This window comes from Musca domestica, unplaced genomic scaffold (assembly GCF_030504385.1).
Source record: "Musca domestica strain aabys unplaced genomic scaffold, Musca_domestica.polishedcontigs.V.1.1 47, whole genome shotgun sequence".
Classification (NCBI taxonomy): Eukaryota; Metazoa; Arthropoda; class Insecta; order Diptera; family Muscidae; genus Musca; species Musca domestica.
In genome coordinates, this window is record NW_026712338.1 from 3,306,967 (window position 1) to 3,451,145 (window position 144,179).

Consider the following 144,179-nt stretch of genomic DNA (forward strand, 5'->3'; position numbering starts at 1 on the left):
ATGTGCTTTTTAGATCTATTCAGAAGCAAAGTAGTTATACGGTATTGAAAGAGCCTTCAAATAGTTCTAAAACGATTTTCATATTTGTGTATGCGATTGTTTACGGCTGCATACGTAAGCCGAATGCTATTGCACTTAGTGGTGTATAGCACCAAGAACCATTTAAGTGAATTTACCAAAAATAGTAAACAATTTTCGGAAAATTATCAGCAATCTGTGTCAACAAAACATGAACACACACACACTCTCATCCAAGTGATCGACCCTGTTACAAATACAACCGTTTTAGCTCAGTGAGTCATAACTTCAATTCACTGGCGCACTCTGGCAATGAGCAGTTTCTTTGCTTCGAGCTGTGTCTGTCGTCTTTTTTGTATTCGCAAAAGATGTTTAACATTACTTACATGTCGTCGTATTCAACAATTTCGATGATTTAAACCATATATGGTGAAAACAATATGAGCAATAACGTTCGAAACCTGGGATATATAATATGTAATTGAATATCCAAAGACATGCCGGGGGTATATACAAATGGCCAATAAAACATAAATCAATTTTTCTTCTGAAAATCGCATTTCATAAGAACTCCTTTGTTCCAGATTAACACTATTCTGTTGTTGAAATGAATCATTTTCAATTAATTAAATAAGCAGCAACCCTTCTTTATTTATGTTTTTTGTTTTCTCTACACATCACCAGTAAAACTTTAATACTTGAAGGCACAAAGAACGCTTTTATTGCAATTTATATTATTTCCTAAATTGTATTTTACTTACTTGCTATTTGTAATAAATTTGTAAGAGAATCGAAAAACAAAATTAAATATCAACTATTAATTATTAACTATTTAATTAATTGTGGGTGAAGATTTGTTGGACTTGTTTGTCCGATTGGTACTAAATAATATTCGAATAGGGCACTGGGAGTGGAGCAGATAATGAAGCCGAACGATTCCTCGACGACGGCGGTGTCCCATAAAATGTATGGCTATCGGCGATGGACAGCTGCGATTTCGACTTGTTGGCGGTTGAAGTTTAATGCAGCAGAAATTAGTAACAATAAAGCTGGAAATCAGATTTTTTAAAATATCGAGGAATATTGAAAAATGTTAATTATGGGCGCATTTTTTCACAGTGACTACCAGTATGGAAGACAAAATTCACGGAGGAGTCTGAAAATATGTGTGGCGGCTTGACGCCGACACTTACTCTATTCTGTACTAATCCATTAGAGAAATAATCGATTTTTGTTATCGACTTTTTGGTGCACATTTGTATTAGGTCTCTAGTTACTTTCTCTTCTAGACTTGCCCAGCAGCCTATTTTTTCCAACAAAAATTTCAAGTTCATACATGCTCTGCCGCAAGACCTGCTAGAACATGGTTGAACTAAGAAGGTTAAGTCATGCTATATTATGTTTACAATTTTTTCAAAATATTACCCTTGACAACATCTCATTGTCAAAATAGGAACCTTTTTCTATTCAATGAAATTTGACAAGGTAAATTACAGAAAATGCAGAGATGGAAAGTCTTATTTGACATACACATACAAACTGTGTATATTTTTTGACAGAATAGGGGTACAAAGGGAGAAAATAGTATTTAGGGGTAGCTTCGTTCTACCTCTTGTATTTGTACCATGATAGTTACCCATGGCTCAATAAGAAAGGTTTCTCAACTTTAAAGAAACTAGATAACAGCAACTCTGTGATGCAACCGAGTTTGAAATAATTTTAAATTATTGTATTTTTTATTCAACACAATGCACAAACATACACAACAAGGGTATATGTTTTGACAGAATAAGGGCACAAAAAGAAAAAAAGATGTATTTAGGGGGTAGCTTTGTTCTACCTTCTGTAATTATGCTTTATGTTCTAATTATAAGTCTTGTATCTTCAAATTAAGTAATAACAAATGCAGCAAGTTGTTTGTTAATCTGACACTTTTATGACAATATTTTAATTCGAGAGAAAATCGCGAAAAACCAATGGAACGCCGCGAGCTTCACTATATCGAGTTCCTAATACACCTCCTTTTATCCCAAGCGCAAACTTTTTTCTGCCCAAAAGCTATATACATTACATGGTAGTAAAATACAGGTAACAGCAAGTTGTTGTACAACAATCGTAACAACAACCACATACAAATTTGTTTTTGTACGTAAAATAAGTGTCAGAGTTATGTGTCCAAAAATGTAAACAAAATAATTAATTTTCAATAAATTATTTTAATTTTAAAAATATACGTTATTGGTATTTGGATTATTAAATTGAAATGCAGAAGAATAGTTATTAACCTATTTAATTTTAATGCTTTCACATCATTCCCCTGAATGTATAGTTGTTAGCTGTTGGCCCTAGTCTCTCAACACTTCAAGCAATCGCTAGAAAATCGTGAAAAAGGCAACATCCCTCTCAAGTTGAAACCAAACAGCATACATACATAAAGTATTCTACATTTTGCAATTTTAGGAAACATCATGGCACAATTACAGAGGGTAGAACAAAGCTACCCCCCAAATATTTTTTTTTATTTTTGTGCTCTTATTCTGTCGAAACATATACACATTTTGTGTATGTGTGTGTATTGTTTTGAATAAAAAATACAATAATTTGAAATTATTTCAAATTTGGTTGCTAAATAAATGCAAATTTTCGACCTGAATGGATAACAAATTGTACAATTTTGCGATATCACTGTATTGTCCTACTATTTTAGATTCCATCTTGTGGGATAACCTCGAAATTACATTCTTGTTTCGCGGTTTTTCCCCAATATAAGAATTTTGTTAAAAAAAAAAATAAACAAAGCCTACTGTTGCATATTTTAAAGTCTATTTGAGACTATAAGACTCCAGCACAGATTTGCATTTTTCTAGTTTCTTTGAAGTTGAGCAACCTTTCTTATTGAGCCATGGGAAACATTAAATATACGAATACATTATATAACGTGGAACAGCAACCTTAAACGCAAACAAAGTTTCCGAACCATCGCCTTTGTAGTTTTGTTAAATACACCGGGATTTTTTCTATTATTAGCAAAAAAAATATGTTCACATTGCCCTGCAGTGAAATTTTATATCAAAAAAGGGTATACCTATTGTATATCAAAAACGTCATTGTAAACAAAAACGTCATATCGACTTTTACACCAGTATTACTATAGAGTCAAATCAGCTGGGACTTGCTTTTGCCTGTAATAATTATACCATGTATGCATTAAAAATTATTGTATTTATTGAGAAAATGCATACATATATAGAAACTGTATATGTGTTTTGCAATAAACAATTGAATTCGGGTGATTACTATGCTCTAGTCATGTGTGGTGGAAGAATACTGGTAGCAGCATCAACACATATGGTCGTACCATAAACTGTCAAAGCTTTTATGAAAGGATAAATGTTGAATGAAAAATTACTCAAATTAGTTAAAATTGTTGAAAACCCCACATCATAACAACTCCATTACAATTATGGGGATTATAACCCATTTTTTCCTTCATAATCCTCATAATTGTAATGGAAATGGGGATTATGTTCAAAGAAAAAAACTCCATGGTAGAATTAAGGTTTTTTTTCAAAATTTTCCATTTGACAAAATCTCATTGTCAAAAAAAAATTATTTTGACAAAGATAAATTCAAATTCAAAATAAAAACGTAAATTTTGAATTTGAAAATATGAGAACAATTTTTCTTTGCAAAAAAAAAAAAACAAATTTTGGCCGGAATGGAAAATTTTTTATTGTTCCCAAGCATGTGACTCATATACAATTTTTGGGACAGCATTCCGTTTTTCATATCCAGCGGGTCGACATTGTCCCTTTTCACATCTGATCGAGATCTGGTGAAAATACCTACGTGAAACCCCCAAGTTTTTCTTATTGTAATAATTGTTTAGGTTGCTGCCCTTCTGTCCATGAGATTTCATCCGCTGCGGTATGTCCAAAACAGGGTTCTCGAATTAAGGTTTAGGAACTATGAAGAAAAAAGGGGCAATTTGGAGTATTCGGGATCCCATGTCAAAGGAAGTACTGGTTTATCCCTGAAAAAATGTATGTTGTTTTAGTCAGGATAAAAAAAGCAGTCCTTCGGTGAAAATTTCCAATTTATGGGACAACTTTTTGGCGAATCATGGATAGAGCCAATTACGTAATACCTTTAACCATTCTGAATATTTATTACAAACAATTAATTTCACAGAATTCATTGAAAATTTGAATGGTTTACAAATGTACATAAACAAATCTTGTTTTTGTTGTGACAGTTCATATGAACGATTGTATTTGACAAGCTCAGTTACAGAAAATGCAAAGATGGGAATGCTTATTTGAAATGACTTCACCTTCTTGATTTTACCATGAAAAACTCGGACATAATCCCCATATAATCCCCGATTTTTTCTTTCATAACCCCCATATTGGAATTGTGTCCAAGAAAAAATCGATCATAATCCCTATAATTGTAATGGGAAAGGGGATTGTGTCCAAGACAAAATCGGTCATAATCGCCACAATTGTAATGGGATTGCTATGTTGTGTGCTTTTCACCAATTTTAATCAATTTGAGTGATTTTTCTCTTTAAAAAAAGGGGCGAACGGGGCTTGAAACTTTCTCCTGTGGGTATGTCCTGTACCGGCTAACGCGAACCTAAGTTTTCTAAACTTTAAACTTTTTGCAAGTAGCCGGCCTTTTGCTGTGGTTAGAGGTTGGCGTCATGTTACGTATAACAGCGAATTTTTCTATTATTATGCAAAAAAAATATGTTCACTTTGCCCTGCAGTGAAATTTTATATCAAAATAGTGTATACTGGATATGCATTTTTGAGGACGGTATGATAACATTTACATATATCTAAAAAAACTTGATGTTTTATTCCTTTTTCGAAATTTTCTCTTAAATTAAATAATGATTGAAAAAGTGTAAATTATTTTGTTGTATTTGCTCTTGTTGTTTTCAAGTAGAAATAAATATATACTTTTTGTTACCGGATAATAGATGTTGCCGATAATCAATTAAAAATGTAAACAAATTGAACGATAAATTTTTAAATGTGAACACATCTTCTATTTTTACTAGCGACATCTATTGGTTTGCAGAGTAAACGCCTCAATTGTCAGTACTACATGGAAATGGAACAGCACTACACGTCAATTTATTAAAGTTGACAACACCGCTTTCCAATTAGAATTGAGACGATTTTTGTTGTTGTTTGTGGGTCGAGGAGACAATTTACAACAATACTGTCGTGAGCGCCACCACCACAACAAACAAATTCTAATTGACAAGTTTTTAAATTTGCATGTTTTTTGTGATATTCAGTTCTGTGGTACAAACTTTTAAATTCTATATAATCTCCCCTATTGAAGACTCATATTGAAATTACGCGACGAAAATCTCGGGAAAATTCATTGCGCCGAACAGAAAAGTTTTCTTTTTTTTTATTATACACAACAAACAAACGCAAGACGCAAAGAAACGCAAGACGGTGGTAACTTGGCTAAAAAGAAAGATAGAAGAGTGGCAGTGGTGAAGTGGAGGAATGTGAATGCAACAAAAGGAAAGGCAAAAATAAATAATAAGTCAAAATTTGAAGGTGCGCATTTCTTTGACAGTGAACAGAAGAATTTGCGAGGAATCCGAAGAAGGGCGGACGTAAGAAACGTAAATAAAAGACTGAGATCTGCATGGATTTAATTGTGCTTGACTGAGTTTTTGAAGAATATAATCCGAATTTCGAATTTTAGTGAAAAAAGTATAGTTTTGATAAAACAATCGACAATCCGGAAGCGAGTTACCATTGTCTGCCTGTCTTCCGGTCGGTGACATCGAAAAAATAAAAACATATGAAATCAACATAGACTGCATTGTATACGCATTCATTTTGAATTCGGAGAGAAATACCAAACAAAAGGACTGAACGGATCAGAAAACTCATCCAATTATCGTGAAATTCATAAAATTTAATTCGAACAGTGAAAAGCATCTTTAATGCTCTCATACGTCATACCTGCTCCCCAGGAAACATCGGCTGCGAATGGCCGTTCGTCGAACCGAACTGAAGGCGATGCAGAGAATGGTGGTGGTAGTATAACCAACAGGGAACCAGTGCCTTCTCCACCTCGTTCTAGCCTAAGTCTCAGACTCAACTCCCAATACATGGCCGGAACAGAGTCCCACACAACAGAGGTGGATGCCCTGCTGGCGAATGTGAATGTGGCATCTGGCCATGAGTTCTGTGACGACGAGCGCACCCATTTACTGAACGACACAAACCACACATCATCTCCGGTACGGGTGAAGCGTCAGAACAGTAATGGCAGCAACAACAATAACTCTTTTAGTTTGAACAACAATGCCAATAACACCAGCAGCAATACCGACGTCACCACTAACAATAGAAGATGTAGTGGCGATGGTGGAGGAGGTGGCGGTGGCGGTGGAGTAAATGTGGCGGGCAACAATTGTGGCGACGATGTTGTCAATGTTAATGTTCGCAGCTCCGTAGAGGGAACATCTTCGGATGATGGTCCAGATTCCCACCACACCACTGTTACCCATACTACTGAAAAGCCACCTGCACAGCAAGATGAATCCCAGAATCCCCGCCAGCAATCGATGACAACTAAGAAGCCCAAACTAAGCAAATTGGGTTCGAACAAAACAGTCGGACTAAAAAGGTAAATACCTACAAACAAGCACAAATAATTCTATTTTCTATCCATTTATTGCGACGTCGACATCTTGTCATTGGAATGACGAACGTTTGACGGATGATGGGATGGGTGATATGGATGCAATCGCCCGACCAACCGACTAAACAACCAACGATTGTCATATTACAATGTATGGCACGAAATGTGTACCGTGTGTGTAGGCAAGAGAATAGTTGTACAATTTTGACCTACTTAGAATTATACAATGACGACAAATGACAACAACAATAACACCAACCACACATCATACCCACTGACATGTAATGCATTTACGTCGCCCATTTGGGTGTACATTTCTTTTTGGAATTCATTATGTGCGATGGGTGTGTGCGTGTGTACGACTAGTACGACTTTCTTGACCTTGTCGTCGAGTTTTCAATGGCTATAAATATAGGAAGTTGTCTTCTCCTTATTGCCGAACGATCTTTAATCCTTTTTGTGGCATTCTCCACAAATAGGGACTTTTAATTGAATTGAACTCTGTGACGAGATCCATCTGTTCGAATAATTTCATTGCATCCGCTTCAATGGTTGATTGGAAAGATTCATGGTTGGTAACAAAATCTGTTCGTTCCACTCCATATAAAATGAATATGAATATTATTCACTGTTTTCTCTTCCATTGTACTTTCTCTTTGCCGATTGCTTTCCCTCCTCCGAAGCCCAAAATGTGCTTGATTTGAAAGTGCAAAGGGACTCCGTTCATCGTCTTCTTCGGCGCATTAAATGTCACAGTCATGGAAGTGCAGTGAATCGAATCGTGTCTCCAATATATTCCCATGAAGACAGCAGCGCAGAGCAAATTATTTGGTCGACTTTTTTGTACTTCTTTGTCTTTTGTCCCACAGCGGTAATGGATTCGCGTTTTGCTGGCAATGGACTGGCTGACGACTGATGATTTGCAAATCATCCCATTTCACCTGATATCCACTACTCAGTTAATGTAGTTTTATTATGTTATTGAAAGGGAAATCGAAGAGCCGTCGTATTAACTGCAGGGTCGGTGGTTCCGTTGTGACTCCCTCTAAATGTCAATATGTCTGGAATGTGCTGCAGTGATTGATGGATGATTTCTTGTTTTAAATTAATCTGTCGGCATTAAAATATTCTATATGCTTAATAATATATACTGCCAATTTATTATATTAATATACATGTCCAAATGTCCAAAGGGTCGATAACACAACCTTGTTAAGTGATGGCAATAGAACATTGAAGATTTAGGTAAAAGTAAATTCAATGCAAACATGTAATATGATAAGTCCCCTTGAAATTTGCCACCCCCCAACCCTGACACTGTACCTTAGTGAGCCATAAATTTCTTTGAATATTCATTTGCTTGTTGGATCTTTCATATCTTCAAAGTTATGGTGATGCTTATAGCGCACGCAAGTAGAAAACCTTCCAAAAATAATAAGAATAGGTCACCGTTTCGGTAAAACCCTCATATGAAGGTATCCCCTGGTTTCGGCTATTTCGGGGAGTATTTGCCATCTTGGATTATTAGGGGATAGAAAAGCTATTCGCAGAAGATGTTTAATTTAGGACAATGTTTTGGAGTAGCGCCCATATAAATGCACCTTTTGATTCAAGTATATTTGATAGTTTTAATTATATTAATTACATTTATTAAGACAATTGTTTAGAATTCGATGTTCATACTTCATAATGGATTCTACCTTCGGTGATAAAGCATTGTCGCAATATTCGGTATTTTGATGATGGTTTGAAATATAAATAACGCACGATTCTTATAAACATATATTTACATGTAAGTCTTTCTTTCTATAAAGTTCCTACCGAGAAAAGTTAGACAGTGACAAAGTAAGTGCTCTACCGGTTCAGTTTCCTCCTCAACTAGACAGAGCCTGCAGTAATCGGTAATCATTTCCCTTATGTTATAGTGACCTGTGATAATTTCGCCATGGATAAGAGCGACTTAGATCTCCTCTCAGAGAGCACCGGCAAAATTTTTTCAGAGACAATACATTTTGCCATTTGTGATGAAATTCAAGGTCTTGTCAATTCATCTATTGATTCATTGCTAGAGTTGTTGCAATGGCCTGAAAACCAACAATGCTTAATGGCTCAACGGCTTAGTTTTTTCAGTGCATTTCTACACTTCAAAACTGTCATTTATTTAATGGTACATGAATTTTGTGCCTTCAGAGAGGCTTAAAAATTAACATATATAGTTCAATTCAATGTTTCTGTTTCCGTTGAAAGGTGTGTTGTTTCCAATCCAGATGTCCCTGTCAGGTACATGGATGACTAGTAATTCCAAGTTTAGCTGAGGTGATATGTAGTCACTGGCCTTGACCCCGCCTCCAAGTTCTCCACATGCTAAAAAATAGCAGAATATCCAAGTTCTCTGAGTCTAGGGGTAATTTAGAATTAGTTGTAGAAAACTTGCAATTAATTTTTGGAAACACTTCTAGTAGAGACCTAAGGGCCGAACTTTTAATATCCTCCACCACTTGGAAAAAACTTGAAAATTTTGAAAAAAAAAAAAAAACCGAAAACTACCACTTAATTGAAAACCGTTATATGGGACCATGCGAAGACGTGGACCTGCTTGGGTGAATTTACGAGTTGTATATCCGGCAACGTTATCATAATTGGATAATGGTCTAGTTGAACGAGGTGACTACGAAAATTTGTATGTTTATATTATTTATATATTAATGTTGTGACCAGTTCAATTAAGTGAGGGTATTTTTGTAGGTGGCCAGAAAGTAAGCTGACCGGTAAATATGACATGTAGCCTAGGTGACGATATGGAATTAAAAAATCCTTTCTCTATTCTATGTGCTAATCAATGTTCTACAACAGGGAAATGGTTCTAACATTCATTTCTCTGCCTCTGTATAAAGGTGATATTCAACATACACCTAAAATTCTAACAACGAACTGTGAAACATGATCACAATGCTGAAATCCATAAGATAAAAATAATATGCATAACATAAAACAATAAAATATGATTCTAACACACTTTCTTCTCGATTTGATGGCTTCGGATTAATGTAAAGTTGCTTCTAAACAAAATATAAAACAAATATTAAGAACGCGACGATATTCTCAAGATTTAGAAACCGAAATGATTCTAAATAGGGTAAGTTCTCCTAAGGTCAGCGTATCCCAGTTGTGTTCTGCATTTATATCAAGCAAATAAGAATTATTATAACTAATTATGAAAACAGTTTTATATTAGTTTAGAAGATGCTGTCTGTCTGATGTTGAAAAATTAATTCATTCAGTTGATTTTTGTTAGCGAGAGTCTTTCAGCACGAGCGAGATAATGCATGCTCTTATGTTTTTTACCTAATGTCCGACATGCCGTACAAAAATACTCACCTATTCCACTATAGTAACATGTTTTGTACGGTCGAATTACCAAAATCTCATGCCAACTAAATAAAAACAATGATATATTCTAAAAATTGTTCAAACCGTTGCCCATGTCATTTATAAACACTTATATATTTATTGCTATTTTTTTCATTTCCAGAATGTGTTTTTTTTATCTTCTACAACTCCCATACTATATTTTGTATACACCTAAGTCTGTTTTTACACGGTAGATTGGTTCCAGAAGAAGCCGTGTAAAAAAAAAACGTGTAAAAAAGATATTGATTTTATGGGTGATTTGTTCCTAATGGGTGATTTGTTCCTAATTTCTAAAACCTATTAAAATTAGTGAAAAACAAGAATTTTTAAGAACAAGAATTCATGTCTATTTTATTAAATCAAATATATAATGCTTGTGCTATTCACATTTGCTTTGACCAGTAAAAAATGTTTGTACGCGCTAAAGGGGAATTCACTTAAATCTTTAAGCTAGTGTTCGCAAACTATTGATACTATCGATGGTTTCAGACTTTTTTCTTTCATAAATACTTTTTTGTAATATGAACATACTTCGTAAAAATTAAATTTGACAAAAAAAATTTAAGTACATAAAATTTCAAATAATGCTAAATGGAATAAAATCGTGTAAAAAAATTAAAAATATTCAATTTTCAAACCGTGTTATATCAAAACCGTGTACAAAAAGACCGTGTAAAAACAGACTTAGGTGTATATACAAGGTATCAAAATAAAACGGATTGAGCTAAAAACTGCTTTACTGAGCATTTGCTAGACGATATAAGGTTTCTAGCAAAGTACTAAAGATCCTGGGATAGAGAATTTAAGTATTCAAGCAAGGTTCGATAGCTCGCAATGAGAAATGGTTCCAAATGTGAATTCTTTGGCCAACAGCCAAATTTGTTTAATTAATAAAAGAAGCCCTACTAAATATGCAAAGTGGTCATAAAATATTTAATTACTTTCAATTCACAAAAAAAAAAAAAAAAAAAAAAAAAAAAAAAACATAAAAAATAAAGTCATCAATACATTTTTAAAAACGTTATCAAAAGTGTAATATTCCTAATTTTTCATTTGCTCTGAATCAAAATAGTTTTGATCGTCAAAATCGAAATTACATCGAAGTATGTATCTTTTTATAAAAATTATTTCAAGTTGGTATTTTTTGTGCTATTTTTAAGAAATAATAATGTTATATGGCAGTAAAAATAAAGTGCATCGACTCTTCTTTTTAACTAAAGATAAAGAACATAGATCTCTTTGTGAAAATAAACTGACAAAGCATTTAGCTTTAATTTTAGTTGTAGACTTGTGTCATGTTATGCTCGACTTGAAGCATTCATTTGACATTAAAAATTCTTTGTAGATAGTAAATCTTCATACAATATTCTGGTGAAACCTCCATGTAAATAGACAACCCCGCGATATTTATTTTAAGGGGTTTTTGTTAAATGTGGACACAAATAATGAGCTACTGACAATATATAAATTGATCGCAAAAAGGTTTTGTTCGGAAATTTTGAATTTGGGATCATAGTACAATGATACAAACTCTATTGATTCAAAAAGTCAAGAAATCTAAACAAAGAATTCTGGGACGAGAAAAGTTGTAAATTACTTGTAAACATACTGGTGTCTCATGTAGATTTTTTCAAGTAAAATCGAACATAATCCATGGTTTGATTATTTAGAAAATCTCCTGTGCATTGCCGTGAACCGGACATGTCGTACCTAGAAAATCAGAGTTTCAAGCGCTTGGTGAGGTATGATATTTTTAAAGAAGAAACAATTCGCAATGCGTTCTGTTTAAAAGCCCTGTCTAATCTTTTTAACAACCAATGTTTTCACAGTGGTAAAAATGACAGCGAACAATGTTGACAAATTGACCCAAACATTTTGTATTCCAAAAGCAGACATTGTTAATTTGCCAATTGTTGAGATTCAGTCGTGATGGGTTTGTTTTGGTCATTTATGAAATTATATTGAAAATACGTCCTATTCACTCCATAAAAATTGATCGCTGCGTCAGTGATTAGATTTTTCCATTCTAAAATTACTGCGTTCATAAAAAATTACGAAATTAATTTCCCATATAGCCTTTTCGTACTGTACTACACCTATGTTTACTTTATATTTCATTTATTTTTGGTTTACTTGGCGGACGGTGCTCGTTGAACATTTATCAAGGCACAGTTTTATGTATAGGTAGATGGTCAGATGCCGTTTGGATACACATTTGACAAAGTGTCTAAACAAAATGTTTGCAATGTAAAAACGGGCAGAGATGAAGTGTGCGTTTGTGCATTTCAATTTCGGTGCTCCGTTAAACTCTTTGGCATTTGTCCAGAATTTTACTGTGTTTAAACATGTGCCTGAATGTGAATGTATGTATGTATATATACCTTCATTGGGTTCGCACATTTGGTTTCGCCACGATTTTCTTCATCTTACTTCATTCTTAAGTTATTATTGTCACAGCTATCGTTTCTCTTTGTCGTTTTTTGTCGCTATTCGCGTGTTTGTGTTTGTGTGCAGCATGCAGCTTTTAATGTAATTACATTGGATACATATTTTCCAACGTTCTGCTACGTTACGGCTAAACTTTTGCTTACTGTCACACAAGACAATAAATTAAAATGGTTTCATTGATTTTGTCTGAGCCGTCCAGTTCATGCGAGTACGTCTATTTGTCAGTTACACACCTTGCAAAAGTCAATCAAATTCTCAACTGGCTCGAAGTTATTCTTATTAACAATTCTAAAGTTTGTTTGAATAAGATGATAATCGACAATAGTTTTTTTTTTTCTCGTAATTGCTCTGGACAGTAAATTTATTGGCAAAACTTTTGCGAATCTGGAAAAGTGCTTTAACGATTTTACGATACACATTTGGGGCTAATGTAGGAATCTTAAATTAAATCATTCTTTGAAGCATTAAGTCGAGACAAATTTGGAATACAGGTGCTCAATGGCATATGGATAGTGTAATTTAAGGATGGAATATCTTCATGCATAAAAAATGCAGCAGGGTCACAGTTGTTTAGATAGTTTATTCGGTTATTTAGGGTTCTGATTGATGAGAATGGGTATTTTGACCGTAGGATTTGAAAGGTGTTGATCATATGGATGAGCTTATCACAGATGGCCAAGCTGTTGGTCTCGTATTCTAATTGTTGTTTTAGACAGTTGAAAATTGTAGTTTGGAATTTCCTTCTCAAGTATAAATCGTTTTGGCTGATCTACGAATTTCTGTACTGTTTTAACAACAGGGGATGGGTTTACTAGGTAATGTCAAAATGTTAGTGGGTGAGAGAGTGACGTGCTTTAGATTCTTATAAGTTTCTGAACTTTTTTTTAAAATATTTATTTACAAAATGGAGTGCACTTCTGTGAACATCAAAAATGTTTAATGCCAAGAAAGTAGTTCAATCATTACTCTCTACCAGGACCTGCAAGAATTCCAAAAAATCCAAATCTAGTAGATTGTTGCACAAGGATATATCTTTTTAAAATTAATGTTACAGAAAAGGGATTCCAGGACTTGATTTTTTGACAAAAAAAAAGTAACAAAAATATTTTCGCGGTAAAGTTCTACGTTTTAAAATTATATGTGTAAAGAAAATGTATAAATGCTACCCATAAAGAAATCAAAGACTTGAATGGAAATCGGAAGTTGTTGTAATATGGAGATCTGAATCTGTTCTCAAATTTAAAATATATATACCTGTTTTGAAAAAACTGGCATGCACGGCCCAGTCATCCATAGGATCCCCGAAGTTCTTCTTCGTCAGTCATTCCATAAGGTATGGTAACTTTGTCTCATGACTTTTCTCAAAATATCTTATTACAAAATTATTACGTACATTGTAGCACCAGTAACTACTTACAGCACCCTGCCTTCATAGGAAGTAAGTAATGGAAATCAAGAGCGAAAAAATAAGTTAAAACGGCCCTCGTTGAAACTCTTGAGTTGAATTTGCGATCTTCCACCACTGTGCAGTTTTTTTTTTTGATTTACTTTGTCTTTCGATGGAGGCATGGTACTTGCAATCCTCTGATTGGTATTTGGACACCTCATGTATTCAGCAAGGACATGTAGTTGTTGTTGTATCAGCTTCTACTGATGTGTTACTTCTGATTCTTCTCAACCTGGGTCCGCTTTTAACTCCAAATTCAAGAAGGAAGTAACCAGTATATGTTGGATCCATAACGACAGAGGTGTTAGATGAGTAGGTTTGGCTGGGCAGTGAAACAGGTTCAACGTGTGAGCCTGCGCCACATGCTGTCAATGCGGGTCTAATACGAATTGAGGTGGCCAAACTACTACTCGGGTTTGTAAGGGCAGATCTCAATCTTCAGCTCTGTTGGGACCGCGTCAGTTTGAATAGAATTCAGTCCACCTTGACAGACTTGTTGGAGGCTCCTTTTTATTCCTCAGTACCTCTCCCTGTCTAGATCATGAAGTTTTCCCTTACGTGCCTGGGCGGAGGTTGTCCAGCCACTAGATGGTTATTGGAATGACTCTTCATTTTTTCATATCCCTCCGCCATAATATGAATGTTATATTACATTTGTCCTGTTATCATTATTACACATTCCTGTGTGTTTGGTATTGAAAATTATATAACTGTACCGACAGATTTTAAGATTTTGTTTGTTCCTTACATTTTTGAATGGTATAAGAATATTTTGAGTTAAAAGTAAAAGTAAAGTAAATTTTTTTTAAAGAAATCAGCGAACGTTTCTGCCATTTCAACAGAGGTAGAGACCTCCTTATTACCAAACTCATACTACCATGAAATTGTCGGACTCTTCTTTTTGAATTAAAAAATTTCTAAAAAATTTTGGGATTTGACTTAAAGTCTCTTCTCATTTTCAATAAATAGTTAAAGTAACACCTTGAACTTTCAGTGACCTTTTCTCACTACTAGTATTTAAAAAAAATGTGGAATAATTTAACGAAGATTTGCATTTTTCAACTTTTTAAATAATTTACTTTTAATATTTCGTAACTTTCTAAGATAAGGAGTAGACCAAGCAGGTCCTTTCTCAGGACTAACTTTAAAGACTGGGACTGACGTTGAGAATGCAGTATTTAAAGTATTATAAAAGTATGACACACGTGCATCTAAATTTTCTCCTTGATCCCAATTTGTGTTGGACAATGCAAGCTGCGGTGTTCAAAATCAGCTTTGGCTGATTGAAGACTGATGGTGAAGATCTACACAGAGAAACGTTAACAAATGATGAAACGACTAGATCAATAATTCTATTTTTAATGTTTCGTACACAATTTATTTGAAGTAAATAAATAATAAATAGTGACCCAGAAATATCCATACCGGATACGTAGCATTGGGCGAAACTGGTACATAATCAACTTTGTTTTCACCTGAAACCCAAAACAATTCAAATTTTGAAGTTTGTGACTTTGAGACTTGTTTTATGAACTCTGCATGTCCAAGGTAGATGTTGACATGTAAATAGTATAATAAGGTATTATTTTGTAACTTACTAGTAATACAGAGGGCATGTAGTTGTTGTTGTAGCAACCCCTACTGACGTGGTACTTCTGATTCTTCTCAACCTGATTTTGCTCCTAACTCCAAATTCAAGAAGGCATATTTTGGGTCCATAATGATACCGGTTTGATGAGTAGGTTTGGTTGGCCAGTGATCAGGTGCAGCGTGTCATGTGGGCCTGTGCCACATGCTAGGCAAGTATTCTGCACACTGCTGTCAATCCGGGTTTAATACAAATTGAGGCGGCTACACTGTCCGGATCTTAATTGTGCAAAACTACTCGCGTTTGTAGGGACTGCTCTCGCTCTTCTGTGAACGTGACAGAGTGAATACCATTCAGCCTAGCTTGTAGTTACAGATTTAAGGGTTTTGGTTGTTTTAGTAACAATTTTAATTCAAATTTTCTCTAAACTTACGGTATGTGTTCCCATTATGTAAAAAAAAGATCCTTGCATAGAACTGTCAATGTAGGTCTAAGTTTGTGTCAATGTAGGTACAGTCTGTGACAGAAAACTTGTCTGCACAAGTTCACATCTTTGTATAGCCTCCACATAACGGTTACTTGCTACATTCGGAATTTTTCAACGTTTTTTTGACCATTTGCAAATTTCTGTCAAATGGCGAAGGGTATTCAAAGTTCACGAACTTACTGTTCTTTTGCGTGTTATGCCGTTGCACAGGTAAGACTTATGTAGATGGTGAGCAGGTGCCGTGGGGAGGCACTTTGTTTCGATTCTAAGGGAGGGGTTCTAGCAGGACTGAATATTTTCCCACTGCGTAACATTGACAGTCTACATATCTATATATGTAGTTGTCATTATATTTGGTCCTCTTGTAATGCATATGTTGTCATTATTACTAGTACTAAAAGTAATACATGTGCTTACCACAATTTGGGTACAATTGTTGGTCCATCCTACTCGAAGGGCCTTGCGGCCCGTGATTGGCTGTCACATATTTTTCCTGTCAAAACTTGTCTAGCGGGTAGGGTATTACAAATTTTATTAAATGTACAAATCCAACAAAACTCTGATTACAAATCGGACTGTTTACCAGTTTTTTAAACAGGGCCATGCCACTCGAAATAAGTAGTTATTCTTAGTTCAAAATAATTTGACAAATTTTATCTATTTATTATTATTTGGCTACTACAAATGGATACGTATGGCTCTGGTTGCGCTGCCGAGTGAATTGAATTTCGGTAGAGTTGGTGAATACCGCATGTATGTCTGTATACCGTTCAGACCTCGAGGTTTTAATCGTTGCCATGTGCCACTCACACCTTCTAAACCAAGAACGTTTTGCAAAAGTCCACAGTATTGAATATTCGCCTTGGAATAAGTATTCACCCGTCGTCCATGTTTTCACTTTAGTTTCTGTCGAGAAGTTGTAATCGTTGTTAATTTAGAACCCGACATATTGTGTTATTGGTTCTTACTTCTATAATTTAATGTGCCGATACTGTATATCATGCTCATGAATTCTGCCACAACAAACTGAAGTGTATTTCTTTCAGCTTGTTTTCAATTTCATTTGCATTTGAAAATGAATGTGAATGCCTGTGGCGGCTTGTCGTTATTTCGTGCGTCGCCTTTTTGACTCAATTTTTATTTTTACCTATTTACACAATAACATATTATTTGGGATGAAGATGATGGTGATGATGATGATGATTGGACCGTCTGTTGGTTTGTCGGTTGATTGGTCTATCGGTCGGGCGGTCGGTCGTACAAACATTTCTCTAAAGTTCAAATTATTTTCTGCATGACCAAACTAAAAATGCATGCCAAAAATACACTTCTTTGCCGTGTTTGTTGTTTTGCTTTCATTTATAGATGCTTTATTCGGCATCAATCTTCTGTTGATATATTTGGTCCCAGCTTTTTCACAATGGGATGATTTTAAACAGATGCTAATTTGACGCTGTACTAAACGAATATTAAAGGAACTTTCAGGAAATAAAGTACGCAAATAATAATTGTGTTAGGAGCAAAGAGAACAATTTCATTTTGAACTCCTTTAAATAAATAAACGATTGTTTATGCAACATTTATTATTATTAACACTGAAAATACCCCAAAAAAATTAAATAAGATAAAAAAACAAATAAAAAGCAGTATGTTCGGACGGGCCGAACTTTGAATACCCTCCACCATTTGGAACGAATTTGGAAATTTTCAAAAAAAAACACTATCTTGAACCTTTATAGATATTTCACTTCCAGAGAGTAAAGTGCTTGGAAATAACTTCTAGACAATTCCATTGAAAAATGTTGCTAAAATCATTAATATACCGAATTTAGGGAGGCAACGGTACCTCTATATACGATATCGTTCGGGCTATACGATATGTGGGTGTGTTTTCAGACAGTTCCATTGGAAAATGTGGCTAAAATCATTAAAATACCGAATATCGGGGGTACCGTTGTATGGGGGCTATACGATATCGTGGACCTATATAAACAATTCTCTTCCAGAGGATAAAGTGCTCAGAAAGAACTATTTGTGTGGATTTTCAAACAATTCCATTGGAAAATGTGGCTAAAATCATCAAAATGCCGAATATCGGGGGTACCGTTGTATGGGGGCTATACGATATCGTGGACCGATATAGCCAATCCTCGAACTTGACCTGTCTGCCGACAAAATACTGATCTGTGCAAAATTTTAGCTTTCTATCTTTATTCGTTTTGACTCCAGCGTGATTACAACAGACGGGCAGACGGACAGGGCTAAATCGTCTTAGAATTTTACGCTGATCAAGAATATTCATAATTGGTTATGTCTAAAATAATTATTTCGATGAGTTACAAACGAAATGACGAACTTAATATACCCTTCATACTGTGTATGGTGGAGGGTATAAAAAAGAGTTACATTATGGGGGCTAATCCTAAACGCGGACCTCTACCGAAATTTTCGTTTAGATATGAAGGGAAAGTAGTTTTAACAGCTCTTTTCATATGAGTGCGACTGTTGCGCGTATCCCAATCGAGCGTATTTGTTGTGGTCTGTACTTTTGAGGCAACGCGGATCGACGGCCATTGTCGAAGGACAGTAGTCAGGCAGTAGTCTTGGAAGATTTCAAACACGTAGCCAGAGGGAATGGCCCGTACGAAATGGTTAGCTAGAAGACAATATATAAACATTGTGCTTGATAAGGAATTTCTCTCCATATCGGGGTCTCTCTTTATAAATTTTGGAAGAGGTCGCATTTGCTTTAATGCCTATTAGCAAAATATGATAAAAAAAATTATCCCTTCGGAAAATACCTTTCCGTACTGAAAATGACACCCTATATTCAGTTGAAATTCTCATGGACGTGTTGGACGTAGGGAAACTTTTCGCCGGAGAATGCCATGGAATGGGTAAATTACATTATGTAATATCTCATGTGTTAAGTAGCTTTGATATATCCTATATATCCTCATTTTGATATTCATAGACACATATATAAAAACTATGATGTAAGTTAAACCTAAACAATAAAAATATTATAAAACAAATAAAAGATATTCGATTTGTCTTTGACCAAAAACATTTTTACATTTTTATTTTCAGAGTGTCGTTTGGTTCCTCCAAAGGCTCCATGGTTGAGACATTGGTGTTTGAGACACCAACGCCATTGTCTGAACATGTGGAGCCAAGCTTTGGATTTGGATCAGAAGGAGACTATAAAGCAAACATGGATGACAGTGGCATAGAGGTTCAAGAAGAGTAAGTACAAGTTTTGATTTTGGGTGTTTCTGTTCCAGATTTTAACACAAAGACATCGTCCGCCTGAATTTTACATGTTTTCAAAATAGGCTAAAAAAGAGAAAATCAAAATTGGTTAATTTTTCATGGAGTGCCCGATATTGTCCATTTTCGCACCTGACCTAGCACTGATGCTTATATTAGGATTCGCAAAGTTGGAGCAAAATCGGATTATCTTTTCACTTTCTGTGCAGTAAATTATTTTCTTTGAAAATGTTGGCATTTTGTGGGGGAGGTACCAGAAGAAGTGAACCGATATTGCCCATCTCCGAACTCGTTCTAAGTTTAACAATAATATTACGATGTACCAAGTTTGGATCAAATCGGATACTCCATTCGAGAGTTATCGTGCGCTCCAGTCAGACGAAAGTACGGACATCGCTAGATGGTCCATTTGGATTCGGTCCAAAGAGACCTAGGGTCTAAAACCGTTATTCCGATGAGGCACGTTGTATCAAATGATGTATACTCTCTCTAGCCATGTGGCTTAGGGTATAAAAATGGGTTAAGTTTTGCTGGGCCAGCATGGGTTTTCATTACATGACCCCAAGTAAAACTGAACACTATTTCTTTACACTAAATGACATTTTATGGATAATTTCTTTAATTTTCCTCTCCAGATGAAGAACTCTAAGAAAGCAATATATGCTCCAGCATACGATAGTCGAAAAGCTTTACTATTGATCTAAATGACATTTCAATGCTTATGCTGTAGAACGAGCTTCCATAGCCAGGGCTCTATAAACACACATTACTCAATTAGTATTTCCCGAAATCTGCAAGGTCCGGTCATAAGGTCCTTAGCCCACATAAATCCAATTCCAATGGATAATCTACAGATTCCGTCGTTCGAACGTTCTGGGGAAGGTTTCGGTTTAGGTAGATAACAACCAGCCTTTGAAGCCGCTTATGATCTATACATGGTGTTCAATAGGGTCAGCCATTCAATTCTGTATTCTGAGTTGAAAATTTTCATCCTCCTGCCTTTATGGTAGACAAATATTCCCCAGATCCACAAGATCAAAATGAGAGTATCTCAAGGCGTCCGGTTTAGCCTTTATCTTTCGAAACATTCTATTCGAACCGCATATTTCTCGGATGTTAATACCCTCAGGCCATAATCTGTAGTCTTCGACAATTTTCAGGGTTGTCAACCAGATAATGCAAGCTATGAATAGAAGCCTCCAGCCAGTAGCTGGCACAACATTGACAGCGACGACGCATAAGGTCGTTCCGTCCCTAACTATTCTGACCATCTAATCTAAAATCCTATAGATATATGTTTGAAACCAATTGAAACAATTTATCCAATTCGTTGTTTCCTTTTTTATTTAGAACTATGGATTTCAAAAAGCAATAGGAATATATTAAAAACCTTAAAATATCTGAAATAAGTAACAGCAGTTGCAAATGTTTTAAACATGACTGCAATTTCTGAGTATTTGAGATGCCTCCCACACAACAAATTCAATTTATGAAAATTACTTATCTACGATATTTTAGAGGATACCTTAACGAAATGTAACCCTTGATATATCCTCAATTCCACGGTGGAGTGGTCTCAAAACAACAAACAGTAATTACCAAAAACTGCGACGCAATATTGTCTACATGTTTATAAGCCATGTTCAAATCTCGCTTGGCAAGGTTGAAAACAACAACAACAAACTATTGGCATATGAAATGAAAATTATTAATCCAACCTTTTTTGGTAATGAAATCTGTTGTTGTTATTCGCTCTGAGCCAAAAATTTAAATGATTTTACGAATTCTATGTAGAAACAAAAGACAATGTGTATTTGCCTGTTTTTGTTTTGTTTTTGTACACTTCTCTACAAACTGCTTACCTCATTCGAATGGAGAGATTAAGAAATAAACAATAGCTGGAATTCAGATTTGCTTTTTCTGGTGCGAATTGTAAATCGCTAACTACATCATTTTGTTTTTGGTCGCCTCCCATGAATAGCTTATTCGGAGCGTTGTGGTGTACAAAAAGTAGTCACCTAAATCTGTAATCGTTGGTTGGTTGGTTGGCTGGCTGGTTGATTATTTCCGTCTTTTTATTTTTTTTTGTGGTGGCATTTTCATTCAACAATTTAAATGTTTTTTTTTGTTTATGAATCAGCCCAGATTAGATATGTTGTATAGGCTTAGCTTTTGTTGAAATCGTTAATTTTAATCACGTTCCTTACCCAGATACTACGATACCTCCGCCATACACTGTAATAGAAGGTAGTCGTTAGTTTGGGGCTATCAACCAACCCGCTATTATCAAGTCTAATAAAGAATTTGTTGTTTTTACATCAAAAGTAATTATATGAGTTAATTGTACATGTGCTTTGCTTTTTTGTGCGGAGTACCAAACTGAAATTATCCAGTTTCGCATTATTTATTTTATTTTTTGGCCAGTAATTTTTTTGATGAATTTTATTTTTTGTTTTTTTACATAATTTATTTTTGTGGTCTTGTTCTATTTCGGCTTGGCAGTCTGTCTGTTCATTACATTTCCCGGTCATTGTATTTTGTGTTGTGTATTTTTGTCTTTCTTCATTCTCGCTTTTGTTATTGTGAAAAGTCGCCAAAAAAGAATAACGAATTTTTTTACTTTGTAGTACATACATATTTACAGACAGACAACAACAGCCAACTCATCTGTATTTATTATGTACAGTAGTATATGATGTAAACTAGCGTGTCATTTATATATGTATGCGTTTGCTTAAAACAAACATAAAATAATTATTAGAATAGACATACAAATATATGCGACATTCCACATAAATTGAGCATGGTAGCATTTGTATTGAAAAGTCGAAATGAAATCTATACTCAACTCAAAATCGATTATGAAACGTCCACCACTGCCAAAGTCGACTTTCGATTTTTATACTTTTCAATACTAAGTCAACTTTCGTATACCACACAGCACAACCGTTTTTGACCCTGAAGCTTATAACACCTCGAAATGTTTGTCCAATGCCCTTGTCTTTCATGATACCTTGTAGTCACTCTAAGAAATTTATCATTAGGTCAGAGTCAGGATCCAAATAGAAGTCTATAATTTTTGGAGCAGATCGCGAAGTATTTAAATAATGAAATGTATAGAAAAAATATATATTATTCTTCATGTTCCTTTCGCTTCTGAGTTTACAATTATAACCGCAATATGTTAAGGTTTAGTCCAGACAAGCAGCGCTTAATTTTGGGCGATAAAAGGATAATATTTAAGGCATGAAATGCCATAAAATTCATCTAATACTGAAAGTCAGTTCCCCTCTAAATGCAATATACAAGATAAAATGTACTCTTGGTCGTTGGATTGATGCCAATTTAGTTAATGTAATCAGTCAGATATCCGAAATAAAAGCTAAATATACATTTTTCAATATTGTTGGGAATTTTAATATCATAAAATTGTCAGGAAAGTCGTCATCTTCTCATGGCTCCTGAAAAGAACCAAGTGGACCAAAAACTTACACATGAATGAAACAAGTAAAAATAACGTTCCGATCGTCTGGGGCGAATTCTAATATTACCATCCAGCATATGCAAACTTTAATTATGGCCAAATCGCTTTTATGGCTCAAAATCTCTAAAATTTTGTAAATTTTGTTAGATGTGGGAACAAGTAACATTCACTGGGAGCTAAATCAGGAGAATAGGGTGGGTGGTCAAGCAACTCGTACTTTAATTCGTGGATTTTAGCCACTGTAAAAACACTCTTGTGCGCTGGTGCGTTGTCTTGATGAAAAAAGATTTTTTTTGTGTTGTAAGCCAGGATGTTTTTCTCGCATTTGTACATTTAATTGATCCAAAAGGTTGCAATAGTTATCTGAATTTATTGTTTCACCCTTTTGCAGATAGCCAATCAATAAAATACCTTTGAAGTCCAAAAAAACCTTTGTCATAACCTTACCAGCCGATTGAATTGGTTTTGCCTTCTTTGGGGGCATTTCCTCCAGCTTTAGTCCATTGTTTGGATTATTCTTTTATCTCTGGAGTATAGTGGTGGATCCACGTCTCATCAACATTTATAAAACGACGCTTAAATTCCATTTTATTTCGCTTACAACGATCCAAAAAAGCTTGAGAAATGTTCATTCTTATGCGTTTTTGATCGACTGTCAACAACTGCGGCACACATCTTGCGGAATGCTTTTTCATCTGTAGTTCTTTATGGAAAATTAAAGGAACTCGATCATTTGAGATGCCCATGATATTAGCAATTTCACGCACTTTTATTCGTCGATAATTTAATACCATGTCAAGCACTTTGACTGCAATTTCTGTTGTTGTTGCTGTTTTTGGTCATTCACTACGTGGTTCATCTCCAATGATTATACGACCACGTTTAAATTCAGCAACCCAATTTTTTTACTTCTGCATATGAAGGAGCACTTTTACCTAACACATTTACCATATCATTATAAATTTCTTGTCCCGATAAACCTTTTTTATGTAAATATTTAATGACAGCATGTATTTCTAATTTTTTCATTGTGGATGCGTCCTTTTTGAACACTTGTTTCTGTATGAAAAAGTTGCCGGATCGAAACAAAATTTAACGTGAGTTCATAACAGAGATGGAACTTTCCAAAACACATAACTTTTTTTTTTCAGTTTATACCGCGCTTTTTGTGCTAGGCAAAGAAGTTTCCGAACTGCCCTCGTAGTTGGAATTTTGCACTACAATTAACTACTCAATTCACACACAGTTTCTGGTTTGTTCACAGAACAACAAAGATCCCTATAAGGAAAATCAAACATATCTAACGGCATAAAGAAAACTTCAATTGTATTCTATAAAATGGAACCACTCTAAGCGTTGGTCACTTTTTTTTTCTCCCATACAAATGGCCCATACCTTTGGCTTATTCGCACCCTGCTGGCCTGGCCTATTCCCCCTCCTAACATTGATCAAAAACCAAGCGTTTCTTGGGAGTCTCAAACGAAAATTGTTGTAATAAATGACGAGAATCTTCAAATGTTTATGGCTAGGTATTTATATTTAAAAACCATATTCTCTAAGTGTACATCGACAGAGACTAACCGACAAGCGGCGGACAGACACTCAAACACATTCATGTCAAGTAGAATTTCATAAAAACCGTCTGTGTCAGTCATTGAACCTGGGAGGTTTCTGTTTCTCTTTGGCATTTGTCTGTTTTTGTTTTGTCGTTTGCTCCTCTCTGTTGCCGCCGCTGCTGCTGCCGCTATGTGTATTTAGTGTTCACTTTGTAAACAGGTTCAATACTTTCAACGTCGAAATGTAACGTCGTTTGTTTGGTTGGTCTCTTCCACCATAAATGACGAACGGATGCTGACATCACATCTCATGTCCCATGTAATCGACCGATATTATCCAACGACTTATGACTTGTTTACGTTTGTCTTTATGTCTGCAGTCGTTGCTGATGTCGTTTTGCTCTTTGCTCGTTGTAGCTATAGTTGCTGACTATGTGACAGCAAGAAGTCAGTCGGTGATGGCGGCATTATAGCCATCGCTAGTCACTTCCAACAAATCTTTTGCCACACTTTTATCATAGGCTTGTTTCTACAATATTGAGCGGAAATTTAGCAATTTTCTTGGAAATGACAATAAGTTTGTGTTTCCTAACTTGTTTATAATCTCTTTATTTATATATATGTACATTTTTATACCCTCCACCTTGGAGGGAGGGTATATTAACTTTGTCATTCCGTTTGTAACATTCCTAAATATTCGTCGTAGACCCCATAATGTATACATATTCCTAATCAGCATAAAATTCTGAGACCATTTAACGATGTCCGCCTGTCTGTCCGTCCGTCTGTCTGTTGAAATCACGATACAGCCCACATTATTTGACGTAGAGCGTCAAAATTTAGTAGAATAATTTGTATTGTGTCTAGGATAGTTGGTATTGAAAATGACATATATCGGTCAACGTTATGGTATAGTCCCCATATAACGGTACCTCCCGATATTCGGTATTTTGATGATTATTGCCACATTTTTTCATGGATTTGTCTAAAAATTGGTATTTGTAGGTCATAATGGGTCCTAGTTCGTACGCCGAAACATTGCATGTATAGGTCCACGCTTTGGTATAGCCCCCATTATAACGGTACCTCCCGATATTCGGTATTTTGATGATTTTTGCCACATTTTTTCATGGATTTGTCTAAAAATTGGTATTTGTTGGTCATAATGGGTTTTAGCTTCGGTGGCGAAACATTGTATGTATAGGTCCACACTTTGGTATAGCCTCCATATAACGGTATCTTCCGACATTCGGTATTTTGATGGTTTTTGTCACATTTTATCACGGATTTGTCTAAAAATTGGAATTTGTTGGTCATAATGAGTTCTAGCTCCGTTGGCGAAATATTGTATGTATAGGTCCACGCTTTTGTATAGCCCTATATAGTGGTACCTCCCGATGTTAGGTATTTTGATGATTTTTGCCAAATTTTCCCACGAATATGTCTAAAAATTGGTATTTGTGGGTCATAATTGGTTCTAGTGTTTCCATTACCCTAAGATGGAGGGTATTAAAAGTTCGGCCCGGCCGAACCTAATGTTTTTTACAAAATGTGTTGTTCGTTGCAAAACCTTGCGTGTGTTTTCTTTTTTTTTTTTTTTTTTTGAGAAAAATTATTAACGGAATTCTAGGAATTCGTTTATTTATATGTGAATAAATGAAATCGTTAAAATAAAAAATGCACTTTATGACTGTTAATCTCTGGGTGGTAGGAAATCCACTTTGAAAATGAGACCAATGAGACCTCGGTACGAATATTAATAAACTTACTTACTTACATTTATCATACCAAGTAATGAGTATCGGCGGCTCAGGACGAGCAACTATAGTGTTCTAAAAGTGTTTTGTGAAAATTGAAATATATTGGTAAGATTCGATTGATATAATTCGCCTGCGCTTCTACGTATATACATTTATTTCAACATTTTTGTAGAAATATGTAAATAACAGCTGTTTATGGTTACGTCACCGCTAATCAAAGATATTGAATGCGTGTACGGTTATAGTTAGAGATATGCCTAGTGCGATGTTGTATGTAACGTCAAATTGAGCCTTAAATGGGAGCTATAAACTTTATTCTAGTCGGAAAATGGACAAGCGCAATATGTTTGATGCATACATCAAACATCATATTAGAAGGAAATACATATCTAACTCTAAATCAATTTCTAGGCTGTATTTCATATCTTGTACCGAATATCATTGTAAAATAGGACACATTGCGGAATTGAGAGGCTTATGTTATAATGAGTTGTTTCGCAAGGTTTGTGTGTTTGTTTTGGCTTTGTGGCAATCACATGCAGGAAATAGTCGGCTCGTTGATATCGAATTGATATATTCAACTCGATGTATCGGGCTTATGAAGAAGGCTTGATGGTTGACGGCTTGATGATAGATGACTTGGTAATAATTGGTTCAATCTTTTTTGTATTGATCGACGAATCGCAGATCAAGAGTCTCGATTGTCTTCGGCACAAGGTAGTACGATTGAGACTGCTATCACGAAGCGACTACTCTCCACTTGACGGGCATTGATAATAGTGACTGGACAAACAGAGTGATTGAAAGTTATTTCTTTATGCCGTAAACTAACACCACAAATTTTCTACGAACCTTATTTTGAAAATGAGCTGAAGAAGATACACATATTAAGGTGGTTCATCATATTTTGATATTAGAGAGGTTTATTATTTGAATAAAGAAAAATGTAAAAAATTGTTAATAAAATATTGTCATTGGAGATTTTTTTTTATTGAAAAATGGAGATTTTTTTATTGAAAAGGAAAAATGTAGTGGCTACGTTACAAGTTACCTAAATCTGAACAGATTTTAACAAGATTTCATTAATTTCTATGCTTAATTCGGTAGTATGTGCCAATATCGATTATATCAGATATTAACAATTTGGTGTACATTAAAAGTGGAATCGGGCGAAATTATATGTATGGGAGCTATATCCAAATCTGAAGCGATCACGGCGACAATTTCAATGAGGGTCTATAATCGGACAATACAAAGGGAGATCGATCAAGCCGTAAGAATCCAATTTAGAATATCTTCAAATTCAGAATATCAGAAGGTTCCTTGATATGAGGCCTGTATAAATTGGTAAAGTACTCATTAAGGACTTAAAATACCAAAAAATGCGGAGAAAACCACCAAAATACTGAATATTGGAAGGTATTTAAAATAATTATGGGAAATATATTCAAAATACTCAGCGGTACTGATATGTGTGGACATTTGCGTAAATGACGACTTGCGTGGCCGATTTACGAACTTGACCACCCTAATGAAATAATACACATTTGTGTATCACTTGGCATGATTGCCACAAGCAGACGGATAGATAGATAGACAAACTTAAAATTGTACGCTGATCAGAAATATATATACTCTTGATGGGGATGAGGAGAAGGTTTCGAGAATAGAAATACAACGCTAATTAACTATCCATACATTCACATAAAGAGATTACCATTTTTCTATACCCTCCACCATAGTATTCCGTCTGTGGAAATCACTCTAGAATCCGAACGAAATAAAGGGGGTTGATAAAATTTTACTCAAATGTCTGCAGGACTCTTGGTATTGAAAATGGACCATGTAGGTCCATGTTTTGGTATAGCCCCCATATAATGGTACCTCCCTATATTCGGTATTTTTGGTGATTAAAGCGACATTATTCACCGGAAGTTTCAAATTTGGTATTTGAAGTTCGTAATGACAGAAAATTGTCTGTGCAGGTCCACGTTTTCGTATAGCCCCCATATAACTGCACGTCCAGTAATTGGGTATTTTGATGATTTTAGCGACATTATATTGTTTCAAATTTGGCATTTGAACTTCCTAATGGATACTACAGCCTAAGACAGTAAATTGTCTGTGCCGATCCACGTCTTCGTATAGCCCCTATATAACGATACCTCCCGATATTTGGTATTTTTATGATTTTAGCGACATTATTCACTGGAATTGTTTCAAATTTGGTATTTGAAGTTCGTAATGGATACTACAGCTTATGACAGGAAATTGTTAGTGCAGGTCCCCGTTTTGGTATAGCCTCCATATAATAGTACCTCCCTACATTATTAACCGAATTTTAAGTTTCGCATCTGAATAATGTAATGTCTTATAACAAAAGTTGCCTATGCACGTCCACGTCGTCGTGTAGACCCTAATATAATGGCTACATTCGGTATTTATAAGATTTTAACAGAATTTTTAACGGATTTTATTTTTTGAAAATTGCCAAATTTGTTCCAAATGGCGGAGGGTATTAAAAGTTCGACCCGGCCAAACATACAATTTTTTTTAACTACACAAGTATATTTCCAATAGCTGTGCTATATTTTTGCTCATTTTTATTTATGATTTGACAAATGATTAAGGCTACAAATCATTTCTCTCCATACACGAGACCTATGTATGTGCGTATGTTAACGTATAGACATATGTATATGTTGTGCTCTTTCGTTGTAACGTTTTGTTCATGTTTAGCACACATTTACTTAGATTACAAACTATCTTTCTATCTGGGTAAAAACCAAAGCGAATAGATATTTATGACGGCAGCTATGCTTGTATGTGTGCATGTTGGTCGTCGAAGTTCGGTCGGAAGGCGCGGAAATATGTATTACATATTTTTGTAAAATCGTTTATTTCTTTTTATGTACACATTTTTTGAAACACGCTGACTTTATCTGTCTATCTATCAGCGTAGAAATACGAAATGTGCGAACGTTCACTCCTAAGTCAATTCAAGCCAAATTGAGTTAAGTTCAGTGCTGTTGAGCTACGACGACGTGTTTGTTTGTCGCTAGTGATGTCATCGCAGGCAGTTGCTGTCATGCTTTCAGTTTTCCATTTTGCCTGACCGCGCACCGTCTGTATGTCAGCTGATAGCCCTGTTTACGCTCGCATACAACTTGGAGTTGGTTAATACTTTTGCCATTTATTTGCCACCAGCAGAATACTATGTGGCGCGGCAGTGCCTCTCTCGACCCTGCCCTACCGCATAGGCAAATTATGAAAATAGTGGAGTAATGGTGTCGCCTGGCTCGCTCGCTGGTCGTCGCCTACATTCGCTGGCCACTGGAGTTGGATGGCGAGGTTCACGCATATGCACAAATGACAAATGAATTTATGGTATTGTTTTGTTCTTCTGATCCACCCCTCCCCCTCCATTGAGTTCTGTCGTTGTGCCTGTCTATTTGGCAAAATTGGTTTCTTTTTTCAGTTACTCCCCACATTCCCTGTCGGGCAAGTCATAGCAAAAAAAGAAAACGCTTTGTGGAATCACTTTATACTCAATACCACCTACAACCTAACTTGTCTGACTGCTTAAGTATGTCGTCGTTTTTTCCATTTCTGTCTAATTAACTGATTAGAAATTCATTCTAACGAAAAGCGAAACAATCCATAGAAGTTCAATAAAACTGAATTGCGGTTCGGCAGCAATATTTTCAAGCGAATAAAAAAGAAAAAAAAAACAGCAACAATCAAGTAAGATGAAACAGTTTTGTTTTGAACAAATATTGAATGGCATACAAAAAGCAATTAGTGAATTAAAATGCAGTATTTCATAACACTTATTATTGTTAGTTAAATTTTCGTGATAAAACCGATATTCTCGTGACCGAATTTTTTAGTTAGCTACTGCAAGTGCATTCATTCAAAACAAGTAGCCGCAGCAACCTCACATTGTGGTACAACAGTGTCTGTGTATTTTTTGTAACATTCTGAAGAACCTAGATAGACACACATCATTTTCTAAAGTGATTAATGCATGTCCTACCGTTCGTCTATCAATATTTATTTCCGCATTTACAGCCCGACCAAGATCAGATTTTTCACAGTTCATTTGTTTATTTAAAGGGTTTATTATGCACCGAATGCGTAGAATATTTCGCTCTAAAATTGTTAGACGATACGAAAGTGAATGCGAAAGCAAACCATTATTATAAAAGGGTTGTTCATATCTTGAGTTAAGCTTAAAAAAAATAAAATAAATAATACTAGTAGTTAGTCTGTTCAATTTGTTTTGAATCGGTTCAGATATAACTACAATATCTTCTGTATATAGGTAACACCTCTGAGAGAATTTTCTCTCTCGTATACGAATATTGCAAAAAGTTATCGAACGACATTCATAAAAATCCAGCAAAAAATAGCTGTTCTCCAAAAATGTATTCGCCATGTTTTGAAAATTTCAATGAAGGCGAAACCAAGCAGCGAGTTGAAAACTAAATTTGGTTGAGAACATTTTGCCCAGTAAGAGTCTGCAAAATTGCTCTCCCCAATTAAAAAAATATTGGTTGGATATTGTACTCATATAACGTTTCATCTGATTTTAAGCATAAATCCCCCAATGCCGTAATAGTGCTCCGTAACAATGATATTTGGTACAAGATATCACATACAGACTAAAAATATATCATCCACATTTTGTTGAATGTCTCTCTCTCTCTCTCAGTTTGGATTTAGATATACAGGGTGAGATGAAAAAACTGCAACCAATTTCAGGCTGCTGTCATTTCCAAGCCACTCGTCGGACCACTCCTAAAATTATTCCAGTGACAGTTCATTATATTATTTACAAGCGTACAAAAGTATTTTGGTGAGAATTTTCCACAAAAAGTTATCCGTGATGGAATTCAAGCGTGATAGTGTGATTTCTTTATATATTTAACTGGAAAACCACAAGTGGCTATCGTTAGAGTACTCCAGCATTTAAATTTGAATAAATCTTATGTGTCTCGTGGCCGAAAAATGGCTCGTGAGCTGAACATATCGCAATGTTCCATTCGGCAAATATTGAAAAATGAGCTCGGGGTAAAGTCATTGAAATTCCAAAAAGTGCAAGAACTTACATCGAAACAGAAAGAAAATAGACTCAAAAGCGGTAAAGAGTTTCTTCGCTTGGCCGAAAGTGGTGAACTGCCGAATTTGTTTTTCTCCGATGAGAAAACATTCGTTGTCCAGCAGTTTTTAAACAAACAAAATGATTAGGTTGCTTACCAAAGAGGTCAGCTGAAAATATGCACCTTCGGTGATGGTGTGGGCCGCCATAACAGTCGATGGTCGCTCTCAGCTCGTATTAATCGACCTTGGCATCAGAACAAATGCCGAATATTATCGCGAATAATTCTGGAGGGTGTATTAAAGCCTTGGGCACGCAAAAATTTTGGCCGTAGACCTTGGACATTCCAACAGGACTCAGCACCATCGCACTCAGCACGCGCCAACCAAGAATGGTTGCAAAATTATGTTCCTGGCTTCATTTGCAGCCCACAGTATTTTGGAAAGCAAGATTGGCATTAAAAAATACCAAAGTATCGATCACCGCAGAGCAACATTTCATTTTCCATTTGAAGGCCATAATTCGTGACCAATTCGAACAAATCTAAAATTTGATGCTATTTCCGACATTTTTTGCTTTCATTCAATAAAATGTAAAAAATATTGCGTTTGACTTGTTGCAGTTCTTAATCTCACCACATTTAATGATCATGCGATCAAGTTAAGTCTGGAAAAACGTCTGCAATTTAGATGTAGCTATAGCAAGTTGATTAAAATTCCCTTCATAATGGTGAGCACCTTGCAGTTACAATTCGGGCAGCCAAAGCAGCTTCTGAAGATGACATTTGTTTACCATTGTGGCAAGATATATTAATATGGATATAGTATGTGTATCAGAGGGCTGCAATGAGTATGATCGAGTAGGCTTGATCACACACACTGGAAATACAATCAAACTCAATCAGTCGGTCAAAAGTAACATGTTCATTCGAGTAGCTCAAGCCAAATGAAAAAGTGGTGATCGAACATGTATTGATCGAAGTTTTGTGTTCGCAATCAAACAGCTCACATGAATGTTTTGTTTACGAACTAATGTTGAACAATACATACCGAAACGATCATCTCGGATGAATATGATCGGTTTGATTTTTTTTTGAAGGGTGAGTGATTTGATTCGATTAAATACGAAAGATCGAATCTGAGCGTAATCATGTATTGTAGTTTTGGTATGGTTATCAATACTAGAAGCAGTAGTACCCATTGAAGAAATCGAAACAAATGGTATTTATTAAATAACGATTTTTTATTTCATTTGGGCTTATAGTATACCAGACTTCAGTGGCTTATTTCTAAAAAAGAACACATTATTTCTAAAAAAAATAACAAAAAATCCGACTTCAGTCACTTATTTGTAAAAAAGGAACACATTTTTCAAAAAAGAAAAAATAATAATAATAACAAAAAATATATTTCATTTGCTTATTTCTACAAAAGGAACATATATCAGTCTTTAGTATTTAGTTGCAATTTTTGTTAAAAGAGTTTAAAAACATTAAACTGTCAACAGCTCTCAGCCCGATACTGTTCCTTTTCTCTGTAATATAGTTCGTCAAAATTACCTGCGCAGGCTTATTTGGATGAATAAACAATGAGCTGAGCGAACTCGATTCAAAGAAAACAATCACGGTTGTGATTGCTCATTTACATTCATGTGTTCGATCAACTCATGTTGCTGAACACATCAAACCGTCTCGAACGCTCATGTTTGATTGGAAGTGATGTGATTCAAACTGAGCGTTCGATTCGATCCGATCCGATCCGAAAACGGTCAATTCATTCAGATCAAACAAAACGACTGCATCAACAAAAATCATGTAAGAAACCGAGTGTGGTTGAATTTATGCATACTCGTTGCAGCCCTCTGATGTGTATCTCAGAAGCTTTACATTCCCAACTGTTTAGCCGAACCGATTGTAATTGGATATAAACATGTTTTGCGTTTAGCCTACAAATCTTCCAAAATTGTTTCTGTAATTTTATATCACTTATATCATGGTTCTGCATTTACCCTTTTCCCTTATAAAGTTCCTTCGTGGTATGCAAGCTACTTAGAACATTCATCACCTATTGCTGAGAGATTTTCTCATCAAAATGCCAAAAAGATTCTGACAGTATTTCCTTCCGCATAAGTATTTCAATTCATGTGGATTTCTAAAGCACTGCCTAAGGGTGCTTTCATGCTTGTCGCTCGCATTCACTAAATGTTGGCATACCAGCCCATTGAAGCTTTCTTTACACACGCACATACATACGAACATATGTAAACAAGTGCATAGACCAGAATGCGTGGCGATAGTGAGATATCCGATATTGTGTCATAGTCATCATCATCGTCGTCATAGCTGGCGTTATCTCCGTTTGTGCTACACTACCAGCCCCTGGCAACGAAATGCACTAAGCGAAATGCCTTTGGCTGTGGTCAGTGTGTGTTCGTTTGGTGGCCTACTCCCGTTTTCTGTTGTCATTATTCAATTGCGCGTTTCTAGTTCTATAGGTTGGTCTGTCATTCAGTCAATTGGTTCATTCAGCAGTTAGTCTGCTCTATTACAATGGAAATAAAGACAACAACAACAACAACAACAATATAAATAATAATTAATATGTGTATTAATAAATTACAATGCACCGCAATTCAATTGACCAGCTAAGAATGGATGAAATACAGAAGCCGGACGGACAACTGTAAATGAAGGACTCAATGAATATAAATATAACAATTAATAAAAAGAAATGCATCGGATGAATGAACTGGTGTACGACTTCATAAACAAATTGCCACTCTGCTGGGGTGGAAATCAATCATGCTTGCTTGGAAAGCAGATGCAATAACAAGAACAAAACTTCATACCTATGTGTGTGTGTGTTCATTAATGAATTATCCAATCGTAAACATACCGAGGCACACGCAACCAGCCATCCATCCATCCCACCCCCATATCATTAACCAATTATTCATAAATAATTAATTGGGCTCATTAGTATTATTATTTAGCGCCAGCACCAATAGCAACACTACCCGTCGAGAATGGTGTCAACATTCGGTGTATTGTAGGTTTACTGATGAATTTTAGGAAATTTGAAAATGGTTTTCACTTTCACTCCTTCTTCTTATTCCGTACGCCCTGTGAATTTTAATAAGGCTTCATTCGTTTCGATTGTGCTTGGCTCTAACTGATTTGATTAGTATTCTTGGATTCTTGAGCTAGATCGATGATATTGTGGACTTGTGGTTAAAGTTGAGGTTTAAGGATAATTTCGAATCTTATTGGTCAGCACTCAGTTTTTTACCATTTGGATTCAAATACTCCACATCATAGATGTGTTGCATCTCTCTCTTTGACTTAGTTGTCATTCCGTCTTGAACTCCTCGAAATAAGCATTTTACCGCACAATGTCGATACGACCATACCAATGTAGCCTTTCCGTCCCTCCACCTGTCTGTCGGCTGTGGAACGAAACGAAGTATGATGATAATGGATTTTAGGTCTATAGAGCTTTTGAAAATGGGTCATACAGGATGAGATAAAAAAACTGCAACAAAGTCAAACGCCATAATTCTTACATTTTTCTTAAATTTTAATGAATGAAGGCAAAAGATGTCGGAAATAGCATCAAATTTTAGAACAACGCTACCCGAATTTTGCTCTGCGGTATTTTTGACCAGGATTTTGACCACAGGATCATTTTGATTGTTTACAAACTGCTGGACAACGAATGTTTTATCATCGGAGAAAACCAAATTCGGCAGTTCACCACTTTCGGCCAAGCGAAGCAACTCTTTAGCTCTTTTGAGTCTATTTTCATTCTGTTGCTGTATAAGTTCTTGCACTTTTTGGTATTTCAATGGCTTTACCCCGAGCTCATTTTTCAATATTTGCCGAATGGAATATTGCGATATGTTCAGCTCACGAGCCATTTTTCAGCCACTGCGACGCTGGCTAAAGAAATCACACTATCTCGCTTGAATTGCATCACAAATTCACATCAAAATGCTTCTGTACGCTTGTAAACAATATAATGAACTGTCACGGGTTTAAACGGGTTTAACAGCATTTTTTTTTACCAAAGTTGCTGTCAACTCGGCAGTTTGTGTTCTTAGTGGGCAAAAAACTCCTCACTCCAAAGAATTTTCGCTATTTTGATTGTTTGTTGTTTTTGCCTCAGGATTCTAGCACATCAACTACTATCTAGACATTAGTTCTGATATGCCATTCCGATTTACCTGTGAATCCATTGCGGATTTTGCCAACATATTTGAAAACTATTTTTCAATCTGATTACAAATTACTTATTTTTTTAACTGACTGACTGCATTTGTGTCGTACAAATGCTCAAATTCCATTGCTATCATGACATATTTCTTCCATTCTAGTAAATTGCCCAATTCATTTCATTGAAACAAATGAAAGCGAAACGTGACGTATTTGCTTTATAAATGATGTCTAATGTTAATCGAAATCGTTATCACATTGAAATCATTTGGATTCGTTAATTGCATTAATTGGTTGTTGTTGTTATTGTAGTTTTATCGACCTACGCGAGCCAAATTCATTCTAAAGTCTTGCTTTTTGTTCATCATCAACTGGTGCGTTTTTTTTTTATTTGTCGATGATGAAATAATTTTCGTCGATATTAGCTTGGAATGATAAACGAACTTATCGTAGCAATAACGATAACCAATTCAATAGCATTTGGCTTTGCGGAGACTGTGACGTATGAGCAATGAAGAAAAAAGTATTCCATCAATCATACCTTCCCTATACAAATATCCATCAATAAGTGCACAGCAAATTACAGTACATACCTACTAAAAGGCTGCAAATGTGACAATTTTCTCTATTTATGCCATGGAGAGAAAACGCTCGTCATGTTGTGCCCTGTTTGATCAAACGCATAACAGTACGTGACATCCAACCAAATGCTCGATGTCTCGTCATGTCGGTCACACTCAAACCGATCGTCATAACATGTAATGACCAATAAACGGGAATGTTGAATAGTGTGTCATACAAAAATGTTCTATCAAAAAAACAACAACAATAATGAAGCAATTGCCAACGAAAAGACACACACGTGATGAAGGCACAGCGCAATCGCTACCTGCTTTTCCGATATGTGAAAAAATAATTTTTTTGTAATAAAGAATTTCATGGCGAATACTAAAATATTAAAGGTACTTCTAATTGGTCCACACGAAACATTCACATTTCGTGGTTATTTTTAATCCTTATTAAAAAACAATAATCCCCTGAATTTTTGATTATAATTTCATAAATGTTTGCCTCCGGTAGTGAGGTGTAAATGAGAATGAGTGCTACTTTAATTCATGTAACAACACTATATACTTCCATTGTTCAATTCTGTGCATATTCTGTTATTATATGAGAATTAAATCTCTGCCCACAAACATTAATTTTAAAAGAACACTTTATGTAGGTAGAAAATAGGCAAACAATATTTACTTTTTTTTATGACCAAAATTTTATGATAATCATCAATAAATTGGGATTGTTCAGTATATATTTCATTTTTCTATTCTTTTGTTGATGTCAATGCACATTTTGTTATTGAACTCAATTTTATATTTACGCGGTGTTTGTTACTTCAAAATTACAGCACACACAAAAACACATGCTCACCGTCGAAAGTAACACACACTCTCTCAATTTAAGCACACGTACACAAATGACACACAATTTGACGATGACACGGTTCGATGTGATCGTTGACACCCTGCATTTTTCGAGAACACCATGCAAATATTCGAGTCAGCCATGCCACGATCGAACCTTAGACAATGGCACACATGAATCAAAATGGGGGATGTTGTTGGTTGTCATTGCTTTTCAAATACATAGCGCATGATTGAGTAGACAAAGTCAGTGTGTCGAAAAAAGCATAATTCATATAATTCGTCTTGTGCAGGCCTTTAATACCTACATATGTGTTCATCCACATGTATGTGCTTGCAGAACTGCACAACCGATTTCAAAAGAAAATTTTCACAAAAAAAAAAAAAAAAAAAAAAAAATCACTGGATCCAGTTTCATTAGCCAAACAAATGTTTGTTTATCTTGATTAGCTTCGCCGAATGTTGAACATTTAAAACGTTGGAATATTTTCAATATGAAATCATAAACATAATATTAGGATATGACAAAATTGCGTTCTTTTTTAAATTAAATAATTTTTTGTTTTTAATTTATTAAGCTGTGATGTCAGCTAATGCGCCTAAAACATGCCCCTACGTAACCCTACGTTTCAAAGCATAATTTCACAAAAATATTTTGGAATACGAGAGATGGTAGCTATGGACAAAAAAATAGGGTCGATGGAATTTTTTGTACAACACATTCCATAACTGTCTTCCCATTCTTGTGTGGCGCATGCTGAGTCCTGTTGGAATGTCCAATGTCTGCGGCCAAAATCTTTGCGTGCCTAAGGCTCTAATACACCCTCCAGAATATTTTCGCGATAATATTCGGCATTTATTCTGATGACACTGTCGATTAAAGCGACCATCGACTGTTGTGGCGGCCCACACCATCACCATGACTGGCGGTTGAGTTCTGGTGGCCAACCGAAGGTGCACATTTTCAGCTGACCTCTTTGGCATGTAAACACGATCATTTTGTTTGTTTACAAACTGCTGGACAACGAATTTTTTTTCATCGGAGAAAACCAAATTCGGCAGTTCACCACTATTGACCAAGCGAAGCAACTCTTTAGATCTTTTGAGTATATTTTCTTTCTGTTGCGGTGTAAGTCCTTGCACTTTTTTGAATGTCAATGGCTTTAACCCGAGCTCATTTTTCAATATTTGCCGAATGGAATATTGCGATATGTTCAGCTCACGAGTCATTTTTCGGCCACGAGACACATAAGATTTATTCACATTTAAATGCTGGAGTACTCTAACGATAGCCACTTGTGGTTTTCCAGTTAAATATATAAAGAAAACACACAATTAAGCTTGAATTCCATCACTAATAACTTTTTTCTGGTAAATTCTCACCAAAATACTTTTGTACGCTTGTAAACAATGTAATGAGCTGTCACTGGAATAATTTTAACAGCTGTCGATTGAGTGGCTTATAAATGACAGCAGTCTGAAGTTGGTTGCAGTTTTTTCATCACACCCTGTGTATTGATATTTTTATAAATAGGGTTTCTAAATAATGAGAAGTCAAAATTACAAAATTTGGCGAAATCTGGAAATGGAAAACATGACCAAAACTTATATGGGGCTACTCAAAAGGTTGGAGCGCTATGACCAGTTTTCTGTACCAATGAGTCTGGATGTAATCCAGCTCTATCCTAAATGTTGCGAAATATGCCTCAAACTATGGGAATCCCTTTGTATATAGTCAAAACTATGTGAAGACTTTAACGACGTTTGTCCCCAAAGTCTTTTGTCCAGCAAATTGAAAAAATTATATTTTTTTTCAGAAATAAAGAATGTTTTGATCTTCGTCTAGCCACTAAAATAGCACCTAATATGTCTGATGAGCCTCTTAACCAATGGTGAAACGCGTCACATGCTGGTCGATGCGTGTATCAAGTATCCACCAACAAATGACCTTCTCAACAAAAATTTATGACCCTTTTTATACAAATGTCCGTTGTCTAGAGTCTCACAATTAAATGTAGATGTGGTATAATTCTTCCTTTGAAGTATAAAGGAAGATTTTAACTTGAATTGGAAACGGGTCCGAATAACAGTAAAAAGACCAATGCAACATTTTCAATTGTCTTCAATCTTCTTCTTCTATGTCTAATATACCTGCCCTCTATAGCCATAGTTTTTTTTTACCTCAAGTCGAGAATATGAAGTCATGTAAATGGCCGCTTTGGCCAAAACTTAAGGCGATAGGTCTCACATTCTTGACGGATATTGTCTTTAAGATCTGAAAGACGAGATAACCCCGTTCAAATCAGACGATCTTGCTGGCCAGTGCAAATTTTCTAAACGGGATACTAGGTTCCCGGAAAATGCATCCTTCCAGTCTTTGCCGTTGCATCATCATGTTGGAACCACATGTTTTCCAATCCCAGCTCATCAAGTTGTGAAGAACTTGTTGATTGTTGCTTTTTAGCGCTCACCATTCACAGCAACCGCGACGTCGTCGAAGAAACAAAGGTCGGATGACTCCTCCAGCGAAAATATGCAGTGACTTTGAGCAGGTGTAATGGATCTTCGTGTCTTACACGCGGATGTTCAGTGCGCTAAGAGCGTAAATATTGCTTATTTACGTACCACCAAGATGGAAATGGGCCTCATCGTTCATGGTTATTTTTGATGAAAAATAATCTTCTTCTTGGTGGGCTTAAGGATAGCTTGAGCTTATTTTAGACGAGATTGATGGTCAACAGCTAACAGCTAATGCACCATCTGGACTTGGCACGAAAACATCTTCAAATCTTATACTGACCGAAACCGTAACGTAACATTGTTTAAAAAATTGTTTATCAAAACAGAAACTGACATCTGTCAAAACAGAACTGACATTAGAGGCCAATCGTAAAATTGATAGCATTTTCTGATAGGAGGATTACTTTTGCGCCACCTCGTACTTCAAACAACAAGTCTTATTTTTTTTAAGAGCGATTTTTATCCAATTTATTGGCTTTCGGTGGTAGTCTTACTTATTGTGACGACTCCATTGTAAAACACTCCCTGTTTTATAGCATGCTTTTTTGTATAATTAAAATGTACCTAATAGACTCATTCTTTGGTTGGAATACAATAATGAGGAGATATCTGCTCCGACGTTCTCCGATTTTGCGAAATAGTATATAATTTTTGTAAGAACAAAAAATCGGTAAAGGGGAGCACGATATATTCGTATGTATTTTATACATTGCGATCAAGCAACTTATAAATAGGCGCTTCAGACTTATGGTAAGATAAAAAATAACCCTGAAATGCACTTTAATACAACGGTCTGAATCCCATCTTGGACTAATAATGGATTTCCTATGCGGACAACTACCTCAAACTTTGTTAACCAGAATTGCTGAGACAGAGTCAGGAAAACTCTCCACGCCGACTTGGGATATACTTTTTTGTTTAATATTTTAATTAGCAAAAATTCGTAGATGTTGAACTATGGGTTTCATAATCAATTCGGAGACGATTATGGAGTCATAGTCGTGAAAAAAATGGTATGCTGTCGCAGTTGAGTCAAAAACCGCTTGACTCTTACTACTGTCCTGCGTATAACCTAAACAGTTATTGTTTTTGTATTTTAAACTCATAAAACTTTTAACAGGCCGTGTAGTTTTGGCAAATGTTGTATTGGTTTATGCTTTCGTCGACAGGACTTTGCCATATTGTCAAAAGTCAAGGTTTTGATCTGGTCCCTTGCAAAAAGCCGTGAATTCCATAAGGATGTACAAATCGACTTCTTACAAAAGTGATTAGTTAATAAAAACATTGATATCTATTTTTTATTTTCAAAATACATAGGCCGTCAGATAAAAACGCCTGGAACGTGTTTTGATGTGTTGATGCCCAGTCAATATTATTTTTATTTTCGATCGCCTTAGTCATTGTCCAGTCCTGATGTTTATTAAACCAAATCACGAATCAATAAATTTATTATCATCTTTGTGTTTTTTTTTTTTTTGCAAATTGTACTTGTTTGCGTAATAATGATGCTCTTCCCACGCCACAAATCTTTTGTACATAATTATAATATTCAATTAGCGGCAAAATTCGCAGCTGTATTTGTACAGTAGGTTGTACTGCCACAACAGCATTTACATACATATGTTCATACAGAGTTTGTTTTTTTTTTGTTTTGTTTTTTTTTTTATTTTTGCGCCTTGTTTGTCTTATTTCTTCAGTTGAGATAATTAGGAATTTTTGTGTATTTACGCTAACAAGAGCCGGTTTCCTTCCAGATCACCTTGAGCCATTGATTAGTAATTTTCGGTATACTTGACATTGATGTAAATTCAAGTTTGTTCGAACATGCTAATTTCATTATTATTTCGCATTGTGGTCTATTAATTGAGGAAATGTTTATTTTCAATTTTTTGTTAGCAGGCATTAACAATTTTAAAAAATTTCTGTGTAGGACCAGTTAATGTCATCCGAATAAATTTCTGAGACTTACTTCGTGATCTATGGAAATGCGAAATGAAAATTTTTAGAGAAGAAAGAAATTTCAAAAGAAAAATATTCTTAGATTTTAAAATATGTATATCCCATTATCTTGTGCGATAATCTTATGTTGGCACAAACATTAATATGAAATTTGAAGGAAATCGATCACTAAATTCATATTTTAGGAGTTCCCCGCCAACCCGCCATCAATTGCCAGATGTAGAAGTTGAACTAGGGATCTCCTTATGAGAAGTCAGACACACCATCCAGCAAAAAAAAAAAATATTATCAAATTAAGCATTTCGACAATAGTAATTACTTATAAATAGCGTTATATTAAAGATGAACGGGTTCACTCTGTGCGGCCATTACTTGGTACGCTAAAATTGAGTTATTTTTTTATTTCTCTTTCGAGATGAGCTTAGTGATCTGAAGTTTGCAGTGAAAAGAAGTATCGGAGAGAAATTACCACACACTCACCAATTGCGATTATGCATATGCGAATTAAACACCAGAAACAATCCAAGTTGGACTCAAGTTGTACGAGCAAATGTTTTTCACAGCAAAGCATATTTTAGTGGCGATGATTTAATATATATAACATCTGTTATAGTGCTGCTGTAGGATGGCCGGTTAATGGTTCGGAACGTTGAGATGTCAACTTTTAGTTGGCTGCACTCCGGGGTCCGCGGTTTAAATCCCATCTAAGCTCAGCTAAATTTATATTTTTTGAGTTTTACTTGTGAATTTTTGTAGAAATAATTCATTACTTTTCGACTTACTGGTAATGTTATTGTCATTTTTTTGTGATACTGGTATTGCAGGAAATATGTCGGTGTCATTACCAGTAATGCTAAATGTGGCACATACCACTGAGGTGACAAGGCGGCCAGGCAAAAATATTGATCTTTTGTGGGAGAGGCACCAGAAAAAGTGGATAAGATCGAAGTTTGTAGGGCGGCGAGAGCTCCTATATATGATTTATCCGATTTCACATGTAGACCTCTCAAAACAATGATATTCGCATTTTCTGCAATTGCAACTTGCAACTCTAAAATGGAAACAATTAAATAGATATAGAAAATTGGGTGGCACTCTTATATAGCAACTCTTGTATGCCCATCTATGTTTTTTTGGTTTTACAATGAGTACAGTTAAATTTTGAAAATGCACCAATCGGTCCACTCCTTCTCGAACCCCCACTCTTAAGGTCTCGCGATAAAATTAAATGCACATAGCTACACTCTCTTTAACAACTGGTCCACAATTTTTTCGAAGTGATTTATATAAATACCGTATATGATGTAAAGCGAGTATTTGACGTAGTCCAAACTTCGCATCACGCTTAAATTGGGAGCAAACATTCAGTCCTTCTCATATAATGTGAAGATAGTTTCGGTTGTTTCAAAAGTATCGCATAAGGTGCAAAAAGGGACAATTTCGGGACACTCCTTCTCGTACATTCCACTCAAAATATGACAATCTTCGATAGTATGTTTCTTTCAATAATAACTCTAATAAAATGTCAAACTTGGGCACGATATTATATCTGTTGTGTTCCCGTACTTGTTATCGGTAAAATTAGTAAAGAGGGAATTGTTGTATTCGTTCCGAGAGAACGAAAAAATTGCATAAATGTCTGAACTTCCAAATCAACATATCTTTTACACTGCCAAATGTACCTAGTGGAAGTAGTGTGTGTATGTTTTTTTTGGTATGCGGGAACAGTGTTCAAGATAAAGACTTTCAAATTAGCACTAGATAGCAGGTTCTGGAACACAACCTCAGTGTGATGATTAGATTTGAAAAATCAATAATTACATCATATAAGCTGAGCGGAGTCACGACTTTGTATAGCTCTGTATATCCCAATATAAGGTGTACTTAACTTTCTAACTTGTTCTTTCGAGAGAAGAAATTGTAAGGCTATTTATTTTTTCAGATACTGAAACTGTGCACTCGTATGATGTGCTACATAAACAGTCGCAGCTGTAACTGTGCTAGATAGAGAGTGCACATGAAGTAAACAACTTCAGGCCATTATCTTTATTTAGATAATAGATGTATCTCAATCTCAAGAAGGTTATAACAGTTTTCTCACAGACATTCACAGCGATTCTTATTAGATAGTTGGACAGGCGTTCTTTCTCTCTTCATGCTCTCGGAGGCAACACTTCTTATCTCAGTGGCAATGAATTGTTTACGTTTTCTCTCCATCTCTCTCTCTCTCTCTTTATTTACATTTTTCGAGATACTTTCAATTTAGCAGAGTATGAATGCGAGTGTACAATCAGTAAGCAAGTGTGTGTGCCCAAAGGTTTTGTGTATTGTGGCAAAAAAGTGATGTCATGCCTTATGTTGCCACCCTGTTGCATTTTACAAAAACAAAATGTAAAAGTGGTACGTTGGTTCAAACATGGGTGGACGGACAAGTCGCACAGCCAGTAATAGATGCCACAACATAGTTTTATTATTTTCTGCTAGCTGGCCAATGTTTTGTGTGTACGTCGCGCGCATTACGAGGGAGCCCTAAGCAACCCTCTTTTCTCGGTCGAGTACTTGTTTTTAACTTATTTATTGTGTTCCCTCTCTTCGTTCAACGGATCGAAATGTTTGCACGGTGGTGGCGCTACGTAGACAGTCTGGCAACATTGAGTTACTTGTTTTTTGAGTAGAGCGGAGAGTGGCTGTGCCGTAGTCATGTCGGCCGTTTATACGCGTGTGTATGAATGTCTGCGGCCGTTTTGTTATTTGGGAGAACGAAACATCACGACGAATGAACGACACAGGCATGCCAGCATACAGTTTTGTATTTTTCACAATAGATGAACACACGTATTTTACGCGAACGGGTCACAAACATCACAAATTGTCCAATTAAGGCGAAGTTCAAATAAAATTCAATAAAAGTTAATTAAAATTGACATCCACATCTCTGCATCTTTTTCCAATTGTGTCGTTTGTTTGTCGTCGTTCGTAATCAATTTATTGGTGGAAACACGGATACTTTTTATTTCGACTTGCAGGAGAAGAGGAATACCTACCCCACACACAAACGAAAAAGAAAACAAACGTCACTCACTGTGTACAGAAAAGCCCAAAAAATATTTTCCAAATTGTGGAAAATTGAAATAAAATTTCGCGAAACAAGAAATTTGGTGTGTTTCAAAAACAAAAAAGAAAAGCGATTGAAAACAAAAAAAAAAACTAATTTGAGTGTGTTGTGAGCGAGAGAGTACCTCTAACCGTTATTTCAATATTTCGAGGAAACGGAAAGAACACCTACAACAAATCCAGTGTAAGTGTTGGAGAATGGAGTTTATTTTTTTTGTTGAGGTTGTTGGTGGTGGAATTGGAACTACAATCTTTGTTTATGGGTATTTTGCAAAAGGCGCAATTTCTCTAGATGCATTTTTTAGAATCTTCCTATATATACATAATACATACAGGAAAGTGTATTATATAGATACATATAATGTGTGCCATATCCAAGAGTGTTTCCAAGTGAAAGAAGAATATTTTCTTTCCCTACTTGCCAAACACACTTGGTGTATACCTACCCATCCATATAAGAGCGTAAAAAGGTAAATATTTGTGTACATATAGCCAAATAGGAAAGTACCTACTGACACTTGTATGTAGGTACATAGGTATTTTGTACATATATGTACCAATATCTAGTTGTGTTTACTTTAATGTTTAAATATTGATTTTTGGGCGTTCTATTAACTCAACAAATCAAACCAAATAACCAACTGAAGAAGAACACAGAATGAGGAAGAAATTGAAATCAATTTTGTGTTGGAACGAATTAACCACCACCACCACCGCTAGCCCGTGGTAAGCAAAGTGATGAGGCAATTGTGTGTGAGCGTTAAGTGCCGTGCTGCTGAGTTCATCGCAAAAAATATAATCAAAACGCTCCGTCTCACAATCTATACTATAGCGACTCGAGCGCCTGACCGACCGTTCGTTCATCCGCCTGAGCCCCTCCCCGCCACCCCTTGGGTGGTAGTCGACTGGTTAACGGGTGGCGGTGCTGTTCTACAAATGCCCCCTTTCTGTTATTTTGTTGTGGTATCGTGACGTTTGTCTCTCCGAGTATCCAGAGTGTGTGTATGTGTGTGTGTGTGTGCGTGATTGCGCTCCCCGTTTATTCGCTCATCCCAACAAAAGCCAAAAGCAGCAGAAGTAACAATATTAGACACTCTAATGCCGACAGTGTGGAGTATTTAAATAAATCCACCTGAATGGATAACAATTAACACGTTACAGTGAAAAGTAAAAACAAAAACAAACACATCACCTGTCCCAGAGTCTTTCGTTGCGGCTCATCATACCTCACTAAAGAAAAGCGAAAGTGGGATTTACAGCAATTAAAACGCGATTCGTTTGACCGTCTGTGTGCATGCGTTGTTGTTGTGTTGTAGTTGTGACACCAGAACACGGAACATACAACTTATCTGTTGTCCTTGTCCGCATTATTGTGCTATGTGTGTGCATTGCTTTCTTTCTCCATTTGCACCCTCTCGCATTCTTGTTGCTTTGCTCGTGACTAGTTTCAAGGTCAGCACTTGCACATTCCACACCATGGATGGAGGAATATTCAAGCAAAAAGGAAAATAAATTCTTCCAATCCACCCTCCCACCACATCCCTCTTCTGGGCACAATGATGAATCACACACACAGAATGTCCTTCCATCGGCCTTCATTAAGGCTTTTATTAAATATAATTTGTCTTTTTCTGATAAAACACAAACAAATAACGCAATCATTCGAAGCATTACCGAAAATGGCATTCCAGCTGGCGACCGACCTCAATTGTCTTAATTTAATTATTTCATTAAAGCCTATAATTACTTAATTAAAACCCCATTTGGATTTCGTTGTTTTTGCAACTACAACGTGCGCCTCAACGGTAGATGAATAAACCACTTGTGTTGCTGGTGGAATTTGAAATGTTTTGAAAATTTTGAATTAAAGTAATTTTTGTCATTTACACAAAATTTAAAAAAGTAGGCGTTACTTAGTTAAATTCCCCGCCAGGAAAGAGGACATTTATTTTGTTTCTTCGAGTTATAACCCATAGTTCAAGTCGACATATTTAAAAAAGACACACTCGGTTTTTGGGGAGCACAACAACATATATTTGCCATGGTTTTATTCAAGTTAAGTGGCAATAAAAATGTCTGATTAAACACGTAAACACAAATTTGACTTCAATTGGCGTATTGACTTTAATAGGTAGAAGAGGTAATATACAACACTTATCAAAACGGAACGAACCAGTGTTCAGGATTTGTTTAGTTTTATTAATTGCATTGCCAGCTCTGAATTAATCCCAAATTCAATTCAGATGAAACTTCACAAATGAAGCAATCACATTTGATTTAAATAAGCTCGTGAAAATTTTTACTATAATTTCTCTTTTATCATAAATTATAAAAGGTACCTCCCTTTATTCGGTATTTTAATGTTATAAACTACATAATTCACCGAAATTGGTTTACATTTCGTATTTGAAGTTCGGAATCGGTACTACAGCCTATGACAGAAAATTACTAATGATAATAATGAGATAGAAAAAAAACTGCAACAAAGTCAAAGGCCATAATTTTTACAATTTTTTTAAATTTTATTGAATCTTAACATATAATGTCGGAAATAGCATCAAATTTTAGAAAAAGTCTAGATTTGTTCGAATTGGTCACCTATGGCACGAATTATGGCCTTCAAACGGCGAATGAAAGCGTCACATGCTGCCCGAACGTTGCCGTGCGGACTCCAGACACATTAGTCCACCGAGGAACCTCATTTTGTAACCATTCTTGGTTCGTGCGTGCTTAGTGCGATGATGCTGAGTCCTGTTGGAATGTCCAAGGTCTGCGGCTAAAATGTTTGCGTGCCCAAGGCATAAATACACCCTCCATTTTGTTTGTTTACAAACTGCTGGACAACGATTTTTTTTTTCATCGGAGAAAACCAAATTCGTCAGTTCACCACTTTTGGCGAAGCGTATCAACTCTTTGGCATTTATTTCATGATGAGGGATATACAAATCTATCGAATTCGATTAGTTTTCGAACAGTACATCTAGGGTTTCGTAATCAGATATGTACACATAATAAATTGCTTTGAGAGTGCCACCATTGAAAAAGTCGATACGTTTTAATGTTTTAATGGACTAATGACGTCTCACACTTAAAAGTTGATAAGTCGGAAAATATTTTTTCGTTGCACATCTTGCATAGAGATTGAGTGACATCCATGCCAATTATCGGTGCAAGACCAACTTTATTTGGCGTGTAATATTATCCCAATCGTTCTTTAAATATTTTAATGGAGTCAAGAAAATTATCGCCCAAACAAAGAGTTTTCAAGATAACAACATGAAATATTGACACATTTGTAGGGTTCCTGTACCTTTTCAATAGCTAAATTGGTAAAAGAGAGGAGAACCCAAATTATTTGTTGTACCGGAACGGTGTCCATATAAGAACTTGTAAAAATAGCACTGCAAATGCCAAATAACTGAAAAAATATGTTTTCTTGAAGGCGTTTTTTTCGTATCACTTTTATGGAATATATCGGATGTGTGGAATACTCTAAAATTTAGTTTTACAGTAGTAATCAAAAATATTCGAAGTTAAGATTTGGTAGTCTCATGAGTCACTTTTAGCACTACTACACCTTATTTGAATGTAATTCGAAACATTTTACCTGTAATACGTAACATTTCATTTGTAATTCGAGAATTACATTTGTAATTCGAAACATTTCAATTTTAATTCCATTTAAAATTTGAAAATGCCAATATGAAGCCAATGCAAGAAAATGTTTCGAATGAATTAATTCGAATTCTAAATTAAATAATTCAAAACGAAAATGGAATGTTATAATGAATAAACAACCGGAATTCTCAAATTACAATTGACCTCTCATGAATTATAAATGAAATTTCGAACTACAATTGAAATACTACAAATTACAAACGGTCTTTTTGAGTTTCAAAAATATTTGAATTACATTTGAAAAAGGTGTAGTAATGACAATTGCATACCCTCTGCGCATTACCAGTACCAGCCATAAATACTGACAACTAAACTGAAAAACAATGAGATATTCCTATAAATACACCAGCCAATAGGACTAAATGTTATGTTACCTAGTATTGAATAACGGCAGAATATGCAGTTGGTGCCTAAATGTACATAACAAACCCATTATTTGGTAATAATATTTTCACTGGAATGTTGGGAAATAAAGTGAATCTGTTTGAATGTCATTCAGGGTAAAATCCAATATTGCATTTTCTTAAGCAGGGCGTGTTTTCATTCAAACATATTTTCCATTGCCAAACGAAATTAAAAACAGAAATGAAATCAAACTACTTGCCCATAAAGAAATAATAATTGAAAAAAAAAAAAAAAAAAAAAAAACATTTTTTACAATCCCATTTTAGAGGTCAATCCCATTATTCCACATGCTGGTCGTGACCATGAGCAGCTAGATGGCCTACAGAGTGATGATATATATATGCAGCCAATTAATTTTATTTGCGATGCTGTTGAGTAAAGCCTAGCAAATTTTATTTGAAATTTTCTGTTGTTGTCGGTCTGTGATTTGTGGCGTTGGGGGATGCGAAAATATTTGGATTGGGGTCGCTGGAAAAGTCAGTCGTTCCATAACATTGACAACAATGATCTTAAACATTTTTGTTGTTAACCCCACGATTTAACTTCCGCAAAAATGTCGGTACTTTTTTTTATTGTTTTTTTTTTTGTTTTATGTGCGATTATGTCAATTTCCCACACTGTTGTTTGCTGGCTTAATGTTGTCATCGCTTTTCTTCCTCATTGTTGGGTTGGTGGTGGCGTTGTTGCCACCGCCTTATTTCTTTTATTCCATTGAGAGCACGCGAGCACGTTCTGCTCCACTCCGTAAATCTCCTTTTTTTGTTCGTTTCATAATGGCATGCCATGCAACAATCGTTTCGTTGGGGGTTTACTTCGGTTCAGTTGGATGAAAGACGGATGGTATCTTTCCTGGTGTATAACAATTTTGGCCCAGTTGGTTTACTTTTACTTTGTTGGCTGTTGGGTGGCAAGTTGCTGCTGTAATTGTTGTTGTTGTTGGCGGTGGTGGTGGTGAGTGGTGTCAGTGAGAGAGGTCATTTCACAATGAGGAATAACGTAACACCGACTCTTGAAGTACGAAATACAAGCTTAAATGAGAGAGTATGCGCGCGTATGTTTGATGGTGGTTTGCTATGAACAGCTAAAGGGAAAATGTGCCATTCCAAAATTTGAAATTTGAACGGAAAATTGTACTGGGCTGTGGGGGCTTTTGTGTGCGGAAAACGTCTGATGCGGAGGCTACGAAAGAGGAAAACATCATTTTTCGCATCATTTTCATTTGTGAGATGTGTGTTTGTTGTTCTTCCCTCTCGTTGATATTTTCATACCTATATTTTGTTGACTTTTTGTTGCTGCAGGCAATGCCTTATATATTCCATTTGTTTGTTGTTTGGTTACACTTCCCTACATTTCATTCTGTGTGTGTGTGTGTGTTTTTTTTTTTTTGTTTGACTGTTGTTCGTGCCAATTCGGATATTCGTGTTGGCATTTTCACTTGTCATTTTACGGCGGTCGGTGGAGGATGCCGCTGTTGCTCATCTGAAACAAAAAAAAACTAGTTCATTGTATGAATTGAAAATAGCGCTTTCAATTTCTTTCTCCAAGACACAGACCTGCATACTGTTTGCAACTAATAAACTGTGGATCGAAACAAACCCAATCCAATTCGAGCCATCTTAAGTGAGGCGTGATAATAATAAACCTTTTTTCACAGCCGTCTCCACCCCGCAATAGTACCACCATCAACCGGGCCACACTTGTTCGTTCAGTGTGCATGTTCAAGTGTCTGTTTTTTGGCGTATCAATGAATGATGACCCACAGGCCAGGCTAGAAGTGTGACATTTCGAATTGTTCGGTATTTACATGCCTTTTATTTTTTTATCTAAATCCACTTGCTTCACTTATTCCACCCGGTTTGCCTTAGGTTTCACTGACACTGACGAAACAATCAACCTACACCAATATATCGAGTAATGCCGGTGCGCTATCACTTCTGTGTGTGTGTGTGTGTGCGTGTATGAGTTTCGGAGGGCGGACGGCACAAGAAATTGTTTAAGAAAAATCTTGAGAATTTTCACAACACTTTTGTTATTGTTGTTGTTGTGAAAATGTGACACATCGAAAAAGTATATCATGGCCTGCCATTAACTTAACACACATTTGGCCATTTCAGATGCACATATGGCCGCATAAATGGTTTTTGGCTGATTTAAGACTAGAATTTAAAATCAAGAAAAATTAATAGAAATATATTGGTAACAAGTTGTAAGTTCGGCTTTTTAGAGAATTTATATTTTTCTGATAAAGATTTGTTTGTATTTGTTGTTCAGGTTTTCAGACGTTAATAACTTGTGTAAAAAAAAAACTTAATTTTCTTATGTTCAACAGTTTTTTTCGGAAAAGTTTAAATCGCTCCTTTTAATTGAATAATTAGATACATTTTCAAAATTGCTAATGGATAAATGGGAAGTTAACGAAACTATGGTCGTTCTTGTTCTAAGTTTGACATTAATATTATCACGGGCTAAGTTTGGCCTATATCGGGCAAACGATTCGTTTTACATGAGATATATCTAAGATACCGAAGAATATTCCATTTTCACTCTAACTGCAATATAGACAAAATATTGAGATGGAGTTATGGAAAATCGGAAATTACTTTGCCACATTAAAGGAGGTATTATCATTCAAAATCTTGTCATTTTGTAGGTGATGACGGGAATAGGTGGTATCCGGCTCTATTTAATCTCCAGTAATTGAAATTAATAACTATTAAAACATGACATGTTTTTTTACTATAACATGTTTGTTATGCTAATATTATTTTCACCACACCGTTTGATACATCCGCACATCAAATACAAACTAAATCCAGATTTTCTTCAAATAACGCCAATCAGAATTAAATAATATGTGAAAGATGTTATATTTTGGTTCTCTCATGTGCAAAATATAGAATAATATCCCTCTGATCCTTCTGGTTCCTGTCCGACAAAAGGTTCGAAGTCAAGTGGATGCGATAATATTACTCAGCGGTGAGGTCACCGGTGTTTACCACCTCAAAATCATAAACATTTTAATACATCACAAATCTTACAAAATGAATTAGGTGTAGGGAATGTATCGGTCAAAGTTGTAGAATGCGGTAAATCTAATGAGAAGTTCATAGCAATGTCGAAAATCGTGATTATGAGAAATAATGTCGGTTTGTAGTGAATTGGCCTCATTTTCCTTGTTCTTCTTCAATATATACCCGAATTAATCATTATTGTTAGAAAAGTATTTAAAAACTCAACTGTACCTCTGCATAGTGACATACAATAGGAAAATTCTGGATGCCTCTGCATTGAATTACTATTTAATTGAAATTTGTTCATTAGAACAATGCAATTTCTCCTCCGACACCCCAAGCACTATTCCCACTCATTAGCGTACCCTCTTTTGCAGTTTCGATCCATTTGATGACCGACCACTCGGTTTTATTCGTGGTTGTGCAACAAACTGGGGATTTTTTGTTTAGCATTCAACTCAGAAGCCAATGACGACGACGGCGACGATGGACGATCGTGATTTCTGCTGTTGTACGCTCCGGTGCCCACAAACAATTGTCTAAAACTATTTGCGATATTTCAAAGTGTTGAACATGTGAATTTATGACTATTTTGCATTCCGATTAGATTAAAATACGTGTTTGAGGGTTGTACAATAAACAACTTGGTTTGTTTAATTTTTTTTTTGGTTTTTTTGTTTTGTTATGCTTTCATAATATTATTTAGGCACTGACAGCAGGGGGGCAAATAAATTTTATTAAATTATTTGTTAGGTGTAGAAGCTTTGTGTAATAGAAAAATAATAATGTTTATTCTACTTTGGTCGTTTTTTGAGGCGGGGGCTACCTCGCCCCCCATATGGCAATCTCCAATATTTGGCATCAGTATGACTAAACGAAAAATGGTAATATCATGCATATAGCAAGATGGGATGAATAAATGTTATGTTCACTCAATATACAGAGTGGCCCAAAATGTTCCATGGGGTTTTAAAATAAACTGAAAAATTAGACGTTGTCGATGATCTGCAGGTTTAAAAATATCCACCCTTTGTGCATATAACTGTAAATCGTTTTTAAATGCACCATGTAGACGTACGGGACATTAGAAGCTTAGCAAAAAGTTTTCTGACAGCAAATGTTCCTGGAGGTAACTGCAACCGTTCAATATTTTCCCCAGCGCATCTTAAATATGGTCATCCCATTTCAGGCAAATCAGTTACATGCCTTAAATAATAAATCTCTAAATAAAAATATATACACTATTCTGGTTCATTTTTAAGTTGTATATTTCTAAATTATTTATTCTCCCACGGAAAAGATATTTTTGAATAATATATTTTGAATAATATATTCTAGGCTCGGTAGTAGTTTTTTAATGGTAAATGTGAAATATATAAAAAATGGAAAAAAGTAGACATTTCGGAAAGGCTCGGGAAAGTTGCATTATGTAAACAAACCCTTTACTTTTTTAAATACAGGGTGAGATGAAACAAGTTAAAAAGCAGTAAGTTCGGCCGGCCCAACCTTGGATACTCTCCACCATTTGGAACGAATTTGGAAATTTTCAAAAAATAAAACCTTTAAAAAAATTTTGTTTAAATATTAAAAATACCGAATATAGCCATTATATTGGGGTCTATACGACGTGGACCTACATAGGCATTGTTTGTCGTAAACCATTACCATATTCAAATTCGAAACTTGAAATAAACGGTGAATAATGTAGCTAAAATCATCAAAATATTGTATATGGAGGTACCTTTAAATCGGAGCTGTCGAAGACCTGGACCAGCATAGACAATTTTCTGTCACAGGCTATAGCATCCATTACGAACGTCAAATACGACATCTCAAACAATTTCGGTGGGTATTGTACCTAAACTCGTCAAAATACCGAATTTAGGAAGGTACTGATATATGGGGCCTACACGAGGACCTGAACCAGTATAGACAATTTTCTGTCAAAGACTGTAGTTCCCATTACGAACTCTAAATACCTAACTTGAAACAATTCCGGTGAATAATGTCGCAAAAATCATCAAAATACCTAGTATCGGGAAGTACCCTTATATGGGGGCTATACGAAGACGTGGACCTGCACAGACAATTTTCTGTCTTAGGCTGTAGTATCCATTACGAACTTCAAATACTAAGTTTGAAACAATTCCGGAAAACAATGTTGCTAAAATCATCAATATACCGAATATAGGGAGGTACCGTTATATGGGGGCCGTATGAGAACGTGGACCTACATGGCCCATTTACGAACTTAACCTGCCTACTGGCAAAATTAACATGTGTGCAAAATTTTAGCGTCCTATCTCAATTTGTTCGTGATTACAACAGACAGACGGACAGACAGACAGACATGGCTAATCGTCTTAGAATTTTACGCTGATCAAGAATATATATACTTTGTTGGGTCTAAGATCATTATTTCGATGAGTTACAAACGGAATGACAAAATGAATATACCCCCCATAGTGTGGTGGAGGGTATGAAAACTGCAACCAACTTCAGACTGCTGTCATTTTTAAGCTACTCGTCCGATAGCTGTTTAAATTGTTCCAGTGACAGCTCATTATATTGTTTACGAGCGTACAAAAGCATTTTGGTGAGAATTTTCCGTGGTACTGGTAGCGTAGCCCGACGTGAAGGAAGTGGACGGAAGAAAACAGCAACATCAGCAGAAATGGTTCGAAAAATAAAGAAGCGACTTGATCGAAATCTGCGAAATGCAGATCCACGTCTTTGTATATTCCCCATATAACGGTTTTCATTTAAGTGGTAGTTTTCGGATTTTTTTTTTTTTGACATTTTTCAAGTTCCTTTCAAATGATAGAGGGTATTAAAGCTGCTTTTTTACATGTTTATTTCTTTATTTATCATTTTGAAAATAAAATCCTTATGAAAACTCAAATGAAAATTTTTATGACAATGTTTTTTTCTTCTTTGATATCCAAAATCGCATTCATAAATTGTCATTATGTCTGCCCACGTTCACATCGGCTTGGATACAATTATTTTCACTTTCGTTTATTTTTTTTCAACCAAACAAAAAGAAAAAGTGTCGTCTCGTTGCTTTATTTATGTTTATCGACAGACAGAAGAGTACATTTTGTTTGTTTTGTTACTTTTTTCTCAAAATTCGTTCAACTTGACCCACTTTTGCTTTTGCCAAATCAGGTACTTTCAAGGTTGCTCGGGCATCTCATGATGCGAAGCAGAGAACAGGTCAAACTATACTCAAACTAGGTGGCTGGAGTGGATTGAATTGAATGCAATTGCTGGTTATGTGGTCCAATATCATTTTGGACATATCAGTGGCCAAAAGATAGGCGTATGAACATGGATGCAGATAAAACAACATTTATGTTTGCCTGCTGCCGACACACATACATAGGTACTTGGCGAAACTACATTATGGGTAGGGATCTTAGCGGCAAAAAAATATATATCAAAATAAAAAAATCAAATCAATTAATATATCATATCACCTCTTAATATGCAGCGTTCAATAAAAGTTCACCTATATTGACTTCAAGAATGCTACCTCCACTGAAAAGAAAATGTCCCATGTTGAACCTTGTGTACATGAGCAGATTGTGAATGTTATAAATGATAAAGCTGACTAAATTCTTTGGCTTGGAAACTTTGCCTTACAAAAAAATAAAGAACAAAAACGAACTTTACAGTCGGTCTTGAAGACAAATGTTTAATCTCAACCAAATACAAACTAAGAAATTTCTCCTCAGAAAATATTACCCTACAATGGACATAATATTAAAAAATTTGTTCATTTGTGTTAGAAGTACGGGAAATAGTGTAGAATAATTTCTAAATCGACATGAGTCCTTCCAAAATCTACCTCTAAGTGAAAAATTTGCACACATTATTTCTTATATTTCTTTTCCGAATCTGTGGTTGATTTGTTTATTAGCTGGAATTAGTTGATATCCTTAAATGACCAAAGCAAGTGCAAACATTTTATATTTCTATGCTGTAAAATTTTACCACCAACTTTTTTTTGCTAATTTGTCCAGTAAAATTGTTAAATACGTCATTTGAACGGTTGCCATTCCCACTGGTAAGAAAATGTATAATTCAGGTCTTCATATAACCCAAATATAATACCTCACGATATTATACAGGGTGAGATGAAAAAAACTGCAACCAACTTTAGACTGCTGCCAATTCTAAGCCACTCGTCCGACAGCTGTTTAAATTATCCCAGTGGCAGCTCATTATATCGTTTACAAGCGTACAAAAGCATTTTGGTGTGGATTTTTCAGAAAAAAAGTTATTCGTGATGGAATTCAAGCGTGATAGTGTGATTTCTTTATATTTGGCTGAAAAACCACAAGTGGGTATCGTCAGAGCACTCCAGCATTTACATGTGAATAAATCTTTTGTGTCACGCACCATGCTAGTTACTGGTACCGTCGCCCAACGTCAAGGAAGTGGACGGAAGAAAACAGCAACATCAGCAGAAATGGTTCGAAAAGTAAAGAAGCGATTTGATCGAAATCCGCTTCGCAGTGGCTTGTGAGCTGAACATATCGCAATATTCCGTTCGGCAAATATTGAAAAATGAGCTCGGGGTAAAGCCATTGAAATTCCAAAAAGTGCAAGAACTTACACCGCAACAGAAAGAAAATAGACTCAAAAGAGTCAAACAGTTGCTTCGCTTGGCCGAAAGTGGTGAACCGCCGAATTTGGGTTTCTCCGATGAGAAAACATTCGTTGTCCACCGACCGTGGCATCAGAATAAATGCCGAATATTATCGCGAAAATATTCTGGAGGGAGTATAAAGCTTTGGGCACGCAAACATTGTGGCCACAGACCTTGGACATTCCAACAGGACGCCCAAGAATGGTTACAGAATGAGGTTCCTCGCTTTATTTACAGCGCACAATGGCCACCAAAATCTCTGGATACCAACCCGTTGAACTATTGTGTCTGAAGTATTTTGAAAAGCAAGGTTGACACTAAAAAATACCAAAGTTTCGATCACCTCAAGCAAGCGCTTCGCCGGGATTGGGCCAAAATACCGCAGTGCAATTATGGCCGTTTGAAGGCCATAATTCGTGCCAAAGATGACCAATTTCGAACAAATCTAAGCTTATTCTAAAATTTGATGCTATTTCCGAGTTTTTTGCTTTTATTCAATAACATTTAAAACATGTAAAAATTATGGCGTTTGGCTTTTTTTATATCACCCTGTATATTTTGTTGATTTTAGCCATTTTAAAGACTTCAGCGTCTATAGACACGTTTTTAGTAGCGTTAATTGTCAACTGGTATATGTTATCTACATTTCCGCCTGGCGAAACATTGTTTTTTTATTTGTTAAGAGTGCCCATTCTCGCGCCCTATCTAGCTTTATTTAAACCAGCACCAGGAAGTAAGTTTAAACCAGCACCAGACCCACAGGATTAGATAGACTCGAAAGTCCCGAAAAGGATTTCTTCCAAAGAGACGCGATCTTATCAAATTGTATAATACACCCTGTAGTCGTAAGGCTAAGTGGATGGGAGTATTTTGTTTACAATTGTTTAGTTGTGAACATATTAGACACTTTGGTAGTGGTTGTGACAATATCAACTATTAAAACTATTTTTTACAGACTACCGCTAATACGTTTTTATTCTATTTTAAACCTTTGAACACACATTAATAGTTTTAAAAATATAAAGTTGACACACGTCGCGTATGTATGCATACGGTGCATGTTAGTTAATGTCGTCCTGTTGATACAAGTCCTGAATAAAAGCTCGTGCTATTTTTAGAAAACCTTCCATGTAATGTTTTCGTGTATACATACAAAATAAAAAAAATGTTCTAGGTATTCTGTTTTTTTGTTCTCACTATTGTGCCACCACTAATTAATAACTTGTTTCACTTGTTCTCATTCCAGGTCGGAACGTTCTATCGTGCGAGTGTCAATTTATCAAAGTAGTAAACCACAACAAATTTGCCCTCCCGATTATTTTTCGAAATTCGAAGATAATTTAGATAATTCTTTAAGTAACTATAATTGTAATTTAGACGACATAATGACGACAGCATCGCCAATTCCCGGTTATGACAGACAGCAGAGGTATGTTTCACAGTTTTGTTTGCCTTTAGAAATTGTGAATTTAATGAGTATTCTTGTATATTTTGTTCACAGTACTGATTCTGGCTGGGATAATCCATTTCGCCCTGGTGGCGATTTATCCAGAGAGGCTGATGAAATTGTTAAAATGATTAGTGGTAAGTATAAATTTAAATTTTTGGTCGCACAGAAAATTTGTTGGTGCTTTCCTAGTTGTTTTTTTTTTTCATTTCGTTTGGTTAACATTGCTTAAATCTTAATACACAAAACTATGAAGATCAAGACCATAGATGGACGTCGGCGAGTCCAATTTAATTCTCGGCAATTCAAGTTGGTTTCGCAGTGTCAATGTAGTATTTTTTTGAACAAATAATTTACTCAATATCTGGTAACAATTAATATCAATGGAATGCAATTTTTGATTCATATTTAACCCAAAAACCCAAAAATGCGTTATTTTTTAAACATCCACTTAAGATCACTAGATTTCTTTTTATTATCTTTGAGACAGGTCTAGGCAATATGTTTCTTTACCAATTGCCAGTATTGTTTTGCAAATTAATATCCGAGCCTTTTCAATCCTTAGTCGTCTCGACCGCACCTTTTTTACATTATGTAATTTACCATTCCCCAAAGATAATTCTATAATTTGATGCCTGCGGAATAAAATACAAACATTTATTAGTTGACACAATACACGACACATCTTTCTATTTTAATATAGACGTCCATGTTACAAACATTTAAGCAAATTTCTTTAAGTTTTCTTAAAGCTTGTTGGCTGATGTCACTATGCGTTGCCTTTACAAGACATGACATTGATTTACAATAGGTTCAAAATACACGTAGAACTGATTAATATAGTTTATGCAGTATCACAGTGGGTCACCTTTACAATAAAAAAGCCTTTGATTTGCTTAATATTTTGCAAAGGTTTAGGGTTTGGTTAGATGACAGAAATAATACGAAAAACAAAACAGCCCTCACAAACACATATGCGTTTATGTATATTGTATCTGTGGTGTCAATTAATAAAAAGAATGTAGACTGGAGTGCCCATTGTTGAAGAGAACTTATTACCTTATACACATTTCTTGATTGGAATTTAATGGGTTTCTACTCATCTTATCCATTAAAAGACAAGCCCATAGTTTTAGCTATTCATTTTACATTGATTAGGAGCCGAACATACAAAAATCATTTGAGAATATTATTGTTATTAGCCTAAAAGCACAATTCTTAGGTTTAAGCTTGTTAAACATATAGAAATAATTGAAACTGAACCCTTATTATTAAGATTATTCTTGCTTTTTTGTAGGATAATCTTAAGAAAATATCTTTATTTTAATTTTAATTAATTAATTGTATTTCTTTGGTCATTTCCATTGTCTTCCCTGATGCAACTCCTTGTGTTACCGTGCCCTTTTTTATTCTTAAATATGTCACTTTATTCGTAAGCTCAATATCAATATCAAATAAATTCTGCATTTTGTTTATGCGTTCAGTCTGAAATTAAATTGAAGTCATACACATCACAAACTGCCCTAATAAATAATTCTTACCAGAAGAATTATATTGGAAATATGTCCTAATTCGCCTCACATTGGCTTTGGAGTGGAATATTTATCCTCCGTCCAACATTATGGTATATGATTTGTATGTAACAATCGGAAGAAACCACTCGAAACTCATGGCGATTTTTAATTACTCAAGTCCGCTTTCTGAATCCTTGCATCGTCGCCAATGGAAATTGGCATATTAGATTTTCCATAGACTAAATTTGTCTACAAATAAACAAATAGTAATCTTAATTATTAATGCACAGTGTGCAACATAAATTGTACAAATTAAAAGCTATAGTGTTCATAATCCTTCCGCGGGCCCAACATTATCCAAATCTTGCACCAATACAACAAAATGTACCTAAGTAGTTAGTATTTTGGACATAAATCGTTAAATTGCTGTGATTTAAAGAACTAAAAAATAGGAGTATTCGATTAGTCAAAGACAGATTTTTATGCCCTTCGCCATAATATGGAGGGTATATTGACTTTGTAATTCCGTTTTTAACTCCTCGAAATAGTCATCATTGACCTTAAAAAGTTTATATACAGTGGTGGCCATGAGGTTAGCACACTAGATACTTGCTATTTTTAAACGCAAATATTTGTATATATCTTAAATTTTTTATGATATATTTTATATGTGTGTTACTTGTCCTTCTAAGATCACGTCCCATCATGTCCAGCATTATCCCTTTATATATATTTTGCGTTTTTCTATCCAGAATAGCATAACCTCAAAAAAACACTGGACATTATTTTAGCACAAAACAAAAAAGTTTATTCATATTAAAAATGTATCAAAACAAAAACACTTATTTTACTAAAAACTTAGTACTTAGTTGAATATCCTTTATTTTTGATCACAGCTGCTAGTCTCCTTGACATACTCTCTACAAGGGCCATACAGCGATCCACTGAAATACCATTCCAAGCCTTTTCTACTTCCTTCCATAAATCGGCCAAATTTTTAGGTTTTTCCCTCACTACATGCTGCTCCACATCATTCCAAAGGTTCTCAATAGGATTGAGATCCGGAGATTGTGCTGGCCATTTTAACACGTCGATATTGTTCGATTCCAAGCAACACCTCACTAAGCGTGAGGTGTGTTTTGGATCATTATCTTGCATAAATCGCCACCTAAGTGGCATGTTGTCATTGTAGTTAGAAGTAAATTCTGGTATACATACTGGTCCATACGAGTATCAATTTTTTTTATAGGACCAACACCATACCCAGAAAATGCTGCCCACACCATCACATTACCCCCACCGTGTTTTATTGTTTTACTTGTGTACTTTGGATTATGTTGCATATTCGGAGGACGCCATACATACCTTTTACCATCCGATCCGAATTTACAAAATTTAGATTCATCACTCCAAAGTACATTTTTCCAAAAAATTAACGGTTTTTTCAAATGCTCACGAGCAAAGGACAACCGAGCTTGTATGTTCTTCTTTGAAACATGTGGCTTATGCTGAGATATGCATCCACGTAAATTTTTTTCATTAAGTCTTCGTCTTATCGTTCTGCTGGACACGTTGATACCATATTTTCCTGAAATTTCTCTCTGGATTACGGTGGAACTCTTAAAAGGATCTTCGACAGACGCTCTGTATATTATAGAGTCCTCTTTACGTGAAGTTTTTCTGGGCCGAGGAGCCTGTCTAACATTTTGAGATGTTTTATACTTCTGAATATGTCTTAGTGCATTATAAACCGTCTTTCTGGAACACTCCAAAGTATTAGCAATCTCACTTATACTTGTTCCTCTCGAGTTCATTTGTTGAATTATCTTTCGTTGTTCCTCTGTACACCACTTTTTTTTAGCCATATCTAAATAATGTTCATTAAGTCAGTTTGTCTTCCTCATTGATTAAATATTACCTAAACTAACCAATTAATATTTATACCTTCAAAAAAATGTAATTATACTTATATGTGCTAAAATTGTGTCCAGCTTAATTTACACATTACTGCAATAAATTGTAAATTTGAAAGAGAATAGCGATAGAATGCAAAAAAAAGTAACGGGACTTACTGATCACACCATAAACAACACTAATTACCAAAAACTTTAGTTTATAATAGCAATGAAGTGATATAATTTGCTTTAGAAAACAGAAAGTATGAAGTGTGCTAACCTCATGGCCACCACTGTATATCAGCATCAGTCTGTCTGCTGTAATCAAGATACCTTTTTAACCGATTTTAGATAGGAGGTTAAAATCAATTCTGTCAGTAAAGGGAACATATCGGTCCATGTTTTCGTATAACTTTCAACGTAACGGTGTCTCCTGATATTACACCTTCGAAAGGATTCGTTTCAAATTCGGCATTTATAGTTCGTAATGGGTCCTATCTCCGCCTGCTTAAACATTGTGTACATATGACCACTTTTTCCTGCAGTTCCAGGTTTTTTTTTTAATTTGGTATCTGAAACAATATATAGAAAGACGAGCAGAAAATTGACTGTGGATTCTCTATACACAAAAATAGGCTTCATATTAACGTTCTGTTCAGTGGATCGGGTCCGAATATTTCGAATATACCTCTTTACCTCTTGTTGAAGCGACCGACTAAACGTAACGTTTTCTTACTTCTTACTTGTACATTCGTCTTTAATTCGTGAACATATTTCTTTGTATTATAAGATGCATTGATACAGATTAAAGAACGAAACTAATCTGTAAAATTTTACAATAATCCGGGATTTATAGTTTTCGAATACACGACAATAAAAATAGAAGTCCACAATTCAGAAGTAAAATATTTCTCTAAAATCCAACATTAAACGTACACATAATTCAAGCGTTAAAGCTTGGCTGGTTAAGAGTTTAAACCGATTAAAAAAAAAAACAAACAGTTTAGCCGATCTAAGACCTCTCATTAATATGACATTCGTAATTTTATCAGTATTAGATATAATTGTCAATTATTTTTTGAGACATGTACATTTTAGATTAGATAATGAGCTTTTTTACTTAGAAGAATATATAGAACGAGTAATGAAATTTAAGTGGGTTTTGTCGTAAAATTTGCATTTCCAACTATTTTATATTTTTGTACAAAATTGGTCAAAAAACGTGTGCACCCTTTGTCTTACTTACAACACATACATTGTTTATTTGCAGGAGGTAAACCTATAACACCCACAGAAGATCATGCGATAGGTAATGGCAAGTCACAGAGTAATGGTACTAGCAATGGAACAGTAGTTACCGAAGATATAACAAAATCCAATGTAAGTATCAGTGGTCAATATCATTTTGTAAATAGAAAAACCAAATAACTAATGTTTACACTATCCATTCTCGATTATAGGTATCGCAAAATCAGTCCGCACAAAATGGTACAAATGGTTCTCATAGGGTGCAGCCAGCTGCAACAACAGCAACTGGAGGGGGAGCAGCAAAGCCATCGGAAAATAATGGCGTTACATCTCTAGCTCAAGTCTCAAAGCAAGTGGTACCTGGACCTACGTCGGCTAGTCATGTTGTCATAGATGAAAAGAAAAACAAGAAAAAGGGCTGTTGTATTATCCAATGAACCAATGCAACACTTCGCAGACAAAACTTTACAATGCTGTTGATAGTGATGGGGATGAAAAAGCGACCGGATGATATGCATGAGTTTGACATCGTTGAAGTCGACAAAGATGCATCTCTTAGCATGCCTATTTGTTTATGTATAGAAAACAAAACTTTATTATATTATATTCCTAATATATTTTTTACTAAGCATATTTATTATTTATATATTATATATACTATATTTTGCGAGAACGTCAACGGCGATAGCCAATTCAATGAGAATGACAACAATGTGTAACCGATGTAGTAGTGTAAAGAAACAAAACAGCCAATCAATCAGTAACATCAGCAAACTAGTACGGAGTCATGCTGAAACCCAAGTCGATTTGAACCGATGCTGAATTATATACACATAAGCTAATGATGACAGACCGACAGACGGACAGACAGATACGTACGTTCCAGACATGCATCAATGTGCGTATTAACGAGCAAGTGCTTTGTACGAATCGATTAAAATGAATGTTTTCAATGATATTTTTTGTTAGCCACCCCCTTTGCAAATTTCCAAAACAATGACTTTATCACTCCTGTTGTGTAATTTTTTTATATATAGACAACTTAAAATAGGAATGGATCGGTCTCTATGTACACACATACGAAATAACACTGTGTTAGTAGTTTTTTTTTCTATTGTTTTATAAATATATACTCGTATTTATATTAAAATATTTTTAAAGAATACTTTCCTTTATTTCACGTCTCGTCTTTCAACTGTTTGTTCGTTCATTCCTCTGGACGTCCATAAAAAACAGCAGTAGCAAAATATTCAAGAAAAATCGCATTTAAAAGCCAACAGTAACAGACAGTAACAAAGGCCTGCACTCAAAATACGTATGAGTATATGTGCTTCTAACACTTATAAGCAACCCGAAATCGGATATATCCGCCAACACAACATGATTGCATGTACTTGACTAAGCGCATAGAGGCAAGCAGGATATTAACTCCTTGAGTCAGTGATCATTTCCACACCCAAAACAAGCCACCAACAATCAAAATATCGACAGCAAACATACAAAAAATCGGCTGTATATGAATATAAGTATGTATGCAAAAAGAACATACATGTTAGTAGAAACATAATGTATTGCGTAGAAGCAATACATCGAGTGCGTATATTCATATTCGAAATATTGCATATTAAACAACAAAACATATAGTACATTTATATAACCACCATTACCACAGCCACCATCACCACTATCACCATCACCATCTGCCCAGCATGTGGCACAGGCCCACATGACACGCTGCATTTATTTCGCTGCCCAGCCAAGCCTACTCACCTAACTCCAGTCTCGTTATGGACTCAACCCATACAGGTTGCATCCTTTTTGAGACTGGACTTAGAGGCAGAACCGGATTGAATTGAGTTAGAAAATGGAAACCAAACGAACACATATGTATGAGCTGCTACAACAACAACAACAACTATCACCACCCAACCATACATATTTATACACAAACTGTATGTATGTTTATGACGAGCACAAGCAGACAAGCCAGCAAAAAAGCTACAGCATATTATAAACCAAGAGAAATGTAACAAAACAAAAAATCCAATATTTAATATTGTAAATTTCAAAATTTATGTTAAGTTATGTATGAAAAATCTTGAATAATAAAAAGAAAACAGAACTCATAAAACTACTAGATAAAACACAAATCACATTACACATGTTTAGTTATTCTATGCGACGCGATGTTCAGGGTTTACAATTTTTAAAGTTTCCGCATCGTTGGAAAGGAAGATGAATCGCTGTAAATTGGATTTTCAACTCCGCAATATCATAATCATGGTACAATGAAGAGAAGGTAGGCCAACTTTGAAAAAATTGCAAGTATAGAGGTCTACCTGTTTGGCTTGTACTGTCAGAATCAGTATCAAAACAATAAAAAATCAAACAACTTGTAGCATTTATTTTGAATAAATAATTGGAAAACGCGACAACTGAATGAAAGGTCGACACTTCTTTTCAAAATCATGTACTATATATCTCTAAAGGATTATTTCGCTAAAAAAAACTCTAGATTTTGTCGATGCATACGTTGAAATAAACATTTTGAAAACACCCGAATTTGAATATTTTCTGAACAATTTTTTTGTTATTGAAAAGAAAACACATACATAAACAAATAAAGATGACAGATGGATGGATATGGTATCATAGCCCTACCTTGATATCATTGTACCATGAGCATAATGGTGATTTAGGAAGTCCGGGGCCCTTACGAAATCCCTTAACTTATGCATATCATATCAATATGATTACGAGTACTGGAATCATGTTTTCGTATTACAATACGAAAATGAATGCGAATGAAAAACGCAATTTCAAATGAGTTTTTATATTTTTGGTGTTGTTTAAATTACGTGAAAAAATTGAAAAATTCGAATGATGATTTTCTTTTACTTTAGGCATTCAAAAATAGTTCCTGAATATTCCAAGCAAAGGATAAAAAATATTTCAAACCAGTTCGCAAATATTTGCACACAATTTACCTACATGAGTATGTATCTTTTTCCATAGAAAAAATGAACATGGTGAAAAAATCTATCTATAATGACGACCATGTAACGGCGATAAAAATATCGGGTGTTTTCAAATTATTCATTTCAAACCAGATCACTTCCAAATAATCTATTGAGTTTGAGGCAGCATTAAACAATTACAATTTATCTTTAATTGGTCGGTTCTTTGCCTGATTTTGATTTTCGATAAAAAGGTTCGTGTAGCAACCGTTTCCAGAATTCACTTCTGTGGAGTTCCATCAATCTACGAGTGAGCCTCTGCCTGTCATTGTTTTTTACATCTATGACGCGTTGCTAAATTTATTTTATTTTATTTGTGTATTTTTCTAATACACATTGAAAGAGAGGATCAAATATTGAAGTAGTAGCATCTGTACTAATAGTTATTAAGAGCTTTGGGATTGTTAGGGCAAATAAGTATGGGCAAGGGGCTCATGAGGTACAAATCAGAATTTGTTCACAAGACAATGTAAATAACACAATATTACTGTGTACAATAACTCAATAATTGTTTATAGTTTGAACAAATTATTACAAAACGTTTCTCGATACCAAAGTGAGAGTGAATTGGCAATGCAATTTACATTACTAAGTTAAACGAAGTTCAAAAATCCTTTTTCGCTCTCAACATTGTGTGTGGAGAATCAAGTGATTCGTTCATAGTTAAGTGTCGAACGAGGAATAGAGAACGAATCATGTACCATGTGAACTTCATATTACTGAGAGTTTAAAAATTCTTACTGAGAAAATTGACTCAGTAAAAAATTATAGAGTTGTTAAACAGACTTATTATGTTACGCGGTTTCTGAAAGAAAAATGCAGTAAAAATATTTAAAATGCGTATTAAATATTTTAATTTTGCTATCATATTATGATTTTATTAATTACCAGGGGACAAATTATCGCATTCGATATTGAAAACACTTCGGTCGAAATGTAATTGAATATGTACAAATTAACTCGATTTAATTAAAAAATTCGCCAGAAAGGAAATGTGAAATTGGACCTGGGCTTTTTGTGATTACAAATAAAATTCAAGTCTGAGCCATATTTGGCGTATACGATAGTCCATAATTTGTACAAGATTTTGTTTGTAAACCGCGCTATTGCTCTGAGTTTTTAAATTCTTATTGGGAATTGTTTTCAGTAAAAGCTTGACACGTTGGTCAGCTGTTTTAAAACGAAGTGAACAATTTTAAACGTACAAATATCCTTCTCCATTATACTTTACCAATAAACATGTTTAACAAGTCACTGGGTAGTTTTTACTTGGAAAGTTATCGTAATATGTTGGTTGTTTAATGACGTTTACAATATTTTATGACATTTAAAATAGTTAACTAAAAGTTTTTTTTTTTTTTTGCATGGACGCTAAACATACACATTATCCTTTTGTTAAAATTCTTGAATGGAATTTTGCACATACAACCAAATTAGGCCTGAAAATAAGTATGCCAAATTTGATTGAAATCGGTTCAGATATAGCTATAGCTCCCATATATATTGTTCATCCGATTTCAACTAATCGATCTGATGAGTTCATAATGAGTAAAAAATAATGTAATCATAAAATTGCGAAGATTTGTCTACGTTCAGGCATATTCTCCATGTTACGGTGACCTCCGATTTAAAGAAATTTTAAGATTTTAGGTACATTTTTAATTGAAATGCACTGAAATTTGACATCTGGTGTTCTTAATGGATACCTGATGTCTATACAAAATAATGTTAATATGGGTCCACAGCTCCCGTTTAATATAGCCCCCGTAGAACCCTGCCCTCGATTTTTCTTCTTTGAAGGGGTTTGTTTTCAATCCATTTTGCTGAAATTTAACATTCTTGTTTGGGATAGGGTAACAACTTAATGTGCCAAAAATATAATATTGTCAACATTGAATGTGTTTTTGGTATAACCCCCATACTCCCGATTTAACGGATTTTTAAGATTCTGGCAAATATTTTCAACAGATTTTGATGTAATTTTACCTTTTGGATTCTGAATACATTATATACCTCCCATCATAAAAATTGTCAGAAATTGTCTTTGGTATACCTCCCATATAAAGGTGAAATTTTGAAACACTAGTAGGATCAACAGACGCCGATATATCCAGCTGAAACCTTTTTTCGTAATCTAAACACTTTTTAGTATTATTTAAAAACGTTTCAGAGTACCTAGGAATATCCTGGGTAATATAACTTAACGTCTTTTAACAGTATACTGCGAAAACGGGGGAACTCTAAGAGATTATTTCTACTGCAGTCAGAAGTGAAAAAAGGAATATGTGTTTAAGTATAAAATATCGATAGAACTATTAACCATAACATTTAAACTATTAATGGTAGACAAAACTCTAAAATTTAGTGTAATTTAAAACAATTCAACATTCTCTGCGTGGGTTGCCAAATGCGTTTAAATGCTGGTACGCACGATAACTCTCGAAGGAAGTATCCGATTTGATCCAAACTTGGTACATCGTAATATTATTTTCAAATTTAGATCGGGTTCGGAGATGGGATAAAGATAATCCGTTTTCGCTCCAACTTTGCGAATCCTAATATCAGTGCTGAGTCATTGGCGAAAATGGACAATATCGGTCCACGCCATCAAATACCTCCCACAAAGCGTCAAAATTTTGGATAATTATAACTCTTATAAAATGTGATGTAAGTGTCCGATTGTCTACAAATTATGCACATCACAATATTTTTATTAACCCAAGTCTGGTGTGAAGATGAAAGTCGGTAATTCTATACAACTTGCTATTTCTAAATATTTCTCTTAACCAGAAATCTGATATGAATATGTAATTTATGATTTTGCATAAAATTGGATATAAATGCTCTTCCTTCAAATATTGCACATAATAATATTTTCATCTGTATTAGAAAAAGTATGAATATGGATGACTCAGGACCGGAGTCATCAACTTGCTATTTCTAAATATTTCTCTTAACCAGAAATCTGATATGAATATGTAATTTATGATTTTGCATAAAATTGGATATAAATCTGTATTAGAAAAAGTATGAATATGGATGACTCCGGTCCTGTATATTTGTTACCTCACGCATATTTCCACATTTTCCAAAAATTTGCACATATCTTATGTAAAGTATAGGAAGTAGTCGATATAGTCCAAATCTGGCACGTTGTAATATTTTTATCAGTCTTAGGTCAGATACGAATTGGTCAATATTGGCCAACTGCTTCATAACCTCCTCCATAAAGCGTGAAAAGTTAGAATAATCATAACTCAAGGCTGGGGTATAAATCTGTCGGCAAAACCGACTGATACTATTTTACTTATTACTTTTTTCAGATAAATTGTTAGAGGTACTACGACAAATTGCAGATCTATGGATGGTCATTGCTACTAAAATCAGACACAAGGAGATGAGGAAGTGAAGAAATGCTTTCCACGGATGTCTTTCGTTTCTAACATTCATATGCTGGCGTACACAACAACAAATAATTAAAATATAATTAAATATATAATTTTTTTAAAAATCAAGTAAGCATAACAAAACTTATTAAACGGGATTAAAGCAAGCAATGCATTTTGCTGTCATTTTTACCCAAAACTCCTCTTTAACAAACCCTTGTAAAATTTACTTTTAAAGAATTAAATGAAAAGCAATAAAATTGGAAATAAGAAATATGAGTAAAATGTGTATTTTTTGTGTGCTAATCAAGAAAAAATATCGGTTTTCCGAACAACGAGGAAGAAAAGGTTGTGTGGTGCAAAATTTTAAATATTGATGTTAAATCGATTCGGTTCGACTCCCGTCTATGTCAAAGACATTTCGACGAGTTATGCATTGGTCCAAAAAAAAAATAACCAAATATGCAAGACCTAGTAAGCAAGGTACAATGATATCAAGGTAGGGCTATGATACCATATGATTTTAATTTTTTTATTTTCTTGGCTTAATATGTCAACTTTTTTTTTGTTTATGTATGTGTTTTCTTTTCAATAACAAAAAGTTTGTTCAGAAAATATTCAAATTCGTGTGTTTTCAAAATGTTTATTTCAACGTATGCATCGACAAAATCTAGAGTTTTTGTAGCGAAATATCCGTTTAGAGATATATAGTACATGATTTTGAAAAGAAGTGTTGACTTTCCATTCAGTTATCGCGTTTTTCAATTATTTACTCAAAATAAATGCAACAAGTTGTTTGATTTTTTATTGTTTTGATACTAATTCTGACATTACAAGCCAAACAGGTAGACCTCTATACTTGCAATTTTTTCAAAGTTGACCTACCTTCTCTTCATTGTACCATGCTAGTAAGTAAATCTTTCTATTTATTCACATCAAAATAAAAAATATTTATTAGTTTGTTTATTTGTGCCTCAACACTGAATCCATTTCTCCAGAAACGGCAGTTACCGAGGCTGAACGTATATTTCGGATTAAAGCAATGCAATTGATTTTGATGCAGAAATACAGACCCATTTTTAGAATAAAAAAATTTAACTAGTGAGGTGACATTTTTTATGACGTGGTGGTAAATTTTACGCCTCTTAATTTTACAAATTTTTTTTGTTTTACTAGCAAGTGCCCACTACTTCGTCAGCAAAAATTCCACTTGAAGGTTTAAGATTCATTTCATGGCAGAAGAATACAGGTAAATGCATCAACGCTCGGGAGCATTGATAAGTAGATTTTTATATGTCATTCGGAGGCTATTATAATTCGCATTTTCAACAATTTTTACAAATTTAAATAATTTTTCATTCAACATTTTCAATTCCAAAATTGGTTTGTCAGTTCATTGTCCCAGCAGATGTGTCGACGCGTCTACCTATATTCTTCTACCATAATTCATTCCCTAAGTTAGTGTACTAAAATGTCCTAATAGTACGCTAAATACACAATTTGTTCTGTTTAACAGAAATGAAAAATGGGAACAAAATATTTACCTTTCACACAAAAAAAATTTTCACAAGCTGTAATTTAAAATTTTATAGAGGAGGATGGACCCACTTCCAAATTTTCTGTCCAAAACAATTTCAACGTCTCTATATGTAAACCCTAGAAACCAACAGTGGTGACCTCAATATCAAATTTCAAAATTTCATCTCTATCCATAATGTCAATACCAAAATTTATCGTAATATAAAATTACACGGTCTCAGCAGTGACCCTTCACTCAATACCAAATTGAATTCAATTATGTACTTTTCGAACAACTAACAACAGTTTTATAAATATCACATTTAACAATTTAATCACTATCCCATCAACTAATACCAAAATTTGTACTACTTAGAATGGCTCAATAAGAAAGGTTGCTTATCTTCGAGGAAACAAGGAAAATGCAACTCTGTACTGGAGTCTTATAGTCTTAAAAATATTTTTAAATATTGGATTTGTTATACTATATTGGGGAAATCCACAAAATATGAATGAAATATTGGGTTTTCTCCACAAAATTGAATCCAAGATGGAGGGACAATATTGTTTCATTCCAAAATAATACATATAATAATAAAGTGGAAAATATGCATTAATTTCAAAACTATAAATACACATATACAAACTGTGTGTCAGAATATGGGCACCAAAATAAAAAAATTGTATTTAGGGGGTAGCATGGTACAATAAGGCGGTAGCTCATTTTTATAATCAGTTAAACAGCGTGACAAAATGAATGGTACTCCTAGATCTTCTTTCAAAAATATGATCTAAACAGTTCTATCTTTCAATACCATGCCAATACTGGTGAATTGCTTTAAATAAATACATACACAAAATTGGCAGAAGACAGGCACACTTAGAAAAAACTGTAATCAGCTGGTAGCTCTACCTTACCTTTTTATTGTACCATGGGGGGAAGCTTTGTTCTATCTTCAGTAATTGTGCCATGCTACTTAGTATTTTTCGTATATTCGTGTGGTATACACATTTCCAATATCAAATTTAAGCATTCCGGTCCAATTCCTTTACCCAATACCAAATTTAGTACCATTTAGTATTTTTCGTAAGAGTAAAGTACGGATTTCCAAACCACCGCCGAATCTCAAGCAAAGATAATATCAGTAATCTAAATGTCAAATTTGAGAATTTTATCTCTATCTCTTTTCGTACAATTATAGATACATTTCCTGATATTGGTCATTTGGTGCACAATTAACCCGAAATCGCTTGGATATATATATGGGAGCTATATCTAAATTTTACCCGATTCTTACAAATATTGTTTGGAAATTTTCATCTCAAGTGGAAATGCCCAAAGACACCACTATCAGAGACTGGACAAAATGCATTTTGAGCAAATGGTTTGTGTTTACAATACATAGATAAACAGCTCATGACAGAATGACAGAGGCATGCTAATATAAAAATCACAATTACAAAAACAAATGAGAAATAAAAGTTTGAAAAATCCAAAAATGTGGTTTCAAAATTCTATTGTATGACGTCATAACAACAGAGGTATTTTCACAGGGTTGCCATATTTTGACTCCGTCTTGGCCTGTAGGGTATAATGATACAGATTTTCTTCAAACTTGGTACTTTTTAACATTTCTTCCAACCAGAAATGTAGTGTGAATACATCTGTCCACTATTTCCGGTATCTTTCGCACAAACGATTAACATTTTTAATACTAATGACTTTTATAGTGTAGAATAAATATATATTTATTTTATGGCCACAAAGAAAAATACATAAATATATGGTCAAATGCTAAGGGTATATAACAGTCGGAATACCGACTGAAAAAATTAATTTCACTCAAGAAATAACATTTCACGATATTGTGACGATACCGCCATCTATTGACAAATTGTTACAATTTAATATCACATCTTATTACATTGGGCATGTTTGACTGTTGTATGCCACCGCCATCTATTGACAAATTGTTACAATTCACCGTCCCATCTTATTATATTATATGTTTTTGGTTGAAGATATGATGGTGCCATCTATTGACATTAATAAAATTCAAAATCGTGTTAATAAATACAAAATTATACTATCGATATTTGTTCACTATCCGAAGCATACTATTCGGCGCATATATTAATTCGACCAGCGACAATTATCGAAATTCTTTGCAATTTTGTGAATAACAAAACTGGTGGATACAGTTGTTGAAACACAGTAATCTCTTTAACAAGTATTATACATTTGAAAGATACGTTGCAGATGCATTCCCTAAAGAAATAATCTCGGTAGTTTGTCGCTTATTTTACTGTTACAAAGTTACTACTGATAGAACTATATACTAACACACTAGGTCCTATCTTCCATTCGTTTTTCGATCAATACAATTTATTTTACCATAATAAAAATATGCAAAACAAGTAGATTCTTGCAGGTTCTGGAACAGAGCATAAGTATATCTTTTTACTCCATATCTGCCAATAGCTGGTACCAAATAACACTGTCACTTTTAACGAAAGTAAAAAGTAGTTTGTTATTGGGATAGCGAGATTGTGGTATCAGTTCCCGACGATGATGACGATGATTCGACCACAATACAAACAGAATTCAAGAAAAGGAGGAGACGGTCTTATCGACACTGACCGAGCTATTTTTTGTTATCGATGACGCGTGACAGGAAATAACGGGTGGTGCGTTATGCCATATGGCTTGGATTTAATTGTATTCCTTCTGCTATGGCTTTAAGGGCAAAACAGAAAACGTTATCGATGAAACAACAACAAGCACAATGAGACGGTCTTATCGACACTGAACGTCACTTGTGGCAAAGACATCAAAGACCTAAAATGGTAAAGACTAGAAAAAATGCATTCTGAGCTAAAGGCTTGTGGCTATACTATGTTGAATAACAGGTCACCTAGAAGGAGTTGATCGATATTGCCCATCTCCGAACTCGATCTAAGTTTGATAAAAATATTACGATGTACCAAGTTTGGATCAAATCGGACACTCCCTTCGAGAATTATTGTGCGCACCAATTAGACAGACAGACGGAAGGACATCACTAGATCGACTCCAAATGTCCTGAAACGGATTTTATTAAAATTTGCAAAAAAACAGACAGACGGAAGGACATCACTAGATCGACTCCAAATGTCCTGAAACGGTTTTTATTAAAATTTGCAAAAATAACAATTAAAAAAGCTGTAAGTTCAGCCGTATTCCTTCTGTGTACCGTGTATTCCTTCTGCTATGGCTTTAAGGGCAAAACAGAAAACGTTATCGATGAAACAACAACAAGCACTAGGAGACGGTCTTATCGACACTGAACGTCACTTGTGGCAAAGACATCAAAGACTAAAATGGTAAAGAATAGAAAAAATGCATTCTGAGCAAAAGGCTTGTGGCTATACTATGTTGAATAACAGGTCACCTAGAAGGAGTTGATCGATATTGTCCATCTCCGAACTCGATCTAAGTTTGATAAAAATATTACGATGTACCAAGTTTGGATCAAATCGGACACTCCCTTCGAGAATTATTGTGCGCACCAACCAGACAGACAGACGGAAGGACATCACTAGATCGACTCCAAATGTCCTGAAACGGATTTTATTAAAATTTGTAAAAATAACAATTAAAAAAGCTGTAAGTTCGGCCGTGCCGAACTTTGAATACCCTCCACCATTTGGTACAAATTTGGCAATTTAAAAAAATAAATAAAATCCGTTAAAAATTCTGTTAAAATCTTAAAAATACCGAATGTAGCCGTATATTAGGATCTATACGACGACGTGGACCTGCATAGGTATCTTTTGTCACAAGCTATTACAATATTCAAATGCGAAACTTGAAAAAAAACTGTTTATAATGTAGCTAAAATCATCAAAATACCGAATAAAGGGAGGTACCATGGGGGTTATAAAACGTGGACCTGCACAGACAATTTTCTTGCTATACGAAGATGTGGACCTACATGGCTAATTTTCTGTCTAAGGCTGTAGTATCCATTACGAACTTCAAATACGAAATTTGAAACAATTCCGGTAAATAGTGTTAAAATAATCTAAATACCGAATATCGGGCGGTACCGTTATATGGGGGCTATACCAAAACGTGGAACTACATGGCCCATTTTCAATATCAAAAGTCCTGCAGACATAATATACATTTGAGTAAAATTTCATCATTCTACTTTAATTCGTTCGGAAGCTAGAGTGATTTCCACAAACGGACAGACATCGCTATAACCAACTTAATATACCCTCCATACAAGACTATACTTATATGTCTTTGAAGACATGAAAGTATAAAGATAGGACAAGATAGAGTCAAAATATGGCAACCCTGTGAAAATACTTCTGTTGTTATGAAATTGTAACAACATAGTTTCAAATGTTAAGTGATTTTAACCGCCAAGGCGATAAACAAATAATTTGGAAGGCCTATGGAATAGAATTTTGAAACCAAATTTTTGGATTATTCAAACTTTTTTTGTCAGTCTTTTCTATAATTGTGTTTTTTATATTAACATTCCTTTGTTATGGCCTGTATTAAAGATAGTATGGCCACAAACCATTTGCTCAGAATGCATTTTGTCTAGTCTTTACCATTTTAGGTCTTTGCTTGTGGTTGTTGATTTACGATACTGCTTGAGAAAATACAACAAGAATTTTATTTCATTTTTCCTGGGGAATAAACCAAGAAAAATTGGAAACCGTGCAATTCTGAGTAGTGATCCCACGTCATGCTTTGATCGATCGCATTAGTATTCGATTGAGTACATGTGAAAAAGCACAAATGAATGACGAATGAGAGTGCGTCAGTATAAAGTGATCAAAAATGTAAACGAATGTTCTAGAACCGATATCGTATAGCTCCCATATCACGGTACCTCCGATTTTCGGTATTTTGATGATTTTAGCCACATTTTCCAATGGAATTGTGTGAAATTCTACACAAGGAGTTCCTCGTGATTACTTTACCCCCTGAAGGAGAATTGTTTATATAGGTCGACGATATCGTATAGCCCCCATATAAAAGTACTCCCCGATATTAGGTATTTTGATGATTTTAGCCACATTTTACAATAGAATTGCCGGAAATTCTATACAAGAAGTTCTTTGTGAGTACTTTAGCCCCTAAAAGAGAATTGTTTATATAGGTCCACGATATCGTATAGCCCCGATATAACGGTATCCCCAATATTCGGTATTTTGATGATTTTAGCCACATTTTTCAATGGAAATCCCCCATATATCGGCAACTTGCAAAATTCGGTATTTTTAGAATTTTAACAGAATTTTTAATAGATTTCACTTTTTTTGAAAATTTTCTAATTCGTTCCAAATGGTGGAGGGTATTTAAAGCTCGACCCGGCCGAACTTATTGCTTTTTTACTTGTTATACCCTTCACCATACATAGTAGCTCCCGTCTGTTATAATCACGCTACAGTCAAAGCGAATTAAGATAGGAAGCTAAAATATAGCCACATTTTTCAATGAAATTGTCTGAAATTCTACACAAGGAGTTCTTCGTAACTACTTCACCCCCTGGAAGATAATTATTTATATAAGTTCACAATATCGTATATCCTCCATATAACGGCTCTTTCCGATATTCGGTATTTTTATGATTTTAGTAATATTTTTCAGTAATATTTTTTTGTATATAATATTCGGAACCGTTACTACAGCCTATGACTTAAATTACGTATGCAGGACCACGTCTTCGTATAGCTCCCATTTAGCAGGCTTTCATTTAAGCGGTATTTTTTAACACAATAGCTGTTTATACCCTACAACACTGTGTGTTGGGGGTATTATAAGTTTGATTGGGCCAGAATTTATGCAACACCTCGAAATATTGGTTTCCCATATAGGAAAGTATATATGGATCTTCCTAGCTCGCCGAGCTGAGTCGATCTAGCTATGTATGTCCGTCCGTCTGTCCATGTTAATTTGTAATCACTCTACAGGTCGCAATTATTGTCCGATCTTCACGGAATTTAAAAGGGGTTAGGGTCAGAATAGAAGCCTATTTCTTTTGGAGATGATCGCCAAACGCTTAGGGTTTGAAATGGACCAAATACTGAAAAAATATCAGATTTTGCAGTAGCTATACAGGTCGCAATTATAGACCAATCGACGAGGAATTTCGCATGTAGTTAGAGTTTAGGGCGGGGAAGAAGCCTACCAATTTGGGTGGTCATCGGATAATATTTAGCGGGTAAAATAGACCTTATCTTTTGTGTTGAAAAAATTCAAAATTTTTCATTAAACCGCGAATATTTTAAATCCCGGCGAAATCACGAAGCCATGACAAGGTTACTTCTGACCTTTACATTGATGTTAACATCCAACAAATCGGATATATAGCAAAATATGTGCGATATATATGTCTATCAAAGAAGATATGCTTGAAAGATCTCTTATATGTCGAGAACGGCTGAACTGATTTCGACAGTTCTCATTAATTCAGAATGGCCTCTTGGCAGGAAACAAAAAACGTCTAAAAAATCGCATAAAAATATCTCTCTAAAGATGAAAATATTGATTTTGTAACATTTTCTCATATTTTTTCAATTTTGTCATATTTTCATTTTGAATATAACATTTGGTAAAATTTCTACAGCTAACAAAACTAAGTAGTTGAGATATCAGGATATCATATACTGATCGCATTTATGGCCCGATCCTTACGAAATTTTGCATGGGTATAAGATGAGGGTCAGAATAGAAGCCTACTCTTTTTGGAGATGATCGCAATATATTTAGGGGTTGAAATGGACCAAAAAACTGCAAAATTGTCAGCAGGTCGTAATTATCGCCCGATCCTCACGCACATTTGAATGGGGGTTACCGGACATTGCAAAAGCCAAGCAGTTTTGGATGGCCATCCAAAAATATTGAATGTGTGAAATAGTTTGCCAATTTTTGTAGACAAAATATGAAAATGTCCATTTGGAGAATTCACAAATACAGGAAAGACACACTTCTGACTATTTCGTTAACGCCGATTTCGTTGAAGAATATAGTCAAATGTCTGTATCTCATATAGATGCGTTGCAGTCAAAAACCAATAATAAATGTTAATCTTTTGCCACTTCTGAGAGATTATTGGTCTTTGGGAAATATTGGTTCCAGATCTAGGAAGACCATTTACGTGCAACATCTACCAATAAATTGGAAATGAGCAGATTAGTTTAAGTTGCTATTATTCGAAAATTAGAGAACGAAACCTGATGGTTTTCTTTTATTATTTGTCACAATATCTTGTGGAATTCTTTCGAGTATCTCGCCTATATAAACAGTATCGTTTATTATAGTGTTGTAGGGTATTCAACGGTCGGCCCCGCTCGACTGTAGCCTTTGCTTACTTGTTTTTATACCCTACAACACTATGTGTTGGGGGTATTATAAGTTTGATTCGGCCAAAAATTATGTAACACCACGAAATATTGGTTTTCCACATAAGAAAGTATATATGGATCTTCCTATCTCGCCGAGCTGAGTCGATCTAGCTATGTACATATGTCCGTCCGTCCGTCTGTCCGTCTGTCCATGTTAATTTGTAATCACTCTACAGGTCGCAATTATGGCCCGATCTTCACGAAATTTAGAATGGAGGTGGGGCTAGGGTCAGAATAGAACCCTATTTCTTTTGGAGATGATCGCATAATATTTAGGGGTTGGAATGGACCAAAAACTGAAAAAATTCCTGATTTTGCAGTTGCTCTACAGGTCGCAAATCTAGACCAATCAAAGTTAGCATGGGGCTAGAGCTTAGGGTTGGGCTGAAGCCTTCCAATTTTGGTAAATATTCGGGTAATATTTAGTGGATGAAAAGCCCACAACATTTGTGTTAAATAAAAGTCAAATTTTCCATTTAACCGCGAATATTTTCAATCCCGGCGAAATCACAAATAGACGAACAGGTCAATTCTGATCACTACGTAGATGTCGATAGTAAATATATCGAATATATAAGTTAACACCACAAATATTCAAATCTCACAAATGTATCATCATGGACAGCAACGACAACAACAGCAATAACTAAATCAAATGCGCGTGTTATAATGCTGACATGCAGTTTCCCACAGAATGACCAGAAGGTATTCCAGACGACACACGAGCCGGTGTCCAATAACAATACAGGTGTGGGAACATGCAAAGTGCAGTAGCAACGGTGCAGTGCGATGAGTATAAGTTTAGGGTAGTTTTAGTTATTATTCGCTTTTTAACTTTGAATCTCAAATAAAACGGATGTTGCTCAAAAGCGCTAGCTTGCGAGACAACATATTTTTTTTTAATAAAAACTTACAAATAAAGTTTTAATTGGCGCCCGAGCAGGGACCAGCGTCAGACTGGTCTGAACCCGATTCGAGATTAAAAGTATTAAGTCAAGCCTTCGGATGGGCCCCTCAGTACCTTCGGTGGAAACAGGAGCAACGTTATGTTGCAGCCCCTGAAGCCCGCGACGCGGAAAAATAATAAGTGATATAAATAAAGCCTCCGGAAGGGCCCCTTAGTACCTTAACTGTGAAAAAGGAGCAACGTTATGTTGCAGCCCCCGAAGCCCGTGACGTGGAAAATATAGAAGAACATAAGTTGAATAAGAACATATAAAAATAAATATAAATGAAAAAGTGAAGAGTTTAAATAAAAAATAAAAGATATAAATATTAAAAAGTTGACAAGTGAAAAAAATAAATGAACAGTTAAACACTCCTTAGAAAAAAGAGAATAAAGTTTTTGAAAAAAAAAAAAAAATAAGAAAAACCATTTAATAAATAATCCTCGAAGGAAAAGTAACTAGAATATTAAAATAAGTGAACAGTAAAACACTCCTTAGAAAAAGAGAAGAAGTGAAAAAGTGACTAAATGAAAAAAATTAAATTAGAAAAGAACCATTTAACAAACGATACTTGAAGAAAAGTAAAAATAACTTAAATATAACAAGTTAAAAAGCAGTAAGTTCGGCCGGGCCGAACTTTTAATACCCTCCACCATTTGCAACGAATTTGGAAATTTTCAAAAAATAAAATCCTTAAAAAATTCTGTTAAAATTTTAAAAATACCGAAAATAGCCGTTATTTTGGGGTCTATACGACGTGGACATGCATAGGCATTGTTGGTCATAAGCCATTACCATATTCAAATTCGAAACTTGAAATAAACGGTGAACAATGTAGCTAAAATCATCAAAATACCGAATATAGGGAGGTACCGTTATATGGGGGCTATACGAAGACCTGGACCCGCACAGACAATTTTCTGTCACAGACTTTAGTTCCCATAACGAACTTCAAATACCAATTTTAAAACAATTCCGGTGAATAATGTCGCTAAAATCATCAAAATACCGAATATAGGGAGGTACCGTTATATGGGGGCTATACGAAGACGTGGACCTGCACGGATAATTTTCCGCCTTAGGATGTAGTATCCATTTTGAACTTCAAATACCAAATTTGAAACAATTCCCGTGAATAATGTCGCTAAAATCATCAAAATACCGAATATCGGGAGGTACCGTTATATGGGGGCTATACGAAGACGTGGACCTGCACGGATAATTTTCCGTCTTAGGGTGTAGTATCCATTTTGAACTTCAAATACCAAATTTAAAACAATTCCCGTGAATAATGTCGCTAAAATCATCAAAATACCGAATATAGGGAGGTACCGTTATATGGGGGCTATATGAAAACGTGGACCTACATGGCCCATTTACGAACTTAACCTGCCTACTGGAAAAATAAACATGTGTGCAAAATTTTAGCCACCTATCTCAATTCATTCGAAAGATAGCGTGATTACAACAGACAGACAGACGGACAGACAGACAGACAGACAGACAGACGGACAGACAGACGGACATCGCTAAATCGACTTAGAATTTTACGCTGATCAAGAATATATATACTTTGTTGGGTCTGATATGAGTATTTCGAGGAGTTACAAACGGAATGACAAAGTTAATATACCCTCCATAATATGGTGGAGGGTATAAAAATTACAAAATGAACACTTCTAAAAAAGGAAAACTGGAACTGGTGAAAAAGTTAATAATTAAAAAAAAGGAAAAATAAATAAATAAGTAAATAAACCAGTTGACAATCCACAATAAAAAGAAGAACAAATCCATAAGAGAAAACTCCATAATCAGAAGAAGAAATCCATAATAAGAGGAACAAATCCATAATAAGAAGAGCCAACCTGATAACACAACAACGGATTGGACGCACCATTAATCAACAAGATGCTGATTTTTATGTAAGAATTAGATATTAAGCTATAAACTTAAAAATAATATTATTTTATCGTGTTTGAAAAAAAGAAAGCAAAGAAAATAATTGAGAATTTTGTTTGAAAGAAAAAAGATAAAAAGGAAAATCGTTTAAAATTTTTTTGTAATTCTCTATTATGAATGAAGAATTAGAAGAATTGACATTGAAAGTAAATAATATTACCATGAATCCAACCAGTAGTTCAAGAAATTCCGGACTCAACGACAGTCAACGTGAGGAAATTGTTCGTATTGTTTCAGGCCTACTGTCAGGCCAAAATTCAGTTTCAGATGAAGGTTCAGATGTTCCGATAGGTACTGTGTCTCCAAGATTGGAAGAATTAGATAAGGTCCCAGATCTTGTAAAATCTATTAGAGAATTCTCTGGAAAGCCAGGCGAATTTAGTTCATGGCGAAAGTCCGTAGATAGGGTGTTAGACCTTTATTCATCCCTCAAGGGAACCGGCAGACATTATACCATTTTTCACACAATACGTACAAAGATTGTAGGCGAAGCAGATACTGCTTTAGAATCATATCGAACTCCGCTCGATTGGCAGCGGATACGCAAATGTTTGATGGTCCATTATTCCGATAAAAGGGACATCGGTACTTTAGAGTACCAGATGAACGCCCTGTGCCAAGGACATAAGAGCGTAACAGAGTTCTATCAACAAGTGTACCAAACACTTTCCCTTATTTTGGATAAAGTATCGTGTCTCGATTTGGAGGAAAAGAGTCTTAGAGCAATGACTGACACATATAGGGAAAAGGCATTAGACACGTTTATTAGGGGATTGAATGGAGACCTTCCTAAATTATTAAGTGTGAAAGAGCCAACTTCACTACCACAGGCCTTACACCTCTGCTTGAAATTGGATAATATGAGTTTTAGACGGGAATACGCCCACAAGGGAGCAATGAAACTGGACGCGAGACAGTCTCTGAATACAGGAATGAAATTTTATCCTGAATTAGCGACTATTCCTTCGAATAGAAGTAGGAATTTGCCAACAATCCAATACCGTTATCCAAGCGGCGTTAATAATCCACAATTTCAGCGGCCTCACTTTGGAGGACCCCAACACTCCCAATTTGCTCCTCGTCCTCAAGGAGTACAGCAATTTTTCCATAAAAATAATTTCGGAGGTCAAACTCCCAATTACAGTAATCAACGTCCAGAACCCATGGACGTCGACAGGTCCACACAAATGAGACCTCAACAAAAACAAATCCAACCTTATAAGAGACCAGCACAGTTTTCTATCCAGGCTCCAGTGAACAAAGTTCAACGAAACTTCCATGTGAATGTTGGATATCCTGAAAATGATTCACTTATTGACAATGACAATACAGACTTACCTTACGAGACCAGGACCGAAAGTTGCGACGAGTATTTCATGCAGTGCCCTGATAACGTTACCACAGAGGACTACCAGGACCAAGGAACAGACGACGTCCCCGCTAATTTCATTGACATTCATTTTTTAGATTAGGGTGTTCCTCGTTGCCGTACTTCCAGGCTAAAACGAGGAACGGGAAAATTTTAGACTTCTTATTAGACACGGGAAGTAGTAAAAATTATATTAAACCCGGACTGGTGAATAATCCTAAATCAAACGCTGATAAATTTAAAGTAAAATCCGTGGGAGGAGATGTGGAAATTTCACAACATACTCTCATAAATATGTTTGGTATCGATGATGTTCCGATTAAATTCTTCCTATTGCCCGGTTTAAAATCATTTGATGGTATCTTAGGCAATGACAGTATGAAAGAACTGTCAGTTGTAATTCATACTTCAAAGGATTATTTTGTGGTAAAGGGAGGTAAGAAAATTGCTGTTAAACAACGTATGTCTCAAAATGTGAACAATTTAGAGCTGAAGATGGACGATCTATCTGAGACACAGAAAAAATCCATTTACGAGATTGCAAGTCGGCACCGGAATCTATTTTCAGAACCGGACGAAAAATTGACGTACACTACCATGGTAGTGGGTGGGATCCGGACTAATAACGAGTCCCCAATTTATGCAAAGAGTTATCCTTATCCCTTGGCATTAAAAGATGTCGTAGAGGGAGAAATAAACCGTCTGCTACATGATGGCATAATAAGACCATCTAGATCTCCCTATAACTCACCGTTTTGGGTTGTACCCAAAAAGGATGATAGTTCCGGAAACAAACAGTATCGACTAGTGGTCGATTTTCGGAAACTTAACTCCGTCACAATTTCGGACAAATATCCCATTCCCGAAATAACCGAGGTTTTATCAAATCTCGGCGGAAATAAGTTCTTTACCGTCGTAGACCTTAAAAGCGGATTTCATCAAATCCCGTTGAAAGAAGGAGACAAACAGAAAACCGCATTCTCCATTAATAATGGAAAATACGAGTTCAATAGATTGCCCTTCGGGTTAAAGAACGCACCGGCGATATTTCAGCGCACGCTGGATGATATTCTCAGAGAATTGATCGGAAATATATGTTTCGTATATGTCGACGATATTATTATTTTCAGCAAGGATGAGCAGTCTCACGTCGAACACATTGAAATGGTTTTCAGGACCCTAGAGTCGGCCAACATGAAGATCCAACTCGATAAATGCACATTTTTCAGAAGGGAAGTAGAATTTCTGGGATTCGTTGTGTCCAGGGAAGGTATCCGGACAAATCCCGAGAAAGTCGAGGCAATTCTTAATTCTCCAATACCTAGAACACTTAGGCAATTGCGTTCTTTTTTGGGCCTTTCAGGATATTATAGGAGATTTGTGAAAGGTTATGCAGATATTGCCAAACCATTGACCGAACTATTGAGAGGGGAGGAAGGAAGAATTTCTAAAGCATCCTCCAACCAAATTCCCGTAACTTTGGGTGAAAATGCTATAAGGGCATTCAACGAATTAAGAAATGCACTAGTATCACAGGAAGTATTATTGTCGTATCCTGATTTTCAGGAAGAATTCGAATTAACTACCGATGCTTCTAATGTGGCTTTGGGTGCAGTGCTTAGTCAGAAAGGCAAACCCATTGCATTTATTTCACGAACACTGAGTAAATCGGAAGAGAATTATGCCACAAATGAAAGGGAAATGCTGGCAATCATATGGGCTCTATCTTCTTTAAGAAATTACCTATACGGTACCAGGAAAGTGATCATTTATACCGATCACCAGCCCCTGACTTACGCGCTGAGCAGCAGGAATACTAATTCAAAGATGAAAAGATGGAAGTGTATTCTCGAAGAATATGACTATGAACTGAGATATAAACCAGGGAAACAGAACGTCGTGGCTGATGCCTTATCCAGATTACCACAGACTTCCCAGGTTAACACTTTGACACCTACTCAGCATAGCTCCGAGAGCTCTCCCGAGAACCTTATACCGAGCGTAGAGTCACCCATCAATGTATTCAAGAATCAGATACTTTTGAACATTGATGATTGTTCGACATACCAATTTAAGATTGTTTTCCCAGGCTTCCATCGTCATATTATTACAGAACCTTCTTATGACGAACAGAAAATGCTCTATATTCTCAAACGTGACTTGAATCCATCAGTTATCAATGGTATTAAAACACTAGAAAACGTGATGGGAAGAATTCAAAACGTCTATCCAAACCACTTCCTTCAGTACAAATGCCGATTCACTCAACGAATCGTGGACGACGTTATTTCAGAAGCGGACCAGGAAAGAATAATTATCGATACCCATAACAGAGCACATAGGAATGATAAAGAAAACAAGATTCAAATATTGGAAAAATATTATTTCCCCAGAATGTCCAGCAAAATAAGAAAGATTATTAAACTGTGTTCTACATGTAAGAAGAGCAAGTATGAGAGGCATCCCAATGAACCTTGTCTGGGTCAGACTCCCATACCTCGATATCCGGGACATATTGTTCATCTTGATATTTTCTGCACCGACAAGAGACTAATTCTGACATCGCTTGACAAGTTTTCTAAATACGTCAAGGTGAAATTATTGGACAGTAGGTCAACAGAGGCCATAAGGAAACCTCTTAGGGAACTCTTATTCTCCTATGGTGTACCAAAGCATGTAGTGATGGATAATGAACCCACACTGAATTCCAGCTCGATACTTTTCATGATGAGAAACGAAATGGGAATAGATGTTTTCACTACCCCATCGTATAAAAGTGAGGTAAACGGTCAGATAGAGCGTTTCCTCTCGACTCTCGCAGAAATCATGCGCTGTCTGAAAAGCGATGGAACTTCTAGAAGTTTTGAAGAGCTATTGGAAAGGGCCGTCAACGAATACAATCACTCTGTTCACTCTACAGTGAATAGGAAACCCGTTGATTTGTATTTCGGACGAACGGTAGATTTTTCACCACAGGATATCGAAACCGTAAGGAGGAACACTATTGAGCGACTGGAATCGAAACAGGCTAAGGATTTAGAATATCATAATAGAAACAGACATCCAGCAAAGGAATATGTCCCTGGACAAGTAGTTTATGTGAAAAGGAATAAGCGATTAGGTACAAAATTGAGTGATCGGTTTGGAGAAGAAGTAGTGAAAGAAAACCGTAATACCACTATTTTGACCGAAAGCGGCAGGGTTATTCACAAATACCACATTAGGAACTAATACCACCAATAATTATTACAGACTACTACTTGGACGCGCCTTGGGCGACTTCAGCATTATGGACTATTCAAACGCAAGACTAATAACTATTCAGAACGGAATTGCTCGTAGACAAAATGGGACATTCAAGATCATCCATTCAATTGACATTACCCAGTACAAGAATCTTACCTTGGATATTGAATACCTGCTTGACAAAAACGTTACATATAATCATCCGCTCCGTCCGTTTATAAGGCAACAGATAAATGATATCAATGGAATCCTAAATCGCCTTAGTCCAAGCAGGAAGCAGCGGTCGATAGACTTTATCGGCAGTGCTTGGAAATGGATTGCGGGAACTCCCGATAGCCACGATTTCGAAGTCTTGGAGCAAAAGATCGGGAACATCTTGGAAAATAATAACAGGCAGTTAATTATAAATAGACTCGTATCAGAAAGAATATCAGAAATTACAAATGTCACAAATGAAATCATAAAAAGAAAAAAGGAAGGATGGAATGACGAAACTGCCAATAATCTTGAAAGAAAATTAATTTTGATAGAAAAAGAACTAAAAAATATTGAATTAGCTATTCAGTGGGCCAAGGCCTATATAATTAACACTTTTATCCTTTCGGAGATTGAAATAGAAGAAATTAATAACATTTTCAAAAATTATAATATCCCAGTTTATAATATAGAAGAACTACTAACTTTTGGAAGCGTAAAAATTGTAACAAATAAAAAAGAAATTTTATACATCTTAAGTATTCCAATAACTATGAAGGATGTTTGTAACGTTTATTTAGCAAAGGCAGTTAAGTCGAGAAATCTGATAGATAAAATAGAATACCAAAATATATTACAATGTAACAATTCAATATTTGCTATAAAGGATAAATGTAAAAAATACTATGATCTGACAATATGTCATAGAAATAACCTAACAGAATTAAGAGGTGATTTTTGTATAACTAGTTTGTTTAAAAATAGAATAGGGAATTGCACTCAAGTCAACAACGAGCATGTTCCTGCGGTCGAAGAAATCGGAACGGATCTAATACTCCTAAACCAATACCAAGGCACCATCAGCTTAAACAAAGAGATGACTTATTTGAACGGGACGTATCTCATCAAGCACTTCAACAGCACAATCGAAATAGATGGCAGACAATATTACTCAAAGGAAATTACTGGTAACAAACCCCTTCCTGCATTCCTACAACCAAAGAGTTTTGACGAAAGGGTGGAAGAAGTGATATCTCTGGAACTTCTCAAACAACTTAACACCAAAAACATAAAAAGATTGGATATCCTGGAAGTAAGAAATCTGTCAACAATTGGAATATGTGGCTTCGCTGTATCTGTTCTGATGATAATAACAATATTCCTGCTGAGAGGAAAACTTCATAAACCTACCAGAAAAACCATCGCTACCCCAGATGAGACCGAGATGACAGAAAATGGGGAAGGTCCTGAAGTAAAACAACCTACCACTTCTAAGGACTCCAAAGCTTCAAGCATCTACAACATACATTCGTTCTAGACAATCGGGACGATTGTATTTAAGAGGGGAGGAGTTAACACCACAAATATTCAAATCTCACAAATGTATCATCATGGACAGCAACGACAACAACGACAGCAATAACTAAATCAAATGCGCGTGTTATAATGCTGACATGCAGTTTCCCACAGAATGACCAGAAGGTATTCCAGACGACACACGAGCCGGTGTCCAATAACAATACAGGTGTGGGAACATGCAAAGTGCAGTAGCAACGGTGCAGTGCGATGAGTATAAGTTTAGGGTAGTTTTAGTTATTATTCGCTTTTTAACTTTGAATCTCAAATAAAACGGATGTTGCTCAAAAGCGCTAGCTTGCGAGACAACATATTTTTTTAATAAAAACTTACAAATAAAGTTTTAATTTATATAGCGAAATATGTACAATGTATACATACAAAGGAAGGGGATGTTACCTAGAATGCTTATATCTCAAGAATGGCTGGACCGATTTTGACAAATTTTGTCAATTCAGAATGCCCTCTTGGCATAAAAGTATAAAACCTAAACAAATCGCAGAAAAATATGCCAATAAAGATGTTAATATAGATTTTGTAGTATTTTGTGACATATTTTTATTTTTTTCATATTTTTTATCGCATGCGATTTTTTCAATTTGAATTATAATATTTTGTATTATTTTTTCACCTTACAACACAGGTTGGGGATATTATATAAGTATTGCAAATATCGTCCGATCCTCACAAACATTTTAACAAGGGTAGGGTTGGGCTCGATTGTTTTCAAAGATGTCCGCAATATATTAGGGGGTTAAAATGGACCAACAACTAAAAATTTCCTGATTTTACAGCCGTTATAAAGGTCACAAATAAAAACCAAAGGACACGAAATAAAGTTAGAGTCTATGACAGCGGGTACAATGCACCACTAATTTTGTGTGAAAAAATTCCAGCATTACTTACAGGCGATATCTGAAATACACAGAAGGCGAACTTCTAGCTTTTTTATGCTGATTTCGAAGACAAGCAAATCATATAGATGAGTCTAAATTTGGAGATACAGAGGGGCTTCTTGCTTTTGGAGATAATTGCAAAATATTTAGGGGTCCAAATTAACCAAAAACAGAAATGTTTTTCCGATCACACAATTGAAGCCAATCGACACGCCTGTGAAGAGAGTTAAGGATAGGGAAGAATTCTAGCATTTTGGATGACCATTGGATTATATTTAGCTCTAAAATGGACTACAACAACTAACAGCCCGACGGAGTGCATAAATGTTGTCCCTAGTCGAAATCCTAATTTCAAAAGAGAAATCTTCCAATAAAGGGGCTTCTAACATATTGTAGTGTTGTAGGGTATAACATAGTCGGCCCCGCACGACTATAGCCTTTGCTTACTTGTTTTTTTTTTTTTTTGTAATTGTACCTTTGACAACATCTCATGGTCAAAATGTACATTCATAAATACACAAATCAGAGATTGCAACCTGCTTTTTATTCAGTTAAATTTGACAAGATATATTACAGAAAAATGCGGAGCTGGATGTTATTTGATATAATTTTAAATTGAATGAATTGCACCTTGCTATTATTCTTTTATGAATATTATTATACAAAATAAAAAATTGTATTAAATTGTTTAAATTCATTTCAGGTGTTTGCTTTTAATGAAGGGAATGCATTTATATTATTATACATTTTGAAACTAAGCCCATAAAAATCACATGCATGCAATTTTTTTTTGTAACCTTGCAAATTAAAATACAATAACAAAGCTAATTTATCCAGATTTCTATTAAAGATTTTTTTAGATTTTTATTAAATTTTGAGTTTTATTAAAATAATGCTTCATTGCCGGTAGTCGCTCCCACTTGCCAATTGTCGGTATGACATGTTTCAACAGTCGTTATACCGATTTTTTTGTAAGGATAATAATAATAAAAAATTAATTTATTAAAATATAATATTTTTTTGTTAAACTGATTCGACGTCTTTCTTTCATTTTTCTTAAGAATATGGATTATCCCGTTTATGCTGAGGACCTTCACAGACAAAAACTTAATTTTTATTAGAATATATCATCTTTTCTTAGCGAAATTTTACACAACGACAGCTGACATTATATTCGATGCAAACAAAAATATCTGTTTACATTTAGTTATAAATGTTTCATTTATTTGAGCTGAAAAATAAAAAGTGCCGACTACTGGGGCATGCCGAACTTAGGCGCACTTACCCTACAACGTTTTTGTTTATTCCTGCAAGAATTTGGTACTTACCCAGCGGATTTTTTGCACATACATCTTCCAACTGAGACCACTGACAATGTAGGTGCGACTCATCCAAAGCCTGTATACAATTTTTACTTACATTTACACAGCGATGGCCTAGGCCGTCAGACGAGTCCGAGTTGTACCGACAATGTTAGCGAATGTTGGATGGTTCCGAAATCTACCGACATTGTAAGCGAAGGCCGGATGGGTTCGAAATCTATCGACATCCGATTCACATTTTATTATATTTTGTTTTGTTCTGTAATTCAAATATGGATTTTGTTTCACAATGTAATAGCAATACGACTTAACTAAATCGGATGCTAGATGTATGAAAAAATATATTTTCTGCACAGAAAGAGAAAGGATAATCCGATATTGCTATAACTTTAGAAATAGTAATATATGCGTCAGTGCTAGGTCAGGTACGAAAATAGACAATATTGGTCCACTTGGATAGAAATGCTCGATTTTCTTACAAATTATCTGTGTTATATAAAAATAAATATTTCGGTCCGCTATATCTGGTGCCTCACACATATTTCAACATTTTCCAAAAAATTGCACATATCTCATATACAGTATAGAAGATAAACGATATAGTCCAAATATGAAACGTTGTAATATTTATAAAAGACTTAAGTCAGATAGAAATCAGGCAATATTGGCCAACTGCTTAAGAACTTCTCCCATAAAGGGTCAACAGTTTGAATAATCATAACTCAAGGCTGCGGATATAAATCTGTCTGCAAAACCGATTGATACTATTTTACTTGTTTTTTTTTTTTGAATTTTTAACAATTTTGAAACATCGCCAGGACGCAGAAAAGGTTCGGGGTGATGGAAGCGATACGCCAAGTGGAGAAACTGCTCAGAAGTGGAGAAACTGCTCAATTAGTCATTTTTATTTATTTTATTTTTTTTTTTTTTTTGGATAAAAATGAGATAGTGGCTTTCTTATAAGTCCCCACTGCACAACAATGATATTCGGTACCAATAAAACAAATTTAAATATACACCAAAAAACGTATTTATTCTAATGCTTTTTTTTTGTATTTCCCTCAGCCATATCAAATGCTAAGCGTACAGGAAACTGCAATCTTTTAATGCCGAAGGGTACTTCCGTTTCTATTAGAGGAATTCGAGGTTACAATACATATCAACATAATTTCCTACATAATTTCCCGTAACAATCGTAGTTACTTTTTTGTACCAAATTCCGTCATGATTCCGAATTTCATTGGAATCGGTCATACATATCGTGTTTGGTGCATCAAGTATGTGAAATCGGCCGAAAATACACATAAACTTACACAGCCGCAGCCTTGAGTTATGATTATACACATAAACTTATCCAAACCGATTTCAATATAATTGAGCAAATTTATATCGTAACAGATTCCGTCACCAATTCCGAATTTCAATGGAATCACACTTAACAAAATTTTGTTTTTTAGAATATATATGGGAGCTCTTCCTAAATCTGAAAAGATTTCAATATAATTTAGCGAATTTGCGAATTTCGCCACTCATCCCGCATATTATTGGAATCGGACATACATTTGGTGTTTGGTGCCTCAAATATACGAAATCGGCCGAGAATATATATATGGGAACTATACCTGAATCTGAAACGATTTCAATATAGTTTGGCAAGTTTATTTTTGTACCAAATTTCGTTACAATTTCCAAATTTGAAGACTGTATCTATAACCGATTAATAGATATTTACATCTGAAATTTAGATTTGTTGGGGGTACCTCCGGTTCTGATCCTATATCTCCAGTTCCAAGTGGAACTTCGAAATTTTCTATAGTCTATGTTATTTTAGGCGACTTTGTAGTATATTTGGAAATCTGTTCAGCCGCTTTGGGTCTATAAATTACAAACACACAATCAAACGTACAAACATTTTCCGCTTTTATAGATATAGATTTTGGAAGTCATAATATGTCCTCCATAGGTACGATATTTGGTTCGAGTTGTCACACACAATATGAAATCGATTAAGATAGCTTTTACTGGTAAGATTTACCCTATTTCTTAAACCGCTTATTGCTAATATTAACCCTGTTGACCCTTTATGGGAGAAGTTCCGAAGCAGTTGGCCAATATTGCCTGATTTCTATCTGACTTAAGTCTTTTATAAATATTACAACGTTTCATATTTGGACTATATCGTTTATCTTCTATACTGTATATGAGATATGTGCAATTTTTTGGAAAATGTTGAAATATGTGTGAGGCACCAGATATAGCGGACCGAAATATTTATTTTTATATAACACAGATAATTTGTAAGAAAATCGAGCATTTCTATCCAAGTGGACCAATATTGTCTATTTTCGTACCTGACCTAGCACTGACGCATATATTACTATTTCTAAAGTTATAGCAATATCGGATTATCCTTTCTCTTTCTGTGCAGAAAATATATTTTTTCATACATCTAGCATCCGATTTAGTTAAGTCGTATTGCTATTACATTGTGAAACAAAATCCATATTTGAATTACAGAACAAAACAAAATATAATAAAATGTGAATCGGATGTCGATAGATTTCGAACCCATCCGGCCTTCGCTTACAATGTCGGTAGATTTCGGAACCATCCAACATTCGCTAACATTGTCGGTACAACTCGGACTCGTCTGACGGCCTAGGCCATCGCTGTGTAAATGTAAGTAAAAATTGTATACAGGCTTTGGATGAGTCGCACCTACATTGTCAGTGGTCTCAGTTGGAAGATGTATGTGCAAAAAATCCGCTGGGTAAGTACCAAATTCTTGCAGGAATAAACAAAAACGTTGTAGGGTAAGTGCGCCTAAGTTCGGCATGCCCCAGTAGTCGGCACTTTTTATTTTTCAGCTCAAATAAATGAAACATTTATAACTAAATGTAAACAGATATTTTTGTTTGCATCGAATATAATGTCAGCTGTCGTTGTGTAAAATTTCGCTAAGAAAAGATGATATATTCTAATAAAAATTAAGTTTTTGTCTGTGAAGATCCTCAGCATAAACGGGATAATCCATATTCTTAAGAAAAATGAAAGAAAGACGTCGAATCAGTTTAACTAAAAAAATATTATATTTTAATAAATTAATTTTTTATTATTATTATCCTTACAAAAAAATCGGTATAACGACTGTTGAAACATGTCATACCGACAATTGGCAAGTGGGAGCGACTACCGGCAATGAAGCATTATTTTAATAAAACTCAAAATTTAATAAAAATCTAAAAAAATCTTTAATAGAAATCTGAATAAATTAGCTTTGTTATCGTATTTTAATTTGCAAGGTTACAAAAAAAAAAAATTGTATGCATGTGATTTTTATGGGCTTAGTTTCAAAATGTATAATAATATAAATTTAAACTTAAAATAAATTTAAACAATTTAATACAATTTTTTATTTTGTATAATAATATTTATAAAAGAATAATAGCAAGGTGCAATTAATTCAATTTAAAATTATATCAAATAACATCCAGCTCCGCATTTTTCTGTAATATATCTTGTCAAATTTAACTGAATAAAAAGCAGGTTGCAATCTCTGATTTGTGTATTTATGAATGTACATTTTGACCATGAGATGTTGTCAAAGGTACAATTACAAAAAACAAGTAAAAAATCAGCTATTCTGTTAAAAAATACCTCTTAAATGAAAACCGCTATGTGGGGGCTATACGAAGACGTGGTCCTGCATACGTAATTTAAGTCATAGGCTGTAGTAACGGTTCCAAACATTATATACAAAATGATGATGATGATTCTTTTGGAAACTATTACTAAAATCATAAAAATACCGAATATCGGAAAGTGCCGTTATATGGGGGATATACGATATCGTGAACTTATATAAACAATTCTCTTCCAGGGGGTGAAGTAGTTACGAAGAACTCGTTGTGTAGAATTTCAGACAATTTCATTGAAAAATGTGGCTAAAATCAAAAAAGTTCCGAATATCGTGGGGTACCGTTATATGAGGGCTATACGATATCGTGGACTTATGTAGACTATTCTCTGTCAGGGAGTAAAGTACTCATAAAGAACTCCTTGTGTACAATTTAAGACAAAATGTGCAAAATTTTAGCTTCCTATCTTAATTCGCTTTGACTGTAGCGTGATTACAACAGATGGACGGACAGGGTATATCGTCTTGAGTCGGTTTATGCATGCCCGTCCGTCTGTCCATGTATTTTTTAATTTTTAGTCAAATGAGCAGTAATTTGGAATTTACTGTACTTTGTACAATTCATAATTGAGGGCTAATTGATTTAAGAATAGGCAAAGTTTATTACTTTTTTAAACCCATTAGAACCACAGATTGTGCATAAGAATCCTCATAAGTCCCCCTAACCATGTCGGTCTGTTTGTCCGCCAAAAGGTGGACTTGATGGGGTACTATTACATGGAGAAAATTCTAAAATTTATAGATATGTTGAAATTTTTGTGTAAGATTTTCACCCTCAAAAACACATTTTTAGCCAAATCCTTTGAAATATGGTAAAATGCGAAACATCGACCTACATTGAAAACTTTCCTCACCCCTTATAATCCAAGATGACAAATGGAGGCCAAATCGAAAAACATAGCATGTCAAACTGAAAAAAATCACGTGATTTAAGTAAAAATAGTTTTATCCACCTCATAATTGAGGTCAGACTGATTTCAGAATAGTCAAATATAAATACTATTTTACACCCATTACCGTAAGATGGGAACTAATTTTATTTGTCATTTAAATTGTAAATTGGAGACGCCTAAAGTCCATATTTTTCATCATAGTATAATTCAATGACGATTCAACAAATATTCGGTCCCGTGCTACTTTCTTATATTTGTAATTTATTCATATTTTCACAATTTATTTCATATAGATGTACATCCCAAATCTACGTTCCCAACCAATATTCTCTTGGGGGTTACAAATTCAATAGAATACAAAATTTTCTTTTCTGATCTCACATTAGATGTGAAAGTGGACTTGGGGATACTCCAATGTGGGGACTTTACATGAATAAATTTCTATGTGGCAATTATCTGTACGATGGTTCCTTACCCCAGGGTAGCATAAATACAATTTTTTAGTGGTCAAGACCAATATGGGCCCTACTCCGAAAATTTTATGCGAAGAAACAAAGATGCCAAATAAGGGCCAAAAATAGAAGAAAGTGGCGAAGACCCCAAAAATGGCTTAAATCATACGATGGTTATTTATGATCGATATCATGACCTGCAAAAGCAATTTAAGGTATCTTAAATGTTCAGGAAGAATTTTTGGAAGGATAGAAAACCTTTTCTTACTAAAAGTCCCATTCGCTCTACTATTTTGCACCCTTTATATTTGGTATTTTACTGATTGTACTCCCAAAAATTGCAAATGCAGTACGTCTAATTTCGTGGAGATCGGTTCAGATATAGCTGTAGCTCCGGAGTGCATATTACGGCTGTCAGAAACAAATATAACAAATCGGATGAACAATATCATCCGTAATATTCAGCCGTGATATTCAGGGACATATATCAAATAAAGCTCAGAAATACCAATGCCAAATTTTATGGAGATCGGTTCAGATTTGGATATAGCTCCCATATATACCTTTATCCGATTTAACCAAATGGACAATACAAGCCCCAATTGAAAAGATACAAATTCTTCGGCAGATTTAGTGCTTCGAACTTAAATTATAATTATAATAATAGCTTGTATGATTTAATTATCCAGCAAAAACTTTTAATTGTTATATGAAGCTCTACTAAATATGCATAATGGTGTAGGATGTCATAAAGTCGGCCCAGCCCGACGATCCCATGGGACACTATTTGCCTTGGTTTATGCATTGTTTTGTATAGAAAAAAATTGAAACGTCTCAAATTCTGCTGGTAAAAAACTCGATATTGTGAAAAGTCCATTATTTTCATAAACTATAGCTTCAAGGTTATGTTTTTTTTTTTCGAATTTAATCAACCTTTCTTAACTTAAAATTATTATATTATTTAAAAAAAAGTAAGCAAAGGCTATAGTTGTGCTGGACCGACCATATGATACCCTACAGCACTACAATATGTTAGAAGCCTCCTTATGTCCAAATCCATTTTGGAAGATGTCGCTTTTGAAATTATGTCGTAGAGCACTGCCCAGATATTACCCTTAGCTTTTTGTCCAGGGACAATATTTACGCACTCCGTCATGTTGTTAGTTGTTGTGGTCCATTTTACAGCCAAATATAATCAAATGGTCATCCAGAACGCTAGACTTCTTCCCTGTCATTAACTCTCTTCTCCTGTAAAATTCCGATTGGTTTCAATTGTGTGATCAGGAAAAATTTTGTGTATTTTGGATTTCGTCTGGGAGTTATTTTTCAGAGTTTCTGTAGAATGGAAATGTTGGTATTTTTTTCACACAAAAGTAGTAGTACCTGTTGGCCTAAACTCTAACTTCATTTGTGAAATTTGTGTCCTTTTGACGGCTGCAAAATCAGGAACCGTTTTAGTTGTTGGTTCATTTCAGCCCCTAAATATTTGGGGTCATCTTTAAAAATAATAGGCCTAGCCTTTTTGAGCCTAACCCTACCCTTATGAAAATGTTCGTGAGGATCGGACGATAATTGCAATCTCTATATAATATTGCAATCTATAGGGCGTTATGAATTGACAAAATTTGACAAAATCGGTCCAACCGTTCTTGAGATATAAGCATTCTTCTTTTTGACTTTTATTTAACACAAATGTTATGGTATATATCACCCACTAAATATTACGCGATGACCATCAAAATTGGATGGCTTCTGCCCAGCCCTAGTTAGCGTATAATTAAAACGGCTTGAACCGCTAATTGGCAATATAAACGTTTAATTGCTATTATTTATTTGGTTTTTAAGAAAATAAGTGTTTTATTCATTTTGACAGCTTGGCTGCATTTACTTTGGCGGCAATTAATGTACTTTTGCAGGACCACATCACATCCTCATAGTGTTCTTTTAGAGAAGTGATTTTTCTTTATGTATCTCCTTGAGAGTTCTATGGAGTTTACAATTTTCCATCAATGCATCAATGATGATGTGGGGATTTTTGCATTCACCTTTAGCAAAGGTACAGTACAGCAGTCTTAACCATACTGATGTCCAAATCAACCGAAGAAATTTGTCTTTATAACCTACAACACTATGAGTTGGGGGTATTATAAGTTTTATTGGGCCAAAAATTATGTAACACCACGAAATATTGGTTTCCCACATAGGAACGTATATATGGATCTTCCTATCTCGCCGAGCTGAGTCGATCTAGCTATGTATGTCCGTCCGTCTGTCATTCTTAATTTGTAATCACTCTACAGGTCGCAATTATGGCCCGATCTTCACGAAATTTAGATTGGAGGTGTGGCTAGGGTCAGAATAGAACTCTATTTCTTTTGGAGATGATTTAGGGGTTGAAATGGACCAAAAACTGAATAAAATCCTGATTTTGAAGTTGCTCTACAGGTCGCAATTATAGACCAATCAAAGCGGAAGTTAGCATGGAGCATAGGGCTGGGCAGAAGCCTTCCAATTTTGGGTAATATTTAGTGGATGAAAAGCCCATAACATTTGTGTTAAATTAAAGTATAATTTTCCATTAAACCGCGAATATTTTTAATTCCGGCGAAATCACAAATAGACGAAGAGATCAATTCTGACCGTTACGTAGATGCCGATAGTAAATATATCGGATATATATAGCAAAATATATACAATGTGTATATACAAAGGAAGGGGATGTTAGTTAGAATGCTTATATCTGAAAACTGTGCTTAGTTTGTAAATATAAACAATTGAATACAAGAGAATGTTGGCAGATAAAATTAGGCCGCGTAAGTGTTGTTGGTCGGTTAGTGCGTATCATAAAAACACAGAGGTTATATCTGCGCTTTCGGATGAGTGTCGCTAATTAAAGTTCGTATCCTTTCCAAATTTCGCGGCCACAAAATATTTTCCACTAGTGGGTTCCGACTCATATTTTGGGAAGTACTAGTCTAATGTATTCTCCCATTGGCTTTACTTTATATTACTCTCAATTACGAAGAGTTATGTTTTTCAAAACGAAACTGACAGCTGAGCAATATTTGCTGATCGGTACCAATATAATTTCAATCTGATTTCGGAGGAAAGCAACAAAAAAGTGGCAAGAATTCAACCAAATTTCATCAAACTGGTCTTGTGAAATATAATGTTTTTGAAAGAGACGCAGAAGCTCAAATAAGAAATCGAGATTTAGAGTTAAAGCATGATGTTGTGGCAGCTAGGAAGGTCATGTATTTCGTCAATGGTTAATTCAATGAATAACAATGGCAAAACGTAAAATTTAATAAAATTACAAGAATAAGTCTATTATAATAATACTTTCGTGAGCTTATTATACAATGACATGTATAAGCATATGAAGAAGGGTACAATTTCGATTATTCAACATTTTCTCAAGATTTGAGAAAACTTTGAAATTTAGGCTGTGTGTTGTAGATAACGGTTTTGCTGGTTTTTTTTAACTTTACTGAGCAGTGGCTGCGGTATATTTGATATTTATATTTGATATTCAACAAGCCATTAATTTATTTGGCTTACTCGAAATGAGCGGGAATTAATTTCCAAATTATTTATCGTCAAAAAAGAAAAAACTTGATTGGCACAAGTATTCTTGATAATTTGGAAATATCATGTCCTCTCATCAATCGCATTGTGATCTTAAGAATATTTAGTGCATTTAAAAAACGGGAGGTAGAATTAGGCTAACTCCTAAATATATTTTTCATTTGGCGCCCCTATTTAACATTTTTTTTCTAACATTCGTATTTTTATACCCTCAGTCATATGGCTAGAGAGGGTGTATATCATTTGATACGACCAAAACGTACTCATCGAAATAACGGTTTTAAACCCTAGGTCTGTCTGCTTGGCTGGTGCGTACAATAACTATCGAAGGGAGTATCCGATTGGTACATCGTAATATTATTATCAAACTTCGATTGAGTTTGGAGATGGGCAATATCGGTCCACACCTTCTGGCACCTCCCCCACAATAGGCCGAAATTTGATAAAAAAAATATTTTACTGCATAAAAAGAGAAAGAATAATCCGATTTTTCTCCAACTTTGAAAATCCTAATATTTGCATCACTGCTAACTCAGATGCGAAAATGGACAATATCGGTCCACTCCATCAAGTACCTCCCCCAAAAAGGGTTAACATTTTAAATAGTTATAACTTTTGTAAAATGTGTCTTCATTTTCCGATTGTCTTCAAATTACACACATCACAATATTTTTATTAACCCATGGTCTGGTGTTAAGATGGAATATATTGGTCCACTCCTTCTGGTACCTCCCCCACAAAGATAAAAATGTTAAATATTCATGAAGCTCATAAAACGCGAAATTAACATCCGATTCCATTCAGTGGCACATCTGAATATTTCTATCACACATTCCATTTTTTTATTAACACAAGATCTGCTGTTAAATTGGGTTATATAGGTCCACTCCTTCTGGTACCTCCCCCACAAAGATAAAAATGTTAAATATTCATGAAGCTCATAAAACGCGAAATTAACATCCGATTCCATTCAGTGGCACATCTGAATATTTCTATCACACATTCCATTTTTTTACTAACACAAGATCTGCTGTTAAATTGGGTTATATAGGTCCACTCCTTCTGGTACCTCCCCCACAAAGATAAAAATGTTAAATATTCATGAAGCTCATAAAACGCGAAATTAATATTCGATTCCGTTCAGACTTTGTACATATCAATATTTCCATCAGCGCAATTTCTGTTATAAAGATGGTAAAGATCGGACCACTTCTTCTGTTACCTCCCCCACAAAGGGTTCAAGATTTTGAAAAACAAAACGTTATTTTGACGATTTAAGCCAGAATTTCTAAAAGATTTGTTGAAAATTCGGTATTTGTAGTTGGTGGCCAAAGATTGCCCATATAGGCCCTCGTTTTCCTTTAGCCTCTATATACCGACCTATCTATGCAACATTTAAAACATTTCAATTGACAACTTTATAAAGGAACGACTTCGATTTTCATCAATCAATTAATATTGAATGTATTCTTCCCTGCAAGCATTTGGAAGTGAGTCACTCACCCCCATTTTAAGATGCGACTTCTGCGACTCCTCTATGCCTAATAACTACTGTTGTCCACTTTCTATCGTCACGGAGCTACGACGTAGTGGCGCCAAGGAAGATAAAATAAGGTGTCCCGTGTGCAGACATTATTTTGTGACTTCCATCGGATAAAACATCGATAGTTTACAATTATTTACGAATTGGACAAAAATAAGTTTTTACTCTATCTGAATCATATAAGACACTGTGGCACAGTGGTAAGCATGGCAGCTTTGAACACCTCGGTTCGATTTCCAATGCGAAATCGATATCAAACGCGATGATATCTATCGCTTAGGTGTGACTTCTAAGTGATTTGCGGGATATTTTTTGCTTGCAGTGTTAAACTTAATACAATTCACAGACGGCTTTACAAATGGATAGTGATTGGGCCGCTTTAAATATTAATAGTTTCCCTGCGGGCAAAAAATAACCCAGAAGTGACTTATGAGTCACACCTAATCGAAAAAAATCAGCGTTCGAAAATAAACAGTACACTAACATAGTGTACTGTACCGGTACAGTATCACTAAAAAAATTTTTAGCGGTAGTGTTCCGGTACACTACCACTAAAAAATATTTTAGTGATACTGTACCGGAACACAACGATGATCGTAGTGTACCGCAGTCGGAGCGCTAAAAAATCGTAGTGTACCGCAGTCGGAACACTAAAAAATCGTAGTGTACCGGAGTCGGAGCACTAAAAAAACGTAGTGTTCCGCAATCGGTGCATTAAAAAATCGTAGTTGAGCACATGACCACATTAGAAAATCGAACTGATTTTGAACACTCAGCCATACACTGTAAAATATTTAGTTTTGTACACCAACACTCATTCATTTTTCGGTACCACAAAATAGCAGGTAAATTATTTGCATAATAACCCATTGCAATGCAACCACTAAAATACCCTTTTTCGTGGAAAATTTCAATTTTGAATGGTTAAATACAAATTATTATGACTTCAGATTTGGTCCTTTTATATTCTTTCTACCTATTCCCATATTTTTCTACTTTCTTCAATCTTACAACCAATCTAAACATACATGACAAATGAAATAAATCCAGCTTTTATTTTCATAATATTGAATTATGCTAGTAATTTTTGCATTATCAAAATCATAAAACATCTAATTTTTCTCACAAATCGTAAACAACACATATGTGGTACACTACCGATACATTATTTTTTTAATGTTCCGCCATGCGGTACACTACGATTTTGTAGTGCTCCGACTGCGGAACACTACGATGTCGTAGTGCTCCGACTGCGGAACACTACGTTTTTTAGTGCTCCGACTGCGGTACAGTACGATTCTTGTTGTGCTCCGGTACAGTATCACTAAAATATTTTTTAATGGTTGTGCTCCGGTACGGTACATTATCTTAGTGTACCACTCCACCTCGGAACGGTACAGAACACTACGGTACAGTACCATACTGTTTATTTTCGAACGCTGAAAAAAATCACCTCGGATGTTACATCCTTCGGGAAGAAATGAAACACGTTTCCTCGTCAGTTATTGGAAGTGAAAAAATATATTTTCTTATATGTCATATGATCCTTAAATAAAAAAGTTTTATTTTTGTTCAATTCTCAAATAATTGTTAGCTACCGCTGTTTTATCGCGACACCTTCTTTTACCTTCCTTGGCGCCACGAAGTAGTAAATACTTGATAATAGAAAATAAAGAAATAATAAAGAAATTTACCTTAGAGGGAGTGAGAAACTCACTTCCAAATGCTTGCAGGGTTAACGTGTGAAATCTACCAATTCATTATGCATTGGTTGGGACGCAAGTAAAATTATTTTTTTTTTTTAAAGATGCTATTATTTATATTGTAGAAGGAACTAGAAGAATAATTTCAAAAAGAAAAAAAAAACATTGTAAGAGGTAGTTACTTCATCTTGCGTTTACTTATGTTTACAGTCTCCCCTCCCGGCATTGGCAGCGAGACAATTTCAGGTTATGTTTGTAAAATCAGTAAATATTTCCCACAAATGTAACAGCAGTAATTTCTAACGAATTGTTAAAGTTAATCGGATGTAATGTAAACACACACATGCCAGAAGCACTCGCAGAGGCTCGTTCAAATGACCATATGTTTTTTAAAGTTCATCAATAGTTCACCCAGAATCGCTTTAGTTGGCCATTGGAATTTACTTACTTTTACTACCAGCCTTTCCTTCGCTTCGGGAGCGACTTCCATATTATTTTACTTCTACGTACTACAAAGAGAACTGATAAGACGTTTTAGTGTGTTTATGTCACATACTTGCGTAAACGAGGAATCGTTCCATAAATACTATGCGAAAACGAAAAAAAACGACTTTGATAATTTCAAATCAAGACTTCTTATTTAATTTGTTTAATTTTATAAAAATTAAGCCATTCGCCTTGCGTAAATATTTAGAGATTTATCAACATGGTCATGGCCATCGAGGTAAAGGTGAATCGTTAACTTTATTCAAGCCAGCCAAGAATAACTGATTGATACGGGACCCCTCCTTATTATATCGCTGCCGTACGAGCCAGTTTTGAGAGGTTCCCAAGAACATCCCAAAAACGCCGTTCTCAGCAGTTGGGCATGGCTCGGTCAACTTTACAACGGATTATTCGCATTGATTTGCATTTGTTCCCGTACAAAATTCAATTGACGCAAAGAATGTTGCCTGCGGACAAGCCTCGTCGATTGGAATGGGCCCAAAAGTCCGTCGAATATGGGCTACCCTGTACCTGTCGGCAGTGCTTTTTAACTTGTTTTAGAACTGGTTTGTTAATGCTTAGTGGCAGTTGGGTAATCATTTATGTCCCATGACAATTTGAGATAGAGAAATCAGTCAAATTAAGAGGTTCTCTTTGAAAACCGCCCGCAAACTAAATAAACACGCCTTAAACTTTCAAAAATGGTGTATGGAACACTTGAGCATTTTCAAAACGATGTATCAATTATACAAAAGGAACAAGTTTCATTTTTAAAATAGAACTGAAAAATATTGGCTAGCATTTAATTAAATCGTATGTTTGAATTATATTTGAATTCGTTTCCGAAATTAACCGGAATCACTTGATTAATGTCTCTCATTAGCCGCCAGCCGACAAGAAAAATCTCCTAAATTCGTTTTGCATTGCCGTTTTGAGTTTCTTCTTCTTCTTCGACATACTCAAAACAAGCGAGGAATATTGCTACCATTTTCTCTTTCCTAGGAAATTAATCTTCATTGATCGAGGTTAAAGCGTAAAACTTCTCTAAATAACACTTTTTGATCTCCTCAACAGTGACTGCGGCGTGCGTCATTTTTGTTTTTTTTTTTTTAGTTTAGGGTTTTTTCTTTTTTTAATTTTGTTTTGAACTTATGCAAAATGAGTTTTTTAAGCATAAATAATTTTAATATATGTACAAACTATATACTAGCTAATGTTTATATAAACATAGTCGCAAAAATTAATTTTTAGTTTTTTTTTTCTCGCGAGTGAGTTTCAAAACAAACATTCAAATTTAGAAATATATTTATTGCTTTCTAGAAGAAAGGGGCAACACTAACAGTCAAAACCTGAATATATTGACGTCAGATTTGTTGTGCACCTTCCACTAATAATGTATGTTTTGTTATAGTTTTCTGTAGTTCAAAAACAAGAACTATTGTGACGCTTTTAATTTGAAATTTTTCGATATTTCAAATAAATTATTTTGTTGAAAAACGTATTAGACAGCGCATAAAAGTGAAAAAAAGCTTTAAAATCTTTAACCGTGATAATTGGCCAATCATAATAATCTTAGCGTGATTGTGAAAGTACTTAATGAACATATTTATCCAAGGATATTTTAAGTAGTTATTGAGAACTATATTTGGAGTATATTATTATTTGGTTTTAGTTAGAAAATTGCTTAGCTCTTCGTAGGTCCGTTTCTTAGACTGTGAGTTGTTATTATCTACATACCAAATTTTTGTTACAATTGTAATGGGAAGTTGTTTGTTGGCAGAAATGTTCTGCAAGGGAGGGACATTTTCTGCTCAGAGTTTTCAAAGTTTTCAGACAAATGTCTTTTAGCAATCACATGCATAGCACAGATTTGCTCATTTTCACTCGAAAGCGAATCTTGTTCGCGAGCAGAATTGCTCGTAGAGAGTGAGTTTTTTACAGAGTCCACTCTTCACTCTTTTGTTGTGTTTTGTGTGGCAGCGCTCACGAGTCACTCCTCAGGAGTGACTCCTCTTTGAAATATTAGATTGGCTGGAGAATTTCTGAAATTGGAGCAAGAGTTTGCTCTATGGGCGAAAAAATATTTTGTCTGTTTGTAACAGCAACCCAGTTTGGATGTTGCTGTATGATGTAGCAGAGGGTTTGATCATGTACAGAAACAATACAATTTTGTTTTGTTTTTAATTTCACTTTTTCTGCAGGAATTCTCCAGCAACTTCTTCCTGAGAGTAAGGAAGTTTCATTCTCTTTTGCAAGAAATCCTAACAAAATAAACAGACGAGCCTCTGTAAAATATCGGAAAGTACGTCATATTTTATCGGAATTATAACGATTAAAAAGTGGGGGAGATATCAAAAAGTGTGGAATAATATTTAGCTTTTTCATACCTGAATTTAAAATCGGTTCAGATATATCTATAGCTCCCATATAAATGTTTCATTAGATTTGATATCGACTCCAAATGTCCTTAAACGGATTTGGTCCAAAGATACCCAAGGTTTAATGCCGTTATTTTGGATCAGTGAATAGTTTAACACCTTTAAAAAACATTCAATGTAGGTCCACTATTGGGTCATATCCATATATCACCACACAACGGCACCTTCTTATATTCGGTATTTCTCAGCTTTTTTTGTTGACATTTCTTGGTTGGTTAAGTCCACTCGAAAACGATTCAATATAATTAATAGTGGACCTATATATGCCATATTGAATACCAACAGATATACGGACCTAAAATACATTTGAGAAAAATTTTGTCTACCTACTTTATTGCATTCGGAAGCTACAGATGGAAATTGCTATGGATAAACAAATCCACGTTTTTTATACCCTCCACCATATTAGGGAGGGTATATTAAGTTTGTCATTCCGTTTATAAAACTCGAAATATACATTTCAGAACCCACAAAGTATGTATACTCTTGATCAGCATAAAATTATATGGCGATTTAACGATATCCATCCGTCTGTGGAAATAACTCCAGCTTCCGAACGATTGAAGTAGGTTGATAAAATTTACTCAGATGTGTGCTTGGTCTGCTGGACTTTTGGTATTGGAAATGAGCTATATAGGCACACGTTTTGGTATAATCTCCAAATGACGGTACCTCCCAATATTCGCTATTTTATGTTTTTGCGATATTATACACAGGAATTGTTTCAAGTTTCGTGTTTAAATATTGTAATGGCCTATGATATAAATTGTACGTATATCCAGGTCTTCGTATAGATCATAATATAACGGTAAATCCCTCTATTTGGTATTTTAACGATTGTAACAATATTTTTCAATGGATTTTTTTTTTTTTTTTTTGAAAATTTCCAAATTCATCCCATTTGCCGAACTTTCTGCTTTTTAACTTGTTTCAATCTACTTACGGATTTTTCAACTGAAAAAACTTCAATTCAGTATATTTACTTAAGCGATTTTAATTTATTTCATTTTCACATAATTTTAATTTTCACATAATAAAAGGTGTAGCATATCCGATCCTGCCGAACTTAAAGCGGAGCTCTCTTGTTTTCTCTCGATATCGTGTGTCAAGAGCAAACTGTATACGAACAGCTTCTCAAGAACATAAGTATATTATCATACAAATGATCCGCTTATAAAATGCGCAAATTTTCATCTGTTCTCGTTGTGATACACACTGACCTACATATGTATATTAGTTAAAAAATGCTTTATTTTCCTAACTAACATTTAATCTACGCTCTAGACAAAATTGAATCGATTCGTTGGAGTAAACATTTACCCATATTTTATATAATGTTTTTTCAATCAAATAAATATCCTTGTTCAGATTAAAGTCAAAGTCAAGTCAAAAAGTCAAAACATTATTTATCTCTTCATAGAAAATTAGTACGAAAAAGGCAAAAGTTGAGCGAGGTCGATTATATGATTCCCAACACCACTATGTATTTTTTAGCAGTTCTATCAGTAACAAATATACGTTACATATATTGGCAATTTGTAAATCATACCAGTTAAGACCGTGATTGAATGGGTAGTATAAAAATTTGAAATCGGATGCGATTTCGTCTGAATTGAAATTCATTAAATTTGATGTGACCTCTTGTAAGCAATATAGTATTACTATATAAAGAGAGTCTCAACTAGAGCGCAATTCTTAAATTTGTAGTCATTAGAAATGTGTTTGTTTGTTCGTAAAAGGTACGAGGTTAGTTAAACTGGAGAGCTACACGATTGAATGAGTTTAATTATTGGGTATTGCAGAGACAACATGAAAATTCTGATTCATCTTCAGTGACGAGGCCCATTTCCATCTCCGTGGCTTCGTCGAATTTGGGGTGAGGAAAATTCTCGAATGATTGACGGGAACCAAATGCATCTACTACTATTCGTGATGTGCTCTCAATTGAGTGCTGATTACATTCTACCGGAAACAATGAGGTGGCGATGTGTGTGAGTGTCTGTTTTTCAGCGATTGCCGCAAATCACAAAATAGCCACCGCAAGCTGATGGACCGATGTGTTTTTGTTATCCAGCAATATTTTAAGCGTGACTAAATGGCGAATACAGCATAACTTCTAGTAATCGTAGCAGTCACTTCCTTTACTGTTATTGGAAGTGAAAAATTGTTTTCACTCCAGACTTAACATTTTTTTGTTAGTACTTTTTCAATGTAGACTTGCTTGGAACTTATACTAATTAGTTGAAATACTCAAACATAATTTTTACGTATTTAAAATGTGATGTGTGGCTTATAAATCGAATCCAGGTGTTCAGAGAGCAAAGCTGGCATGCTTACCACTGCGCCACAGTGTCTTATTGTCCTCAGATAGAATAAAGTCTTATTTCTGTTCAATTCGTAAGAAATTGTTAACTATCGATGGATGTGGCGAAATAGTGTCTGCACACGCGACACCTTATTTTATCTTCCTTGGCTCACTACGTAGTTACTCCGTGACGATAGAAAGTAGACTACAATAGTTTTGTTATTGTAAATGTACATACTATCGCATTTATTGGGATTAGAAGCGTCGCAGGAGTGGTATTTTAGAAAGGGAGTGAGTGACTCACTTCCAAATGCTTGCAGGGTTATTAGCCATACGTTTTTGCTTATGTATCGTTAATTGAAATTCAGAAATTCTGGTATTTGCCTAGATCGAACTACAATTCCAACTCATTACGAAACCGATTTAGTTCATTCACAGAAAATGTGAGAAAATGTGATTATCCGATAAAGGACTTACGTAGGTTAATTCCAAAATTATTTTGTATATATTTTGGAGCATGACAATTTGTAGAAAATATGTACCGACCATGAACTTATTATACATAGTCTATATCAGTCTATTAAAATATATTTTTACTTGCGTTATGGTTATTCCAAATGTTGATCGTTTATGGGTCAAAATCTGATATAAATTTTTCAACGTGCCATGTTTGGACAATATCGACTATTTCCTCCATTTGAATACTATGTTTATACCCTACACCACACTGTGGTCAGGTTATTACGTCTTTGTGCACTTGTTTGTAACATGGAGAAGGAAGCGAGCTAAGCCCGTAGTTACGATTGAGATCGATTCAGATTTGAATATAGTTGCCGTATATATCTTTTCTCGACTTCAAGTTTATTGCGGACCAAATTGCTAATATAAGTCTGAATTGAATGGATTCATCCCGGTGAATATATCAAATTTGGTGAAAATCGTTCAAGATATAGCTATAGGTTCCATATATATGTTTCATCCGATTTTGTATTTAAGTCACTCACACCCGTAAAATCCTCTCCACAATAGCGAAATTTGGCCACAACTATCAGATACAGCATAGAAATACCTCTGCTAAATTTTATAGAGATCGGTTCAGATCTGGATATATAGCTCCCATATATATCTTCATTCGATTTCACGTTTATTATGCCTAAAAATGTAATATCATCTCAAATAAGATTGGTTTTGATGAATATCGGTTCAGTCCGTCAAATTAAGAGGAAATTGATTAAGAGGAGGATATACTTCCATATAGTAGTCCCTCTCGGCTTTAAAACCATTATACGCATTCAAAAACGATCATAAATTCGACATAACAACATTATTTGTTATGGTTAGCTCTTACATACAAATTGGTTTAGGCTCCATTTTTAGAAAATGTTGAACTTGTGCGGGGGGAAGGTGCCAGAAAGTTTAACATTACATCTTATTCTGATAATAATATTGGGATGTGCAAAGTTAAAAGAGAAACAACATTTTAATCTTTTGTGGGCGAGGTACCAGAAGGAGTCGACCAACATATCCTATATTTTTATTAAATCCATGGTTGATAGAAGTATTGAGATACACGAATTTTGAAGAAAATCGCTGACTTGTTTTGCATTTTATAAAACATAACCTGATCCCTCCCGGAAGGAGTAAACCTATATATCCTACATTCACGTCAGGTCTCTGGTTGAGATAAATATGGAAATATACTAAGTTTGAAAAGAATCGGATGCTATTTTTGCAATTTATGAGAGTCAAAATTTTGAACCGTTGTGGGGAAGGTACCAGAAGCAGTGGATCGTTCTTCATAACAGATATTGTGCTGGTATAAATATTGGGATGTGCGAAATTTTCGCACCTGATCTAGCACTTGAATGAATATTAGGATTAGAAAAGTATGAACAAAATCGGATGAACTTTTCTCGTTCTATGAGATGAATTATTTTCTTTAAAAATTGTGATCTTTTGTGGGGGAGGTACCAGAAGGACTGGATCGATATTGTCCCTCTCTGAACTCGGCCTAGGATTGATAATAATATTACGGCGTACCAAGTTTGGAGCAAATCGGATGAAAGAGCTGAAAAAGGATACTCATAGGTATATATTTTTGCTATACAAAACCGGGGGTCTTGGCGGGAGTCATAAGTTTAACATATACATATCGTGTAAACGCTGTAGTAATTTCTATTGCACATTCTTAAAGACAATAACCGTACCTTACTAAAATATATGCAGATATTTGGTTCTCCAGAATATAACAAACAATGTGTATTTCCGAAATAAATTCGACCATATTTTAGCATATTTGTACCCTGCCTTACGCTATGTTAAAAAGTATTATGGCCTTAGGAATTTCTTTGTAACATGCAAAAGGATACAAGCTAGACCTATAGTATCTATGGAATAGACCTATAGTTTCTTTTACGAAATCGATCCATATGCAGATATTGCTATCATTGATATTTCCCTCTAATTAATTTAAATCATGCTACAACTATGCCCAGTTTGTTCAATTAAGTTGAATATTGGGTCATACGATCAAGTTCCGAATAGAAAAGTTTGACAAGTTTGAACGGAATCGATTTAGAAATAGCCATATGTGATTTTGGTGCTTGGAGAAAAGCTTAATATCTAAGTTTTACAGGATATGAAGACAGTATTTTCCCGTCTCCTCTTCGTTTGAACTATACATCAAGCTAATGATACACGATACGGTTTTTTGATGAATTTCGCTTTAATTTGGATAAGCATTTAGGTACTTATCATCAAAGACTGTTTACACTGAATCTCTTAATTTCGAAAGCTTTCAACATTTGTATTTATTTTTTTCCTTCCATTATTTCTTACGGTCGAACTGTGAAAACTGTATCCTATAGCTGGTTTCAGACAACTTACGGCAGTTGCTATAGAGATTTCTTTGTTTGGTCGCTAAGTTTGCTAACAAAAACCCAACACCCCTTCATCTTTCTTTGAGTTTTGCTGCGCGTCTAAGTGGGGTGTCGCTGACAAAGATTCAATATTAATTCTATTGTTGCGTTGGTTCACCCACAAATTTATGACTTTCTATTTAGCTGCTAACAGAAAACACTACATAAATCGGTTAGAGTAGTGAAATCCGGTACCATGCAGCTACGAACAATGGCAGCCAACATTTCATACAGCAACAACACATTCATACTGGTTTGATTCAGTCTGCAGCTTTCTGCAGACAAATAAAGTCTTCTGCATGAATGGCAAATATATTTAAATTCAGAAAAATGCTAATGAAGAAGACTCCGATATTAAAAATCAATTTTAGCTAATTCTTAAATCTGGTTTCTCCAAATAAATTCAAATCATTTTGACAATTCGATCACATAAATAATTTCTGGTTCCGAGAAACAATGCGAAATATTAAATATTCGCAATAAAATCGATGGAATAACATATTGCTGCTAAGTGATGAAAGTTTAAAAATAATAACAATAATATTATTACTTCTTTATTGTTCCACCATATGCTTATCGAGAAAATAATTCGATTGTGCAGGGGAGGACAGTTTAGCCAAAACACTACAAACATGCACATGTATATTTAGTAACAAGTAGAAAAGACTACACACTTCAGGATGTTGAAATAAAAATTATGGTGAAGTCGGTTGCCATTAAGATCTATCCTTACATGACCGAGGTACGATGTGTGTGTTTTTATACCCTACACCACAAGGTGGTCAGGGTATTATGTCTTTGTGCATTTGTTTGTAACAGCCAAAAGGAAACGAGATAGACCCATAGTTCCTTTTGATGATCTGCATAGAATCACTTTCTGAGTCGATTTATGCATGTCCGTCTGTCCATGTATTTTTGTAAACAAAGAACAGGTCGCATTTATTGTCCGATCCAGATGCATTTTGTTTAGACCCAAGGACGAACCCTATTGAAATTGGAGATAATCGGTCAACATTTAGATACTGTTTTCATATATATCCTCGTCCGATTTGTCTTTTATTGTGCACCAAACGTGTAATATTATCCCAAATATTATGGAATTCCGCACATACGACCAGATTAGGCCTGAAAATAAATATGCCAAATTTGATCGAAATCGGTTCAGATATAGCTATAGCTCCCACATATATCTTTATCTTTAATTGTGCACCAAATTGGCCCGAAAATACACAAATGCCAGAGGAGGATATTCCTCTCATATATTTGTTCCTTTGGACTTTAAATTATACCCTACAACACTTTGTGTTGGGGGTATTATAAGTTTGATTGGGCTAAAAATTATGTAACACCACGAAATATTGATTTCCCACATAGGAAAGTATATATGGATCTTCCTACCTCGCCGAGCTGAGTCGATCTAGCTATGTATGTCCGTCCGTCTGTCCATGTTAATTTGTAATCACTCTACAGGTCGCAATTATGGCACGATCTTCACGAAATTTAAAATTTAGATGGGGTTAAGGCCCGAATAGAACCCTATTTCTTTTGGAGATGATCGCACAATATTAAGGGGTTGAAATGGACCAAAAACTGAAAAATTTCCTGGTTTTGCAGTTGCTCTACAGGTCACAATTATAGACCAATCGAAACGGAAGTTAGTATGGGGCTAGAGCTTAAGGCTGGGCAGAAGCCTTCTAATTTTGATGGTCATGGGGTAATATTTAGTGGTTGAAATAGACCATAACATTTGTGATAAATAAAAGTCAAATTTTCCATTAAACCGCGAATATCTTTAATGCCGGCGAAAACAAATAGACGAACAGGTCAATTCTGACCATTACGTAGATGTCGATAGTAAAAATATCGGATATATATAGCGAAATATATACAATGTATATGTACAAAGGAAGGGGATGTTAGCTAGAATGCTTATATCTCCAGAATGGCTGGAGCGATTTTGACAAATTTTGTAAATTTAGAATGCCCTTTTGGCATAAAAGTATAAAATCTAAAAAAAATCGCATAAAAATATACCAATAATGATGTTAATATAGATTTTGTGGTATTTTGTGACATTTTTTTATTTTTTCATATTTTTTATGGCATGGTCTTTTTCAATTTGACTTATAATATTGAAGTGTATATTTTGTAATATTTTTGCACTTTGTAACACAGGTTGGGGTTATTATTTATACACAGATTGCAATTATCATTCGATCCTCACGAAATTTTTGACAAATGCAGGGTTAGGCTCAGAAGGGCTAAGCCTATTGTTTTCAAAGATGTCCGCAATATATTTAGGGGTTGAAATGGACCAGCAACTCAAAATGTTCTTGATTTTGCAGCCGTCATAAAGGCCACACATAGAAACCAAAGGACACAAAATCTTGCATGAAGTTAGAATTTAAGACAGCGGTTAGAATGGACCACTACTTTTGTGTGAAAAAATACTAACATTACTTACAGGCGATATCCGAAATACACAAAAGGCGAACTTCTGGCTCCTTTATGCTGATTTCGTTGACGAATATAGCCAAATTGCTTTTGGAGATGATCGCAAAATATTGATGGGTTCAAATGAAACAAAAACAGAAAAAAATCATGATAACACAATTGAAGCCAATCGACACGCCTGAGAAGTTAGTTAAGCACAGTGAAGAATTCTAGCATTTTGGATGGTCATTGCATAAATATTGAAAAATTTTCCCTGGTCAAAATGCTAAGGGTAATATCTGGGCAGTGCTCCGTGACATAATTTCAAAAGCGAAATCTTCCAAAATGGATTTGGACATGAGGGGGCTTCTAACATATTGTAGTGTTGTAGGGTATCACATAGTCGGCCCCGCACGACTATATCCTTTGCTTACTTGTTATAACTGTAATCGTAGTTGGTATGATTTAATTCTCACAAATTCCCCATAAAAACTTGTGATGTGAAGATATACTAAATATGCAAAGTGGTGTAGGGTATCATAAAGTCGGCCCGCCCGACTTTAAGACTTTCTTTACCGTTTTAAATCTTAAAATCACAAATAGACATTAAATTTATTACGATTGAGGAACTATCACGGTTAACCATGGTAAACATTTCTTGTGTAAACGCGCTATTAATCTTGAATACGACTTCTTTCTAGGTATATCGTGATTAGAACGACTCTCCACTCATATTTTTTTATGTGAGAGTGCTCGCGAGATTCTTCTGCTTAAAAAACCATCAAAACGAGCAAATCATACTCGGTCTTATTCGAATACATAGAAATTTCTTATTTCTACTCGCAGGAGTACACCTGCTCGAATTCCAGTCGAGAGTGAACCTCGCTTGCATTTCGGAGTCCTGATTCACGAGGTTTAAAGGATTTCACGAGGATTAAAGCCAATAGTGAATATATCTGAGATTTCCTCATATTGCAGTTTATATAAATTCAGTTCGCTTGAACTAAGCACTGTTTTCACTTGCTTATAAATAAAGTTTTTAATGTGAAAACTGTTGCTTTGTGTTTTTTTTTTAGCAAGATGTGTATTAGAATTAAATATCAAAATAGTTTAAATATCAAATTATTATCTTCTGTTATATGCTAATATGCAATATAGCATAAGAGCACCTTACTCCTTAATAACAAATAACAAAATATAATAAAAGTGGTCGTTTATACCACTAACATATAAATATATTAATTAAATACATATTTATGAAGTCCGAAAAACAAGATACACACCACATCTCAAGAAAAAAAAAAACAAATAATAAAATTGCAAAAATTTAATTAGCAACTTAAACGCGTATTGTCAAAACAAAAACTGTCGTAGATACGTACATGTGGTCAAACCGGAGATGATGCCTATTATGATGTTTTGTATTTTCTGTGCGACACATGCCTATGTATGCGTACAAGTTTCATATATTAGCTCTTTTGGTCTTACAACCAACAATGAGGCAATATCATTTATACTTTCATTGTTTTTGCATATGAATGGACATGAGAAAAGGTCTGTAGTCGGGTGTGGTCGATGATATGATACCCTAGACCACTACAAAATCTATTTTTTATACCCTCCGACATATGGCTACAGAGGGTATATACAATTTGATACGGTCAAACCGTGCCTAGTCGAAATAACGGTTTTAGACCCTAGGTCTCTTTGGACCAAATCCGTTTCAGAATATTTTGAAGTCGATCTAGCGATGTCCGTCCGTCCGCCTATCTGGCTGGCTGGTGCGCACGATAACTCTCGAAGGGAGTATCCGATTGGTCCGATTTTGTCAAACTTAGATCGAGTTCGGAGATGGGCAATATCGGTCCACTCCTTCAGGTACCTCCCCCACAAACGCTCCATAAAGTTCATAAAAAGCGAAATCAACATCCGATTCCATTCCATACATGGTACGTCTCAATATTTCCATCAACGCAAGATCTATTATAAAGATGGTAGAGATCGGATCATTTCGGATCATTCGGATCATTTCAAAACTAACACAAAATCTGTTGTGAATATGCAATATATCTGCGAACCCCTTCTGGCACCTCACCCCCAAAGGGACAAAATTTTCAATACTTTTATCTGTCATAAACAGAAACAACTCAGAGACTCTTTACAACTTGCTATATCTAAATATATGTCTCCCACCCAGAATCCTGAGATGAATATGGAATTTATGATTTTCCCATAAATTGGATATAAATGTTCGATTTTCTCATATCTATATAATAATATTTATGCCATATTTATTTAGGTCAGATACGAAATTGACAATATTGACCCATTCTTTCCAAACCCACTCCATAGAGGGTCAAGAGTTTGAAAATTCATAACAGAAGTCAAAATATTTTAAAATAATCGAACATTGGCTGAGGGTATACATCTGTCGGCAAAACCTACTGATACTTTTTTACTTGTTTTGTTTTTTTTTTAAGTTGTAACTATTTACAAAGTAGATTGCCAATTTTTGTTTGCTCTATGCAGAACTTTATGTAGACAATCATGTTTTATGAAGCTAATTTATAACCTCATTATAACATTTTGTGACTTTTTTATTTTGTCTAAACTCTCAATTAGGCCTCAAAAGGTTGGCAAATAATTTGAAAAAAAAAACTTTAGACTTTATGATATCCAACATATATGTATATTTAATAGACAAATTAGCGTTATATGGGGAATTTATGATCGTTTTTGAATGCGTATTATGGCTTTCAAGCAGAAATAATTTAAAGCCGTAAGGAACTAATATGTGGAAGTATATACTCCTCTTAACCGATTTCGTCATCAAAATCCAACTGATTTGAGATGATATGACACTTTCTAGGCACATTAAATCGGTTAATAGGGAGCTATATTCAAATCTGAACCGATTTCGATAAGATTTGGCAAAGGTATTTCTGAGCGGTATTTAATATATTTCCTCGTATATCGTTGTTACGGAGTGCATATTACGGCTGTGGAGAACAAAAACAACAAATCGGATGAAGAATACATATGGGAGCTACAGCTAGATCTGAACCGATTTCCACCAAATGTGGCATACTTGTTTCTAAGCTGAATTTGATCGCATGTGCCAATCATTCATCCTAATATTGAACTAATATTACACATTTGGCGAACAAAAAAAGACAAATCGGACAAAGATACAGGGTGAGATGAAAAACTGCAACAAAGTCAAACGCCATAATTTTTACATTTTTTGTAAATCTTTTTTTAATCTTATTGAATGAAAGCAAAAAATGTCGGAAATAGCATCAAATTTTAGAATAAGTTTAAATTTGTTCGAATTAGTCACCCATGACACGAATTATGGCCTTCAAATGATCAATGAAACCGTCACACGCTGCCCAGATGCTGCTCTGCGGTATTTTGGCCCATTCCCGGCGAAGCGCTTGCTTGAGGTGATCGACACTTTGGTATTTTTTAGTGCCAAGTTTGCTTTCCAAATTACTCCAGGCACAATAGTCCAACGGATTGGTATCCCGAGATTTTGGTGGAAGCGAGGAACCTCATTTTGTAAGCATTCTTGGGTGGCGCGTGCTGAGTCCTGTTGGAATGTCCAAGGTATGTGGCCAAATTGTTTGCGTGCCCAAGGCTTTAATACACCCTCCAGAATATTTTCGCTATAATATTCGGCATTTATTCTAATGACACGGTCGATTAATACGAGGTGAGAGCGAGCATCGGTTTTTATGGCGGCCCACACCATCACCATGGCCGGCGCTTGAGTTCTAGTGGACAACCGAAGGTGCGTATCATTTTGTTTGTTTACAAACTGCTGGATAACGAATGTTTTCTCATCGGAGAAAACCAAATTCGCCAGTTCACCACTTTCGGCCGAGCGAAGCAACTCTTTAGCTCTTTTGAGTCCATTTTCTTTCTGCTGCGGTGTAAGTTCTTGCACTTTTTGGAATTTCAATGGCTTTACCCCAAGCTCATTTTTCATCAGTATCACGGTAACGAGCAATGGTACGAGACACAAAAGATTTATTCACATTTAAATGCTGGAGTGCTCAAACTATAGCCACTTGTGGTTTTACAGCCAAATATAAAAAAATCACACTATTACGCTTGAATTCCATAACGAATAACTTTTTTTCTGGAAAATTCTCACCAAAATGCTTTTGTACGGCTTTCTCCGACTTTTAATGTGTTTGCCAACCCAATTAGCTTCAAAATTTTTACTGGGCATCAATGACTCATTGTATTTTGTTATGTTTTTCTTCGTTTACTGACGCTGAATCTTTAGTAAACGACACTCCGTGTCGACGTACGAAATGACAAACTTAATATATCCTCCATACTATGTATGATGGAGGGTATAAAACAATTATGTCGCATTGTTTTTCGCTCTCAGATTATGGCCATTATCTATTTTAATAAAAGAGTAAAGTGATTGACTGACTTAATGAATCTTGAAATTTTGGGTGAGGGTCACTCTTGGTGAGAAGGAGTCAGATAAGGCTGGGTTTTTGGAAATACCTACCAGAACGGTACGAAAAGTACTAAAAGGTACTAAATATGACACCATTTATATTTGACGAACCAGTAGAGCTAGAACTCTTTAATTTGGAATAATTAATGGAGTGAGTGATTTATGCACCAAAGGGATTTGGGAAATTCGCACCATAAGTGTACGAAAAGTATTAAAATGTACTACATTTGGTACGATTTCGTATTATGTGGACGGTTAAAGCTAAAAACTTGAATTTTGGAATGGGAATGGAGGTTGAGGAGTAGGGTCGATATAAGGGGTAATTTTGGGAGTGTGTACTCATTAATACGAAATGTACTAAAGGGTACTAAATTTGGGGGAAAGGATGGAGTTGGAGTCCTAAAATTGGAAATTAACATTACTGGCGTATGAGCGTAATTTTCAAAATTTGTACTTATGTGCAGGAACGGTACTTAATGGTACAAAATTAGGTACAATTTGGATATGGGTGAACCGATAGAGCTGGAAACCTAAAAATTCGGAAATAAGATTACTTTGCATTGTAGGAATGGGGTATGTAGGTAGTTTTGTACAGATAGAGTCAGAAACTTGGAAATAATATTTCAATTGCATTCTAGGACTGAGAAATGTTGGTAGTTTTGTAAATTCGTACTATATGGCACTAAATAAGGTTCCATTTAAATTTTGGGAAAACCAACAGTGTTGAAATCCTGAAATTTGAAACTAATTTGCTTTACTGCAAATTGTATCGCAAATTCTAGAGTTGTAGGGTATCCAATGGTCGACCCTTGTTTTAAATAAATTCTGTGGTGCGTTATTTTTATTCATAATGTTGACTGACCCTTTATAGGGGGATGTGCGATAGGAGTTGGACAATATTTTTCATTCTAGGACTGAAAATGTAGGTAGTTTTGAGCATTCGTACTTATGTGTACGAATTTGATTCACTTTATTTTTTGGGAAAGCAATAGGGTTGGAATCCTGAAATTTGGAACAAAGATCGCATTGTAGAGCTGAGGTATGTACATGGTTTTGGAAATTCGGACTTATGTGTACTAAATGGTACTTAATTTGGTACAATTTACATTTTGAGTGAACCTGTAAAGTTAGAAACCTGAAATTTGAGAATAAACTTTCTGTTAGATTGTATGATGTAAGTAGTTTTGCAAATTCGTACTTATCTGTACTATATGGAAGCTTTGGCAATTAGTACTTATATGTACTTTATGTTACTAAATTTGGTACAATTTCGATTTGGGTGAACCGATATGGCTGGAATCCTGAAAATGGGTAGTGATATATATATGGATACAGGTTGGTACTAAATTTCGTACAAGTTGGAATTGTGTAGAACTGAAATTTTGAAATTTGAAATAAGATTTCTATGGATTGTGTGACTGAGGTATAGAGTCAGTTTCGTAAATTTGGAGTGTAGGATTGAGTTAAGTAGGAAGTTTCGAACTTATATGTACTAAATTTGGTACAATTTTAAAATTTCAAATGAAGATTACTTTATTTAGGGTTGGATTATGTATACTAAATGGTACTAAATTTTAGTATAAATTGGATTCAATTTGAACCTATGCAGCTGGAGTTGTGAAATTTGGAATTATTTTTGGAAATAAATACTACAAGAGTACAAAAGGTAAAAAGGGTACAAAATTTAGTATTGACATATCCCTACGGTCAATTAAGGTTGAGATATTTTAATTGTGGTCGATGTTGATGTGTAGGTTTGAGATATGAAGCGATTTTAGAATTACGTACTAAAAACTACTAAATGGTTCTAAACTTGGTACTTGGGTATAGAAATGAGTTGGAAGTCTGAAAATTTGGAACTAGGATGACCTTTTGTACGAATTGGTTGATATATGACGGGGAACTTGGAAATACCTACTAAAAAGGACGGAAATTACTGAATAGTATTAACTTTGGTACTTGGGGAAGAAATAGAGGAAGATATCTGAAATTTGGAGTGAGAGTCCTTGATGTTGCGTAGGATAAACAAACTAAAGTATTTTTCGAAATTTTAAGAATATGTACACCAGAAGTACTCAGGTGCACAAGTGATTTGGTTATATGTGGGGTAGTACTTGAAATCTGAAATGTGGCATTAGGTTTGATTTAGTGTTAGTTAGGGCGGAAGACTCGATATATATATATATATATATATATATATATATATATATATATATATATATATATATATATATATATATATATATATATATATATATATATATATATATATATATATATATATATATATATATATATATATATATATATATATATATATATATATATATATATATATATATATATATATATATATATATATATATATATATATATATATAGACAAGACAAAGCCAAATTCCGTTGGAATTGTCATACGCCGCCTCTGTAGTATGGGAACTCGAAACAACATTTAAATATTTTTCTATATATATATATATATATATATATATATATATATATATATATATATATAGCAAAATCGGAGATATAGAAAAATATTTAAATGTTGTTTCGAGTTCCCATAAATACTACAGAGGCGTAAAGGTTAAAGATTATTATACTCAAGTTTGCCGTTAAGTAGACAACAACATATTATCAGTTGTTAACTTTCAAAAATAATTGAATTACAAACTTTAGAATACATATTAAACGACGTTTCGTGTGTGGTTGTTACTATAACAGTGTCAAAAGTTAAACAACATGAACTGCGGCATTTAGATAACCCATTTGACGGCAACTGAATTTGAAGAACTTTACTTTGTAAGTCCATCTTTAGCAAAAAAAAGTATTGTTGCCCTTCACGACCTTCTAGTGGGTCACGAATTACGGGCATTACAAGTGAACAAGTAAAAAACATTAAATTCGACCGGGCCGAACTTTCAATACCCTCCACCTTAGGGTAATGGAAACACTACAACCAGTTATGACCCACAAATACCAATTTTTCGACATATTCGTCGGAAAATGTGGCAAAAATCATCAAATTACCGAATATCGGGAGGTACCGCTATATAGGGCTATACAAAAGCGTGGACCTATATATACAATATTTCGCTACCGGAGCTAGAACCCATTAAGACCAACAAATACCAATTTGTAGACAAATCCATGAAAAAATGTGGCAAAAATCATCAAAATACCGAATATCGGGAGGTACCGGGAGGTACCGTTGTTCTGTCAAATTTATCGGACTGTGATTTCAACAGACAGACGGACAGACAGACAGACGGACATCGTCGACTTAGAATGTGATGCTGTTTATGAATATATATACTTTATGGGGTCTACGATGAATATTTAGGGATGTTACAAAACGGAATGACAATGTTAATATATCCTCCTTTCCAAGGTGGAGGGTATAAAAAGGGGTAGTTCTTCAACATTATATGAAATAAAATATGAACACATTCGGTTAATGTGGAGGTACTGGCGGCATTAAGGTTCTATGCAACTGAATGCTATCAACGGCCTTTTGGAAAGCTATGGGGTATTTCAATCAGTCAGCCATCAATAAGAAAGGGTCCAATTTGAAATAATTATAACTCTTATAAAATGTAATGTAACTGCCCGAATGTCTTCAAATTACACACATCAAAATATTTTTATTAACCCAAGGTCTGAGGTGAAAATGGAATATATCTGTCCGCTCCTTCTGGTACCTCCCCCACAATGGGTCAAAATTTTGAAGCTGATAAAACGCGAAATTAACATCCTTTTCCTTTCAGAGTTGGTACATCTCAATATTTCCAGCAACGCAAAGTTTATCAAAGTTTATTATTTCGCATAAAATTTTCAATTTTCTTCAGATTTTGCATATACCAATATTTTTATCTGTATTAGATGAAGTATGGCAAGCAAAAAAGCAGCTAAGTTCAAAACTTGAAAAATTGAAAAAATCGGTCGGAAAATACCGCTCAACTGAAAACTATACTAAAACGTGGAACTATTTAGATAATTCTCTTCTAGGGGGTAAAATACTCACAAGGAACTCATATTGTGGATTTTAAGACAATTCCATTGAGAAACAAGTAAAAAAGCCGGGCCGAAATTTTAATACCCTCCACCTTAGAGAAAAGGAATCATTATACCCTACAACACTATGTGTTGAGGGTATTATAAGTTTGATTGGGCAAAAAATTATGTAACACCTCTAAATATTGGTTTCCCACATAAGAAAGTATCTTCCAATCTCGCCGAGCTGAGTCGATCTAGCTATATATGTCCGTCCGTCCGTCCGTCCATGTTAATTTGTAATCACTCTACAGGTCGCAATTATGGCCCGATCTTCACGAAATTTAAAATGGAGGTGGGGTTATGGTAGAAGCCTATTGCTTTTGGTGATGATCGCATAATATTTAGTGTTGAAATGGACCAAAAACTGAAAAATTTCCTGATTTTGCAGTTGCTCTACAGGTCGCAATTATAGACCAATCAAAGCGGAAGTTGGCATGGGGCTAGAGCTTAGGGCTGGGCAGAAGCCTTCCAATTTTGATGGTCATCGGGTAATATTTAGTGGGTTAATTAGGCCACAACATTTGTGTTAAATAAAAGTCAAATTTTCCATTAAACCGCGAATATTTTCAATCCCGGTGAAATCACAATTAGACGAAAAGGTCAATTCTGACCATTACGTAGATGTCGATAGTTAATTTATTGTAGATATATAGCGAAATATATACAATTTGTATATACAAAGGAAAGAGATGTTAGCTAGAATGCGTATATCTCAAGAATGGCTGGACCGATTTTGACAAATTTTGTCAATTCAGAATGCCCTCTTGTCATAAAGGAATAAAATCTAAAAAAATCGCATAAAAATATGTCAATGATGATGTTAATATAGATTTTGTAGTATTTTGTGACATTTTTATCGCATGCGATTTTTTCAATTTGACTTATAATATTGAAGTGTATATTTTGTAATATTTTTTCACCTTAAACACAGGTTGGGGTTATCATATACAGATTGCAATTATCGTCCGATCCTGATGGAAATTTTCTCAAGGGTAGGGCTAGGCTCAGAAGGGCCAGGCCTACTGTTTTTTAAAGTAGGATGTATTTAGGGGTTGAAATGGACCAACAACCAAAAATGTTCCTGATTTTGCAGCCGTTATAAAAGTCACAAATAGAAACCAAAGGACACGAAATCTCGAATGAAGTTAGAGTTTAGGACAGCGAGTAGAATGAACTACAGCTTTTGTGTGAAATAATACCAACATTACTTAAAGACGATATCCGAAATACACAAAAGGCGAACTTTTGGTTTTGTATGTTGATTTCGTTGACGAAATAACCAAATATCGTAGACAAGCAAATCATATAGATGAGTCTAAATTTGGAGATACAGTGGGATCTCTTGCTTTTGAGATGATTGCAAAAAATTTAGGGTTTCAAATGAACCAAAAACAAACAAAAAAAAAAATCCTGATCGAAAAATTGAGACCACGGAATTTTGAATGAGAGAGAGAAAGAGAGTTAAGGGCATGGAAGACTTCTAGCATTTTGGATGACCATTGCATTATATTTAGCTATACAATGGACCACAACAACTAACAGCCCGACGGAGTGGGTAAATATTGTGCAAATGTCCCTGGTCAAATGCTTAGGGTAATATCTTCACAGTGCTCCGTGACATAATTTCAAAAGTGAAATCTTCCAAAATGGATTTGGACATAATGGGGGCTTCTAACATATTGTAGTGTTGTAGGGTATCACATGGTCCCGGCCCTGCACGACTATAGCACTTGTTTTAATATAGAAGTATCTGAATTAAAGCATGCTCCACTTTAAACTACAAATACCAGTAAGACCTTTTGCATAATGCAGTTAAACTTATCAAAAACCATAAAGAGGGTGAGGCCGTTATATTTGGTCATACCAAAACGGGAGCCTCTACAGACAATTTTATACTTCAAGGATTGTCATCTATCAAATCTTCTAAAATAAAAAAAATTGAAACAATAATGTCGGTAAAGGTGACTAGGATTATCAAAATACCGAATATCGGTGGGTATTAATGTGTGTACAAAATACTTTGTACATACTTTTGAGTGCGATTGAGGCGCTGGGAAAATGTAGCAATAAAAAATAAATGTTCTAAAATTACATATTTCCCAGCCGCCATAAAATACCACATGTGAACAATTCGGTGATCTTGTGCGCTGATGCATACGATAATGTGTCAGATAATAAAGGTTATGACCCACACGCACAGATGTCGATGCGCTCAGTAGATGCACAAGACCACTAGAATGAAATGATAAGCAGCCCAGCAATGTTCTCCATTCAATATTAGAATAGATAAGAACAATTGTGTGGCTGCGACTAGGTTAAGTTAGATTAGTTTCAGTAGTACGTAAGGAACATATTGTAAAAATAAAATTAGAATTGAAATAACACCCTAACGAAGCGGCCGTGTTTCTTTCTCATTCAATGTGTGTTAATGTGCGCTATAGGAAAACATGGACCTAAATATTCAATGTTTCGCCACCGGAGCTAGAATCCGTTATGACTCACAAATACCAATTTTTAGACAACTCCGTGAAAACATTTGGAAGAAATCAACAAAATACTGAATATCGGGAGGTACCCTTGGTAGGGAGGGCTATACCAAAACGTGGACCTATACATACAATGTTTCGCCACATGAGCAAGAACCCATTGTGACCTACAAATACCAATTTCAATACCAACCATCCTAGACACAATACAAAATGTTCTGCTAAATTTTGACGCTCTACCTCAAATAATGTGGACTGTATCGTGATTTCAGCAGACAGACAAACATCGTTTAATCGACTTAGAATTTTATGCTGATTATGAATATATATACTTTATGGGGTCTACGATGAATATTTAGGGATGTTACAAACGGAAGGACAAAGTTAATATACCCTCCTTTCCAACGTGGAGGGTAAAACTAGGCTAAAATCATTACAATACCGAATATCGGGATGTACCGTTATATGGGAGCTATACGATATCGTGGATAGATATAGCCCATCTTCTAACTTGACCTGCCTGTAGACAAAAGACAGATCTGTGCAAACTTTTAGCTTTTTATCTTAATTTGTTTTGACTGTAGCGTGATTACAACAGACGAACTAACGGACAGGGTTAATCGTTGAAGAATTTTACGCTGATCAAGAATATATATAAACCTAGTTGGACCTAAAATTATTATTTCGATGAGATACAAACGGAATGACGAACTTAATATACCCTTCATACTATGTATGGTGGAGGGTATAAAAATGGAATACTTCGGTTCGCTATATCTGTTACCTTTCGCATATTTCCACATTTTCCAAAAATTTATAGAGTATAGAAAGTAGTCGATATAGTCCAAATTTGGCACGTTGTAATATTTTTATCAGTCTTAGGTCAGATACGAATTGATAAATATTGGCCAACTACTATGTAACCTCCCCCCATAAAGGGTCAACAGTTTGAATAATTATAACTCAGGACTGGGGGTCGGCATAAGCGACTGATACTATTTTACTTGTTTTCCTCTAATTTCATGAAAATTGTGCAAATTATGCAATAAGTTGGCAATATTTTGGAGAATATGATTAAATTCCGACTGGAGTAAATTATATGCACTCCATATATACGGCATGCACATACCAACGACAAATGCGATTCTATTTAAACATGGCTAGAATTTATCAGTTCCCTCCGATTTCAAATTTTAACTGCTCTACGGACATTATACGCATTTCATTACCTGTCATAGTTTTCCTTAAAACAAATGCCTAACATGAACATGTGTGTATATGTTATCCATAACACCGCTTAATATGCACAGTGGTGTAGGGTATCATATAGTTTTCATGCCCATTTGTCATTTCCTTGCTGGTTCTTTTTTCTTACGTTTTTTTTTTTTTTTTTGAATGAATGGCGTTATCATAATTATTCTTTGAAATCTTCCTATGTGCTGCAAAAGCGTTATTAATTTAAATGAAATAAATTTAATTTTTTTAATTTAGTTGAATATTTGATTTATTTCATTGTGTATGACTCACACAGAAACGAGTTCAACCTAATGCTGTTAACTCGATGAATGTTCCAGCATTTTTTGTCTAACTTGCTTAGTTTTGGTATTTCAGATTGCGGGTATTTCAGCTTTTATATATCCCCTCTTAAGTTTTCTGTTTGAAGGAAGAGTCAATACACTTTACATAAAATTGCAACACAACTAAGGGGAATCTGTAACCCGTCGAAATACTCAAGTTGGACCCTGAATAGTATATATATCCTTGATCAGCGTAAAATTCTAAGACGATTTAGCGATACCCATTTACCTGTCTGCTCGTCTACTTGTCGTAATCCCTCTATCTTTCGAACGCTTTGAGATAGTAGGTTACAATCATGATAATATGTACATTTTGTCAGTATTTAAAGGATTTATTTTCCGCATGGTGGAGAGTATTAAAAGTTCAGCCCGGTCGAAGTTACCCGATGTTTTACTTGTTATCGTGAAGAGTGTGATTGCTATCTCGGTTTCCAATTCTTTTCCGGGTTCTTCTCAGTCATCAATCAGTCTTTATAACAGCAATTTCCATAAGTCATTTGTGCTATCATTAGAAGTTCTGTGTCGGGCATTAGAGTGCTGATCGCCTCTTGATTAAACATGAACTTTGAGCTTATTGCCATAGTTGGAAATCTTCTCCACAAAATTATTTTAACGTCATGTTTTATATGTTTATATGTTTTTTCATACGTTTGTGGAGTTAAGCCACATTTTAAACTGATTTTGTTGCAATGTTGCTTAATTCCACAATTTCGGAGGAACTTGCCAAATGTTAAGAAAGTTTAGTCGAAATATACTATTTAAATTAAAACCATTATATGAGGGCAATATAAAGACCTGCAAACCCAACTTCTTTCACAGGTCGTAGTACCCATTAGCAATTCCGTTAAATAATGTCGCTAATATAATCAAAATATCGAAATAGGAAAGGTACCGTTTTATTTGAGGTATACGAAGACGTGGACCTGCATGACAATTTCCTGTCATAGGTTATAGTATCCATTACGAGCTTTAAAAACGAAATTTGAAATGATTCAGGTCTATATTGTCGCTAAAATCATCAACATACCGAATATTTAGAGGAACCGTTATATGGGGGCTATACGAAAACGTGGACCGACATGGGCCATTTTCAAACATAACCTGCCTACTGACAAAAGACACAAATGTGCAAATGTTAGCCTTCTATTTCGAAAGATAGCGTGATTACCACAGACAGACGTCTTAGAATTTTAAGCTGATCAAGAATATATATATATATATATATATATATATATATATATATATATATATATATATATATATATATATATATATATACAAACTTTTTTGGGTCTGACATGAGTATTTCAAGAAGTTGCAAACGGAATGACGAAGTTAATATAACCTTGATAGTATGGTGGAGAGTATATATATCAAGTTCCTTAATTGTTTATTGTGCGTATTTTCAAATCCGCCAAGAGTGTTTTTCATCAGCTAATGACAACTAAAATTTGGCACAGTATTGAGTTTAGGATGTTTGCTATTTAGAATGGGATATGTCATGTTTTTGGTATTTTAAGGTATTCATCCACAATTTCGGAAGGTTTCAGACGCACTTTTCTAACAAATGTTATTTGTTATAATGTGACGTGATCTGCCTTAATTATACACCAAATCAATTACCCGGTTGCTAGGACTCAATATGCTATAGAGTCTCATAGGTTGAATAATCATTACCTCGACAAGATTAAAAATAATTTTAAAACCAGTTCTTAATCCTTCTATGACTTTGTTAACACAACGCAAGAATGGTTTCTTCACAGACCTCAATATTGGAATTTAATAGTTAAAAATTTGTCACAGACGGTGATATTCGTATCCTTATAGGCCATAGCATAAACTAATCGAATTTCGAATGATCCAGGCCCGGGTGGCATACCTCACATAATTCCCAAGTATTGCTTAGAAACATTAGCATTTTCGTTAACGCTATTGATAAGCCATTAACTTAAATTTGGTCACTTTCCAACTTTCTGCAATTAGTTTTATACAGTACCGACTTGACTACTAGGAAACATCTTCTTTTGTCGTTGAAAAGTGGCTGTAAATATTTTTTCGCTATTTCACTAAAAGTTGGCACAACATCTAGATATAATTAGAAGAAGTTTTTAGAAATTAATGAACAAACGAAATACTTTATAATCTATTTACCAATATGTAGTACACTCAAAATACCTTTTGAAAAAAAAAAAAATAAAAAAAATAAAAAAGCAGTAAGTTCGACCGTGCCGAACTTCGAATACCCTCCACCTTTTGGATGACATTTGGAAAGTTTCAAAAATAAAAATGAACAAAAAACTTTAAAAAATTCTGTTAAAATTAAGCTGTAAGTTCGGCCGGGCCGAACTTTGAATACCCTCCACCATTTGGAACGAATTTAGCAATATTCAAAAGAATAAAATCCGTTAAAAATTCTGTTTAAATCTTAAAAATACCAAATGTGGCCATCATAAAGGGTCTAAACGATGACGTGGCAACGTTCGTCATAAGCCATTACAATATTCTAATGCGAAACTAGAAAAAAATCGGTGAGTAATGTAGTTAAAATCATCAATATAGAGAGGTAGTATTATGTGGAGGCTATACCAAAATATGGATTTGCGCAGACAATTTTCTGCCTTAGGCTGCAGTATCCAATACAAACTTCAAATACCAAATTTGAAACAATTCCGATGAATATTGTTGCAAAAATCATCAAAATACCGAATCTCGGGAGGTACCGTTATATGGGGGCTATACCAAAGCGTTGACCTATATGGCCCATTTTCAATACCAAAAGTTCTGCAGACTTAATATACATTTGAATAAAATGTTATCAATCTATTTCATTTCGTTCGGAGATTTCCACAGACGGACGGACATCGCTAAATCTATATAGAATTTTATGCTGATCAAGAATATATGTACTTTGTAGGGTCTAAAATGTATATTTCGAGGTGTTACAAACGGAATGACAAACTTAATATACCCTCTATACGCTTGCACCATGACCCATAGTAGAAGAATAATATTTGATATGTCAAAATTTTTAAAATGTTTTTTTTTTTTCAAAAATAAGTAGATTTTTATAAGTTTTTTTTGTACGACACCAATCGTCAAATAGACTTAGAATTTTATGCTGATTATGAACATATAATCTTTATGGGGTCTACGACGAATATTTTGGGGTGGTTCCAACGGAATGACAAACTTAATATATCCTTCTTTTCAAGGTGGAGTTTATAATAAATAATATACAAACATAACAAGAATGGGTTAGATCGAGTTAAAAATATCAAAAAATTAAGCGAAAATAGTCCTAAGCTATACGAAAAAGCCAAATAATGTTTGAGAACACTGTTGCGGAAAGTCTTTAGAAATAAAATTAATGTTGAACATCAAATCAGGGTATCGGTAGCCAAAATGAGACGAGTCTCCCGATTTCAAGAGCAAAGCTACATTGTTAAAATATTGTTGCTGGGATTCTGAAACAAAACTACAAGGAAATCTCTCACATTGTTACAGTCCTCAAGAAGATAACGACTTCTTTTGTAGTATTTTGAAATGTTTGGTCACAAGATCGGACCGATTGTCTGGAAGGATGACATCATGTTTGAAGGTAAACAGTTCGCCCCCTTCCACATTGTTTTTATGGCCGGGAAATGAATAATGGTAGTTCTCTGAAAACCTGAAAATCTACCAGTTTCGAGTGTAGCAACCTTTCGAACGTGCCCGTCATAGATTTAACTGAACACAAACAAAATTAAAAATTCTGATGTCAACCGAAAAGAAAGTTACACTTCATGGACTTTTGGTTTCAATCGGACATCTAGTGCGCAAAACTCAATTTCTTGTTACAGAACGAATCATCTTATAAAAATACACAGGCGACGTAGTTCGACAGCAAATTCGTTTCTTTTTTTTTGTGCTGTTGTTTTTTTTATTAATAATATTTTGAATGAAAAATCTATACAGTGATTAATTCCGAGAGATGCTGTCGTACAATTTCATTTTATGGCAAAAATCATAATGGATCGATCGATCGATCGGTCGGTTGGACGCCCATGCCAAATATCATTCACATACATGTATGCATACATACATGAATAAGCATCTATCTTTCTTTTCGTTATCAGGTTCGAACTACCCATGCATGGGTGGTTAAATAAAGTATAGTGTTTATATATATATATATATATGTCTGATATGTTTGTGTGTGCTTTCCTAAGTTTCATATTTATGAATACGAATGTCGTCGTATCGTATTTCATTAATAATTCTTTGAATAATTTGAGATTTCTATTTTCTGCTAACGACATTTGATTTTCTACAGAAGATGTCTATGGACACCGGACGGACAATGGCAGATAAAAAGAAAGAATTATCAGTTTTGGAGGAACCTGTTTTTGGTTTATGTCAATTTTATGCAAATATGATTTTATTACTAAGCTAGTATGTGTGTATGTGCGTACATATGTAGGTATATGCCATAGATCGAGCTATTGTTGTATAATTTGAGACAAGTCGTAGTCGTGTGGTTTTGGATGGGTCACATACTAGTGGATACATATCTACGTAGTCATTTGCACCTCATGTGGTGTACCCAAACCGCCATGTCATAGCTATACCAATGATAGACACGCGATTTGTTTTATACGTAGAATACACATACACATGTATGTATAGTATATTTCGGGGAAATATCACATCTCTAGAACGTGGTTTACCAACTGGTAGACGAACAGACGCACATGTGATTCTGTGTAACTGCGTCAGTGACAAGTGACTCTTCAGCAGGGTCTATTCTTTTACGACTATTCATTTAAGAATTATACAGTTAATTAGCACACATGGGTCATCAGAGGTTAACTGATCACAATTATGTATAACTTTGTTTGTTTATACATTTTGTTATCTGGTAGCCATTGACTTCTTTTTATAGTTTCGCTTTTATTGTTTTTCAGCGAAGTGGAAGATTCTGTTTTGGAACCAGATTTAGGTTTAAGTGCGCAATGAATGAATGTCGTGCTGTGGTCCCGTACGAATTCACACAAACAGAATAGACAAAATGAATATGCACCAGCTACAACAACTAACACTTTATAAGAATAATATTTTTATTATGGAAACTGAAAAGTCGGGCCGAACTTTTAATACCCTCCACCATTTTGAAGGAAATTGATAAATGTTCGAAAAAAAAATCCTTTAAATAATACCTCTCAAGTGAGTAAATGAGGCTTGTATTGGCAATTTTTCATAATAAGTTATAGCACCCATTACGAATTTTAAATACGAAATTATTCCGGAAAAAATATGTCGGTAAAATCATCAAAATACCGAATATTGGGAGATACCATTAACCCTTTAACCCGCAAAACTTTAATTTACAACAGACAGACAGACGGACAGAGACACAGACTTAGAATATATACTAGCTGGCCCATACATATATATATATAGGTATACTAGCTGGCTCGGCCCGCGTTGCCGGCCCGTACTTTTAGTCTTTAATGCATATTTTTAAGCCTAATAGAACACAGGTCTGAATTATGCAAGCGGCACACTTTTTATTATAAGCAAAATAACTCCGTAGTAATTCATGGCAAAAAATGATAATAGATAATCACCCACCGTTGGTTTTAGATATTTTGAATAGGCTGATTTTATTTTTCAGCCATAGGCTTCAATTGAGTATTAAAATCCTATATAATATAGAACTTATATAATAGCCCCATGTGGAAACTCAGCTCAATTTTTGGTATTGTAAAGAGCTTAGCAACATATTCCATTCAAATGAGCTGTAATTTGGGATTTGTATTTACAACGTTTAGAATACCGTACTGTGTGGTATTTAATTTTGTCCACCTCATAATAAGGGACAGAATGATTTCAGAATAGTCAAAGATAATTACTCTTCTACACCCATTACCGTAAGAATAATTTTAATTTTATGTTTCTGCCACAATTTCCAACTGAAAGCGTTTGACACTTCGGAGTTTATGTCATATAGACGTACATCCCAAATCTACATTCCCAACCAATATTCTTTTGGGGGTTACAAATTCAATAGAATACAAAATTTTCTTTTCTGACAACACATTGTTTGGGAAAGTGGACTTGGAGGTACACTAATGTAGGAACTATACTCAAATAAATGCCTATAAGGGCAATTATCTGTAAAATGATTCTCTACCCCAGAGTAGCCTAAATGTAATTTTTTAGCGAAATCAATTGATGGATGTGTTCAAGACCAAGATGGACTCTACTCCGAAAATTGAAAATTTCATGAGAAGAGGTTTTCTACCCCCTAAATTCTAAAAATTAAAAAATGTCCAAGACCCCGTCCAAGCTTAAATCATATGATGGTTATACCAAAACGTGAAATTGGAAAAAAATCACACCAAAAAGATTTTTTGCATTCACATTTTTATTGTCATATCTTACCGCGATTTTTTGCCAGGATACGATTCCAAAATTTTATGAATTGTCAAAATCCGCCGAGCCATTTTTTAGTAATAAGCGTATATTGTTTATATTGTGAAAATAATTCTTTATTTAATTTTCAAAAAATCGATTGAATTCATTATGATAAGCCAAACTGAAAAATCATTTAAAAGAAAAGCAATTGAAAAGGGAAAAAAATCTTCACCTTATTCGATGATATTTTACAGCAGAAGTTTAAAGGTCTTTGTCAATAGAATGTACTATTGTTTTAAAATTCGATTTCATTGAAAAAAATATTTTTAAACTATTCCCGATTTAAGAATTTCAAATGGACTAAAAAAAATAAAATTTTTCCACCATTGAAAACTAATCGACACGGAACTCAGAAGAGAGTTAAGGACAGGGGCATAATTTTTAATATTATTTAAAAAACGAAATCTTCCACAATGGACTTGGACATAAGGGGACTTCGACCCAATTGTACTGTTGTAGGATATCACATGGTCGGCCCGTTTTTTTTTAAACCAACACATATTCGTATACAAAGGGGTATATCTATATATATATATATCTATATATATAAAAGGAAGTTGTGTTAGTTACTACGCTTATAACTTAAGAACCGCTGGACTGATTTTAACGATTCATACAAATTCGGAATTGTCTCCTCTCCGAAAAGGATAATATCCAAAAAACCGCGTAAAAATTTGATATACCAACATTTTCATTTTGACTTTTTAAATGTACAATAGTAATGTTTTATTTTTCATGATTTTTTCCATTTTGACTTACTTTTTTCTAATGTACATTTGTAGTGTTTTTTATATTTTATTTTTGAATTCGAATATTAATACCAATTTATTTAATTGACTAATTTCTTGAGAACTGAAATTGATGGCGGGTTACATGGAAGTGTAGTACCGAATTATGTGGTGGCGAAACGGAATAGATGATATCGAAATAATTTAATGCGGTCACACCAAAGTTAAAAGATAATTACTTTTTCAAAATCTCTAAAAAAAATCACAAAAGAGATCTCATTGCAAAAACTCTCAAATCAAGAAAAAAATCGAAAAAAAAAATTCAATGGAATCGAATTTTAAAATAACAGTACATTCTATTGACAAACGTTGTAAGGATCTTTAAACATTTGCTGTAAAAATCAGCGAACAAGTTGAAGATTTTTTCAATTTGTTATTCTTCCTTTGACAATTTTTTTCAATTTGTTTTATCATCTTGAAGTCAGTTGATTTTCTGAACAAACTAAAGAATAATTTTCACTATTACAATTTTTCACCAAAAAAAAATAAGTAAGTGCGAAATAGGATGTTAACTGACATCTACCTTTCAACTCCAGGGCCTACATCGTGGTTCAGCTGGAAGATGCGAACACATTTAAACAAACAAAAATGACCGAAAAAGCCTAATGGGGCTCATTTCAAAGCGTGGACCTACTTCTTTCATGTACCAATAATCCGTGCAATGAGAGCTCAAAATGCAAAATTCTTTGGGAGTACAATCTGTAAAATACCAAATTTAAATGGTTCAAAATTGTAGAGCGAATGGGACTTTTAGTAAAAAAGGATTTATATCCTTCCAGAAATTCTTCCCAAATATTCAAGATACCTTAAATTGCTTTTGCAGGTCATGATAGCGATCATAACTCACGGATAAGGGTACAACCCGATTTCATATTTATATAACCATCGTATGATTTAACCTATTTTTGGGGTCTTGGCCAGTTTTTTCATTTTTTGGCCCTTATTTGGCATCTTTGTTTCTAAGGGGGTAGAGAACCTCTTTGTATAAAATTTGATTTTTTTCAGAGTAGGGCCCATATTGGTCTTGACCACATTCATCAATTTATTTGGCTAAAAAATTGTATTTATGTTACCCTGGTGTAGGGAACCATCACACAGATAATTGCCACATAGGAATTTATTTAAGTAAAATCCCCACATTGGAGTATCCCCAAGTCCACTTTCACATCTAATGTGTGGTCAGAAAAGAAAATTTTGTATTTTATTTAATTTGTAACCCCCAAGAGAATATTGGTTGTGAACGTAGATTTGGGATGTACATCTATATGAAATAAATTGTGGAAACATGAACAAATTACAAATATAAGAAAGTAGCACGGGACCGAATATTTGTTGAATCGTCATTGATTTATACTATGATGAAAAATATGGACTTTATGGGGTCTCCAACATACAATTTAAATTGCAAATAAAATTAATTCCCATCTTACGGTAATGGGTGTAAAATAGTAATTATATTTGACTATTCTGAAATCAGTCTGACCTCAATTATGAGGTGGATAAAACTATTTTTAATTATTTAAATCACGCGAAATGCTATGACATGCTATGTTGTTCTGCTATATTTTTGATTTGGCCTTTATTTGTCATCTTGGATTATAAGGGGTAGAATAAAGTTTTCAATGTAGGTCGATGTTTCGGAGTAGTGCTATAAAAAGGCACTTCCTGATTTTACCATATTTGTAAGGGTTTGGCTAAAAATGTGTATTTGGGGGGAGAATATCTTACACAAAAATTTCAATATATCTACAAATTTTAGAATTTTTTCAATGTAATAGTACCCCCTCAAGTCCACCTTTTGGCGGACAAATTTATGAGGACTCTAATGCACAATCTGAGGTGCTAATGGGTTCAAAAAAGTAATTAACTTTGGCTATTCTCAAATCATTCAGCACTCAATTATGAGGTGTACAAAAAACATTAAATTCAAAATTACTGCTCATTTGACTGGAAATGGTGCTACGATTTTTACCATACTCACGGCTTAAATATGGGTACAGGTATTTTAAAACACTTTTAATCGTGAAAATCTGTGAATAATTATGATTGACAAATATGCATAATAGACAAAAACTACAGGCCGGCAACGCGGACCGGGCCAGCTAGTATATTATATATATAAAAGTTGTGTTAGTTACTACGCTTATAACTTAAGAACCGCTGGACTGATTTTAACGATTCATTCAAATTCATTACAAGATAATTACTTTTTCAAAAGTGCTTAAAAATCACGAAAAAAGAGATCTCATTGCAAAAATTCTCAATTCGGGAAAAAAATTTTAATGGAATCGAATTTTAAAATAATAGTACATTCTATAGACAAACTTTGTAAGGATCTTAAAACATTTGCTGTAAAAAATCTGCGAACAAGTTGAAGATTTTTTCAATTTGTTATTCTTCTTTTGTCCATTTTTTTTCAATTTGATTTCAGTGGATTTTTTGTGAACAAAATAAAGAATAATTTTTCACTATATACAATTTTTCACCAAAAAAATGAAATAAGTGCGAAATACGATGGTAACTGACATCTACCTTTCAACTCCAGGACCTACATCGTGCTTCAGCTGGAAGATGCGACAGAAAATAGTAGAGCGAATGGGACTTTCAGTAAGAAAAGGATTTATATCCTTCCAGAAATTCTTCCCAAACATTGAAGATACCTTAAATCGTTTTTGCAGGTCATGATATCGATCATAACTTACGGATTGATTTCATATTTATATAACCATCATATGATTTAAGCTATTTCTGGGGTCTTGGCCACATTTTTAATTTTTTTGGCATCTTTGTTTCTATGGGGTAGAGAACCTCTTCGCATAAAATTTGATATTTTCAGAGTAGGGTCTTGACCACATTCATCAATTGATTTGGCTAAAAAATTGTATATATGCTACCTTGGGGTAGGGAACCATCATACAGATAATTGCCCCATGGGAATTTATTTAACTAAAGCCCCCACATTGGAGTGTCCCCAAGTCCACTTTCACATCTAACGTGTGGTCAGAAAAGAAAACTTTGTATTCTATTGAATTTATATTTTATATATTATATTATATTTTATTTTTGAATTTGAATATCATAATATCAATTTATTTAATTGACTTGATTTCTTGAGAACTGAAATTGATGACGGGTTACATGGAAGTGTAGTACCGAATTATGTGGTGGCGAAACGGAATAGATGATATCGAGATAATTTAACGCGATCACACTAAAGTTAAAAGATAATTACCTTTTCAAACTCGCTAAAAAATCACGAAAAAGAGATCTCTTTGCAAAAGTTCTCAGATCGGGAAAAATCGAAAAAAAATGTTTCAATGGAATCGAATTTTAAAATAATAGTACATTGACAAACTTTGTGAGGATCTTTAAACATTTGCTGTAAAAAATCAGCGAACAAGTTGAAGATTTTTCCAATTCGTTATTCTTCTTTTGTCAATTTGTATTATCATATTGAATTCAGTGGATTTTTTGTGAACAAAATATAGAATAATTTTTCACCAAAAAAAATGAAATAAGTGCGAAATACGATGTTAACTGACATCTGCCTTTCAACTCCAGAACCTACATCGTGGTTCAGCTGGAAGATGCGAACACATTTAAACAAACAAAAATGACCGAAAAGCCCAATGGGGCTCATTTCAAAGCGTGGACTTACTTCTTTTATGTGACATTAATCCGTCCAATGAGAGCTCAAAATGCAAAATTTATTGGGAGTAGAATCAGTAAAATACCGAATATAAAAGGTGCAAAATAATAGAGCGAATGGGACTTTTAGAAAGAAAATCCTTCCAGAAATTCTTTCCAATCATTCAAGATACCTTAAATCGCTTTTGCAGGGCATAATATCGGTCATAACTTACGGAAAAGGATACAATCCGATTTCACATTTATATAACCATCGTATGATTTAAGCTATTTTTGAGGTCGTGGCCACTTTTTTCATTTTTTGGCCCTTATTTGGCATATTTGTTTCTAAGGGGGTAGGGCTCATAGTGGTCTTGACCACATTCATCAATGGATTTGGCTAAAAAATTGTATTTATGCTACCCTGGGATGGTTCCCTACATCATACAGATAATTGCCACATAGAAATTTATTCATGTAAAGTCCCCACATTGGAGTATCCCCAAGTCCACTTTCACATCTAATGTGTGATCAGAAAAGAAAATTTTGTATTCTATTGAATTTGTAACCCCCAAGAGAATATTGGTTGGGAACGTAGATTTGGGATGTACATCTAAATGAAATAAATTGTGAAAACATTAACAAATTACAAATATAAGAAAGTAGCACGGCACCGAATATTTGTTGAATCGCCATTGAATTATACTTTGATGAAAAATATGGACTTTATCTCCAACTTTCAATTTAAATGGCAAATAAAATTAATTCCCATCTTACGGTAATGGATGCAAAATAGCTATATTTTTGATTTGGCCTCTATTTATCATATTGGATTAGAACAAAGTCCATTTGAACCCCTTAAATGTACATCTTAAGAACAATAGGCTTTAATTCTGATCCTAACCCTACCGCCAAACAAAATTTCGTGATGATCGGACGATAATTGCGACATGCATATAATACCCTCAAAACGTAGTTTTGCGGAGTGTAAAAATTTAAAAAAATTGCAATTCAAAATTGGAATTCAAATTGAAAAAATTGCATGCGATAAAAAATATGACGAAAATTGAAAAAAATGGAACTTAAGATATTAACTTTTTTCTTGCTATATTTTTCCGCGAATTATCTAGATTTTATCCGTTTCTGGAAAGAGACCATTCCGAATTGATGGGAATTGTGAAAATCGGCCCAGCAATTCTTGACTTATAAGCAGAATATATAAGATATATTCTTTTACATATATATTGTACATATTTTGCTATATATCCGATTTCTTTGCTATCAGCATCACTTTAATGGTCAGAAGTGACCTTTTAATGTATTTGTGATATGGCTGGGATTAAAAATATTCGCGGTTTAGTGGAAATTTTCTTATTTCCTTACATAAAAGTTAGGGTCTATTTTACCCGCAAAATATTGTCCGATGTGGCGTATAGAGCAAGCAAAATCATGAAAATTTTCTTGTTTTTTTGGTCCATTTCAACCCCTAAATATTGTGCAATCATCTCCAAAAGAAATAGGGTTCTATTCTGACCATAACCCCACCTCCGTTTTCAATTTCGTGAGGATCGGGCCATAATTGCGAACTGTAGCTTGATTACAAATTAACATGGACAGACGGACGGACATACATAGCAAGATCGACTCAGCTCGGCGAGATAGGAAGATCCATATATGCTTTCCTATGTGGGAAACCAATATTTCGAGGTGTTACATAATTGTTGGCCCAATCAAACTTATAATACCCCAACACATAGTGTTGTAGGGTATAAAAATTAAAAAAAATAGACAAATTGTTCGGTCTACCAACGCGTAAACATGACAGAAACAGTTGACCATGAGAAAAGCAGGAACATGCCAAATTTAGTCCGCATACACGAAGGGTTTGTCCTTCGGATTTATTAATTTCATAGCAAACGCCAATTTATTGAATTTGGTGCGTCAAATATCAGAAATCGGCCGAGAATATATATGGGAGCTATATCCAATCTTAACCGATTTCTAATTAATTTGTCAAATTTATTATTGTAACCAAATTCCGCCACATATTCTGAATTTCATTGGAATCGGTCATATATATCGTCTTTGGTGCAAAACATACATGAAATCGGCCGAAATGTTTATATGGGAGCTATACCCAAACCTCAACCGATTTCAATATAATTTGCCAAATTTTTTTGGTACCAGATTTACGTTTCTCTGTCCGAATTTCATTGGAATCGAACATACATATCGCATTGGGTGTATCACATATGTAAAATCGGCCGAAAATATATATGGGAGCTATATCCAAATCTTAACCGATTTCAATATAATTTGGCAAATTTATTTTCTGGTCAAAATCCTGTCACACATTCCAAATTTCAATGGAATCGAACATACATAACGTGTTTGCTGCACCAAATAAACGAAATCGGTCCAAAATATATATGGGAGCTATATCCTAACCTGTACTGATTTAAAATAATTTGGCAAATTTATTTGTGCGCCAAATTTAGTCACTCATGACGAATTTCATTAGAATCGGACATACGTATCGCGTTTTGTGCATCAAATGAATAAAATCGGTCGAAAATATATATGGGAGCAATATCCAAATCTGAACCGATTACAATATAATTTGACAAATGTATATTCGTTTTAAATTCCGTTACACATTCCAAATTTCATTAAATTTAGAGATACATAGTGTGTTTGGTGCATCAAATACATGAAATCGGCCGAAAATGTATATGGGAGCTATATGCAAATCTGAACCGATTTCTATACAATTAAGTAGAAAAATTTGCTACTATACTTGGAAATTTTCAGGAAAATCCGTTCAGCGGTTTTCTAGACCATAATAAATAACAAAACAAAAAGTTTTAACTCATAATTTGAAAAAAAAATGAATTCCACGTACAATATCTTCGTGTTCTGGACTGTAGCAACTGCCTTCCCATTTCAAAATATATATGGTACATAAGAGGTAACATGGGCCGTTTTCTCACAAACATTGTTATGGGAAGTCTAGTACCACCCAGGAATATATAGTAAATGTATAAAAATTGAGATACAGTCTTTAGTTTGACTAAGTGTCCTAATCACACCTTTTCAGGGTTCAGTTTAATATTTTGTAGACTCAAATTTCTCATTGAAGATCTTAGTTGTAAATAATTGCTGTGATCCCGATCTGCGAGAGTGCAAATGTGTTTACAACGATAATCGATATTTCCTTTATGATATCGAAATAAATGCAAAACTATTATATTCTTATAGGTTCTGGAACAGAGAAAATTCTACAACATTTCTCAATTTTTGTACCAAAAAATTTATTTTTCTTAGTTACAATTTGTATCCATTCTAACGTCATTTTACTGTCATGGATCTTCTTCTATATCTATAAAAGCGGAAAATGTTTGTACGCTTGATTGTTTGTTTGTAATTTATAGCCTCAAAAACTGCTGAACAGATTTTCCTGAAAACAAACATACAGCATAGCATAACATAACACAGGCTAAATACATTTTTGAAATTACATTTGGAACCGGAGATATAGCATCAGAATCGGAGGCACCTCCAATAAATTTAGTTTTTCTATGCACATATCCATTGATCGATTACAGATGTAGTCTTTAAATTTGGAGTGCGTAACGGAATTTGGAGCAAGGATAATTTTGTCAAATTAAATTGAAATCAGTTCATATTTGGATAAAGCTCCCATACATATTTTCAGCCGATTTCATTTGCTATGAAATTAATAAATCCCAAGGACAAGCCATTCGTGTATGCGGACTAAATTTGGCCTGGTCCAGCTTTTCTCATTGTAATAATTACGTTTTTTATAGGTAAGAAACGTTTTTAGTTCCGGGTACCCCAAAACTTGCTGATATTCGAAGGTTGTATAGAAATGTGAAAAGCTGATTTTTTCCAAAGTGGTTTCCAAAAATAGTTGATATTTTACACCTAACAGAATATATTCAATTAAAGATCACCATTTCATAATTCCAAGTTGTGTATGGTAGGTAATTTCATATGTATATACAAATTTCTAAAAATAAGTACATAAGTCTATGCAGCTTTGTATTTTTCTTCGTAAGTAAAATATTACTAAATTTCATTCCACAGTGCTGCTGTATTTCTAGCTCCATCTGTTCACCTAATATCAAATTGTAGCAAAATGAGTATATTTTATGCACTTAGTGCACTTTTCCAAAACCAACTCCTTATATCAATCCTACTTCCCAAACCCACCCGTTTACAGAATTCCAAATAATATCAAATTTAGTGGTATTAAATCTTATTTTAAATAATAATCGTTTTTTACTTAACTTCACCTTTCTCACACACCATCGCGGTCCTCATTCCAAATTTCAGGTATCCAGCTCTATTCCTACCCAAATACCAAATTAAAAACCATTTAGAGATTTTCATACTTTTTAGTATATATTTCCAAAACCACATTCATATCTCAAACCTACACACTAACAGTGACCGCAATATCAACATTTCGAAATTCCAGCTTCATCCGTTCACCCAAACCCAAATTGTACCAAATAAAGTACCACATAGTACATTTCTTACACTGAGTACATATTTTCAAAACCACATCCTTATTACAACCCCATTTCCAAGAGTTAATTCTCATACCAAATTTCAAGATTTTATCACTATCCACTCACATAATTCCAAATGGTCCCAAATTTAGTGGATTTTTGGAATTTTGTGAAACCCTTTATTTTTATGCTTTCTTACACGATGCCAGTCGGAGCTTCTTATGATATACATCAACAACTGTACACACTTGAATAATTTTTCATTCAAAATTTTCAGTTCTAAAATTGGTTTGAAAATTAATTGTCCCAACAGCTGTGCCGTTGCGACAACCTGTATTCCTCTACCATAATCTCAAATAAATGTAATATTCTTTAAAATTCAGCAAATCGATAACATAAATTGCATTTTTTCGAAATGGAATTTTTGAATTGTGACACTCTTTGAGTTAATGAATGCGATACAAATTTTGCAATATATTCTAAAGACTTTCTAAACATTAAAACACTTGTGTATTAAACACAGTATAATATTAATCTCCAGCCATTTCATTATGTTGGGTAGTTTGTGCTTTAAAATAAGTTTATACTACAAACAATCACTAATCGCACGGTGTTAACCATAAAATAAACAAACAAAATAATAGCCATATTCCATGTGCAGAGCTAAATTTCTATTGAAACAATAAATTAATTTCTTATCCCGCCTTAGGTCTTCTCGGAGTACCAAGAAATTGAATTTCTCACCCATACCCAATGTGCATATGTTTGGATGCGTGAGATCTCATTAACACCTTATCTATGTTATGTTGTGAATACATATCGACGCCAATTTAACTGTCCTGAAATAATATGAGGCAACAAATTACTGCAATGTAAACAAGTATGCGATGAATTAGGCACGTCCTGTTATATTTTCGTAGGATTTGTATTCAAATGACCAGCTCGTGGAATGTAATAGAATAACTGAATACTAATGTTCATTACATCCACCATGTAACTCGCCGGAGAACATGAAAAATCACATTCAAAGTCTTTGTGTCAAGGTTTTGTATTAACGGCACTTTACTTGGATCCGGCTTTTAACTAGTTGTATCAGTTTTGGCACAACAAGCGTGTTCTGATTTCTTTATTTGGACTTCAGGTGTGTCACCGACGGCACATCAATTTCTCATGATTGGCCCCGAAACACTCCGATGTTGAAACTAAACGACTGAGAATTGGTCATAAAAACTAAGGACCATATGCAAATGATCCAAATATCGGCTGCGCCCCTCTATTCTATGCCATAAATATGTACAAATCTATACATAAACTTTATTGGATAATGAACTTTCTGAATGTGTTTTATTGTTTCTCCTCTTTTTTTAGGAGAATAAAAACATCAAACGCTTTTCTACGAAGCGGCTTGTCGCCAAACTTGATTAACAATTCGAAAAAAACTAATTTTTATGCTTAAGCGTTTTCGTGAGCATCTGATGTTGTTGTTGCTGTTGTCGTTTTATAACGTTATTAAATTTTATAGGTTTGCGATTTGAAGATTTGCGTTCTTGTTGTTGTGGAGTTCTTAAAACACATAAAAAGTTGCATAACTAATTAACCCGAAAATATTATCAAAAAATAAGATGATAAGAAAAACTACTCACAGTTGTTTACATTTTTACAACTTAATATAACATCGGGTGTGGCATGAAGGAATTCAACAATTTTTCACCAGGAATCATAGGCCAAAAGGTGCACAAAACCCCAAATATGGTAATCGCATTTAATAATTTTTAATTGAATGAAAGCAAAAAATGTTGGAAATAGCATCAAATTTTTGAATAAGTTTAGATTTGTTCGAATTGGTCACCTATGGCACGAATTATGACCTTCAAACGGCCAATGAAACCGTCGCACGCTGCCCGGCAATATTGCTTTCCGGCGCCATTGTGCGCCGGAAATGAAAAGAGGAACCTCATTTTGTAACCATTCTTGGGTGGTGAGTGCTGAGTGCGATGGTGCTGAGTCCTGTTGGAATGTCCAACCGCGGCCAAAATGAATATTTCCAGAATATTTTCTTGTTTATTTTCGGCATTTATTCTGATGCCACGGTCGATTAATACGAGCGGACGGCGACCATCGGCTGTTTTGGCGACCCACACTATCACCATGGCCGACGCTTGAGTTCTGGTGGCCAACCGAAGGTGTACATTTTCAGCTCAGCACTTTCGCCAAGCGAAGCAACTCTTTAGTTCTTGCACATTTTGGAATCTCCATGACCCGAACTCAATTTCAATATTTGCCAAATAGAATATTGCGATATGTTCAGCTCACGAGCCATTTTTCGGCCACTGCGATGCGGGTTTCGATCAAGTAGCTTCATACTTTTCGAACCATTTCTTTTGATGTTGCTGTTTTCTTCCGTCCACTTCCTTGACGTCGGGCTACGCTACCAGTATCACGATTTATTTACATTTAAATGCTGGAGTGCAAGAAAAGAAAGTCTTAAAGTCGGGCGGACCGACTTTATGATACCCTACACCCCTTTGCATATTTAGTAGAGTTTCACATAACAAATAAAAGTTATTGTGGGGAATTTGTGAAAATTAAATCATACCAACAATGATTGTAGTTATAATTTAAAATATATTACCTATTTGGCGCACAATTAACTTGAAATCGGATAAAGATATATATATATATATATATATATATATATATATATATATTTATATATATATATATATATATATATATATATATATATATATATATATATATATATAAATATATATATATATATATATATATATATATATATATATATATATATATATATATATATATATATATATATGGCAGCTATATCCAAACCTGAACCGATCTCGAAACAATTTAGCAAAGGTATTTCTGGGCTGTATTTGATATATTTCGTTACTACGGAGTGCATATTACGGCAGTGCAGAGAAATTCAACAAATCGGATGAAAAATATATATGGAAGCTATAGCTATATCTACATCGATTTTCACCAAATTTGACATACTTGTTTCTAACCAATAGGTTAATATTACACATTTCGTGCATTACAAATCGGACGAAGATATACATGAAACCTAGCGAAGGTATTTCTGAGCTGTATTTGATATATTTCCCCAAATATCGTATCGTGCATATTACGGCTGCGGAGGACAAAAATAACAAATCGGATGAACAATATTTATGGGAGCTATAGCTATATCTGAACCGATTTCGGTAAAATTTGGCAGACATAATCGCAAGCCAAATTTGGTCGTATGTGGAAAATTCCATACTATTTAGGCTGACATTACACGTTTAGTGCACAATAAAAGGCAAATCGGACGTAGATATATATAGGAGCGATGTCTAAATTTTGACCGATTATATCCAATTTCAATAGGGTTCGTCCTTGGATCAAACTAATGCTTTGTGCAAAATTTCATATGGATCAAGCAATAAATGCGGCCTGTGCTTTGTTAACAAAAATACGTGGACAGTCGGACGGATATGCATAAATCGACTCAGAATGTGATTCTATGCAGATCATCAAAAGGAACTATGGGTCTATCTTGTTTTCTTTTGCCTGTTACAAACAAATGCACGAAGACATGATACCCTGACCACCTTGTGGTGTAGGGTATAAAAAAGAATGAAAATTTTACCAACTTTAAATACTGAAGTTTTTAAGAAAAACCTTTTTTCAAAAGTGAAACCTTGTGACTTTAAGAATAATAAAATTGTAGCCGGAAAATCTCGATCATTTAACATTTTCTGAACATTCAAATGTGTTTCTAATTTCAGGACTATAGATCATATTATTTCGCCAAAATATTAATCAAATTATATACGAATTATCTTAAATTAGTCAATATCTAACCACTAAATAAATGAGCCAATTCATCAAGGTCGAAACCTGTGCCATACTAGTTGTTGGGTGTGACTGTGTAAGATTCCAGATCTCAATGTTTGTCCTTGGGTATGATACCTTAAGTCCAAGGATAAACCATGCGATAGCAGTTTAGTTATACTAAATATGCATTATGTTTAATTTCATTTATTATGTAGCATATTTCATTCTTTTAACTCTCGAGTGTGTACAAATGTTCGCAAGTTTGTGCCAATCCAGGAAATATATCTTCTTCTCCGAAAAAAATTATAGCAGTAGATTTCGGAAATTTATTTCATATTTTTCCTCCGAACCTTTGTGTATTAGATTCAATAAAGAATATTTCTAAAATTATTCACAATTTTCTCCGATAAAGTACGAGTAGTTTAAAATACATATATAAATACTGAAAAAATACGATGGAAATGTTGAAAAGTATTTTTCCAGCTCTTTCCCTCAACAAATTTGTACCCGATTCACTCATTAAAATTTGCACAAGCTGTCGCCATTCCTATATAATTACCTTTTTTGTCTGCGCTTAAGACACACACCCAATGGTGTGGTTTCAATATAATATCAAATGAAAATGTATATAAGTGCGTACAGATTTGGATCAGAATTAGAACAATAAATTCTAGTCCGGTTTAAAGTGAATTTGCAAATGTTGGGTATTATCAGGCGCAAATCGGATAATAAAGATATATCTGATGATAAATTTAAATCTGGAGTAATTATGAATTACTTTTATGAATTTTAATCATATTTTAATACATATTTAACCAATGTGCAGCATAATAAGCCCAACATACCAAAAATTCAATACAGCTTGAGAATAATATTATAAAAATAGTTTGTCATAACAATTTTTTAACAATGTTGGAA

The 144,179-nt window shown here is 34.7% G+C and overlaps 1 protein-coding gene across 2 annotated transcripts; it reads left to right on the top strand.

The window, feature by feature from the left end:
* The first annotated feature begins 5,193 nt into the window (after window positions 1-5,193).
* On the top strand, window positions 5,194-64,480 carry LOC131804623 (putative uncharacterized protein DDB_G0277255). Of its 2 annotated transcripts, XM_059127675.1 has the most exons (6): window positions 5,194-6,687; window positions 19,174-19,329; window positions 57,473-57,655; window positions 57,728-57,810; window positions 62,353-62,462; window positions 62,543-64,480. In XM_059127675.1, exons 1-6 carry the CDS (start codon window positions 5,999-6,001, stop codon window positions 62,765-62,767), a joined length of 1,446 nt encoding a protein of 481 aa, XP_058983658.1. In that variant the 5' UTR covers window positions 5,194-5,998; the 3' UTR covers window positions 62,768-64,480. The 2 variants fall into 2 exon arrangements, with proteins under 2 accessions (XP_058983658.1, XP_058983659.1); XM_059127676.1 differs by lacking the exons at window positions 5,194-6,687; window positions 19,174-19,329 and adding an exon at window positions 44,159-44,662.
* Window positions 64,481-144,179: the final 79,699 nt, after the last annotated feature.

Bases quoted from the DNA above. Each gene is read 5' to 3' on its own strand.
- LOC131804623 (XM_059127675.1), top strand. From the start codon at position 5,999: ATGCTCTCATACGTCATACCTGCTCCCCAGGAAACATCGGCTGCGAAT. The intron at 19,330-57,472 runs GTAAGTACAAGT...TTCTCATTCCAG, and splicing joins GGCATAGAGGTTCAAGAAGA to GTCGGAACGTTCTATCGTGC. The intron at 62,463-62,542 runs GTAAGTATCAGT...TCTCGATTATAG, and splicing joins AAGATATAACAAAATCCAAT to GTATCGCAAAATCAGTCCGC.